At 37.7% G+C, this 120,990-nt stretch overlaps 7 protein-coding genes and 1 pseudogene across 8 annotated transcripts; 3 read left to right on the top strand and 5 right to left on the bottom strand.

The window, feature by feature from the left end:
- Positions 1 to 4,819: 4,819 nt before the first annotated feature.
- On the bottom strand, positions 4,820 to 31,423 carry LOC122641331 (metal tolerance protein C2-like). The gene is made up of 10 exons (XM_043834537.1): positions 30,889 to 31,423; positions 30,335 to 30,443; positions 29,003 to 29,042; positions 27,307 to 27,383; positions 25,452 to 25,540; positions 8,954 to 9,023; positions 8,295 to 8,333; positions 5,996 to 6,146; positions 5,814 to 5,903; positions 4,820 to 5,197 (listed from the first exon to the last, which is right to left on the bottom strand). Exons 1-10 carry the CDS (start codon positions 31,388 to 31,390, stop codon positions 5,096 to 5,098), a joined length of 1,269 nt encoding a protein of 422 aa, XP_043690472.1. The 5' UTR covers positions 31,391 to 31,423; the 3' UTR covers positions 4,820 to 5,095.
- A 6,381-nt stretch (positions 31,424 to 37,804) lies between these two features.
- LOC122642256 lies at positions 37,805 to 47,951 on the top strand (annotated as a pseudogene).
- Positions 47,952 to 54,196: 6,245 nt separating this feature from the next.
- On the bottom strand, positions 54,197 to 60,630 carry LOC122641500 (nudix hydrolase 23, chloroplastic-like). The gene is made up of 7 exons (XM_043834757.1): positions 60,290 to 60,630; positions 57,910 to 58,041; positions 55,701 to 55,777; positions 55,378 to 55,513; positions 55,143 to 55,283; positions 54,897 to 54,955; positions 54,197 to 54,621 (listed from the first exon to the last, which is right to left on the bottom strand). The coding sequence occupies exons 1-7, from the start codon at positions 60,569 to 60,571 to the stop codon at positions 54,528 to 54,530; spliced, it is 921 nt and encodes a 306-aa protein (XP_043690692.1). The 5' UTR covers positions 60,572 to 60,630; the 3' UTR covers positions 54,197 to 54,527.
- Positions 60,631 to 66,218: 5,588 nt separating this feature from the next.
- LOC122641848 (50S ribosomal protein L25-like) lies at positions 66,219 to 88,735 on the bottom strand. The gene is made up of 4 exons (XM_043835154.1): positions 88,723 to 88,735; positions 74,886 to 75,370; positions 73,415 to 73,544; positions 66,219 to 66,511 (listed from the first exon to the last, which is right to left on the bottom strand). The coding sequence occupies exons 2-4, from the start codon at positions 75,297 to 75,299 to the stop codon at positions 66,288 to 66,290; spliced, it is 768 nt and encodes a 255-aa protein (XP_043691089.1). The 5' UTR covers positions 75,300 to 75,370; positions 88,723 to 88,735; the 3' UTR covers positions 66,219 to 66,287.
- Positions 75,628 to 83,205, top strand: LOC122641847 (nicotinate-nucleotide pyrophosphorylase [carboxylating], chloroplastic). 2 transcript variants are annotated; one of them, XM_043835153.1, is made up of 10 exons: positions 75,628 to 75,755; positions 75,838 to 75,980; positions 76,167 to 76,300; positions 76,438 to 76,501; positions 76,589 to 76,671; positions 77,822 to 77,905; positions 78,005 to 78,157; positions 78,893 to 79,069; positions 79,801 to 79,868; positions 82,851 to 83,205. In XM_043835153.1, the coding sequence occupies exons 1-10, from the start codon at positions 75,676 to 75,678 to the stop codon at positions 82,945 to 82,947; spliced, it is 1,083 nt and encodes a 360-aa protein (XP_043691088.1). In that variant the 5' UTR covers positions 75,628 to 75,675; the 3' UTR covers positions 82,948 to 83,205. The 2 variants fall into 2 exon arrangements, with proteins under 2 accessions (XP_043691088.1, XP_043691087.1); XM_043835152.1 differs by having other exon boundaries at positions 75,832 to 75,980.
- On the top strand, positions 85,624 to 94,387 carry LOC122641846 (probable plastid-lipid-associated protein 12, chloroplastic). Its single transcript, XM_043835151.1, has 11 exons — positions 85,624 to 86,096; positions 86,258 to 86,311; positions 87,602 to 87,676; positions 89,849 to 89,968; positions 90,451 to 90,642; positions 90,817 to 90,900; positions 91,011 to 91,103; positions 92,068 to 92,121; positions 92,620 to 92,699; positions 93,707 to 93,814; positions 94,035 to 94,387. Exons 1-11 carry the CDS (start codon positions 85,845 to 85,847, stop codon positions 94,120 to 94,122), a joined length of 1,200 nt encoding a protein of 399 aa, XP_043691086.1. The 5' UTR covers positions 85,624 to 85,844; the 3' UTR covers positions 94,123 to 94,387.
- A 2,597-nt stretch (positions 94,388 to 96,984) lies between these two features.
- Positions 96,985 to 104,362, bottom strand: LOC122641397. The gene is made up of 7 exons (XM_043834618.1): positions 104,166 to 104,362; positions 103,559 to 103,591; positions 102,068 to 102,160; positions 100,206 to 100,335; positions 98,238 to 98,535; positions 98,023 to 98,077; positions 96,985 to 97,434 (listed from the first exon to the last, which is right to left on the bottom strand). The coding sequence occupies exons 1-7, from the start codon at positions 104,286 to 104,288 to the stop codon at positions 97,360 to 97,362; spliced, it is 807 nt and encodes a 268-aa protein (XP_043690553.1). The 5' UTR covers positions 104,289 to 104,362; the 3' UTR covers positions 96,985 to 97,359.
- A 12,322-nt stretch (positions 104,363 to 116,684) lies between these two features.
- Positions 116,685 to 118,114, bottom strand: LOC122642826. Its single transcript, XM_043836430.1, has 2 exons — positions 117,891 to 118,114; positions 116,685 to 117,842 (listed from the first exon to the last, which is right to left on the bottom strand). Exon 2 carries the CDS (start codon positions 117,802 to 117,804, stop codon positions 116,821 to 116,823), a length of 984 nt encoding a protein of 327 aa, XP_043692365.1. The 5' UTR covers positions 117,805 to 117,842; positions 117,891 to 118,114; the 3' UTR covers positions 116,685 to 116,820.
- Between the last annotated feature and the right edge of the window lie 2,876 nt (positions 118,115 to 120,990).

The raw sequence follows: 120,990 nt of genomic DNA, 5'->3' as shown, positions 1-120,990 counted from the left end.
CGTTGTGAAGTATAACACTTCACGATTTGACACATGCCACCAGACAAGTTTCCTAATGGTACAATATCAGTTTAAAATGAGTAGAGAAAATAGTTAAAATAAAAAAAAATGTCATTTTGTATTTTATATTCATCTTGGTCTTTTGGTAATTTTAAAACTTTGAATGAGTTTGAACAGTTTTTATTTTTTTTTGCTCAAACACATTTTTTTCAATCAATTTACTTCTCTCCACTTTCACTTTACCAATGAAAATTATTTTATTTCACTTCAATGAAACAGATTTGGAGATTGGGGACTACTTATTTCCTCAATGCAATGTCCTTGTAATAGTTCAATCCAAAAATCTCAAGACAAGGTTCCATTTTTCTCTTGGTGCAAAACACACACCGTTAGCAAGTAAGATATAGATGCTTCTCCGTGGTTGTGAATAGCAATTAGTAAATAATAATTTATTAAAATTATTTTTTATATTTTAACTAATAAGAATATGTATAATAAAATTTTTAATAAAATAATCACTTTTTTATTCTTTTTGAGAGAGGCATGGATCATGCAACCTGCTTACCTTTGCATCATTACGTAAGAAAGAAAAAAAGAAAACCGATAGATATCGATTTTGTCAATTATTTTATATCAACTTATTTCCTAAGAAACAACCAAATGTTTCCTTCCTCGATACCCGTTTCTCTCAATTCACCAGTGTCCACTTTCACCTTACCAATGAAAGTTTTATTTTATTTCACTTCAATGAAACAATTCAGGAGGATGAGAACTACTTATTTCCCCATTGCAATCTCCTTGTAATAGTTCAACCTATAAATGTCAAGTCAAGGTTCTATTTTCTCCTAATACAAAACATACTCCATCAACACTGAAATGAAGATATGTTTCCCTCCTCAATCGAATCGTTATCCCCTCCAATTCGTTGCCCCCTCCAATTTCTCATATGGGGGCAGAAATGATCACCCTACCCCCTGCCCAAAAACACTGCCCAAGATGGGATCCACTCCCCCCTATTAGAGCAATTGAATAAATTGAAGGTGCCCGCAAATTGGAGGTGATAATTATTCCTCCTCAATCTCATTATTGACTGTTTGGTTTTACTTGACTTGTAAGGATGGAAACTACCATCCATATAAAGAAGCATACATTGCTTGGCAGTGAATATGTCAAGTGGGCTTTTCTCTCTTTCCTTTTACCAATATGTCAAGTGGATTTACCATTCACATTTGGAATTGTCTTTTTCATGACATCTTTTTCATGACATCCAAACATAGCCTAAGTCCACAACCAAGCCAAGTCAAAAAGTCACCAACTTGTCACTTCATTAAGATAAAACCAATAAAGAATCAAATATTCCATGTGGTTTTAGAAAACATGTCTCCCTCTCTTTAGGCAAGTAAGTGTGAAGCCTGCAGAGAGAGAAAGAGTTTTGAATCTGTCAAGAAGAAAGATATAATATCTACCTCTAAAAAAACAAGTCCCTCTTGCAATTTTTAAGTGTTGGAAGGAGAGAGAGAGAGATGAATCTGTCAAGAAGCAAAGTGTAATATCTGCCCCTGAGAAAGTGCTCCCTCTTGCAATTTTTAAATATTGGAATGACTGGACATCCAAGGACTGGTTCACCCATCTCATCTCAATAAAAACTATTCAAATTCAATTGGCAAGAGATCAATGATTAAGTGAATTGCTTGAACAATCCCAATCAGACCCACTAATGGTGGAAAAACATATATATTGTCACTATTTATACCTAAACAAATGGGTATCTTGATTCTTTAGAAATTAGACAAGTAAAGAAATTTCTTGTTCACTTCTATGCTAACTTAAAAACCAATAAATCTTTCTGGAGAGAAAGCAGTTTTGATGGTTGTTGTGGATTTTTTTTTCACAAGGGAAGAAGAAAAGAACTCGTCAAAGCTTTACTAGCAAAGGGTAAGCATACGAAAATATATTTTTAAAATTATCAAAGGATAATGGTGATACAAGTCTGGTCTTTCACTACTAATAATTAGTAAATCATTCTCGCAAGAGATGTGGACAAATTTTTTTATATATATTTTTTTCTGATTCTTCGATAAAAATAGGAGACAAAACCAATAAACAGTTATTATATTATTCATCTCTGGGGTTAAATACCTCGTTCAAGAAATTTTTTAGAATTCCAATTGGTGAAGTTTCTTTTTGGTTGACAAGGAGATTTATCGTCAATATGATGGTGGGAATGGAAGCCAAAAGCAGGACTAGGGTCTTCGTGGTCTGAATACTCCCCCCATAAAATCTTCAAAGTCCAATAAAATGGTAGAAACAGCAGTTGCGGCAACTACTGAGGGTTTGGACTAATTTTTATCACCTTCAATTCGCTGCCCCCTCCAATTCCCTCCAATCCCTCACATAGGAGTAGAAATGACCACCCTACCCCACCTTGGGCAGTGTGTTTGGGCAATGGGTAAGGTAGTCATTATTGCTCCTATATGAGGGATTGGAGGGAATTGGAGCGGACAGGACTTGGAGGTGATAACGATTCGGGTTTGGACAGAAAATTTGAGATTTCTACGCCAACCCCTACATGTACTACTGAAAATAGACCTACTATTGTACACTCACTTGGTTGGTTGATGCTAAAAACTCTTAATCGTTGTTTTAAATCGATGGAGAATACGGAAGCTTCTTTTCTTGTTTTGCCAGTACTGATAGGTTTTTCCAAGTGGTTTAAGGTAGTTTTGGAGAATATACTTCTGTTTCCTACCTTCCAATTATAAGGAAATTCGATGTTGAGAACAAGTGCCAAGATACATTAAAGCAATAAACATGTGATTGTAGATAAGAAAAGATTGGATGGAGAGACATTAGAGTCGAGTTGCTAGCTAGGAAGCAATTTTCCACTACAGTTGGTTCTTCAAGCCAACTGTGAAGGGTACACTAGCATCCTCTCTCTCTTTATCTGTCTCTTCTTATTGGTGTACTCTCATATGTCAATAAGAAATTTCCAAAGTAGGCAATACTATGGTATGGAGGAAGGCATAGACATGTAATGGGTCGCGCTCCAATTCATCAATCATAGTAGTTTAAGTCCAAGAGTTGCCTAGAGAGAGTTGAGTCAAGGGTAGCCTCCCAATCGACGGATTTTATGACAGAAAATCAAGAAGAATCGATGACTTCGTCATAATGATTAATAGAACTATACTCATGAGACTGTTAATTTCATTGCGGCTTAATCCCTCAGATCATCTCCCTGAGGATGTTTATGTGGGATTCTCAGATTCCACTAGATACCTCACCAAGCACAACTGTGTAAGAACAAGACATTTCACCAGCAAAAACATAGAACACAATTGTTTTGTTAACCCTTTATGGGTTTGGATGATGGAAGAAAACTACCAAAGAAGAAAGCCACAGATTCCACCATGGAGCAAGAATTTGATAGTAAAACCACGGCACCCCGAAAGTTTGGTCTGAAAGAACTCGAATCTGTGACCAAAAATTTCTGCAACAAGAACATGCTCGGGAAAGGAGGTTCTGGAACTGTCTACAAGGGGTTACTTTATAGAGATAAACATGGAGGTAGCTGTAAAATGAGTATAAAAGAATTTAGATCAAGGAAAGCAAGAGTTTACGGCAGAGGTGACAAAAATCAGTCATCTCTAACACAAGAACCTCATAAAATTAATGGCTTCAACAAGAGTAAAAGCTCCTTCTAGTATACGAATTCATGCAAAAGAAAAGCTTAGAAAAGCATATATTTTCTGATGGGTACCTGAGTGAACAGTTCATATTGAGTTGGGAAAGAAGGTACAAGATAATTTGTGGGGTGTCCTGTGATCTGGTTGCCTTCATGATGGGTATCAGAAGCAGAGTGTTGCACCATGATGTTACAGCCAGCAATGTAATGTTTTATTCAGAGTTAGATTATCTACTGGGAACTTTGAATCCTCCATCCAGATGGAAAAAACATACTACTCTGCAAAAGAGATAGACATGGCTCGCACTGTGTTCACACATTGCTGTGTTAACATTGTCAATAGTATGGGAATTGTGTGGGATAGACAATATCCTCCATTCTGTAGACTCCCCACCTGCACATGAACTTCAACAAGGTGCAAATGCAATGTGTGCATCCAAACTCTTACGAGAGGCCCTTCATGAAAATTGCCTTGCAAGTTCTAGGAGTGAAACAACACCACTAGTTCCATTTCCAGCCAGGAAGAAATATGCTTTTATATTGTCCCATTCAAAATTTTGCTTCTATCAGCAGTGATACGGGTCCATATCCTGATGGAGGTAAACTAACTTCAAGCTCAGAGCTGAGTGGCAGATAATTCACAATCAGGTTGACTTGGGAGAATTTAGGAGGCCTACCAAAAAAGAATTATTGTACTCCAGATTCCATTCTCATTTTTCTCCTAGAGACAGATATCTTATCTGATTGGCCAGATAAAATACCGTGGATCTAATGGTGTCGGTTTAGTTCTCATATGAGAGTGCATCAATATACCACAAGATATCCCCAATAACTTGGAGGGACTAGAACTATGTATAGTAGTATGAAAATATCCCAAGATGGAAATCTTGAAATCTAAGGTTAAGGTACCCACTGATCTTTTGTTAATAAATAAATATGTTTCTCGATTAGTACCTTAGAAATTGAAATCTAGGGCAGTTTTTCACACGTTTTAAATCACTGGGAAGCAAATAAACAGAGTAGAGAAGGGATTATTGGATGAATTTGGATTACAGTGCAGAAACTTTCCTGCAGCAGTCATATAGCATGGAATCCAGCACTAATCTAAGTGACACCAAAATTTCTGAGCAACTGAGCCTGGATTATGGATTAAATCTAAAATCACTAAATGCTATACCAAATGAGGAAACGGAAAACAAAACCAATGCACATCTCCACATTGTTGTGATCTTAAATCATATTCTTTAATAATATACTAAATATATCTCCCAAACATCCATCATTTTTTAATATTATTACTAATACATTTTCTTTTTGTTTACAGTGTGAGGAGAATCTAGATTTCTCATTTGAATCATAAGCCTTCCTTTACCCGCATCCAGCAAACCAGAACAAGGAAGAGGAGGAAGATGCTCAGGCATTATCAGTTTGAACTGCCAAGTCCTGCACACCCAAGTCATGGTACAACCCATGGACAAACCTTAGTATTGGATGATCATCTGCTTCCTTCTTCACCTGTTAATATCATACACTTAAATCAAACAACCTGATCTATAATTCATGAGGAACAAGCTACCAAAAGAATGACATCATTCCGCCCACCAAGAAGAGGCAAGATTTAAAATAAGTAGTACAAGTTTAGAATGGTGCCCTTTCCTGACCATTTGCTTTTAATATTTTTTTTACAATATGAGAAAATGGAATTGCATCAACAAAAGGTAAGAAATAATTTTAAAATAATATCACTTCTATCGCAATTGGTAGGGGTACCTTGCAAGTTGGTTCGGGGTCCTCCCACAAGGTCAGGGATCAACTCAACTACTCTTCATTTTGTGCAAAACGCGCTCCCTGATTTCCCCGACCCCCCCCCCTTCCCCTTCTTGTAACCTATCCCCTCTATGGTGTAATGTAGTGTAGGATCAGTTTACTTGTAAACCCAACAACCCCCCCCCCCCCCTTGAAAAAAGTAATAATAAAATAACAATGGAATAACAGCTACCATTTAGAAGGTAACAGTGACACCATGACCATTAAAACCATGACATGATCCCTTAGCATTATAATCAGAACATTAAATAAATGGCAAAAAGAACAATCATGGCTTCAGTGCCAATTTCTGCAGTACTTTTACCTGTATTGAGAGAGAACCAACAACATGACCAGGAACCAATTCCCAAAAACGAGCTTGGGAGATTTCCAGTACATCTTCAAGGGTGCAAATCTAACAAATATGATATCTGTTATATAAAACCAACAAACAAGAACCTACTTAAAGAGACATTGAAGAAATGAAATGGAAGGAAATATTATTACTTGTCTCCAGCATTTGCTCAAAGCTGAAGAGGGTATCTTTGGCGGAGCCATTTGGAGTAGAATTCCACCAGTTGTTCTAAATAGAGGCATGACAAGAATAAACACTGTAGCTGAAACCAGTCCCAAGCACAGTACTTCAGCGTTCTTAACCCTGAAATGATAAATATAAAACTCTTCAAAATCAATATGGACAAGTTCAAAAATACTAAACAGAAGGGAGTAATTTCTTTAGAATGATGGCCAAACAAATTAAATGGTTTCCAACAATCCTTGTGTGAGTAAGCCCACAAAGAGATAATTTTTTAATTACTAACTGAGTGCGCACTTTTGGCTTCAATAGAGGCCTACAGCCTTTTCATTGCAGGTTCTCAATTGGAAACCCACTGTCCATGACATAAACTGACATCCTTGTCTCCGTTCTTGTCACATAGATTAGAAGAATTCTCTCAAACTTCAATAATATCAACTCTTGGTGCATTGACTGGTTGATAGGGTACTTGGATGATGCCAGTGAGTTGGTGTGAGCACTAGAATAATCAGATGTGAGAATTTCTGGGAAGGGGTTACTAATGGAGCAGCCTGAGAAGATCTATTGCCATTGCTGCTTGCCAGTGGATCTTCAGATGCAGATTTACCACAATGAGATTATGGCCTGTGCTGAGAGTTCACATAAAACCCTTTCTCCTCCAGTAGGACCACAAAAAAGTGGCTCCTCACCTGAACTGTGCCCAGAGAATTTTCAAGACTGAGATACTGTCGATTGAGGAATTCTGTGAGGGAAAAATAAGGGCATTTGTGGGCCATGAGTAAAATAATCTGGAAACAGCCTCTCTGCAAAAGCAGGGGTAAGGCTGTGTACATTATGACCCTCCCCAGACCCCACACTGGCGGGAGCCTTGTGCACTGGGTAGGCCCTTTTTAGTAAAGTAATCACTTGCAATTGGGTGGATGTTTCTCCCTCCTAGAACAATATTAGCATGCTTATTGGGGCTCAGATCTAGCCCACTTATGATTACATCCACAGAAAATAAAGTAGCATTGCCATTGGATCCAAAGAGCTTCAACCCAAAATCTTTCTCACAATTGAGGTTGTGTTTAAGAATCTATTGCCAGTGGTCCTTCCTGAACACTAAGTGCAATTACTCGGTCCAAATTAAACAAATCAAGCTCAGGGCTCAGACTCATCATCTGCAGGAAAATTGAACATCTCAATTTTTTGGATCCAAGGGATTTGAAGGGTATTAAATCCAAATTGTGAAGAATTCTTACTCTCTTTTCCATCCATCGAATCAGGACAGTACAGAAACTCCTTTTCTTTCATGCACATGCTTTATCAATCAAAATCTGATTGTTTAATCTGAGATCCTGTGGGTTATTTATCAATCTGCCCAGAGTTCTGCTACTGTTTTGCTGTTAAATATCCAATCTGTCTCACTGTTTTCTGAGAATCTTTCTTCAACTAGGATTTTCTAATATCTTTAGTTCTGAAACTGAATTCCCAAATCTGTCCATCAGTTTCAGGCATAAGTTATTGCAGGTTTCAAAATCAGCTCTTATCACTAATTTCTTAGAATCCTATTTGTTAAGTTCAGTGGTCCTATAGGAGTTGGTGGTGGTAGCTGGGTTGTTTAGTTAGTAATAGTCCTAGTTAGTACTTGTTGTCTAGGTGGTAGTTTCCTTTCTTTAGTTTATCTTTCCTTATTTCCTAACATTGTTTTAGTCATCTATAAATAAAGCTCCCTGACCAGCGATAGAAGTTAACTACTGAATCTATTGCCGGTTTAGTTTTCTCCCATTCCCATCCGTCTAGGTTGTAGTTCTGTATCAGCTTACACTATTTAACCTATTAGTTCTGAAAACCCAGTTTTAAGATTCTGATTCAAGTTCTGATTTCGATTCCCTGTTCTGCTGTTATTTGGTTATTGTGAGTACTGTTTATTGTTGATCTGAGATTACTAAACCTTGCAATCAATTCTGGTTCTTCAGCTTTCCTACCTCAAGTAGGATTCTTCAGTAACTTGGAATCTATCCATCGAATTAGTCTCAGACTTTAGTATCCTTTTTCTTCATCAGTAGAGTACTGGACCAGCTTGATATCCAGATCTGAGTTTCTGACTTCCTGATTTTACAAAATCTCTTGAATCTGATTTTCTTTGTGTTTCTATTACCTAGTGACCTTAGATGCTTAGAAACATGTCAGAAACCATCTTATGAATGTTTAACTTATCAAATAAATGAACCATTCATGCTACAAAGAGGAGGAAAGAAATGGTGATAATAAGGAAAGAAAAGAAATTACCCAAGGGTCAAAAGCCAGGATGCCAGCACCAAACCTGCACTGAAGACAATTGATGTATACCAAGTTAAGACGTATTTTCTCAAAATAGAAATGAAAAAAAGCAATAGTCTTTTTGGCTGTGTCGAACATTTTGGTCACACAGTCAGGTCATTTTGTCATTCTGACTAGCATTATTCGGATACAAATGGCAATGTCTGATTGTTTAGAAAATCAAACCATGATTAGATGAAGATTTGGACAACATGTCCAAAAATTTGGGCAGCAACAAACACTGCCCTTGGCAGAAGAGCCAAGACAGCTGCAAGGACAAAGGGGCAATGGCCGCATCACTGTTCAGTACCCACAAAAGAAGAAAGCAACAGATTGGCATAAAATCCTTTTAGTTTAGTAATGTTACATCATAATGCTGACTTGGGAGAGGAATCACCGTGAATGGGGCATTTAGAAAAATAAAAAATAATAAATTAATAGAATATTTAAGGCTGACAGTTCATTGTTTTTGTGAAGCTAAAACAAATGGCTTTGGCTTAATATAACTTTTTAGTTATCATCTAAGCCAGGTCAAATGCTTTGGCTTTATCTGTACACCTTGACTTCCCCGCAAGAGAGAGAGAGAGAGAGAGAGAGAGAGAGAGAGGCAGAGACAGAGAGAGACATACCTACGGATGGAATCTGCAAGAACATGTAAACATACAGAGTGGTAATTCATGTCTTCAGCTTTCCTGTAAACTGCATGCCAATGCATAAAATCAGCAATATATATTACATGCATAAGACATAGTAGACCATGCTCCTAATCATGGAGGCAGATAAACATACGTAGCCCCTAAAGAAAACATACAAATTGCATATGCACTTGCACTGATTAGAACACATAAAGTTTGTTTTTGATCCCTGCAAGTCCGACTGCACTGGTGTCCCAACTCCCAACTGCGACCAGTGTTATGATGTTTCCTGACACATTAGGTGTAAATAATCATATAGAAATAGATGCTTTGGGATTACTAAAACTGTCGGAGAGGATAAGGCTTTTTGATGCAGATTTATCACCAAATTGGGCTTCTTTTATTAGGAATAAGTCTAGGGTTGGGTTACATACATGTTGGGCCTTTGATCCCATGGGTTTCTAATGTAATAGGCCACTTTTATGGGCCTAAAATATGGGTAAATAGGTTGCATACGGGATATGCTCCCATACTTAGTTTTATTTCCATACTTGGCTTTTTATTTGGTGTTTTAAATTGAACCGGTTCAACCAATAGTTCAATTTAAGTGGTTTTATTAGTTTTTCTTTTAGTTGTTTAGTTGGGCTGGATTAGGACTCTATTTTGAGTCTATTTCAGTTTCCTATTCAATTTAAGTTAGCTAATAGGTTAAGGATTGGGTTAGACCTTTCCTTTTTAGCGTAGGAGTCTAATTTTGAGTCTTTTATATAAGGTTGTAAGGGGGCCAAGTGTAACGCCCCCACCCGAATCCGTCAAGGGGTTTAGGTCGTTAATGGTCCACAAGATCGATAGTCTTAACGAAAAGTAACCGGAGTGTGAACCAAATAAAAATCGTCGTAGCCTCAAATTACAATGGCAGCGTACCTAATCATAATCATTCTAAAAAAAATAAAACACAGCGGAAGTCTTTAATTAATCCAACAATATCTATCTTGTTTACAATCATCTTTAAAACTTTAAATTTACACCTTGTTACAAATCTTCCCAAAAAGTCTCAAATTAATTCATTATTCCCGAAATTTCAACCTAATAAAATCATTGATATCCTCTAACAGCAAATATAGTAAGATCCATCATTATCATCACGTCGCTCCACTTCTTCGGTCGCCCATCCACCAAGTGCGACTCTAGGTTCTAAGGGCTCATTATCTGAAATTTGTAAAGGGTAAGCTTTCGGGAAAAAGCTTAGCAAGTACACAACATAATACCCATTCGAGTATTCCAAATCAGAGACACAAATCGAGGAATAACAGCAGTCAAAATTAGATGAAAATCATGGTAATAATACAATAGAAGATTATAAACAAGATGAGGTACTGCTATGTATATGCAATAAAATAATTTTCTCTCGAACATTTTCAAATAAATTCTTGGTGAACATGAAATATGGCCCCGTAACGTGATACGGCCTGTAACGTGATACAACTCCTAACCATTTTCAGATTCCATTCTAAACCTTTCATTTAAAATATTTTTGGTACAACCTACGAGAGTGTGACATATTGCCCCGTAACGTAATACGGCCTGTAACGTGATACAACCTTAAACAATATGACATTACCCATTCCGGTAGATACCAATAATTCTTTTTTCCATATAAAATATAGGAGAACATAATCCCCAACTCACAAAATAATATGCAATGTAATTTCATAAAAATTCTCCCTTTAAACATATGCATGAAAATAAATCACAATACTAATATTGCTATAGGAATTTAAATCATGACATGATATTCACCATATAAAATCATTATAGTAAATAACCGAAAGATAGGCTCACCAAATCAACCGATTTCGATTAGAATAGATCATAGATTGGCTTAAGATATATCATATAAAACCATAAGATCAGTATTTTGATAGAATAGATCATCATAGACCAAATGAAATAGACATAGTTTCATTAGAGTTCAAATCAAATAGACCATAGATCATTGGGGAATACATCAAGTAAAGCGTAGATCATTGGAGAATAAATCAAATAGATGATCGAAAATGAATTTAGACTACAAGCATGGAATCATAAAGTGCACTTACCGATTTGTCGAATTAATCAATGTGTACTTCTCCTGAAATTTGAAAATTCCAGAATTCCTTACTCAACTTCAACTTGACTTTTGATCCACTTAGAGTCAGAATTGGAAGACGTCTATTTTTGTAAAATTTGTAGATTTTAGTGTCTATTGACTAACAGAGTTGGAATCACTCGATTTCGATCTGTATTGAGTGAGTTATGGTCTTTCAAATAGGGAAAGGTCAATCTGTACGGGATAGAATCAACTCACCATTTGCTTCACAAATCGGATTTCCTAACGAAGCTTTGAAAATACTCTAATGGAGGATGATAATCACGCTGCAACTACAGGTCCAGGAATAGAGGCGAGGCAATAACTCTGATCCTTTTCTCGTTCTCTTCTTCCTCTTCTTCCTCCTCTCTTTTCCTTCCTTTCTTCTTTTCTTTTTTCTCTTTTCCTTCTTCCCTTTTTCTTTTTCTTCCTTTCTTCTTGTTCCTCTTCCACGATTTTTCTCTCTCTCTCTCTCTCTCACGTTTTTTGCTAGGGGAAAAGGGAGCTCCATTCTCATGATTTAAAACTCTTTAATAATTCAAATCCTTTTATGATTCTTTCTAAAATTCTATTCCAAGTCTAATTTGCTTTCCTCCACTAAAATTATTTCAAAAGGAATCTTTAACTTAGAGTTTTTAATTAAAAATCAGATTTGATAGTTTTAATCTAACTTAACTTCCTTATTTTGATAGGATTCTATTCCATGGAGATTTTCTCTTATCCTTAAAGAAAATATTCTCTTAGTGCTAAGTCTCCAACCAATGGGAGACTGCCACATCACCTTAATCCTCTAATCCAAAACTCAAATCAAATTTACATAGTCTATAAAAATCGTCCAAACATAAATCCTTTAAAATAATATTATTTTATTAAGTTGAAATAATAATTTATTAAGCCCACAAATGTTAGGCCCGTTCACACTAGAACTAAGCCAGTTTAGGTTTAGCCCAAATTAGGATAAGGTCTGTGTTAGTTATATGTCCAGAATACCGTAGGGGTATTCTGGACCTTTCTTCTTTCTTAGTTGTGTTTATTATTTCGTTTTAGTCCCACATTGATTTTGTAATGTTTTTTATTCATTTATTATGATTATAAATAGAAGTGCTTGGTAATCACATTGATTATCCAAGTCTTACCCTAATTCAGTCCTCTCTACATGGTATCAGAGCAGAATTCGAATTAGGGCCACCCATCATTAAATCTCGATCTCTCTTCTCTCTCCAACTCTCTCGGATTTCTCCTCTCCTTCCTCTCTCTTCTCCCTTGTTCTCTATTGTCACATAGGGCAGCACTGATGAGGTGATCATATGATCCAGTTGCCGCCCCCCCATTACCTCATGAATGATATTTAATTCTTCTCGATAAGTACCAGCCATTGCAGCCTGCGGAAATTGGAGCTTCATTTTTTTTTGGGATTGCTTCTACTACTCATACAAGGAATCAACTCCACTTTTGAAGACCACAACCTGCCGGCAGTATTCCCTATTGGTTCAAGTTCTTATCTCAGTTTTGCAGCATTGTTTCAAAACCTCCTAGGATCGATCTTCATCAAATCAGGGTTTTTTCAAAAACCCTGACAATTGTCGATCTAGGGGATTGGGCTCTGTATTAGTTTTGATTTTTTTGCATGCTTCTTCTCCACTTATAAGGAGTCATTCGAATGCTATTTGGGCCTCCACAGTTCTGGTTTTTTTGTGAAGACTCCTTGAGATCGATTTCACCATCATCAGGGTTTTTTTCAAAACCCTAACAACTATCGATCTTAGGGATTGCTGCTGATTATTGGATCTGTTTTTTTTAGGGTTATTTCCTCCATTATAAGGGCTATATTGACTTCAGTTGGGGTTATAATTCTGCAGTTTGGTGCCTGCTTATTCCCTTCATCAATCTCAACAAATCAGGGTTTTTTTCAAAACCCTGACCAATATCGATATAGGGATCCTACTTTGCTGCTGTTTCTGATTTTTTAGGAGCTCATTCAGCCTAGTATTTGAAGACATTAGTGGACTTCTCTGCTGCCAGTATGGGTGACTCTACCAACTCTACGGCTACTTCTGTTCATGATGGCAATAACAAGACAGATTATCACAGCTTTCCACCTAACCCTATCAAACTGGATGGCTCAAATTACCTTCTATGGTCCAGATCAGCCTCTTTTGCCATTGCTGGTCGTGGCCTCACCGACCATATTGATGGCACTAGTGTTAAGCCCAGTGATAAAGGCCCTGCTCAGACTAAGTGGCTTGCCAATAATGGTGTTCTCATGTCCTACCTCATAGGCTCTATGACTTCAGCTTTACAGCATAATTTTCTTCTTCTGGATACTGCCGACCAGATTTGGGCTGCTTGCAAGGAGACCTACGGGCAGCTTGGCAATGATGCCCAAGTTTATGAAATTCGAAAGAAGGTCCTTCACACTACTCAGGGAGACCTTTCTGTTTCGGACTACTATGCTACTCTCCGCAGCCTATGGCAACAGTTGGACCATTTCTTTGATTTTCACCCTTCTACAGTTGATGACATTGCTTCTTATAAGAAACATATGGACAAGATCAAGGTCTATGATTTTCTGGCTGGATAAAAAATGGAGTATGACCCCATTCGTGTTCAAGTGTTGGGCCATCAACCTTTTCCCACCCTTGAACACTCTTATGCATTGGTTTCTTCTGAGGAGAACCATAGGGCTGCCATGTTACATCCTCCCATTACTGACAGATTTGCTCTCAAGGCTGTTGCCCCCATCATTCCTATACCTAGTGGCACTGCTTCTTTTGGTGATTCTCCTACGGGGACTGTCGTCTGTGAGCACTGTCACAAACCATATCACACCAAGGAGAAGTACTGGAAACTTCATGGGAAACTAGCTGACTTTGAAGCAAAAAGAGCTGCCAAGACCAAGACCAAGGCAAAGACCAAGGCCCATCAGACTGAGACTGTTACTACAGCCTCTACTACATCAGCTACTGCCAATTCTTCCGCTCAATTAGGTTCACACTTTGCCCGGTCAGGTATTCCTTTTGGAGGTCATTGTGCTTCTATAGCCTCCCATCCTTGGATCATAGATTCTGGGGTTATAGATCATATGACCGGTTCCTTTAGTTTGTTTCATAGATATTCTCCTACTTCTGGGAAGGATAAGGTCAAGGTAGCTGATGGTTCCCTTTCATCTATTTCTGGAAAGGGAATCATCAACTGCACTTCCTCTCTTCCATTAACTTCTGTTTTGCACATTCCTAATTTTACTACTAACCTTCTTTCCATTAGTAGTATTACTTGTGATCTTAATTGCAAAGTTACTTTCTTTCCTTCTCATTGTGTGTTTCAGGATCTGACCTCTGGTAAGACGATTGGATTGGGTAAAGTGCACGGTGGGCTGTACCTGCTTGATGATGGTCGCTTCTCTCCACCACCATTACCTTCTCCACTACACCAGAACTCCATGGTCTCTTCTGAACTCTACCAGTGGCACTCTAGGTTAGGTCACCCCCCTTTAGGAATTTTAGCACATTTATTTCCTAGTTTGGTCACCCTACATACTAAGGATGACTTGTTTTGTGAGGCGTATGTTCTGGCCAAACAGACACGTTCAAATTATCCTATTTCAAATAAAAGAAGTTCTTCTTGTTTTCAGTTAATGCATTCTGATGTTTGGGGCCCTAATCGAAAACCCTCTATTTCTGGCCATCGGTGGTTTGTATCTTTCATTGATTGTCATTCTAGGAACACATGGGTCTATCTCTTGCACACAAAAAATCAAGTTTTTTCATGCTTTCAACACTTTCATAAAATGGTCCAAACTCAGTTCCAGGCTACTCTCAAAATATTGAGAAGTGATAATGGAGCAGAGTATAAAGAATCACAATTTCAAAAATATTTGGCTGACCATGGAATCATTCATCAAACTAGTTATGTTGATACCCCTGTCCAGAATGGTGTGGCAGAAAGGAAAAACCGCCACTTGTTAGAAATGGCCAGAGCATTAATGTCTGGGAGGAATGTCCCGTCTCAATATTGGGGGGATGCGGTTATCATGGCAGCCTATCTCATCAATAGGCTGCCATCTCGGGTACTTCACTCCCGTAGCCCCTCTGATGTTTTAATTGGTAATTTCTCCTTTATTGTGCCTCCCAAGGTGTTTGGTTGTGTGTGTTATGCTCGAGATACTAAATCTCCCAACAAACTTGAATCTCGGGGACTCCATTGTATTTTCTTGGGTTATTCTCCAACCCAGAAAGGCTATAAATGTTACCATCCCCCTTCCCGCCGTACCATGGTTATCATGGATGTTGTTTTCCATGAGTCCCTTTCTTATTATTCTTCGCCACCTCTTCAAGGGGAGAGTGCTAGTGTAGATGTGGCTTTCGAGATTCCTCTACCTGAGGAGCCTCTGGCTGCCCAGCCCTCTTTACCACCCACGGCTGCTGTCCAGCCCCTTTTGGATGCTTCCCATCCACCCTTGAATGCTGCCCATCCTACTTTGGAGACTTCCCAACAACCTCTGGCTGTTCTTCCCTCACCTAATGGGAATCCTTTACAGGGGGAGACTATAGAAAATAATGTTGTTAATATTCCTACTCAGGGGGAGCAGACTCCGGTCCAGAGAACTATTGGTGAATTTCAGAAGAGAATTGACAACTCCAACATGATCACCTATACAAGGGGAAGATCCACAAGAGGGCAGTTGCATCCCACTATAGCACTAGTACCCATCCAATTGCCGGCTCCAGACACAGATCCTACATCTCCTGGTAATCCATCTCCTTCCGACCTACCTATTGCACTTCACAAAGGTACTAGGACTTGCACTTTACATCCCATATCTCATTTTGTTTCGTATAACTCTCTTTCTTCCTCTTTTCGTGCATTTGTATCTTCTCTTTCCTCTGTTTCGGTGCCTAGAAATTGGCAGGAAGCATCTACAGATGGAAAATGGAAGACAACAATATTGGAAGAAATGAGAGCACTACACAAAAATAATACGTGGGATCTTGTGGCTCTTCCTCCAGGGAAAAAACTAGTGGGCTGTAGATGGGTCTTCGTAGTTAAACAGAAGGCTGATGGTTCGGTGGACAGGTATAAGGCACGTTTGGTTGCAAAGGGGTTCACTCAGACTTATGGAGTTGACTATCAGGAGACCTTTGCACCAGTGGCAAAGCTCAACACCGTCAGGGTGTTATTATCTTGTGCTGCAAATCTTGGGTGGGATCTTCAGCAGTTAGATGTCAAAAATGCCTTTCTCCATGGGGAGCTTAAGGAGGAGGTATATATGGACATTCCACCTGGTTTCTCTGATGACAGGACTAAGGGCAAGGTTTGTAAATTGAAGCGTGCCCTTTATGGCTTGAAGCAGTCACCCAGGGCCTGGTTTGGCAGATTTCATAAGGCTATGATTTCAGCAGGTTACAAGCAGAGCAATGCTGATCACACTTTGTTTATCAGACGACTTGGTGACAAGGTTACTCTTCCCATAGTCTATGTGGATGATATTGTGATCACTAGTAATGATGATGCTGCAATCATGGATTTGAAAATTCTTCTTGGCCGTGAGTTTGAGGTCAAAGATCTTGGTCCCCTAAAATATTTTCTAGGGATAGAAGTTGCTCGATCTTCAAAGGGCATTTTTCTTTCTCAAAGAAAATATGTCCTTGATCTATTGACTGAGACAGGGCTACTTGGCTGTCATCCTTCAGATACTCCTATGGAAGCTACTACAAAACTTAGGGAGAAAGAGGGTGCGCCGGTTAACAAGGGTGCCTATCAGCGGTTAGTAGGCAAACTAATCTACCTTTCCCACATACGCCCTGACATTGCAGTTGCTGTGAGTTTGGTGAGTCAGTTCATGCATGATCCATATTCCTCTCATATGGATGCGGTCCGTCGTATTTTGAGGTATTTGAAGTCTGCTCCAGGAAAGAGAATTCTTCTATCTGCCAATGGTCACTTGAAGGTTGAAGCCTATACTGATGCCGATTAGGCTGGTTCTCCTGACAGGAAATCTATCTCTGGCTACTGTTCCTTTGTTGGTGGAAACCTTGTCACATGGTGGAGCAAAAAGCAGAATGTTGTGGCGAGGTCTAGTGCTGAAGTCGAGTTCCACGCAATGGCACAAGGAATTTATGAACTTCTGTGGCTTAGAGGATTATTGCAGGATATTGGTGTTGCTGTCCATCTTCCAATGCAGCCATTAGCATTGCTCATAACCCTGTCCAGCATGATCGTACTAAACATGTGGAGGTTGACCGACATTTCATCAAGGAGAAGCTTGAAGCTGGCCTCGTTTGTGTTCCCTTTGTGAAGTCTATTGATCAGCTAGCTGATGTGTTCACTAAGGGATTGAGTAGCAAGCTGTTTCATCCTATCTTAGTCAAGTTGGGCATGCATGATATATATGCTCCAACTTGAGGGGGAGTGTTAGTTATATGTCCAGAATACCGTAGGGGTATTCTGGACCTTTCTTCTTTCTTAGTTGTGTTTATTATTTCGTTTTAGTCCCACATTGATTTTGTAATCTTTTTTATTCATTCATTATGATTATAAATAGAAGTGCTTGGTGATCACATTGATTATCCAAGTCTTACCCTAATTCAGTCCTCTCTACAGTCTGTTTGGTTGCACTAATTAGAAATTAACTTATTATTCAACTAGCGAACATTTATTAAATTATTTATTATGGAAATTCCAAAAATACCCTTTTTAGTCTCTCTCTAGAAAATCCTGAAAAAGACATTTTTACCCTTTTTGGTAAAACTTCCAGAATAGCTCTTGGGAAATAACCTTGACTAAATACGGACTTATTTCACCCTAAAAGTCAGTAAAATATTATTTTAGGCAAAAGTACTAACTCCTGATTGGTTGTCTCAAGGCCAAAGTGCTCTCAGGGCTTCCCCAGAAATCAGATCATCCTTCCGTCACTTCTATAGGGTCTACATAACAAATAAAGGTTTTAATTAACTCCCTTATTATTCCAGGATATTACAATCCACCATCCTTACAGAAATTTCGTCCTCGAAATTTACAATTAGTTGGATCGCTGAATAAATGCGGGATATTACAATCCAACCCCCTCAAAGAAATTTCATCCTCGAAATTTACATATCAGAATCTCTAAACTGTTGCAGATACTTGGATTGCATTTCATTTTCTTTTTCCCAAAAAGCCTCTTGAATATCATATTTCCTCTAGAGAATTCTCACCAATAACATAACAGTCTCGTAGGACTTCCTCCTTTTGATTCAAAATCCAATAGGCGTTTTCTCAAAATCTGAATCACTCTCTCTAACTGCCCATCCATTTGAGGGTCAAGACATTAAGTTTAGAAACTTAACCAATTTACTAAATCAGACTTCCAAAATTCAACTTTGATCAGACTAAATCTATTGACCGATATAAATAATATCCAACATGGTCTATCTTAATAGATCAGAAAATCTGTTTGGTTCTTGGTTAAAACGTTGAGTCACTAAGCTGAACCAAAACCAACCTATTACTCTTGAACAACTAAAGTAACATGCAACCTTAGCCAAATCAATATCTAAAAATTTCTTGATCATTATCTCTATATTTTTGGCCAATTATTTATACAGAATAGGTTCGACTACAACTGAACCACTCACACTTGAGTTGGACTACCAATGAATTGAACCAGAATTGATTTGGTCCTCAACCATTCAACATTTATCGATGTAGAATCATGCAAGTTTAAACCATTCAAATTATTTTTGTGTGTAGTATATACAGTCATATATCACATAATCTCGCATATATGCACCTTATATTATAAGTCAAATCGTTTTTACCTTAGCATGTATAACCAATAGGTTTCTAAAAAAATATTCGGATTATTAGATCCTCCCCTCCTTAAAAAAAATTTCGTCCCCGAAATGATGTGTACCTCAAACTTGGAGGGTCCCATAAATCTAGGCTTAGCTTGTCCTCCATATCAAACATCATTATTCCCTCATCAAAATAATAAACACTAGCATAATTGGGGGGTTAATCAATTCATGTCAAGTATTACACCAAAATTCGTCAATTTCAAGAAGGATCAAATCTGCAAGCATATCTCTAACTTTTATTTGTCATTGACAAGACATATATACAGTGTCTACCACAAACATCTCTCCAAATGGTAAAATATATATATATATATATATATATATATATATATACATATATCATTCCCGTTCCACAGCTCAAGCTCACTACAAAATACTAAAGAGTTTCACCCAAGTTGTTCAAGTTCAAACCTAGGTGCAATGTCTCTATGTTCAAAATCCTATGCCACCAGTTTTGAAGTTCAAGGTTCGCTAAAACTCATCTCCAGTGATTCTCAGGTTGTTTCATAAATCAAAATTCATTCTCAATTGATAGTGAAGGATTTCTAGCATTTATAAGTGCATTACCACCACTCTTATCTCACTCACCATGGAGGTTTTCTGGTCAAATACAAAAGATCGACAACCCACACCCAAAATTACAACTCATTAAAAATTCTGTTTTCTACAAGTCTGCTCGTTTACAATAGAAATTAAGAATTAAAATTTATGGAAGTCAAAATCAGTGGAAATTATTTTTAAATGAAACCTAACTTAGAGTTTTTAAACATACCCAAAAATTATACTAAAAAGGTTTTCCTAACTTAGGTTTCTATATTCTCCAAAGTAAGTGTTCTGACTGTAGACAGATTCTGTCCCAAAATTTTAAAGCAGTCAGAAAAGGGGGTTCCCGAACTCAATTTTGTTTCAACTTTTTTCAGAATGTAAAAGACTCCTAATAGTGATCACAGTCCAAATATGACCCCAAATATCGAACTCTTAAGTCCCTCTGTTGCTCTTTTCTTTCTCAGTTTCCAGGTTTGACAGCAACTGTACAATCTGAAATACAACAATTATTTGACCTACCAAAACATCCTCAATTTACATGAAATTTTGTGGAGGTCATATAATAATATTCAAATACTCCCAATAAAAATTTTAGATCCAAATTCCACTCGTAAGTATGTCAACCATCAGAATCAAATCTGGACTACTATTTTGCTCACTACAGAGAAATTTTTTAAGTTGCTTTATGTTCATGCTTGAGTTTCTATGTTTTTTCTAGGTTCAATGTCAACGTCTTAAGTTCACGTTTCTAGTTCTCTTTTCATCTTAAAACCGCGGCTCTAATACCACTCTGTAACACCCCCACCCGAATCCGTCAAGGGGTTTAGGTCGTTAACGGTCCACAAGATCGATAGTCTTAGCGAAAAGTAACCGGAGTGTGAACCAAATAAAAATCGTCGTAGCCTCAAATTACAATGGCAGCGTACCTAATCATAATCATTCTAAAAAAAATAAAACACAGCTGAAGTCTTTAATTAATCCAACAATATCTATCTTGTTTACAGTCATCTTTAAAACTTTAAATTTACACCTTGTTACAAATCTTCCCAAAAAGTCTCAAATTAATTCATTATTCCCGAAATTTCAACCTAATAAAATCATTGATATCCTCTAACAGCAAATACAGTAAGATCCATCATTATCATCACGTCGCTCCACTTCTTCGGTCGCCCATCCACCAAGTGCGACTCCAGGTTCTAAGGGTTCATTATCTGAAATTTGTAAGGGTAAGCTTTCGGGAAAAAGCTTAACAAGTACACAACATAATACCCATTCGAGTATTCCAAATCAGAGACACAAATCGAGAAATAACAGCAGTCAAAATTAGATGGAAATCATGGAAATAATAGAATAGAATACCATAAACAAGATGAGGTAATGCTATGTATATGCAATAAAATAATTTTCTGTCGAACATTTTCAAATAAATTCTTGGTGAACATGAAATATGGCCCCGTAACGTGATACGGCCTGTAACGTGATACAGCTCCTAACCATTTTCAGATTCCATTCTAAACCTTTCATTTAAAATATTTTTGGTACAACCTACGAGAGTGTGACATATTGCCCCGTAACGTAATACGGCCTGTAACGTGATACAACCTTAAACAATATGACATTACCCATTCCGGTAGATACCAATAATTCTTTTTTCCATATAAAATATAGGAGAACATAATCCCCAACTCACAAAATAATATGCAATGTAATTTCATAAAAATTCTCCCTTTAAACATATGCATGAAAATAAATCACAATACTAATATTGCTATAGGAATTTAAATCATGACATGATATTCACCATATAAAATCATTATAGTAAATAACCGAAAGATAGGCTCACCAAATCAACCGATTTCGATTAGAATAGATCATAGATTGGCTTAAGATATATCATATAAAACCATAAGATCAGTATTTTGATAGAATAGATCATCATAGACCAAATGAAATAGACATAGTTTCATTAGAGTTCAAATCAAATAGACCATAGATCATTGGGGAATAAATCAAGTAAAGCGTAGATCATTGGAGAATAAATCAAATAGATGATCGAAAATGAATTTAGACTACAAGCATGGAATCATAAAGTGCACTTACCGATTTGTCGAATTAATCAATGTGTACTTCTCCTGAAATTTGAAAATTCCAGAATTCCTTACTCAACTTCAACTTGACTTTTGATCCACTTAGAGTCAGAATTGGAAGACGTCTATTTTTGTAAAATTTGTAGATTTTAGTGTCTATTGACTAACAGAGTTGGAATCACTCGATTTCGATCTGTATTGAGTGAGTTATGGTCTTTCAAATAGGGAAAGGTCAATCTGTACGGGATAGAATCAACTCACCATTTGCTTCACAAATCGGATTTCCTAACGAAGCTTTGAAAGTACTCTAATGGAGGATGATAATCACGCTGCAACTACAAGTCCGAGAATAGAGGCGAGGCAATAACTCTGATCCTTTTCTCGTTCTCTTCTTCCTCTTCTTCCTCCTCTCTTTTCCTTCCTTTCTTCTTTTCTTTTTTCTCTTTTCCTTCTTCCCTTTTTCTTTTTCTTCCTTTCTTCTTGTTCCTCTTCCACGATTTTTCTCTCTCTCTCTCTCTCTCACGTTTTTTGCTAGGGGAAAAGGGAGCTCCATTCTCATGATTTAAAACTCTTTAATAATTCAAATCCTTTTATGATTCTTTCTAAAATTCTATTCCAAGTCTAATTTGCTTTCCTCCACTAAAATTATTTCAAAAGGAATCTTTAACTTAGAGTTTTTAATTAAAAATCAGATTTGATAGTTTTAATCTAACTTAACTTCCTTATTTTGATAGGATTCTATTCCATGGAGATTTTCTCTTATCCTTAGAGAAAATATTCTCTTAGTGCTAAGTCTCCAACCAATGGGAGACTGCCACATCACCTTATTCCTCTAATCCAAAACTCAAATCAAATTTACATAGTCTATAAAAATCGTCCAAACATAAATCCTTTAAAATAATATTATTTTATTAAGTTGAAATAATAATTTATTAAGCCCACAAATGTTAGGCCCGTTCACACTAGAACTAAGCCGGTTTAGGTTTAGCCCAAATTAGGATAAGGTCTGTTTGGTTGCACTAATTAGAAATTAACTTATTATTCAAATAGCGAACATTTATTAAATTAATTATTGATTTACTTATTAAATTATTTATTATGAAAATTCCAAAAATACCCTTTTTAGTCTCTCTCTAGAAAACCCTGAAAAAGACATTTTTACCCTTTTTGGAAAACTTCCAAAATAGCTCTTGGGAAATAACCTTGACTAAATACGGACTTATTTCACCCTAAAAGTCAATAAAATATTATTTTAGGTAAAAGTACTAACTCCTGATTGGTTATCTCAAGGCCAAAGTGCTCTCAGGGCTTCCCCAGAAATCAGATCATCCTTCCGTCACTTCTATAGGGTCTACATAACAGATAAAGGTTTAAATTAACTCCCTTATTATTCCAGGATATTATACCAAGTATTGAAGACAAATTTGACTAATAAAAATTAGCTTTATGCTTGCTGTCATTGTTGCTGCTCTTTGTAAGTGTATATCCTTGTGGATCTCAAGGTGGATAGGGTGGGAGGACTCTTGTGACTCCTTGCATCGTGAAGATCGGGAGGTTTCTTCAAGTTATCAAGCTGCTGCCATTGTCTCTGCAATCTAGTAAGTTTGAATCTGCAATTTGATTTCAAACCTTCTTCTATTCTGTCCAGCCATTCCCCTTCATTAGACCTAATCCACACCCCCCCTCCATCCATCAAACCCCAACCTCCATTAAACCTGCAACTCTTACCTTAACTAGGACTCCTTCATAACTTCAAATCTGTCCATCAGTTTCAAGCCAAACTTCCAGCATACATCCCCCACACTTCTCCCTACACTCGATCCAAAAACCAGCTCATAACTCCCACTCTATCCCCTCCATTCCTTCACTCCATTAAAACCCAAAACCTGCAACACAATTCTGTCCAGAATTGCAGAATTTTAAAACCTTCCCAACTCCTATTATTTATATGCCATAAAAGAACCCAATCGGCCATTAAAAGCCCATAAACCCCATTGCCATTGTCCAACCCTAACCCTAGTTTTGACCAAGATTTCTGAACCCTAACCCAATCGACCAGCCCTTGTGCGTGACCCCATTACCCTAGCTCCTAGTGGGATTACCCCTACCTAGGACTACATTACTTTTGCAATCTGGGCAGCGTAATTCCAAATTGAACCATAAAGAAGGAACAACCTGAAAGGTATGCTCACCCTCAACCCAATAGTTTGATACACTCTTCAACCTGAGTGGAGTTCATACAACGCCAACTTTGGGTCCCACCAACCAATTCAAGTTAAAGAACGAATCAAACTATTGGGTAGCTTTCTAACAAGTCTAAGATTGCTTAAATCTGATTTATATTGAAGGAGTTATGTTCCAGTCAAACCTTATTTGGTGTGCGCAAATGCTGTTTAAAATCTCTGAATGGAAATAAATTTTTAGACATCAAAACAAATGAATACTTTACCGCTCTTTTGGTTTTAGCAATATTTTATCATATTAAAATTTATGAACTTTTTAGATTTGAGAAAAACCCCAATATTTAAAAGTTAAAAATTGCACCTACGGCTGAAAATCCAGTTTTTGTTCTTGAACTAGGGGGTTGACTTTTTATCCTTGGAATTTGATTATATTGAATTCAAATAGGGGGTATTTGCTTATTTATGAATAATATCTTAACTAAATATAAAAACATTAACTTGAATGATATTTGGCATAAATAGGTGTTTGTCCTGGTTTCAAGCCAAGTTTCCTCAAGTTTTGATGAGGATAAGTGAATTTATATAGGTGTTCAGGTCGAAACTTGCGAAATTACCAAATATGGCCGAAACAATGGCGAAACCATGCGAAACCCATTGAAACCATGCAACATGTGGTTTCAACCCTTGGTTTCATCTCAGTTTCTTGCAAAACCGAGATATCTCGGTCGAAACTACCAGTTTTGACCGAGTTCTTGAACCATGGACCCATGAGTTATAAGACAGAAAAGTAGAAAATATCCAAAAAGATCCCATCTTCTTTGCTTTCTTGGCCTCTCTGAGCGCCGATTCCTCCTCTGCATATTTGCATTCCTCTCCTTCCAACCAGCAATCCCCAGAAGGAGACATTCGCCATAACATTCCATCTGCCCTCAACCCCCCCCCCTTTTTTTCTCGCACAAGAGGAAGTAAAGGTAATGAAAACATCAAATTAAGCCCCAGCACAGGCATCAACTCTTTCCAAGCTTCATTGGTACACATGCACCTTGAATGCAAGTGAATTGTATCCTGGTCCTCCTCCCTTGAGCACACAGCCTACATATATTTCTAAACCTCCGCCCTCTTCTATTGAGATTACCAAAAGTTAGCCTTCTATTGAGCTAAGCATGTGAAGAAAGAATTTGGGGGATCCACTGATACCATATGATTCAATGTGGATAAGCATAACCACACATTTGAAGCATCTTGTACAAGGCTATAACTGAAAAATATCCAATTTGGTTGCACTCCAAATTCTTTTTCTAATTAGCAAGTACAATTTTACATTTATGTCAATAGCATCGGTATTAATTAAACCTGGAATGCATCTCCTGAAACCCAAATCAATTACCATACCAACCACAAATAGTGCACTGGTACTTGTGGTGCTCAAGAATAAACAAGAAACTAAAAAGTTTACTTCAAATGTCTCTCCAATATCCCACATAAATAGCCACCGCCATGTGCTATGTTTAGTTTTTAGATGCTAGATTCCAAAAAAACTTTCCATGATTATTGTCAAAACTGAGAAATTAAGCATATGAATGATTATCCATTACAATGGATTGATTCATCCTTGTGATAAAATGAAAAACATCTAAAAAACTACAATTCCCGTTTCTTTTAATTTCTTTTCTGGTAAAGTTTGTCTAAAAATACTCTTTGCAAAAGACTTACCAAGATTAATACGGGCATAGTTCCGGAAGAACCAAACGCCAAGAAGATTCACCAATAAATTTGTGACCGCAGAGATAATTAAATAATGCCTAGAAGAAGATGTCCATTTGAAAATGAAAATACAAATTAAATATAGAATATAAGAAGAAAGAATTACGAAAGTGCAATAAACAATACATGGTATAAAAATATCAATAAACCTTCAACTAATTATTCTCTTCGCACTCGTCAGAAATTTAAAAAAAAAAAAAGAGCGACCCAGTGCAAGAGGCTCCAGCTACTGCAGGGTCTGGGAGGGGCAAATGTACGCAGCCTTACTCTCGCTTTGCAAAGAGGTTGTTTCCATGTTTCGAATCCGCAACCTGATGGTTGCAATAACGCAGCTTAACCGTTGTGCCATTGCTCGCCACTCATCCCGAAATGTGGGAGAAAAAAATTAAAGCATACATCGAACAAATAGGGATGCAGCAAGACCAGTTGTGTCATGGAGGATTGAGCCTCCTTGAAACAACAAAAAGGGAAGAAATAGGGGTAACAGCATAACTGTCAAGGGGCGCAACGTATAGAAGACAGGTACCCTGTGGGGTCCAAGGAGACAAGTAACCTCATGTGCCAAGGCAGCCAGACCAAAAACTTGTCTTGCCCTCGTATATTATAAATTTTAATCATTTCTCACTTCTAACCTTATAATTTCTGTATGCGTATATTAACATTTTTAATTCCACATTATGCGTATATTTACACATAATATGACAAATTCCTGGGAATAAGGCCTGGGATGTTAACATATGGCACTCTCCTAGCGTCAAGGTGGCTTGCCTTGGCACCATGACAACTACGGATGACAAAGTGGCCATCCCTCCTTCGATGCAGTTAAGAGTGTCCAATCGAGCCAATTAGGCCTTGGAAACTTTATTTTGGGCCTTTTGGCATATGGTTCAATTATAAGGGCCTTGGGACTTTAAATTTTGGGTTTATCAGCATAATGGGCCTCTAATATAAGCTCAAAAATTAGGATTTAAGGGGGTACACGAGATTAAGTATATAACTAAGATTGTGTGGGTCCCATGTGTTTTTAAGTAAGTTAATTTAGTCTAGAAAGTCTTTTTTGGTTAATTATTTTATTTGTTTCGGTTTTGGAATAGTTTCTATTTTCAGTTTTGTAGAAGATTTAGATTAGGTTGGGTCTATATTGAGTTATTAATTTGGGATATTTCTATATTGTTAAAGGACTGCTCAATCTGGATTTAGAAACTCCATAAATTCTAGAAAGTTTCTATTTTCAGATTCCTTGGTTCGAAAGTTTAGGAATTTAGGAATGTTTAAAGTGGAGGTCTCTCTTTCTCTCTCTCAAATCACTGTTCACGTTACTGTTTACTGTTCACGGGTGCTGTTCACAGCCATTGATGCCTTATCTTTTCTTTATTCTTCTCTTATTCTCTCTTAGGCCCACTACAGCAGATGCTTCTTTTGATATGCATTATCCTTAAATAGATGAATGCCAAACTTGCCATGCAACTTTTCCCATGTCGACATATGACCAAATGAAATGTCATGATTTTGACATCATTACAAAGTTTATATGATTAACTCAACAATGAGTCAAGAATGCACAAGTTATTTCCAGATTAGTAATAAGAAAGGGATCACTGACTCTTTTTTTTTTAAGAGGGGGGGGGGGGGGATAGGTGTCAATGACTGGGTCTGTTTTAGGGGCTTATTCTGAGTTTTCAATTTTAGTAGTTATTCTAGTGGTTTTCATGCTTGGTTAATTAATGCCATGGGTTTTAAGTGATCAATTTGTTAGATATTTCAATAAACAGGATACTCATGCAGGTCAACATAAACAACTTACTTGTGATCAGATTCATCTTGAATGAATGCATGAAGTGCTTCCACAGCTAAGGAGAATGACATGAACAAAAGAAAAAGCTGTCTACACATGCATCGGAAGAAAAAAAAATCATATGTTAGCATTGATTATACAGGAACAACGATAAAAGATAAAGGTAACTGACATAAAACCTTGTGAAACAGCAACTCTTTAACCAAGTACTTTCAAAAGATTATTGTCAGAATCAAGGTTGACCTATCATTAACAATGAGAAGTACTAAATAAACTTCCTTTAAAATTTACTGCAACCCATATTCTTCAATTAGCTTCCAAATTGCTTGTCCCCAACATTGATTGGAACCAGCCCTTCTAGGAAACTACATCTACTCAATGTGAAATGTGGAAAATTATCTTTTCTCAATTGCAGATCTTCAAGTTTATGCCTAAATTCCAACAAATTCTTAGATTATCTGTTTCTTTTCTGCCTCCTCCAATGATATGATAATCAATGGAAAAGAAAAAGAAAGTGATAATTGCTTCAGATGTAACATGATCACCAATTAATCACTGTGGTTCTCCTATACATATGAAACATGAATAACCCATTGAATTCCTAGCAAAGAAAGCCTCATTTTCCTGCTGCAAGTGTTATGAACTTTGACAACTCCACAGTCCACAGTACCATGTGAGAGAAATTATGTATGCAGATTACACAACCAGATCTCTTTCCTTTCTCTTCCTACTATAGGAGTATTTATGACAACATTCAAAAGCATGGTAAACTTCCACATTTGGGCACTAATCAGTGTCTACCTCGCAACTTTTCAATTGTGATCAAGGCCAGTCACTCAGTCAGTGCTACGGTGTCTTAGTAATAGACATATTATGGCCGCCTAAGCACCTCGGAGATCACCTTGGAAACTTGGTGATCTCCAGAGCTAGTTGATAGACCACCTAGGTTCCTGGGAAGTACTAAACCAGGTGACAGTCACAACCACCTTGGAAAGGAGATCATCAGGTGTAGCATTGTAGATGACATAATTTCTTACACAAGTTACTGATACAATATCAAACCTGATGGTTTAAAAAGAATATTGGTGAATTATAAAAATTTAGTACAATGGAAAATTAAGTTACAAAAGAAGATGGTATGAAAGCTGATGAGGATCCAAATAAAAATACTTGCATACAACTCATCACTTGACATTTCTTAGATCTCCACTTGCTTTTAAAAACCAACCTTTCTTATTCAATTAGATTAGTTGTCTCACCTTCAGTAACAACTAACAAGAGTGGGATAAAAAAAAATTCCAATGAGATAAGTTTTTCATTGAAAAAGGTCAATCAGCCCCCAAGTATAAATATTTGTCTATCCTATTCACCATCAATCTACAACCATTCACTTTGTTTCCAAACAGAGTAAAGCCTTGAGCAACAAAAATATCCAGTCCTTAAGCAGGGAATAATCTAGAAATTCAGAAAACCTCTGCCCTACATTCTCCTCATGTGATTTAGTAAAGTTGCAATTTTAATATCTGCAACACTATATCAAACTCTAAAACTTCTCCCTCAGACATTTTTTCCACGTATTCATGAGATCAAGTATTGCAAAAGTAAAATTGACATTTTGTTCCCCAAATAAGTAATAACAGCTGCTTAATTTTTTCTAAGTAAACAAAATGAAATGCTACCAAAGATGGGAACATGAATTACTTACAGCATTAGTAAAAGCAGACAAAACTTCTAGACTTTTGTACCTGAAATAAAAAAAGAGAAAATGGAAAGAATTAATAATGAGAGGACTGAGGAGATTTCAAAATGCATGTGTAGAGGACTTGATGTAGATAATTAACCTTGAAAGAACAAAGGTGAACATAATGTCGTATTGAGAATCTATTCTCCATGGTCTTCTTGTAACAATTAATCTATTGATTTTTTTAAATTTCAAAATCATTCATGTCCTGACTCTCAATATACCATGTAGATCCTCTCGCAAATACCCCATTCATAGGGGTATCAACTGGTGGGTTTAGGTCAGTCTCGGTCAGGCTTTAATCAGACCTGGACATTTGAAGCTCAAGACTGAGGTCCTCAAAGCCAAAACCGAGACCAGTAAGTAATTATTCAGTCGGTTTTGGTCTTTAATCGGCTTTGGCTAATTGGTCTTAATCGGTCAGTTTAGTCATTTTTTGTATTTTTTAAATAATCTGTCCTTAATCATCTTAATTGGATTGGACCAAGACTGGCCGATTACTAAAAAAATGCACAATCCAAAACTGAAACTGATATTAAACAGTTGAGTCGGTTTCAGGTTTAATTGGTCGATTTTGGTGGGCCTGTCACCGTTTCTACTTTTGACACACCAATCCACTGATATATGAGGTGCAACTCCTCAAAGCTTCTTTGTCAATGCTCATTAGCCCTAAAACATGTAATCATAATCCCCCATTCTCTTATAGCACCTTGAAGCCAAGAACTCGCGGATTTGTATCATAGATCAGACTCTGTCCAGGTTGATAATAATTCTGATTGCTTTGGATCAGACTACTTCGCATTGCCCAATCCACGGTTTATATAATAGATCAGATTGGCCCCTTCAGATACTGATTCACATTAAATGATCTATGATACTGATTCACATTAAATGATCTGATGAATTTGAACCATGCTTGAAGAGCTAAAGGTTCATAGATCCTTTCCCTTACCTCCTCCTCTTTTCATGGTGGGGTGGTCTCTTTGTCAACTATCTGAGAGATTCCCCTCCATTAAGAACCAGCTTCAAATTAAATTTAATCTCCAATATCTACATATTATTTGTATCCCACAGCCAAGATTCACTAAATAAAATTTTGATCAGTCTCTCTAATCAAGAGGTGCTCCAGTGGAATTTATCTGATGCAAAATAAACGTCGAGGTGGAATAAATTAATACCACACAAGGACTCTAAATTTTACCCATTCCAAGAAGAATATTTAAGTGATTTATGCAACAAGTAAGAGGCAGATAAGCAATGGACGCATGAAAATGAAGTGCAAGGTACTAAACTCACCCATAAGTGTAGACACCATCAGGCCTCTTCTGGGAGGCAGCCATTGCAAACAATGAAAATGTTAAGAGGCCACAACCAAATGTCAAATGAAATGCATCAGAAACCAAACCTGGAGGAAAAAATACATTATACAAGAGGAAAGAAATTAGCAAAGAAATTATGAAGTAGCAAACATGGAGAATCAGTAAAAATTGCAGAAAATACATTTTTTTTCTGTGGTGACAAAACAAATGCATAGGCTTCCCATGTTGCAAGGCTTTGAAAAAGTTATTAAAAGTGGGCAGTTGAGACAATGGGCAAATATGTAAGCACATACTGTAGTAGCAACCCACCAGTGAACTGTTTGCCATATCATAAACCCCATTATATCCAGTCATTTGTCTTTAACTGGTTCTCCAATTAGTGTTTTATTGAGCATATTAAATTTCAAACATGTTACAGACTATATTTCAACACTTGAGAAACATTTTCCCAAAGGGGGCTCATCATTTCGATTGATTTTCTGAAATTCAAAGTAAGGAATACTTACGACAAGGGGAGATCGAAGTTCTTACCTACACGTCCAGAGAAAATGCCTATAAATAATTCTGCACTAGAATAAGCCACGTTGAGAGAGATCAACATGAACAGCCGCTTCATAGGCCGATTGCCGTATCTGATCATCCTCATCGCAGAAAGCACAAACAAAACGAAAGAGAATTTCTCGGATGAAACAGTTCCCTCTTTGTAAGAAACCTTCTGGTATCCTTTCCAGCTATTTTCATTCTCAAGTTGTGGCGGTATACTGATGCTGGAAACACTCCTACAAAGCATAGGCTGGACGGAATCATTTGAAATTATGGAAATTGGGGTGTGAGGTTCAGCCGATTGATGGAATGAGGATTGGCGAGCGAAGGCGAATCTCCTGTCACTCCCACCAAATCCAAACTCTCCACTCCAGAATGGCTGAGATTCCCCTTCGGAAGTCCTGTAACCAAAAGACGAGCTTTTAAAGGAAGGCAGTCTAGAATCACTTTCTGCTCCAAAAGAATCCTGTGAAACCCGTGAGTTCTCCATGGCAGAAACTAGTCTAACGCTCTGAAACTACATTCGACATCTAAAAACCATAAAAGTCTCAATTCTAATGTGATTCAACAACAGATAGTTGAGAATGAGCTTGATCCAGTTCTCCTCCACATGATCAGTAAGTACCACATTGAGTTAAATTCTTAAGGAAACAAATCCAAGATATTGAGCTCCCCTGATCTTCCTTATAAGTTAATTGCTATGTAAAATATTTTTATGGGATTAATTTCATGGGATTAAAAATAAAAATCAGAGTCAATCAGGGCCAACCTGACCCTGCCCGACCCTATCAGGGTCAATCAGGGTCGGGTCGGGTTAAGGAAAACCCTGGCAGGCGGACTGGGTTGAGGGATTCTTAGGCCCTGTCAGGGTTGGGTTGGATTAGGGTTTAGATTAACGCCCCTAGGGTTGGGTTAGGGTTTAGGGCAGGCCCGGCCCAACCCAACCCATTGACACCCCTACATAGCATGGAAAGAAAGAGGATTAGTGCTTTGGTAGAGGTTTCAAAAATTAGACGGAACACTTCATCTAAGGGTGTCAATCGATCAATTCGGTCTGGTTTTGATCATACTAATGGATTTTGATAGGTTACTAGTCCAACTCCAAATCAAATCAAAAAGAAAAGTTTTCAATTTTGGTCCAATTTCTTATTGATTTGTAATCGATTTACTATTTGGTGCTGATTTCAAAATTACATGTATATGCTATGTTTGGAAATCAAGCAAAGAAAAGAAAAAATATAATAAGACAAAAAAACCTTGGGTTAATTTGATTAGGTTCAATTTTCTATCAATTCCATAAACCAAACTCGAACATTGACTGACACCCATCCTAATTGATTCATTTTTGTTTTGGTTTATAAAAACTGATCCATCAAGGAACCGATTGGATTGTCCAATAAGACTGATTTGTATAGTTTGCATATAATTTGATTTCTAGAAAGGACATTAAGAAATAATGTGGATGGCATCGAGCTTCTCTCCAGGGAACCCAGCGACCAGGGAGTGCCTAGGGGGCATCCAATGACTGACACACACATCCCAACATGCTAATCAATCGTTAGGATGTGTGCAGCACAGCCCATATGTGGATCGATGGATGGTACTTTTCATTTTCAAACTTTGGCCCGCAAAGCTTGTATGGGTTCTACTAAGCCTCCAACCAAATGTTGAGATCAAATCAAAAATGAAAATCCAAAACTCAAGATGAACAACTGAACAAGTAACTATTTTTATGAAACAAGTTGTTTGTGGCAACATGTCCCCACCAGACATGTTCCTTTTCAATTTCTTTTAATAAGACAACTGGACTAGGAAAGAGTACAGGTTTGCCAAAGGTTAAATCTAGTTCTCCTCAGTAACCATGTAAGAGTAAATAGTATTAACATTTCCTCCACATTGGTCAGTACCCAATAAGAGTAGAGAATGATCTTCCCTACCCTACCACCTATGAAGAGCTCCCACACAGACACCACATTTATTAAAATTTTGGCCTTTTGCCCAGAGATTACTTCATAGATTATGGGAATGTCGAAGGGTAACAGATTCTCTACTTACTTGGTCAAATGAGGTAGTCTGTGAAGCCCAAACGTCAAATTCAAACCTAGGACTACGTTACTCATCATCATCAACATACCTTAGGGGTGCCCCAACTCTGTAAAGTAGTAGATCAGCTTATGTTATCTAACAAATAAAAAAAATTGAAACCCATCCACTAAATATTTATCCTATTTTGTTTACAAAAAATAACTTAAAGAAAAAGGATATACCTACCTCAAAAATTGAATCTTCAATAAATCTTGCTCAAATGTATCAAATCGTTGCTTAGATGTGTTGTAGTAGTCTCCAACATATTGTTCCATCCAAATTTGCAAGTGATTAAGGGTTGGGTTGTGTCGCACACATCCTGGTACATGTCTAGTCAATCATCGGGGGATGTGTGCGGCACAGTCCAACGGCTGGATGCCCGGCCCTGATACTCCCTAAGAGGAGCTCAATCCCAATGGAGGTAAACCTGATAGTTGTGACTCCATTCCAATTTCCATCTTCACATTTAAGGAAGTACAGAGTTCCATGTAGGCATGGCTAACACTAAACCCATCCATAGAAGGCTCAGGCAAAAGCATGGGTCTCATATGTGAAGAACACCAGTTACGTTGTAGTGTGTTCTAATTGAACCAAACAACTTCTTTTTTTGTTCTTTATGCTCTTGTTGATGCTGTCAATGTAGTAGTCTTGTCTGTTCTCCTTGAGGATTTTCATGAGCTTGGACTTGGGTTTTATTTGATTAATTAGTGAACTACTACAAGTCTGCAAACATTTTTGAGGATGTGAGACTGAACTATATATGGTTTTGATTTCCATTGAGTTTGGATTTGGGTTATGGAGGAGGGCTTTCATTGATAAATGGTGAATGAAGGAATTGGAGAGGTTTCCATTTTTGGTTTGGGCATTATATATCTATCCTACTAAACTAGTCTTTCTTGTTCATATGACTCTTTTTATTTAAAGGGCCAGGTTACTAAATTGCCATTGGGTCTTTAGCTCAATCACCATTATGGCCTTATAGGGTTTTTGACTTCTTCAAAGCTTTGTTCTTGCACAGTACTGTACAAAACTTTGTACTCTGCTGCTGCTGGACATTGGAGTACCTCCATAGGACCAAGGAGGACTGGAGCTTAAAATGACAATCCCAAGGCCTCTTTTCTCCATCAGCTAAGGTTTAATTTATCAGGATACCGCACATACGGTATCGATACGTATCAGTTGAATTGATCTGTATCGATCCGATTCAAGATTAAAAAAATCATTTTTTGATTTAAAAAAAACAAAAATCACTTTTTGATGGTATTGGTCGATCCATATTTTCCCACTCAACATTGCACTCATCATGTAAATTTCAGTCTCAGCCCATGTATCATCTTGCACCGCGTGGTATAATTACTATTATAGGCAAGCCATAAAATATCTCGTCACCAAACATCTCGAAAGTATTTGACAATATATTCCAAATCAGAAGGTTGGATTGGCTGGAGGAGCTCCATGGGTATTGCGCTCAAACCATCATGGAACCATGAAGATTAGGTTTTGTGGTCCTAACCGCAACCATGTAGTAAGCTTACCGAGTGGAAGGGGACACATAGAAGAAGCTAGGAATTGCTTAAGTATGCAGGGATATTTGTGTAATTTAATAGTAATAAAGAAGAAAATTGTAAATGGGTTGCTTGGTCGAGATAAATGGATCGATCATCACGTACATTTCAGAGGAACTTCACTTAAAAGGCGTGATCAGTTAATGGCACTTTATTTTCATGCTTCCATTGCTTTTTCTGCCTCTGACTTATTGCATAAATCAGGCGTGATCAACTAATAGCGTTTCGTTTTCTCCCCGCTCATTTCTCTTCGTTTCAAATTCTCTTGACGAGGGTTTCACCCTTTTCGTCCAGATTTCAATCGTCCGCAGAAAACTGAGAGAGAGCACTAGGGAACCGTGAAGAAGAGGAGTGAAATCCTCGTCAAGAGAACTGAGAGATTGCTTTCTCAATTCTCTTGACGAGGATTTCATCTTCTCTCTTAGTTCTCTTGACGAGGGTTTCACTCTTCGTCACGGTTATTTAGCGATCCCTCAGTTTCTTGCGAACGATTGTGCTGACGTTTTACCTTCGAGAGATTCTCTCTCAGTTCTTTGCGGACGATTGAAATCTGGACTACAATGCAATCTCTGGTAATTCTTCTCTTTGTTTTTCGTAGAGAAACTGGTGATTGAACTTCAACCGATGTCTGTCAATCATTTGTGTTTTCTTGTTGCTTGTCGGTATTTCAAGAAATTAACAAAATAATGATATCGATGATTTATTGGCCAAAGTTGTAGAAGCCAGTCCCCATACACGAGTGAGCCCCATTAGCCACATAACAGACCACCACTCTTCCTTTGCCGTCATCATCGACGAATCTCATTCTAGCGGTAAGTAGTCTTTTTTAAGCGGTTCCATTTTACTCCAGGGTTTTTAGCCCAGTGGCAAGTAGCCCTTTTTTGACGTTTTCACTCTACTTCAAGTAGTCCTTCCTGTGATTCGAACCCGTTACGTGGTGCCTATCTCTGATACCAAAAGTTAAGTACTTGATCGATGTACCAAAAGCTCCAGAGCTGATGAAACGCGTTAAAACAAACCCTTTAACCTATCACATACTTAGACTAGCCCAATCTAGTGCCCATACATTAGAGTGGCCCCCATTAGGCACATATTAACATTGATATCTTATACATACTGCAAAAGCAAGGGTAAGGCTGCGTAAAAAAAATTGAGTTTATGTCTTCAGTTTTGAGCTGTTGAGCTCTACAAACATGTGTGAAGGCTTTTTTTTTTTTTTAAGCTTATTGCTTATTCTTTCTCCTGCAATTTCACAATGTTATATATATGCCCCTAACCAGTTAAAGATAATTTAAAAAATAAAATTGAGTTTATTTCTTTAGTTTTGAGCTGTTGTGCTCTACAAAGTACAAACATGTGTGAAGCCTTTTTTTTTCTAGCTTATTGCTTATTCCTTCTCTTTTGTTTTTTTTTTTTGTCCGATGAAAGCGTAATCACATCAATCCCAAAAGGTTAATCAACTTTTGCTTATTCTTTCTCTTGCTTCTAGTGCTGCTCTTCTCTAAGATCAGGTGTAATCTTTACTCTCTCATCTTCTCTATTCTTCTAACTATGATATTCTCTTTTAGCTCCTCTACTCTCTTCTCTGATTTCTTCTAATTTTTTTGAGTATTCATATATTAATTTATGTTCTAGTTATGCATATCTGTTGAGACTAAGTTTTCTCGTAAATCGTAGTTTTTGTGACCTATTAGTGTATTTCCTGATCTAAATCTTAGATCCGACATTCCTCTTCTATGTTTTTTTTTTAGGTGAATAAGAAAATCATTACCAAAGAGGAAAAGGAAATTACATGGCCCCTAAAGGGGAGCAACAAAACAAAGAATCAGAGAGTTCTATAATTTGATTAACTTTCAAGACACCCAACATGACATTCCTCTTCCATGTTATATCTCAATTTCTTGAATATAGCCGAGAGTTCTATAATTTCTCCTACCATTCTTCTATTCTGGTCCTATATTTGTTTTTTCAATTCAACTTTGATCTTGGACTGTTAGTTGTTGCTGATCCATCTTTTTGACCTTCCAACATAGAGCAGTAAATTGATGGTTGCACATCCCCTGTTAGTTGGATCTTTGTTTTATAAGGTTATAAGGTTCCTCTTTAAGACTTACCTACTTGAGTGTGTTCCATATATGTATGCAATGCATATAGAATTACAATGGAGTCTACCTTCTTTCTAGGATACATAGCTTAAGTACTCAGATCACTCAGTTATGATAAAACAAAATGTCATGTTGGGTGTCTTGAAAGTTAATCAAATAATAGAGATCCGGCCTGGGATTGTTGTGAAAGATGAGAATGAAAACATTCGGTGCACTCCGATATACTCAAGAATAGTTTCATTATATGCTGAGCAAAATGGACTGCAACTTGCTGTGCTAGGAGGCCTCATTGAGGTTGGTACAACAATGGATCCTGCTCAGACATATGCTGATCAACTGGTGGGTCAGGTTCTTGGTGAGGTTGGGTTACTCCCTGAAGTTTTTGTAGAACTTAAAGTACACATCTAAACCTGCAAAATGTCTTTTGTTAATTTGATTTGCATCAGGGGTTGGCCTAACAATTTGTGGGTTACATGCTCCCAGCCCCAAAAACCTTTTTCTTCTCTTAATGATCCTATTGTGTATTTTCCTAGTGAAAATTATAACTTATAGCACCACTGCATGAAGCAATTAAGTTTTTTTTTTTTTTTTTTTTCAATTGTCAGGTCAAATTCTTCCTTCTCTAGCGGCTTCTTGGAATTGGTACAAAGGAAACAGAGAAACAGAGGGAGATTTCAAAACTAATTAAGGGAGATACTCTTTATGTTGAACAAAGTTTCTACGATTATGGGGGCTCATGTCATTGCTGTGATGGATGGTTTTGTTTTGCTGAAACTAACCTCTCCTATATATGTACTAGCAAATGAGAAAAGATTGCAATAAGTAGGCGTGTCGACATGAGGTAGAGGATAATTGGTTGGAGCACAATTGAAGCTGGAAAGACCCTTGATGTTCCACCACCTATCTGAGGTCAAGTGACAGGTAGTCCATAGAACATAAAAGTACAGATCTTCACTTTTTAACATAGTGTCTCTAGCTGCGAAGCGTTCTAGTGAAATTTTGATATCTCATCCACACCTTGAGTACAGATCTTCACTTTTTAACATAGAAGCGTTCTATGGACTACCTGTCACTTGACCTCAGATAGGTGGTGGAACATCAAGGGTCTTTCCAGCTTCAATTGTGCTCCAACCAATTATCCTCTATCTCATGTCGACACGCCAACTTATTGCAACCTTTTCTCCTTTACTAGTACATATAGGAGAGGTTAGTTTCAGCAAAACAAAACCATCCATCACAGCATTGACATGAGCCCCCCATCATCGTGGAAACTCTGTTCAACATAAGAGCCTCTTGGTTAGTTTTGATATCTCTCTCTGCTTCTCTACAAACATGTGTGAAGGCTTTTTTAGCTTATTGCTTATTCTTTCTCCTGTTTCTAGTTCTGCTATTCTCTGAGAGTAAGTGTAATCTTTACTCTCTCTTCTTCTAACTATGATATTCTCTTTTAGCTCGTCTACTCTCTTCTGTGATTTCTTCTAATTTTTTTGAGTGTTCATTTATTAATTTCTGTTCTAGTTATGCATATCTGTTGAGACTAAGTTTTCTTGTAAATCTTAGTTTCTGTGACTTGTTAGTGTAATTCCTGATCTGAATCTTAGATCTGACATTCCTCTTCTATGTTATATCTCAATTTATTGACTAGGCGAGAGTTCTATAATTCTCCTACCATTCTTCTATTCTGGTTCTATAGTTGTTCCTTCAATTAAACTTTATTCCTTGATTGTTAGTAGTTTTTTGACTCCAGATTCCTTCATAGAACCTTGAACTGCATTACATAGCCATATATTAGTTAAATCTCAAGTCTATATAAGAAATTGTCATAACCTAGAAGAATTTAAAGCCCATTAGTTTGCCCATCATTTCTGCACAAAATTGTGGCACATGTTATGTTTAAGTTAGATCAATGATTTGTTACTCTATCTCTAGACTGGTCGCTTTAAAAATGGGTATGAGTGGAACAATACTATCAAGCTTGGATATGCCAATGCAAATATATACAAGTGTAAAGATGAAAGGTGCCCCAGACCATAGTTGTCACGTCGTCACGGCGATCCAAGTCGGTGGAGGGGTGTCATGTCGATATTTCGACATGTCGATCGTATCGACCATGTTTATTTTTTATTTTCTCTATTTTTAATATCATTTAGTATGCTATAATATATACCTTATAACATAAAAAATTAACATGAAAATGTACTACTAACTTACTATGGTTTAATTCATGAAAATGTAATATCTATTAGTGCATATGAAATCATGGATTATCAAATAATTGATAGCAATAGTCTTGCTGATAATAAAGTTGAAAAATCATGAGAGTTGAGATATGATTCATATGAAAGTGATTACAAAAGCAACAAAACAAAAAGACAATTACAAGAACGTAATTTATATTGAGTGAATAAAACTAATAAACAACCCATCTAAATAAATAAAAAAAATTGCTGATGTGAATATGTGATTGTGTATTAGTTAATAGTATATTAGTGTTTTCTGTTTGATGTTTTTTCAATTTTTTTATGTTAAGGAAAAAGCATTAAAATTAAAAAGGGTAAAGTACACGTACCCCCTAGAATGCACCCAATATTCCTCGTGCCCCCCTAAGCGGCTCAATATTCCGCGTACCACCCCTCAATATGCCACGTACCACCCCTGCTTTACACCCCAAATGCCAGATAGTTCCAATCCGTTAAATACCACCGTTAGATGCCAAAATTTTGACCATTTTACTCTTTGCTTTATTTTCTTATCTTAAATCTGAAAAGACTTAATTACCCTCACTTATTTGTTGCCCTAAATTAATTGAAAATGGTCATTTTACCCTTTGTTTTATTTTAAAAAATGAAAAGACCTAATTACCCTCATTTATGTATTACCCTAACCTAATTTGAAAAGACTATTTTACCCCTAAATATTTGTTCCTAAAAGCCCCCAAAATGCCCTCATCTTCCCCAAATCATCATCTTCTTTTATTGTTGACCTTCCAAACTGAAGATCGACTTCTTGAAGCTCTTGAAATCCAAGTTCTTCCCTATAATCCATCCAGAAAAAAAAAAGTTTCAGAAAGAAAAATAATCAAAATCAGAAAATTAGATGTAAACAGGAAAGCCCCAACAAAATCCCAAAGAAGAAAAAGTTACCTTCTGGACATCTCTAGCAAGTCCATAGCCACTGTAATACATCTGACCAACCAAGACCTGCATACCAGTATCCCCTGCCTTGGCTTCCTTGAGCGCGTCTTGAAACCATCTCTTCACGCAATCAGAGACCACTTCCTTCAGCGGCACACGAATCTGTCTCTCACTATTCTCCATTTTCAATTTTAATTGCTTCGATTCTACTGATTCTGTTTCCGGTGGAAAGTTAATATTTTTCGATATGGGTTTTGCCTTTTTAGGATTTTTAAGCTTATCTGATGTAAGCCTCGCAAATTCTTGTAACCTCGCTGCAGAAGGGAGTGATTTTCCCATAAAACAAAGGATGGCAATATATGATCTATTCGCTTTGTTAGGAATAACAGAAGAAGGTTTATCCTTCCAAGTTCCAACAAATGAAGGAAGAGATTTACTTGACATCCATTGTCTGTTCCATTAGGAGATTTGAAATCTGCCCAAATCCTAGGAGACTGTGAATCTGCCTTAGTAGGGTTTTAAAAGGAAGATCATTATACCGAACGGACAGACTTTAGAAAGAGAGAGTGGGGAAGAGAGACACTGAAAAAAGGATAAACTCAAAAGTGGATTGTGGTGGTGTTTGGTGATGGTGTTAATGGTGGGTGGCGGTGGCGGTGGTGGTGGTGGGTATGTAAAAGAAGATGATGATTTGGGGAAGATGAAGGTATTTTGGGGTTTTTAGGAACAAATATTTAGGGGTAAAATAGTCTTTTCAAATTAAGTTAGGGTAATACATAAATGAGGGCAATTAGATCTTTTCATTTCTAAAAATAAAACAAAGGGTAAAATGGTCATTTTCAATTAGTTTAGGGCAACAAATAAGTGAGGGTAATTAAGTCTTTTCATATTTAAGATAAGAAAATGGAGCAAAGGGTAAAATGGTCAAAATTTTGGCATCTGATGGTGGTATTTAACGGATTGGACATATCTGGCATTTGGGGTGTACAGCAGGGGTGGTACGTGGAATATTGAGGGGTGGTACGCTGAATATTGAGCCGCTTAGGGGGGTACGAGGAATATTGGGTGCATTCTAGACGTGTACTTTACCCAATAAAAAATGGTTAAAAAAAATTGTTGTTAAAAAATTAAGTTTTATAATTTGAAACAATCATGTCGTCCGATATGACCATATGTCGTGGTATGGCGTCCATGGCGGCGCCATGGCGACGACATGGAGGCCATATCGATCGATATTCTTACATCATCCATATCGATGGTCGATATGCCCACTTCTCCAGCAATATGACACCATGGCGTTGATCTGGCGACGCCATGACAACTATGCCCCAGACCCATGTGTTACAAGAATGTTCTCTGATAGAAGTGGTTAATTCTATTTTTCTTTTTCTTTTTCTTTTTTTCTTTTTTCATGGATTTTCATGGTTAGGTTGAAAATGTTTTTGCAGGGCCTATGGAAGGGATAAAGAAGATAGTCCTCTGTCTGATGTGTCTGGCTTTGAAAATGCATAGATGAAGATATTGCGGCATGTTTCATTTGTAGACTTACAGGTAAGATGACTGGCATTAGAGATCTATTAAGTACTCTCATCAATCTTCATTATTTTCTATTCATCTCATTATGAAATTAGATTATAAATAATATTCTAGTAACATGTCTAAATTATTCTGATTCTATATTTGTAGTAGATCTTCCTATTTTATCATATTTCAGATTATTTTCTATGCTACTAAATTTTAAAGCTGAGCAGTTTTTCCCCCCATGGAAAATTGAGTTTCATTAATGAGAAGTACAATGATTACATAACCAATACATGATCATCTCGAAATGAGAAGAGAACAAACCAAAGCCTGTACTCAAGACTACAACAATAGATACATCCAAACTAAGACTAATTGACAGTGGAATAGAGAACCCAAAATTTCCCAGCAGCCTATGAAACCCCCCCCTGTTTTGCCTACTGGTCTGCCACATGATTAGCAGGTCTAGGCTTCTAGTTGAACTATCAATTCATTTGAGAGGCCATAGATCTGATGCTTATGATATGAATGAATGTCCAAGTGACCTGCGAATCTGGACTCATCCAAGATATAGCAGTAGTTGAATCTTCCTCAACCAATATATTGTGAAAATCCTCTCTCAAAACATATGACAGGTCCATTTTGAGGGACAAAATTTCAGTCCCAACATAATTTTCTTATCCTATAGGAGCTGAATATGCTCTCAGAACAACTCCATCACTTGATCTGAGCACTCCTCCCACTTCTGAGGGAACTGGGTTCCCTAATGAGCACCCATCAAAGTTGAGTTTAACTACTGGTAGAGGGATCCACACCACCAGTCTTTGTTCTCTTGAAATGGAAGACCTTATTAGCTAGCAGGGTTTCATCTATTTTCTGTTGGAGTATTTTTTTTTTTTTTTTAAATATTTTTACAGCAGTTAATAGACCAATCCAAGAGGGGTACTTGCCCTAACATTTAGGTAAATCAGATTCTTGTTTTGTGATTTATTATTGAATTTCTCCATTGATTGTCTGTTCTGGCATCATCAATCTCTCTTTTAGTTTATAACATGTTCAACATTTTCCCTTGATTCCACCATTGTTCATCATAATTAAGTTTTGTCCTTCAATGCTCAAGTTTCAGATTTGATGTATTACATTCTTTCTCAATTTTCTTGCTATTGTCAAAGCTGGTTATCTTAAATGTGGTTCCAACAAGCATTCTTGCTTCTAAATCCCATATCTAGCTAGGATCTTAGAACTCTAAAACCACATCAAAATGTGACCTAAATGCTGATGAAATAGAGATGACTTCAGTTACCTATAATGTTCCACACCATTAAACATCTCATAAATCTTTATCCATCCAAGTATTCTCCTTTGACAGAAAATGTGCTACTGCTTAACTAATGGGGGTTTTTTTTTTGTGTGTGTGTTTTTTTAGCATATTATTGCAGCTTGATCTCTATTTAGTTTCCCAAATATTTCCATTCTAAAAGATTATTTGAATCTTATATTGAGTAGAACAGAAATCATGAATCAAGTATTACTCCAGAACCAGGTCTGGCGTAATTCTAAGTATGTGTAACTTGTTACATTACTCTGGTGGACAGAGGACATCTATCACAAGATTTCTCACAAGACCTAGGAGCTGGCAGTACGTAGCCTATCCAAGTTCATTAGAAGCCCAACTTAAATAGGTGATCCTTTTTTTTATCGTGGGTTGCTTACATGAGCGTATTCAAGTCCAAGAGGCCCAAATTAATAAGAGAGAATTATTGGTGAAATATGAACTATAAATGGGGACATAATTAGAGAGAATGATGTTTTTGATTTATTTCCTCGAAGTAACTTCTGTTGACATTCTGGCAAATTTGTGTCTCTATACACATTCCAAATTATTGTGCATCTATCACCTTTATGTCTTGCAATATTTTCCTTATTTTGTAATAGGATCATGATATTCTCATGGCTGCCATGGTCAATGGAAAATGATACTTGATGGAGCATTACTTCTGATAGCTGTCGATGAGAGCTTCCCACAGCTTCATACTTATGAACATTTTGTCTGCTGTTGAGATTATGGGTCTCAAAGATATAATCATTCTTCAAAATGAAGTTGAGAAGGTTCATGAATATGATGAAGCATTTGATTAATATAAAGCAATTGTTGAGCCCATGCAGATCAGCTATGAGACCATTGTCTGAAGCAAATGTATGTCATGGTTTACTACCATAACTCTTCCCTTTTAAGCTAACATGCATTGTGTATTTATTGGTTGGATTTGTGCACAAAGCAGAGGGGACTCCGGTGATACCATTTTCTGCTCAGTTAAAATGTAATATTGATGTAGTTTGTGAGTACATTGTGAGAAAGATTCCTTTCCCAGTGAGGAATTTTGACTTGCCACCAAATATGATCGTGATTTGATCATTTGATGTGAATAAGCCTGGTTCGGAGGTTGATGAGATGAAGGGATGTGTTGTTGGTGGAATCATCCTCAAGGTTTGTTTTTTCTTAATAAACATTAAAAGGGCATGTCACACCCCCATCCCTAGATGAGGGTATTGTGATAGGAATACCCTCGCATCCCTCACCAATGTACAAGATCGATACTTTGTTGTGTTATGTATATTACCAAGTTTCTCATTCAAGGAATAAGAAAGAAATCAGAGTTACAGCGAATATAAATAAAGATAATAAATCCAAGTAATTATGAGCTCTAAATGATATCATATTTATATATGTGGCATTCCAATCAGTCAAGTTGTTCAACATATACCAAGTACTAAATATCAAGTAATAAGAAAGATAAATCAATCTTGAAAGTTATTGGTTACATTCATCCACAACGCATAAGACAAAATAAAGTTCTAGCCACTGGGCCTCAAGCCAAAACTACTGTGTTTGATGAGCACACTCATCACAAAGGTAATCAGGTCCCTGCTCCATCTCTGGTTGGGTACCCCAAGCCTCGTAATCCTCACCACAATGATACGTCAGATCAACTCAAGCTGGTTCTGCTTCTCCTATATCCATATCTAAAAACAAAAGTTCTCGAGGGATGAGCTTCCACAAGCCCAATGAGCGATTAAACCATACACAATCATACAATAAAGAGTACATGTTCAATGCATGCTAAAGTATGCTGATCACATATGATGCATGAATGCATTTGTTCATTTTTCCCCTAACAATGAGATTCTAAGTCAGGTCAAATACTACAATAACGCAGGTAGCATCGTCGGCGACGGTACCATAAATCGGATAGCATTTCGACCATGACAAACCCACGCTATAATGGAAACCTGCGAGACTGGACCCCCTCACCGGGTTGTCCACAAGCCCCCGATACAAACATCGTCCTGGTGTCCAGTCCGATTCACGGTCAGTGCCTGAACTTCTTGGTGGGCTACCCTGAAATACTGTTGGGACCCATGGATTTGCCCGACACCTAAACCCCTATCGGTAAGGGTCGTAGTACTGGGTAAATTACATCATAGCCAACAAACAACTATTGAAATGCATATGCATATATATAATTACACACATGTGTAGGCGTAGCCTAGAGGTCGAGTCCATAATGCCTTATCCAGAGGCCGGCTATCCTCTCACCCCTCTAGCTTACACCCACACATGTAAAGTTATGACGGGTGTGATACCAAAGTAACGGTCGACTAGTTACCACTCGAATCCAATCCATCAATTATACATCATAAAGGTTTCCACATTATGATACTATACACTAACCACATTTCATCTCCATACATAACATCTTCATACAAGATTGCACTCTATCATACTTTGTATCAATTCATAATAATAGGAGATGCAATGTCACTCATCAAGCATAGTACTCACACACATCAACATGTATAGCCTAAATTGATGCCTAATGAGAAACACGCAGTGAAATAGTTCAAGTGTTCAATCCACTCACAGAAGTCAGAGCGTAGATGATCTTCGCTCTTGTATAAAGCACGCTCCTCCCGTACAAGTACACTAGCCTAACATGTCGATATACAGGTGCACAATAGGTGAGAGGGTGCCTGGTTGAAGGCCCTGAGTCAAAATTCCAAAACAGCATCAAAATGCACTAGGCGGACGATGCTCTGTATCCTAGGCGGCTCATGAGATCAACTGCCTACTGTATCATCCGCCTAGGCCAAAACTGCAGCAAATTGGCCTAAGCTCGAGCCAATCATTGGTCTATGGCCAAGGGGCCAATTGGGGTCCATGAGGTGTGTTCTTAGCCTCCAAAAAAATTACTCATCCTAGGGTTTTGATCCATTTAGGATCCTTAAGGTATTTGGGTTCAATTCAACAAGAATTCCCCAATTAGGGAGGTTCAAGCTTGGGGATTCATGGTGGCTTGGCCATGGATCAGTGAATTGGCCAATTGAGGTCATCAATAGACATTAAAACATTATAGTAGAAGTTCTAACTACTGTAGAGTAAGAAACCCTAAGCTTAGGCTAGAGATTAAGTGATATTCCAATCAAATGATAAGGAAGTAGGCTAAGGGTTTCATAGTTTAGCTTGCTTACAATAAGGTGAACTTGGTACAACAAAGGGGACAGGCTCCAAGGCTAGATTTGGGCTTTAATATACTTCTCTCACGAGCTCCAAGTCCAAAATTAATGTTAGGCTGGTTGGGGAAGTGATGTGAGCTCAAGAGTAGCTCAGTTGGAGGTGGAATCCTTCATTTCTCTCTCCTCCTTCTCCCTTCTTCCTCCTTCCTTCCTTGCTTGCCTTCCACGTTTTCTTTCCTGTCTAAGGTTGTGAAATGGGAGAAATGAAGAGAGAATAGGGTTTTGGCTGGTTTAGCTAAGTGGGTTAGGGTTTGTTTGGATTGGGGCTTGTCTAAGGTCCAAAATGGGTTTGGAGTATGGTAGAACCCAAATAGGTCATAGGTTCATGGTTTGAGGGTTTAGATAAGTCATTTGGGTCCCATGTGGTCTAATTCAAGTGAGGGTTAAACCCTAGGCTAGGTTAGGATCAAACCAAGCCAAACTGAAATCACAGAGACACCATTTTTGTACTGGGCGGACGATGTACTGGCGGCTCATGCATCGTCCTCCAGCCTCAAATGATGGGCTTAGGGGTCCTAAAGGGTTAGGGCTCTCTCGAGGGTGTCCGTACAAGGGAGGGGGTAATAATGCGCACGATTGATATTGTCAACTCACTAAGCTACTCAAGAGTGTAATTGAAATTATAAAATATAAAATGCATTACCTTCATTCATCCTATGAGGGTGGTCTCGGGTATCTCCTACGACCTTCTTCACATTTCTGGCAAGTGCACGGAGGGAGGTCCACAAGTCTGGAGTTATTGACGAACCTTCCTCGGTTCCTATCAAGGAACCTTTTCTTAACTGGGTTACCATCCGACCTCCCAAAGATCTTGTATGTTGGCTTCATGGTAATGGTCCAGAGATTATCAACATAGGAGAGTTCCACCCCTACACACAAGGTCAAATTAGTATAGGGTTGGTTACAGATGTAACAGAGCATCCTAATGCATGAGGCTCGAAGAGTGTATAACTATTACATGGTAGTTGTTGCATGATATATGTTGTTACTGATGCATAACACATGCATACATGCAATTGCTGCATGATATTGGTCTTACCATGAATATTTACTGAACCATTTTCTTCAGTATATCCATCTTTTGGGCCTTCCAAAATAGGGCAGTAGATTGATGGTTGCACTTACCCTGTTGGTTGGATCTTTGTTTTTGTAAAGTTATGAGGTTCCTCTTTGGGGCTTACCTACCTGAGTATGTTCCATATATGCATGTAATGCATGTAGAATTACAGTGGAATCTGCCTTCTTTCTAGGATACATAGCTTAAGTACTCAAATCACTCAGTTATGATAAAACAAAATGTCATATAGGGTGTCTTGAAAGTTAATCAACTAATAAAGATCCGGCATGGGATTCTTATGAAAGATGAGAATGAAAACATTCGATGCACTCTGATATACTCAAGAATAGTTTCACTATATGTTGAGCAAAATGAACTACAGTTTGTTGTGCTAGGAGGCCTCATTGTGGTTGGCACCACAATGGATCCTACTTAGACAAGTGTTGATCAACTGGTGGGTAAGGTTCTTGGTGAGGTTGGGTTACTCTCTGAAGTTTCTGTTGAGCTTAAGGCAGGAATTTGAACCTACAGAATGTCTTTTATTAATTTAATTTGTACCGGAAGTTAACCTAATAATTTGTGGGTTACATGCTTCCAGCTACAAAAACCTTCACCTTCTCTTAATAATCATGTTGTGTATTTTCGTAGTGAAACTTATAATTTGTAGTACCTCTGCATAAAATAATTAAGTTATTTTTTTTTTCAATTGTCAGGTCAAATTCTCCAGCGGCTTCTTGGAATCGGTACAAAGGAAACAAAGAAGCAAAGGGAGATATCAAAACTAACCAAGGGAGAGGCTCTTATGTTGAACAGAGTTTCCACGATGATGAGTGCTCATGTCATTGCTGTGACGGATGATTTTATTTTGGTGAAACTAACCTCTCCTATATGTACTAGCAAAGGAGAAAAGGCTGCACTAAGCTAGCGTGTCGACATGAAGTGGAGGATAATTGGTTGGGGCATAATTGAAGCTGGAAAGACCCTTGATGTTCCACCATCTCCTATCTGAGGTCAACTGCCAGGAATGTTTTGTTTGTTTAAGTAGAGAAAAAAAAACATTGATGCACGAGCATAGAGATTTTGGTGTGTGTGGCCTGAGATAGGTGTTTTCTATGTGAATGCAGATTTCTATCAGCGCTTTTGTGCATACCCACAGGTTGAATATCCCCACCCCTACCCCCCACAAAGATTTTTTTTTTTTTTTTGTAAATGAAAGGAAATATCTTGTATGATATACATATTGTTTCCTCCATTTCCTACAAGGTCGGTCTTTTAGAAGAAGCGGTTTCAACATGGTATCAGAGCAGGCAGGGGTTACGACATCGAGTCCCTCTGAGAGCAGGCAGGTGTTGAAATTATTTATCCACCCGTGTCCCCTTTTGGATAGTCCACTGTGTTAGAGCTCCTGTATGATATATATATTGTTTCCTTCATTTCCTATTAAGTCGACATTTTAGAGGAAGTGGTTCCAACGTGGTATCAGAACAGACTAGGATGGTATTGAGTTCCTCTGGGAGTGGTCAGGTGTTGAAATTATTTATCCACCCGTGTCCCCCTTTGGATAGTCCACTGTGTTAGAGCTCATGTATGATATATATATTGTTTCCTTCATTTCCTATTAAGTCAGCATTTTAGAGGAAGCGGTTCCAACGTGGTATCAGAACAGACTAGGGTCACTGTATTGAGTTCCTCTGGGAGTGGTCTGGTGTTGAAATTATTTATCCACCCGTGTCCCCTTTTGGATAGTCCACCGTGTTAGACCTCCTGTATGATATATATATTGTTTCCTCCATTTTCTATCAAGTCGACATTTTAGAGGAAGTTGTTCCAACTTGATATCGGAGCAGGCAGGGGTCACGGTATCAAGTTCCTCTGGGAGCGGCCAGGTGTTGAAATTATTTATCCACACGTGCCCCCCTTTGGATAGTCCGCCGTGTTCGAGCTCCTATATAATATATATATTGTTTCCGCCATTTCCTACAAGGTCGGCCTTTTAGAGGAAGCAGTTCCAACATAATATCAGAGCAAGCAGGGGTCATGATATCAAATCCCTCTAGGAGCAAGTGCATGTTGAAACTATTTATCAATCTCATTATATTTCACATTCAATTTTGAGTTTTGAAAATCTGATTATTGCTCTTTATTTTTAAGGTCGAGTTATTGTTTAGCTCAAATATATACTTAATAGTATAAATGACCACGTCTGAGTGTAAGTACTAGAGAGAGTGACAGAGAAAAGTAGCTGTTATAGGAAGAAATGAGATGGAATTGGATAGAAAAAGTGACACATTTGGGCATCTGGCTTTTAGGCCTTAGGTGTAACTATAGTTGTATGTGTTGGGAAAAAATTAATTGTTTCTTTACTTATCTTCTTTTGATAATTTCTTTTAAAGGAAGCAGTTCCAACATAGTATCAAAGCAAACAGGGATCATGATATCAAATCCCTCTGGGAGCGGGTAGATGTTGAAATTATTTATCCACCTCGTTATATTTCACATTCAATTTGAGTCTTGGAAATCTGATTTTTGCTCCTTATTTTTAAGGCCGAGTTATTGTTTAACTTAAATACTTTATAGTATAAAAGGTCACGTCTGAGTGTAAGTATTAGAGAGAGTGACAGAGGAGTAGCTGGTATAGGAAGAAAGGAACTGAAATTAGATAGAAAAAGTGATACATTAGGGCATCTGGCTATTAGGCCTTAGGTGTAACTACAGTTGTATGTGTGGGGGGAAAATTAATTGTTTATTTACCTATCTTCTTGTGAATTTGAGACTTGATAAACTTGCACTTTTGGGTCCAGTTTTATTCTTTATAGAACTTATTGGACTTTTTTTAGTTAATTCTGGAAGACCTAATGTTATCCTCATGTCACCTCCTTGGCTATGCGGATCTTTTTTCTCCAATCAACTTTATTCAAAGCTATACTACTTACTAGTCATAAGCTATGTCTTTCCTCACACTTTTCCTAGAGCCATTTTACCTGTAACTCTTTTAGCTCATTCAATCAAAATAAAATCACCCCATTGTACTAGAGCATTCGAAGGCATCCGTTGCACATATCCATGCTACCTCAAATGACTTTCGCAAATTTATCATGTATCTGAGTTACTCTTAAATTAACTCTAATTTTTTTATTTCTTATTTTATATTTTCTATTTTTACCACTCATTCATCTCAATATCCTCATTTCAACCACACTAAGGTCTTTTATATTTTGTTTGGATAAAGGTTGGGCACTCTAGCATTGTGCCCAGCCTGTGTCTATCTCTCTCCACACCCCTGTGGAAATGACCCCCTTGCCCTCCTCATCCCCCCTCCCCATTAGGCAAGGTCGCTAGCTTACCTAGAGCTGGCGGCATGCCCAACCCTTGCCCATTTTGTTTTTCATTGTTTAACATTTAACTCCATACATCATTGTTAGTCGTATAACTGTCTTGTAGAATTTGACTTTGAGTTTTAAATGAATATAACGATCACACAATACTCCTGACGCACCACTCCATTTCATATATTCTATTTTAATTGTTTGTGCAACATCATCTTCTATTTCTCTTTCCTTATTTATGATTGAACTTAGGTGTCTAAAATATTTTCTTGGCCTTCCTATCATCAATTTACACTACCTCACTCATATTGTTACTAAAGTTATACACCATATACTCTGTTTATGTCCTACCAATCTTAAAACATTTTGATTCTAAGGATGATCTCCATAATTCTACCTTTTTTTTTAAATCCTTGCTTGTGTCTAATCCACCAAAACAATATCATCAGCAGAAAGCATTCGCCAAGGGATCTGATCTTGAATGTCTCTAGTTTGCTTGTCTACGATTAGAGAAACCAAATACAGGCTTAAAGTTGACCCTTGATGTAATCCAATTGTAATTGAGAATTCACTACCCTGCCCCTCCCTCCCCCCCCCCACAGTTCTTACACTAGTCACTACACCATTTAACTATGCTCTAATATTTACTCTAAATGCTTTTAATTTCTAAATTCTAATGTATGCCGAATTAAACATCTAGAGACTTGATCATAAGCTTTTACTAAGTCAATAAAGACCATATGGAGAACCTTCTCACATTCTCTACATCTTTCCGTTAGTCTCCTAACCAAATAAATAGCTTTTGTAGTTGATCTTTCTGGCATAAAATCGAATTGATTATTTGGAATATTAGTTTCTTGTCTCAAGTGGGTTTCAATTACTCTCTCCCATAATTTCATAGTATAAGATAAATTTTACTCCTTTATAGCTATTACAGCTTTGAGTATCACATTTATTTTTATAAATTGGAACTACCATGCTTCTCCTCCATTCATTTGGCATTTTTCTTGTGCTCATGATCTTATTAAACAATTTAATTAGCCAAGTTATTCCACTAATTCTTAAGCTCTTCCACACCTCTGCTGGAATACCAAATGGACCTATTGCTTTACCTATTTTCATCTTTTTTTTCAAGGCTTCATTTACTTCAGATGTCCTAATTTTTCGTATATATATCTAAGACTTATATTTTCTTGATGGTTATTACAACCTTATAAAACACTACTACTTATATTGTTTCCATTTAGTAAGTTGTAGAAATAGTTTTTTAATCTCTTTTTAATATCCTCATCACTTATCAATAATTTATTATATTAATTTTTTATGCATATAGTATGGTTGAAATCTCTACACTTCATTTCTCTCATTTTAGCTAGTTTATAGATATCTTTTCTCCCTTCCTTTGTGCTCAAATTGTTATAAAGTTTTTCATTTTTTTGTTATAATAGAAAGAAATAAATAAATTAGATAAAAAGTTGAGATATATCTACATCGTTCCCCTGTAAAACAAAATGTTGCCTTTTAACTGAGGCAAATTGTGTCAGTTTGTTAGTGAGAGTCAAAATGTAATAATGAACACAAAAAAGAACCCAATAAGGGTTCAGTTTGGCTAAACCATGGACTATCTTGTTCTTAAGGTGTCAAATAAAATAACATGTAACAATGAACACAGAAAAGAACCACTTAAGCAAAGGTTTATCAAATTGTCTATTAGAATGAGTAGAGATGCGAAATTATTCCAACGATGGGTGAGAGAGATATTCGGTCTCAATCCCAAAGGACATGCAACCCAAACACGCTTAGACTAATCACATGATAGGAAAAGATGTCAAATGGATTCAACATAAGATCCACAAAATACACAATGGGGATTGATCTGACTCTATTTCGAAATAGTAGCTTTAACTGAGATTCCTCCATTAAAAACACGCCAAAAAAATATTTTAAATTTTGGATGCAGGGAAAGTTTCCAAAGAAAACACCACCACACTGAACTCCTAGAGACTTTAGAAGGATATTTAAATGAAACAAATATTCAGCAACTTTTTTTGTAGAGAAGCTACCATCATTGGTTAATAAGCACCACCATCTATCATCATCGGTAGATATTGGCACATTAGCAATTGAATTTACAAAATAGAAGGAAGAGAGGAATAAAGAGATGAAAAATTCCAGTGGTTACCAAGCATAAACTCACAAATAAGCTCCTTAGAGTCACACCCACTCGAGAGCGAGGTAAGGCATAATCCGAGGATGAAGGGAATCCAAGGATCATCCATAAAAAGGGAATTCTTCCCATCTCCAATTTTGCGAAACACTATAGATTTCAGAATGGAAAGGATCTGAGCAATACTTTTCCATGACCAAGATCCTCTTTTTGCAAAAACCTTGGGATCAAACACTGAGTGATGGGGAAAATATCTAGCTTTTAGCACTTTGGCCCAGAGAGTATTATCATTTGTGAGTAACCTCCATCCAAATTTAAGGATAAGGGCCTTATTATGGGTCTTAGCTTTTGGATACCTAATCCTCCCATCGCAGTAGAAGAGCAAATTTTATCCCAGGCAACAAAACATGCCTTTTACCAGACCCGGTGTTACCATTCTAGAAATTGAGGCACACAGAGTCAATACTCCTTCAAACTTTGAGAGGGAAAACAAAACATGACATGAGGTAAGCAGGGATTGATGCTAGGATAGATTGGATAAGAACTTTACACCCTACAAGGAAAAGTTGATTAGATTTCCAAGTCGAGAGTCTATTTTTCATTCTTTTAACAACAAAACCCAAAGCCATAACCTTAGAGCGTGAGTGAAACATAATAGTACCAAATAGATTGATTCTTTGGACATATCATTAATTCCAATCAAGGTACGTAAAGACCACTTCTTAGAAACAGAAACATTCCTACTGAAATTAAGGCCACTCTTACTCAGGTTAATTTCCAGCCCGGAGAGATCTGAGAACAATTCTAAAACAGTTTTAATCGTGAGAATAAAATCCACTGAAGCTCTACAAAAAATAAAGTGGCATCTACAAAAAGAAGGTGAGAAATCTCAGAGGCTGATCTAGCCACTTTAATGCCACAAAAAAGGCCTAATTCTCTATAGGTTGACAGAAGTCGAGATAGGACCTCCATGTCCGAGAGAAACATATAAGGGCTTAGCGGGCACCCTTGTCAGATACCCCTAGAAGCTTCCAAGCAATCAAAGGGGCTACCATCCAACTTAATGGATAAAAAGGAGAAGCCATAAGGTTATAAATTAGGCTGCTCCAATCACTTCCAAAAACTAGAAAGTCAAACACAGCTTGAATAAGATCCCACGTTAAACTATCATAGGCCTTGGCCATATCTAGTGTATTTTTTTTGGTAAGGGCCATATCTAATTTGATGGCAACAAAACCTACTTTTCCCCTTTTAATGATTGAAATAATGAAAGATTTCATGAGCAATCAAAATATTATCAGTGTCGTTTTGAGTCGGTAGGCCAATACTTTTGCCAAAATTTTATAAGACATATTGCAAAGACTAATAGGTCTGAATGGGCGAAATGACCGCCCCATGTGTCTGAACGCAGCCTGCACTCCCAGGCAGAGAACTACTAATATTAGTATTAGATTTTATAATACTATAATAATCTAGGCAATGTTTGGTATGCATTCTTAGAATGCATTCTAAGTCGATTTCACATTCTCGAATGATAAAAATAATTGTTTTTGTTGTCTGAGAATGCGAAATCAACCTAGAATGCATACCAAATACAACACTAGTTTTGGATTTAGACTCCTCAGTAACCATATAAGTGTAAATACTTGTCAAATGATGCAGTCTGTGAAGCCCAAACGTCAAATTCATTTCAGAAAATAACATTTTTCACATGATCATTAGCACACTTCAGCCACAAGTTCATTCTCTCACGAAAACAGGAAAAAGAAAAGCACAATTTTCTCTTTCCATTCATTCGTAAAATGAGCAGTACAATGTACAAAAGTAATTAAATCAACCGTTACAAATTTATGAAAGAAACAGTAATAAATTGACCTGGTAATCACCAGGGAAATAATCATAGTATCCTTACAAATATCTGCACAGAGAAACCCATGGCCCCATCCTGACCTTAATTAGTAGTTTGACCTCGTCAATCAATGATCAACCTTGTAGTGCTATAAGTGCCCTTTTTCCCCTACAGAAATATGAAAAAGAATTCCAATTCCGACCTTCAAAGCATTGTAACTGCAACTATTCTTTCTCAGTTGTGCTACTTTACAAAGAAAGAATGGCAATGAGAATCATCAGTTGTGACATGGGAATCCAGAGTGTGGGCATGAATGTCAAAGGGACCAGCACCTTCTCTGCAAGCCAACATTAAACACCAAAGAAAAGTCATTTTGTAATGCAAATCATTTGAGAATGCTAGCCATTTCTTTTATTGGAAATGACTAGAGCAATGCTGCTACTGCACCCAAATTGGGGGAGTGGAGAGCAAAATAATAGTCACAGATAATTTCCACAGATAACAGTATAAGTTCATTTCCTAACCCAGGAGAAAGACAATTCATGCTACAATCTGAAGGGTTTTCTTTGTTTTTTTTTTTTTTGGGGGGTGGGGGTGGAATACAATAGTTACCTCTTGTTTATGGTACCAAAGTGAAACTTGAGTTTACCAGACTTGATGTCTTGAACATACTGTAGCCACAGAGGATGGGATGTATTTGTTAGACTAGACTGACTTTCATGATAATTCAATTCTAACCGACACATGATAAACATTGAAGTCTGTGCTATGGTACATTAAAATTTATTTTTTTGGGGGGAGGTGGGGGTGGGGGAAGGAAAAAGAGAATACAAGTTTATCATCTGAGCCTCCACATACCAAGTTCAGTGCTACCAGCATTGATGAAAAAGCCAGAGAATCAAATGGAATATCTTCAAGTTTAAAAAGCTGGCACTCCATTGACTCGGGACCAGCTGAAATCCCAGGCTTCTTCAACCGTGCCCTAAAAATGATGTAACTCTGTACCACATATACCATCAATAAATACAAACACATCTTAACAAGTCTAAATAAAGTCAAAATTTAAGCAAATAATGAAATATTTCTCACGCACTTGCCCAATACGAGGGATATCCAAATGAGCAAAATGTGATATTATTTCCACCTCTGCACCTGCTTCTTCCCAAGTTTCCCTAATTGCCCCTTCTGCGGCAGACTCTCCAATTTCCATGTAGCCTGCAGGAAGCGTCCTGTGATAACATCCAGTGTTCTACATTAAGAACAGAGAACACATCACATGATTCAAAACCCAAGTTTGTCTTACAACAGACGTAATTAGTGATGATAAGTATTTTCTTGTGAAAAGAAAAGGAGGGGAAAAAATAAAAAAGAAGGAAAAGAAAAGGTTTAAAATTTCTACTCATTTATGAAACATACCAAAGGCCATGACTTGGTGGAATGTTACGCTTGCAAAGTAGAACTTTGTCATCATGTTCAACTAGGCAACCAACAACCTAGATGAGCCAATCAAAGAAGAAAGAAAAAGAAAGAAAATGATGTTTACAATCTTTTGCAGGAAAATTCAATAAGATATTGTTAATAAAGTTTAAATGTGAGAAATATTTAAAACCAAATGAAGAAGGGTGGCATTATCACATCCTAAAAACCAGGTAGAATCAAATCCGAAACAGTAAGCTTTCTTGAGGTGTACATACGTCATAGTTGATAAGCTTTTCCATTTTGATCATTAAGCATATGGTGTTGATGAGGATAATGATATTAATGCTCTGTATTGGACCTTAATTTTACAGCAAGGTTCGAGAAGTTGGTCAAAACCAAAATATTTCGGATTTCGACTGAAACCTGTTTGAAACCCTGCATGATTCGATGATTAGTTTCGTTTGATCATTTTGGTGGTCATATAGCCATATTTTGGCCTGAAACTTCAAGGAGACCCTAATTGATAATCTCTAAACATAATAAAATCTTTAGATTGTCAAAAAAAAAAGAACAAAAGGTTACGACACATTGAAGACATGCTGAGTCGTGGCCTATTTCATTTTGACCAAGGTCAAAACTGAAATAATTTCCAAAATTTTGGTGGTTACGACTGAAATCTAAAACATCGCTGTACAGTGGGTCCATATAATTGAGAATACAAGTGAAGGAATTGTTGAAAAGGAAGCCCTCCCAAAATTTAAAGCGGGGAAAAAATAGTAAAAGTAAAAAAATGAACATATATGTTATCCAAGGCCACAAAACCCTCTACCAGAAAAAACTACACAGGAAAGTTCCTCCAATTAGCATATATGTCACAAACATTCTCATTTCAGGTAGCTACGTAAAATTAGTAAAAAAAAAACTGTCCCTTCCATTAATCCTTTGTCAGGGATAAAGCACAAAGTTCTCCATTACTCGGATTTTTAGCTTCAACCCTAATGTAAGGTTAGGTTACAAATAAACCTAACCACAAAGATTACCCACAATATAAGATCCAAACAGATCCAGCAGTAGAGGTCTTAATCAACAGTTCACCAAATTAGAAACAAACCCAGAATTAGAAGGTTAAAGATTAGGGCTCAAACAAGCCAGTAGTTTGGCTTAAAACCTGGATCGAGTGGAGCTCTCCAGGGAAGGAAATAACCCTTCGAGTAGAGGTCTGATCAGAAGAATATTTGCAGAGATATATTTGCTCGAAGATACAGCAGAGATTGATCTACGGTTAGCCTGCTGATGTCAGTTTCAAAGAGAAATCCAGATCTTCCAAATCTGTTCACAGAAAACCTTACTGAATGAATGTAGCTTGTATGGGGCAGAATTCAAACCCCCAAATCTCATCCCTGATGGTTGAGGATGTACTGAGATCAGGGCCTTCGAATAAGCAACCGAAAATAGAAAAGGATAGGATTGAATCGAGTATCCCACTCTCTCCCGGGTCTCTCACCCACGGCCTCTCACCATACTCTCTCACAGAGCAAACCACAAGGCTTTTTTTTTTTTTCTCAATCTCATTAATCAAATTCGTGTACAAGGCTGTAGCCCCTTATAAACTTACATAGAAGACTCAAAAACAAACTCAAACACTAAAAAGGAAAGGCCTAATCCAATCCTTAATTAATAAGGTAACATAAACTGACTATGAAACAAAAATAATGAAAGAAACATACTCAAAACAGAACTCTAACTAAACTAATGAAGTAAATCCCGTTTTCCTACTTTCTACCCATATTTTAGGCTCATTAAATTGCCCAATTCCAAAGTAAACTCATGGGATCAAAAGCCCAAAACCTACATAACCAACCAAAAACTTATTTTCAATAAAATAATCCCTTTAGGTGACTTATCTGCATCAATTCTTCCCTGCTTGAAAAAAAAGTCGTCCACGAGTTTGATAGAGGTGCTCCATCGAACCAACAAAAACCTGCCACCACTTCATCAGACCAGGCTGCCTCTCACAGCAGTTTAATCCCACAACTACACTGGGCTGGTTTTGGGGCTTGGTCCTACGGCTACACATGGGCCTGTGATCTACATCAAACCCTCCAGCCATTAATGAAACAAGCTGATAACATACTCTGACCACAATCTGTTGAGACCAGTAGAAAAAATTGCATGCAAAATATAGAAGATTCAAACAAGCCGGTACCATTTTTGGGTTTTGGTATGCAATTTTGCCACAAATCGTGCAAATAGCTCTCTCTCTTTCATCACCATCCGGAATAGCATGCTTCGTAGGGCCACCACACCACTGACAGAATTTGATCTTACCCATTTGAGGCTGCATAGACAATAAAATGATTACAACCTACGTAAAAAAGGTACTATTATTTTGTTTATAAAAATTTTTGAACACTCAGCCTTTAAGGAGTTGTAGTAATGACCTAAACTAGTTTAATGCAACCTTCCAAATTATGCATCTGTGTATACCAAAACATGAAGATGTGCACGGGAAAAAGAGGTTTAAGTGAACTCCATATTCTACTTAATTCTGAAACAAGCATATCCCATTTCACTGTATAAGATATTGCAATGGCCACCAGCCCTAGAACTAACCAAAATAATTGCTAAAACATATTTGAAAGATTGTAAATATGACGGCCTATTTCTTTCAGACAAATTACAGTACATTCATTTATGGAAGATGCTCATTGCTAACTGTTAGATCTGTGAGCCTTTTTTTTGCTTAAAAAAGATGCATTCCAAATATAACTCTGTTATTGTTAATCATGATCACTAATTAAAAACAGTAAACCATCCAATTCCTTAAAAGCATCAACTCCCAATTGCACACACAACTCCAAATGAAATGAACACTACTAAACGAAATCCAAAAACAAAAGGAAAATAAAAGAAAAGGCAAAAATGCATAAGAATGAAAGATTGATGGCAGATTTAATACTTGTAGCAAATTTTCTACATTTTCAATAATACATCACAGATCCAGCCCATTTCTTAATAAATTAGGGAACATAGTCTCAATTTTTGGAATAAAAAAGTACTTCCCTAATATATATTAAGAATTAGATGTCCCCTTTCAAATAGCTACCAAATTGAATGCTAGGATAGCAAAGAGCCAAAGGGAGATGTTACAGCTGCCTATCCTAAAAGCTCGAGCTGTTAAGTAAGTGTTACAACAATGTTATCAACACACAACAACACCCATCTGGGTGTGCAGGCTCACGCACACACACGGGGCTTTGCATGTGACACGATCATGTGGTGGCGCTATCACGTGGCACCAAGGGGGTAGGGGCTCAACAATACATAACACAAATCCCTTGCACGTACCAGGGATCGAACACGAAAGAAAAGACCTTAAGGAAGTGATGTATATGTGCATAGGAGGGTTCTTGGCTAAAAGAGGGGGGCAAAAAAATGTCATAGCATTTATTGCTCTTGTGAATAACCAAGAAAAGAAAAGTTAAAACTGTCACTTCCTGTTCTCCCATTTCTTTTCCTGTTTGGATGATAAATCCTCTACTTCCCCTTGCATTCTTATTTTTCTTCAACTTATTACTGTCTTCTCAATGTTCTGGGTAACGAATTTGTCCCAAAAATGACCCTGAGTAAGGTATTTTATGCTCTTTTCTCTCAAATTTCTCCCATAATTTTTTAATGATGCAGCAGCTACAGTTTTTCCTTCAAACTTACTCTCACAATTCTCTGTTCGCTAATGAGAATTACAAATACTTATGCCTGATACCTCTAAGACCTCAGGAGTAGTGTGTCTATCACAACTAGGAATTATTAGAGAGGAGACTATGTTCGTCTCACCAGGAATGTCATCTCAAATCCAGATCCTAACCTCATTTTATTAAATTCATATGAAATCACCAATGAGCATGCATTATGAAAGAAATAGAAAAGATAAAAGCAACACAAATAGATAACGAAGAAAGAACACACAACTATTTCAATCTCCAAAATGGCTCTCACCAAAGTGTCTCTCACAATTATGGAAATTAGAGGGAGGATTTTCTTCTTCTAAACACTAATGTCAACTCCGATCCAACTCTTGCCCCATTTTATCCAAATTCACACAAGGTCACCAATGAGAATCCACTAAGAAAGGGATTATGATAAAAAATAATAAAACAAGAAAGAAGGAACTCGGCACCTCTTCAATTTCCAAAACAATATTTGATAACCTTCAAACAAAAGGAGGGTGGGGTTTGGAGAAGAGTAATATAACCGTAAAACACTCTGTACAACTCCACAGAAAAGGATAATATCTAAGATAGCAAATAACAGAGAGAGAACAGCGCATACAAATCCCTGCTGTCAATTAAGCTATTGCTAAATCATTCAAACAATGAAAACAGAAACAACGCCAACAAGAACGAACTAGTTCCATCTAATTCACGCTTGTTCTTTAAATTCCAATAAAAATGATCCGGAAAAAATGCCAAAAAAAACCCTAGTGATTGTGTATGTTCCCTGAGATTTAGAAATTGTTCTGTTTCCGATCAAAACATAAGGGGGAAGAGGGGAAGAATAAATGTAGTACAAAAATAAAAAAAACTCACCAGCGTGTGAAATGCACTTGATGAAGGAATAGAAGACGAGCCATCATCTGATTCTGAAAGAGATGCAAATAATCGGAAAGCCCTGAAGCAACCACTCCGGCGAGCAGAAACAACAGGAAAAACAAGAGTAAACGCTGCGGCTCTTGAAGATGTTGAAGATGATTTGGCGAAAATTGACGAGAACGAGAGGCCACCACTCCCAAGGGGCTTCCATCGAACAACTGGAGGTGTTGATACCACCCCAGCAGACGATGCAATAAACTGTACAACTCTGAACATCATTCGACAACCCAACACGACTCAAACAAACCAAAATCAACACTGTAGCAAACAACTAGAAATTCAAGTGCTATAAGAATCAAGTTCTCCCCGAGAGCGATTGGGAATCAGATTTTAGAAGATGCTCTGATTCTGGTAGAAGTGTAGAGAAGAAGTGATGGTCCTATGAGAATCAATGAAGGGAGTTGGATTGGATTATATGAGAGGGAACAAGTGTAGAGAGCAAGTGATCAGCAGATGTACTGGCTAACGTCAGGATTCAGGAGGGTCAGGACTGAAGATTGCGATTTCATCCGATTACAGCATGTTTATGCCGTCAACTCCGCCCCACGGACGTCAAAACCGTACGGGCTTTGCAAAGTATACTAAGGTGATCAGCTAGAGTTCGTTATGCACCCTGGGAGGCTGAGACCCACCCATCTGTGAAATGACCAACTCATCCCTGTTTTTGCTGTCGTTTAGTTTAGGGGGTTGGACCCTCTAGCATCTGCCATGGTCGAAAGAAATTCATTTCCGATCTTCTTGGGACTTGGGTCTCGTAAGTTAGGGCTTGAACAGGTTTCTATTCGGTTAATCGATTACTAGTTCATAATCAGGTGAAATGAACTTAAATGGGTTAATCGGGATACAAATAGTCGACTATCAGTTGGTCCCAATCGAGCAACCATCGGATCACTATCTTGCATTGGGTACGATTGATTATTAATCAATTGATGCTTGTGCCCAACACATTTAGTAATCAATCGGGCAGCTCGAGTTGCAACCTGTTCAAGTCAAGCCTACGAATGTGGGTCAACTTTTGACAACCCTAGTTCTTTGCTAGGTGAACTACCCCTTGGGGCTAATAAGCCATTCCTTATTACTTTGATATAGTTTGAATGAACTCAAGTGGATCCATGCAATAGGTACTTCCATATTCATTTCATTGATCAAATTTTGACTTGATTTTATGTGATAAATGATCTCACATATATCTCATTGGTCAAATTTTTTTTTTGAAATAACCATGGAAAATGTTTTTCAATATGCAAAGAGGTATTAAAAATGAGTTTTAAAGTTTCATAAATTATATAAACGAAAAGGTTCTCTCAACCATCGGGGCAGGATATGCTAGCATCTTTGTGTCTATTTCTCTCCAGACATGTAATGGCCTTGGTGCCTTCTTAAGTACACAACTCATGGTACGTTCCCCTATGCTGCTTGAGGAATCTCCGCCATTTTATTATCAAAGAATCTCATGGCATTTACATATTTAATGTCATTTTGGAATTCATCCAGTGTATTTTATGTTTGAGATAGGCACTAAAGTTAATAGTTGGCCTATATTAGTGATTTCCAAATCTATCCTTTTTTTTTTTGAAAAGAAAATATATTAATACTAGCAGAGATTACAAAAGTGACCATCTACCATATTTATACTTTTAGAATTGCAAACCCTATTAGCTATGATAAGGGCTGGCTAAATAATATCACATTATCATAATGTGATAAACTTTGTTTACCAACAATAGCAATAATGATAAGAAGAAAAGAATGCTACTTGGTCATGTGCGGCGTGCGGTTCCTGTGCCTAGACACAAAATGATCGTTACACTCTAATGGAAAGACGGAAATCCCTAAAAATACGACGATCATTTCACGCGACCCTATCTCTAGACATAAGAACCATGCACGAGCCACGCACCACACACGACCAAACATTCTTTTTCACTAATATTAATTATTTGAAATACTTTTAGCTGATCGAATTGTGTGTGCTCCACCAATATAACGACATCTTCTAGGCATTGGGTACTTGTCCATTAACATAAACATGGTTTGACAATTTTGAAAATTTTACATGAACTTACCACACATCAAATCTCAATTAGAAATTTAACCATTTACCTCGATCTATTTACATTGCCATCCTTTAAAAAGAGAGAAAATCAGTGTTCACAAAAGTTTTTTTTGTTTTATTTTTCACTATTAAGTTTTCAAGTATTGAATTATATATGGAATGCGAAAGAATAGTCCAACATCAGATCTGAATAAGAATATCGAAAATGAATGAAATATAAGAGGGTTCATAGGTATTTGATCATTCTCTAAGAATAGTCCAACATCAGATCTGAATAAGAATATCGAAAATGAATGAAATATAAGAGGGTTCATAGGTATTTGATCATTCTCTCCTTAACGACTAACTTTTGAAGATGAGTTCTACGCAAATCCCTAGCATCAAGCTTGTGCAATCATCATTGCAGAGATGCAGCACAATACAATTGTGTTAAAATGATTAATTCATTTATCGTACTTGTTGAGGAGGAGGCTTCCATTTATCATGTAAGAAATTAAGGCGGGATAATTATGTATATATGACAAACTAGGTTTTGTGCAATAATTTTATAGAAATGTGTTGATATGGTGATATGTACTAACATGTCAACTGATGTCTAAGCATCATACTATAAGATCTCAAAATAAGAAATTAACAGTGCTGAAATGGATTTCATTCTTCTTAATTATGTCCTAAAAGAAAGGCGATGACCTTAATACACCAACACAAGAGTCAGATCTATCTCACTCTGTCAAGTACAAGAGCTTTACTTTTACTTTAATTACTCTAGTGAAGAATCAACTTTGTTGACAGATCGATTGAACACAAGAACATCATCAGCCTTCTCTGTTCCATCCTTCTCCACGTCTCGTCCTCCATGGGTGATAGCCTCCCGAAGAAGAACCCTAGCTGTTGGATTCATCGATGTTGGTGTATTATTAAGGTGGTCATGATCTCCACCTTTCTTCTTTTCTCTCCCTTCTTTCATTTCTAATTGCTTTTTTCTTTCTTTGTGCGCTTCCATTTGACTCTCTCCTCCTCCGTCCTCCTCCCACAGCAAAGCACTCCACTCTCTTTGCTAAGTCTCATCTTTCACTTTCCCCCTTTAAGAGGTGTCATATGTTTCAGGTGAAAACGTGTCACTTGATGATCACATGCAACCCACACGTGTAAGAAGACTCACAGAATCTTATCCGTTTGCAAGAAGCAACTTGGATTCAGATCCTCTACTGCCGAGCTACCCGACAGGACCCTACTGTCAAGACACAGTAAGGCGGTAAATGATAGCCTTACCCCCACGTGGGCAAGGTGCTCGCGCAGGGATAAGGCGGTCATCCCCGCCTTGCTGTGTCTTGACAGTAGGGTCCTACCGGGCACCTCGACAGTAGAGGATCCAAACCGTTGCACCCGAGTTGCATCCTTGGACAAGTGCATGGATCTATCATCTATATGTATCTCATCTCGGAAAATTATCTCCTCTAGTTCTCTGTCCGGCCCAGTTCCCTAGTTCCTCTAATAGAGGGGTGGTGGACCCCACCCAGATAGAGTGTTCGGGTAGGGGTAGGATGGTCATTCCATCCAGCCCCCTTGTTAGAGGAACTAGGGAATTGGGCCAGGCAGGAAACTAGAGGAGATAACATATCTAGAGGAATTGGTTGTAGGATCGGTATCAACGTTTTAAGAATTGGGATCGGACTGGATTGGCTCGGCCGAGGCTGATCCTGGTTCTATTGAGATCAAATTAAATCGGATTAAATTGGAATCGGATGAGATTATCCCGATTCCGGTCGATCAGCTTGGCTGATTCTTGTATGGAAAAACCCTAAAAGGTACTAAAGGATTCATAATAATTATGGTAAGGTAAGGAGTGAGTTGGCATGGGAATACACTGATATGCTTTGGAAAGCCTAGTCCCTACCAGGGTCTGAAAACATGTGTTGAGGATTTGATTCGAAATCAGTTCCCAAAGCCCTAGAATCAGCCCTCAGACCTAAAAATTCTACGATTCTATGGTTTCTTGGCATGAATCAACCGTGTTGAATCAGCCACAATTAGGATCAGTTATGACCAATTTCGATGAAAATCGACCAATTCACCGATACCCGATTTTGAAGCTATGGTCTCTACATGTTCATGGGAGAAACCTTTCTTAAGGTCACTTTAAAAGCCAACAATTGTCTTATATATCAATCAAATGGTGCTTAGATTTTGTGGATAGGTAGGTCCTTATCTTCGCCTCACAATTCAAATTTCAAACCCATTGGAGTTGAATTTTTTCCCTCTCCTGTCCTGGCATTGTCCGCTTCCCGGACAGGACCGTACTGTCTCCTCACATGGGGGCGCAAAATGATGATTTAACCTCACCTGGGCAGTGTGTTCGGGCAGGGGGTTAGGTCATCATTTTGTGCCTCCATGTGAGGGGACAGCACGGTCCTGTCCGGGCAGCGGACAAGAGAGGATAACAATTCATTGGAGTTAGCCACAAAGTCAAAACATAGCTTTGAAAATCCATCCGATATGCAAATAGCGATGCTGCTCTGCCTGCTGATAAGTCTAAAGGAGGGGTTGGCGTGGTATTCAGAGATCATTCGGGCTCCCCTTGCTTGGCTCGCTCCATCCCTTCTAGTTTTGGCTGCAGTTTTTAGGGTGAACTTCTGGCTATCCGATATGCCTTGACTTTAACATTAGAGTTGGAAATTGATGATCTTATGGTCAAGACAGACAATATGGATGCATTTCTCATGGTTGAAGGAAAGAAGATCCCTTCGTGGGAGGTGGCTGACTTAGTTGTTGATGTGGAACGACTAGTCCCATCCTTTTCCTCAGTTGTTTTTTCTTGTGTTCCTAGGGCTCTGAATATGATTGCAGATGCCCTAGCCAAGAAAGCCCTGTCACTTGTGTGTGTGACGGATTGGCCATACTCCATTCGGTGGCTTCATGAGCTGTGCGCAAATGAAGCCACTAGTACTACACACTCCCCCCCTCAATAAATTTCCCCTTTACCAAAAAAAAAAAAAAATGAATTCATGATAGTTTTTTTTAACCATCCAAAAATAAACCATAAAAATACATTACCCACAATAGAGCCTTACTATCCATAGTCATTCTAAGATTTTCAATTCGAGTAGCTACTGCCAAATATGGAGTTTAATTTTCTAGATTTTTGGGTTACTTTAAATGTATGGAATTATCTTTTCCAGCTAAAAAGACCAAAGAATCTCAAAAAGTTACAACAAATGAAATGTTTCTTTGATCATGGGATATTTATGTAAGATGTATCTTAATATACAGAAAGTAGATGTGAGAAGGGGAAACAGATTTGTCATGAGGTACGATGGAATCAATTAATAGGACCGTATTTATATGACAATTCTTTAGGTGTATTTAGAATTAGTAACCTTTGATTGTCCTTGTTTTATTTTCAGAAGTTCTTAAATCAAGGGTAAAAAAGGATTTTCAAAATAATTTGAAAATCACTTATCATTGTGTCATTATTAAAAATTGTTTTGAGGACACATGAAATGACAAGATTTACCTTCATTGAAAAAAAAAAAAGATATACTAAAAAGGCAAAAAAATAAGATTACAAATTATTTGATACCTCAAGGCTCAAGGGGTGTTAACAAGAAAATCCCTTAATTAATAATTCACATATAAATCTGTCTACTAGGACTGAAACACCTCAAAATGAAGAGTGTAGCAACACACCTTCTGTGAATGTTGATCGATCACAGCTTTTGGTGGCTGTCAGCAAAAGATCACGCATATTTTGAATGAACAAACTTCTACATAACAAACCAAAAGAACCAAAAGAACCAAAAAGAATGGATGAGCTCAAACTTTCCTGGAAGGTAGAGGAGTCTTTTGCAAATAATAGGTTCATCTGTTCAATAAGGGCATTTATTTAGACTTCTTTTGCTGCTCAGAAACCCTTGCCCCCATAATCTTACAAACAGGCTCATCCTTGGATTTAAGAAGCCGTAGCGCCGGATGAACCTTGAGATCACCCATTACCAACTTTTGGCCAACATCCAACTCACTTAGATCAACGTCAATATATGGCGGGACGATATCAGCAGGGCAAAGGTATTTAACAGTCCTCTTTATGGTATTCAAATAAGCTCCTGCCAAGATCACAAAATAAATAGCTCAATTTCATATTAACTAAGAGGTAGAAGGAACTGAATAACGCAATTTACAACATAATATACATTCAATTTTCTGAACTCAAAATGTCAAAAAAGAGGGTAGGAAGACAAACTTTCTCCTTATTGGAGTGCAATGACTATACAGTAAACTGTCAACCAATGAGAAGTTCAAACCTTTTCATTGAAGTGTGAGACATTGAGAAAGTTGTGTAAGCTTAGCAGTCGATAGGGCCACTGTCAAAATTGGTATCAGCCGAACAAAGATCACTACAAACCAATGGTTTCAAGAGAAATGCTAAGCCCTTACCACATATGGGCAGACTTCAACCACAAAATACAGTGAGCCACACAATGTAAAAGCAGAGATCCAGAGTGATTTGCATGTGTGGTGCATCTGTATGCATGTAGAGGCTGCTGAACAAAGATCACTACAAACCAATGGTTCCAAGAGAAATGCTAAGCCCATACCACATATGGGCAGGCTTCAACCACAAAATACAGTGAGCCACACAGTGTAAAACCAGAGATCCAGAGTCCTTCGCATGTGTGGTGCATCTGTATGCATGTAGAGGCTGAACAAAGATCACTACAAACCAATGATTCCAAGAGAAATAATAAGCCCATACCACATATGGGCAGGCTTCAACCAGGACTTCAACCACAAAATACAGTGAGCCACACAGTGTAAAAGCAGAGATCCAGAGTGCTTTGCATGTGTGGTGCATCTGTATGCATGTAGAGGCTTTTAAGCCCATACTGCTAGGCATTCCTCATGGTTCCAATTCCCCCACTCCACCCCAACAGGACAAACCCGTGTCATGTTGAAGCCATAGAAATCTGCTTAAGAACACTGAGTTGGATTTTTTATGTGCTCCTCCCCTCTAGAAATCTGCTTAAGAATACTGAGTTGTTCTGTGTATGGATCTTTAGCGAAAAATATGATTACCTCTCACCAATCTCCATTAAATTTAAAGACCAAGAACAACAACAACAACAACTCAGCCTTATCCCAACTAAATGGGGTCGGCTACATGGATCCCAGTAGAAACAAACAAATTAATAATAAGTAAGAGGAGAACACAGCAAAGACAAACTCTAGGGCATCGACCCTACTTAGCAACGAACCGCATCATTTCTGCTCAAAATTCTGCTATTGTCCTCGAGAAAGGCGTGTAATACAACAACAACATCGTCCCACCAACTAAGTCCAACTAAAAGGGGTCGGCCACTTGGATTTTCACTCTTCAATCAGCTCTTTTTGAAGTCATAGAGGTGGTGAGGCGTAAGCTAAGCATGTCTTTCTTCACCACTTCTCTTATGGTTAATTTAGGCCTGCCTCTAGCTCTTTTGGTTCCCTCAATCTGAATCAGGTCGCTCCTTCGAACTGGGGCATCCGAGCCCTTAGTTGAACATGGCCAGGCCACCTCAAGCAACTCTCTCTAAGTTTATCATGGATCGGAGCTACTCCCAAGCCAACTCTAATATGGTCATTCCTTACTTTATCCTTTCTAGTTTCCCACACATCCATCTCAATATCCTCATCTCTGCGACACCAAGTTTATTTATATGACACTTCTTCACTGCCTAGCATTCCGCACTGTACATCATAGATGGTCCAATGACAGTCCTATAAAATTTCCTTTAATTTTTAAAGGAATACGTCGATCACATAGAACTTTGGACACACTTCTCCATTTCATCCCCCCTACTTTTATCCTTTGGGCGAACATTGCCTTCTATGTCACCCTCCTTATTTACGATGGATACCAGGTATCTAAAATAGTCGCTTTACGGGATCTCCCTCTCACCAATAAAAACCGTCTCATTATCTGTCCCAGATTTGCTAAAGTTACACACACCGTAAATTCGGTCTTCATTCTACTTAACTTTAGACCTTTTGATTCCAAGGTAGTTCGCCATAGTTCCACTTTGGCATTAATCCCTGGTTGTGTCTCATCGACTAAAACAATATCATCTACAAAGATCATACACCAAGGGACCTCATCTTGTATGCCTTTGGGTTAAGTCGTCCACGATAAGCGCAAACAAATAAGGGCTTAAGGCTGATCGATGGTGTAACCCAATTGAAATTGAGAAATCATTGCTTTGGCCCCCTACTGTTCTAATGCTAGTCACCACATAAGCATACATGTCTTTAATTATGTCCACATATTTAGAGGACACACTTCTCGTCTCAAGAATATTCCAGATTAACTCTCTAGGGACTTTGTTTTAGGTTTTTTCTAGGTCTATGAAGACCATATGGAGATCCTTCTTGCCCTCTCTATATCTTTCCATGAGTCTCCTCAAAAAATTGCCTCCATCGAGGATCTTCCAGGCATAAAACTGAATTAGTTTTCTGAAATAGTAGTCTCCTTTCTCAGGTGGGTTCCAATAACCCTCTCCCATAACTTCATTGTATAACTCATCAACTTTATGCCTCTATAGTTATTACAGGTCTGAATATCTCCTTTTGTTTTTATAAATTGGAACCACAATGCTTCTCCTCCATTCATCTGTCATTTTCCTAGTGGTCATAATCTTGTTAAACAGCTTGGTTAGCCAAGATTGACCACAAAAGCCTACGTTCTTCCACACCTCAATCGGAATCTTGTTACGGCCTGGGCCTTGCCTACTTTCATCTTACTTATAGCTTCTTTTACTTCAGGCATCCTAATTTTGAGTATATACCCATGCGTTGAGGTGTCCCTGACTCCCTATGAATAAGTCTCTTTCCGCTGCTGTATCACTCAAGGAGTCTTCATTAAGAAGGCCGAAGAAGTACTCTTTCCACCTCTCTTCAATGTCCACTTCTTTTATTAGTACTCGATCCTCACTTTTAATACCTAACATGGTCTAAGTCTCTGGTCAACCTTTCTCTCACTTCAGCTATTTTAAATTTGAAGACCAAGTTCCCAAATTATGTAAATTTAATTTTTTTTAGGAGTTCGACTATAAAAAAAAAAATGTGTGTACCCAGTGCATGAGGCTCCCACCATTGCGGAGTCTGGGGTAGGGTCATAATGTACGCAGCCTTACCCCCGCTTTGCGGAGAGGCTGTTCCCCGACTTGAACCCGCGACCACTTGATCGCAATAGAGCAACCTTAATGTTGCGCCGAAGTCCGCCCTCTTAAAATTAATGTTACATTAGTATGGCATATAAATATTATGTTACAGGGTGTAAGTTGATCTTCCATTGATGATGGTGGAGTGATTTTTTTATCAGAAGTAATTTCTAGGATTCTGTTACAAATGCATTAAAACTACGTGTAACACAAATTCATCTTCAGTCATCCTGATGAAAACTATGGCATTACTTTGATAACACCCCCCCCCCAAAAAAAAAAGAAAAAAAAAAAAGAAAAAACAAAAAATCCCTAATTTTCAGCATACCTAATAAATTTATAACAAAAAATAATAAAATACAAAGTATAGAAAATGTTTTAATAGAGTTTGGCTTCTACTCTCCTCCCTCTCTGATCTAAAGGTGATAAAATTGATCAGTTATTCATTAAAAGAGAGAGAGAGAGAGTCTGTACATCAGAGGAAACAACACTCTTTAAGAGGGGGAGGGGGAGGGGGGAAGACGAAAAGAAAGTGCAAAGAGTAACCATCTGTAAAATAAAGAGTCTGTACATCAGAGGAAACAACACTGTTTAAGAGAGGAGGGAGGGAGAGGGGGAAAGACGAAAAGAAAGTGCAAAGAGTAACCATCTGTAAAATAAAATTTCAGCTATGTTCTTTTAGCAATAATCATACAAGATGAGGATGGAGCAAAAATTATGGGGGAGAAAGATAAAAACTAGTTACATCTTTAACAAAGAATGGGCTCCACCTTGCAGTTCTTTTCTTTATATCTACCATACAAACACTGGTTAACAGGAGCAGAGCCCCGATTTTCTCAACGAAGTCTACATACTACACTAGTCATTCTCCTTATTGATAGTATCAAATACTAACAATTTACTTTTCATAATAAAAAAACCCAGTAAATCAAATCTTCGTTAGCAAAAGTAACTGAATTAATCCACGAAGAATAAAATAGAAAAGAAAAATTAAAGTATATAAATTTAATCCACCTTAACTGATTAAACCAAGCATATTTAAGTTGCCTTATTTCTAATTGCACCAATCCAAAATTGTCTTAAAAGAAAATAAAATGGAATAAGTTTTGATAAGTGTATGAATTCAAGAAGTGGAAAATAATAACAATATGAAATTCACTGACTTTTCTTCTTCCCCTCACTCTATGCCCTCCCCCAAAAGAGAGATGAAAATCGATAAAAAAAAAAAAAAGAAGAAGAAATGACTACCAATTGATTCAAAGGCCCAATCATGGTTTAAGATATCAGGATTGGATTGGCCGTGTCAGCAGATCCATATTGATGGTGTCGGAACAGGGGAGTGCAAAATGGTCCAAAAAAACCCCGTATTTGTATTTTTAGGGGGCAAAATGGTGCAATCTGGTCTGATACGGCCAATCCTTAATGGTATTGGCAGCTACCGTGCACTAAAACCCTAGGGCCAATGGCTTCTTTGTTTCTTCTCAAAGAAAGGAGGAAGTAAGAGAATGAAGTAGGGAACTCAGAGAAATTTGAAAAAAAAAAATCGAGGAAGAGAAAAAAATCGTGAAGAGGAATGTATGGGGTTTTCTTTCTTTACTTTCCCTTTTTTCTTTTTCTTTTTTTCATTTCTTAGTTTGCATTAATTGTGGAGGTGGGTCGATGGGACGAGTCAGCCCTTTTGCATAACTTTTGCATATCTTAAAACATATGGTAAGTTAGTACAAGGTAACAACTATCAAAACATATAGGGTAGCAACTATAAAAATTATACTTTTTAGGGGTAGGAGATCCAAACCCATCTTCCCCCTCATTCAAGAATCTTAATACATTTATGTAGACACATACTATACATAATATACATGGGGGAGAGTTCCCCACATGGACGGTGTAGGAGGAATCTCCCACACAACACCAATGACAGCACGCAGGACAGAATAGTTAGTACTTAGTAGGGGTCCACAAAGATCAGGGAGGATAAAGAAAATGAATAAAAGAAGTCCTGTTAGAGGATGTGCGTCAAGCAGACAGCGTGGGGATCTATTTATCATTACATATGTAGTTAAATTCAATTGCTACTAGGTATACAGTAGTTATATATAAAATATATGTAGAATGTGAATTTAACTAAGTAGTCTATCCCCTACAGAAGGAATGGTGCATAATATCCAGAAAGAAATTTTGAGAAGGGCGGGGGGGAGGGGGCTCCCCCTTTAGGTTGGGTTACATTTATGTTGGGCCTCCGGTCCAAGGGATTTTGGTTGCAATAGGCCACTTTAATGGGCCTAAAATATAGGTAAGAGGAAAGAATATCAGATTTATTAGTTCGTTGGAGTCTTAGTAGTTGTTTTCTATTTCACTTCTTATCTATTATACCACCTTATCTTTAGCTGGAATAGGCCTGATGTTAGCAATCCAGCTTACCTCTATATTATCTGTATAGGTTGCTATTTTTTATTATTTCTTCGGCGTATGTTATTCTTAATTCAGTCCTGATGATATCCTATTACTAGTTAGCAAAGGTTATTAAATAGATGTAAAGGCCATAGGCCTTCCTAAAGATTTGAAGATTATACAAGCTTATAAGTTTCAGAAATAAGTGATGGATTCAATAGTGTGCTTGGTGCATAGTTGTCACGGTGTCTAGGCGACCCAAGGCATTGGAGAAGGTCCGGACCCAAGGCAACACCAACAAGGCGACCAAGGAGCCTGAACGCCAAGGCGACACCTTGACAACTATGGCTTAATGGATTCCAAGTGAAGACTAAGGTGGATTCCTTAATGGAAGAGATTCTCTTCACGGGCTTGGTGTGTTCCTGTCCTTTGCTACCAATTATTTTATTTTCTATTAGATCTAGTTTCATATTCTGTTTTGTTAGTTTCATATCCTATATTCTCTGTTCAATGATCCTATGTTTGTACTAGTTTCTAGCTGGATTTTTCTGGTTCAGCATATGTCTACATTACTACGCCTATGCTGGACAACAATTTAAATACTTGCTCTTTTATTTATTTATTACTTGGAAGAGACACTCTACAAACACGGAAGCAAGAGTAACAAAGGGACAGCAACAAAGACATATCATTTATACATTCATGTATGCAGACTAATGAAGCAATCATTATCATGACATATTAAGCAAGAACCACACGCGACAGCGTATTAAAACTACTTCCTCCAAAAAAAAAAAAGGGAGAGGAAACTTCAAATGAAAGGAAAAAACCTAAAGTGTGGTTAATTTAAGTCAGTAAAAAAAATCCAAGTAAACTATTAACAGAAAGAGGAGGGGAACTATATCCAAAGGTAAGGTATTAATATTGTACAATTTAGTAATTATCAATGATCAGGACCACAGTGAGTTTTGCAACAAAAGATCAAATGGTAGTAAGGCCAAAGTATCCTATCCAGTGTCACAAGGTAAAGCAGCCGGAACATTTGAATGTATACACATATTGATGTGTGTTGACATGCTTCAGGACATTGGTCGCACATCGGTGGGCTCTGTCCATATATAATAGCTTCAAATAATAAAAAAGTGATTCCTTAATCTTATTAAAGGTGACGGCTAAAAGCTGAAAATTAGAATCAACCTGCAGAGCCACACTAGCTTTGTGATGCATAGAGATGCATAGTGGATAATCTACATAAGAAGGATGGTTGTTCTATAATATTAGGGATATAATAACAGACATAGTTCATTATCAAAGTAATGGATTTAAAGATACAATAAGATAAAAGCCATTATTAAAAATAAAAATAGCTCAGTAATTTCACAAGGGGAGTACTTGATAGAGCACAATCAAGAGTTGGCATACCTTTTCTTAATCCAGGGGATACATCTTCTCCTCTGAAGACAAGAGGAACATCAACCTTCAAAAAAGCATGAGATGGGGCTCTTATAAATGTAACATTGAGAACTGCATCTGTGCCCGCATGGAGATGAATCTGACAGAACAATTTTAAGTAGCAAGTTAAAAGCACAACAGGAATTAAATTACACTCAAATTAACTGAACAGACCCACTCAAAACACAAGGACCACAAAGATTATCACTTATTCTCAAGAGTAAAGACCCTATCACTCTCCAGTTGTATATTTAATCAACTAGCCTAGTTCCTTTCCTCCCATTACCCCCATTCTCAGACATCGTACAACATAATGAATTTTATCGTATAAGCAACATGGTCAAATCACAGACAGTAAGTGCAGCTTAAGAAGTCCCTCAGCAGGGAAAATTAAAGGTGTGCACCAGCTAAAACCAAGATTAGATACTGAGGGATAAGATAAACAAATATCACTGAGATATCATTCTTCTACTTATTTCAGATTCATGTAAGAAATAGATAACAACAAGCTCCCGTTTTGATGGTGACAACACTGTCTCACCGAATAAGAAAGGAATTTAATCCTACTTTGCAAACAATAAAATAGGAGCATCATAATGATACATACGAATTCTACACCTCATATACATCCTATATTTTCACCATGTAACTCTTTTATCCGCATTCAGCCATTCTAGTTTTGATTTATCCACTCTATAATCGAGTACATATGAACTTCAAAGAAAAGAGTGAGATTCTAGTATCAGTCCCACTTCACCTGCGAGGTGGAACCCGGTACAAGTCCCGTTTTAGTAGGGTGCCAATCTCAAACTTGAATATGTGTCTTCAAACTAGCAGCTTGAGCTTTATATCATCACACAGACAATGACCACTTGATAACATAAAAATTTCTGCTGAGTGCAATAAATTAATTTTTTTACCAACTATTCTCTCATTATCTAGATGTAAATATCATCCTCATTCCTTAGGAAAGACTCCCCTAACTCTTTAAATGTTTATGTCATCTTCAACAATGGACTTCTAAATGTATGTATCCATGTTACAGGAATTAAATTCCAATGTCATCTCTCTTTGTTTAGGGGTGGGGTGTTAGTAAGAACACCAAATCCACCCCCAATATTAAATCTATCTGATAAGTTAGCCACAATAACCGATTAAGTGTATGAGTCACATGTTTTAATTCTCTGTTCAGTGGTTTGCCACAAATTAAGCGATTCTCACAAACTTTGTTAGCCTACTAAATGTCTGAATTGATTCATATCCCTCACAAAGTGACCTTCCACCCGTTCCCCCTCATTTACTCCAAAGTTCTCCATTACTCTCAGAACAAAACATAAAGTATAAGAATGTAAACATTGCAAAAATGACACAATACAATTGCTTCTCCGTATAAACACAATTAGAAATCAAAGTGCAAATTAGCAGGAAATCAAGACCTTACCCATCGTGGCAATACGCGAACCTTCTCAATAACATCTTCGGAGTCGAACGTTGGTCTAACCTCCAGATCAAAGAGGCTGGAGAGGAAGAAGGATCGGCCAAGATGATTGACGAGTTTTTTTATCTGATTAGTATGAACAGAGATTAGTCTCTTGTTCCCACCGTGCTGTCCATCTTCCTGCTCGAACACGATGCTCGGCACTCGACCAGCTTTCCTCTCTTTCGCCGCTATACTTTTACCTGAAGTAGTGCGAGGGATGGCAAGTATCGTCTCAGCATATTTGGGGTTTGGTTTGGGGAGACCTTCCAGGTATGTGAGAGGGACTTCGGGTTCGTGAAGAGCAGCTGCAACTGCTGCTTGCGAAAAGAACCGGAATTGTATAGCCTTGGTGAGCAGAGGCCGATGGATCCACATTTGCTTTGCTCTGCAAAATTAACACTACCCTCCTCAGCTCTCTCTCTCACCGAATTCGTCCTCTCCCAAAACTCTTTGCCGTCTCCTTCCACCGGAGCTGGTGGTGAAGTGGAGAACTTCAGATTAAGAGAAATGAGAGCTTTTGAGGGTTTACGGCTTTGCGGGTTTAAGAGTCGGAGAAGAGGCCGAACCGGCTGTAACGGGTTGGTTTGAGTTGAATACCTGCCCAATATGGGTGGGCCGGGAAAGCAGTGCGTATTGCGCACCATGTGCATCGTAGAAGAACATGGAAATGACGAACTGAAAAGAGACAAAGGCTAGTTAGGCTCCCTCTGCTAGAACTCCTGAGTTGGGACTTGGAGTTTCAGAAAAAGCGATGTTTGGGATTCGTTGTTCTGTCGTTAATTTCTCTTCTGTCTCTCCTTCACTGTGTCCACGTCTGTCTTCAAGTTCAAGGTAAAAGATATTTTCTTTCTAACGAGAAAGTGAAAAAAATTTCTTTTTGATTTTATTTCGTCTCTTACGTTCACTGTTGCAGGCGGATTGTGAGTATGTCTGCACTCGAAACTAGAAACCCGACAGTTCCCCTAAAATCTATGGTGGTAAAGCCTCCTTCTCATCCTACTTATGATCTCAAAGGCATGATCAAACTCGCCCTGTCTGAAGACGCCGGTGATCGTGGTTCGAATTCTGTCTTTTTATTTGTTTGGTTGTGAATTCATTCATTTCTGTTGTTGAATTCTCCAACATTAGATAAGAGGTGCGGATTTTGTTCGGAAGAATTTAATTGATGAATGAAGAACTCCTTGGTTGGTTTAAGCTATAAGTTTCAAACACTATTGAGCGGTATCAGTGGTTCCATTGCAGGAGATGTGACTTGTATGGCCACAGTTCCTGTTGACATGGAAGTTGAAGCACATTTCTTGGCCAAGGACGATGGGGTGATTGCAGGAATTGCTCTTGCAGATATGATATTTGATGAGGTTGATCCTTCCCTGAAGGTATACAGCTGCTAAATTTTTTATTTTTGGGTAATGTATACTAGCAATGCGGGCAATGATTTATGTAGCCGACCCCGTTTAGTTCGGAGAAGGCTAAGTAATTGTTGATTGTTGTTGTATTTATATTTCTTTATTAGGTTGAGTGGTATCAGATGGACGGGGACTATATTCGGAAGGGGATGCAGTTTGGTAAAGTATATGGTGAGATTCTTAGTATATTTTCCTTTTAAAATGCTTCCATCTTGTATTTCAAGGGGTGTTTACAAGCTGTTCTGTTGGCATACAAAGGACGAGCACACAACATTGTTGTGGCTGAAAGGGTTGTACTCAATTTTATGCAGAGGATGAGCGGAATTGCAACTCTAACCAAGGTTCATTCATCTTCTCGTGCCTTCTAATTTCCTTTAACCCCCCCCCCCCCCTCCCAAAGTCCATTGGCTTGATCTGGCCTAGATCATCTCTTTTCAATTAATGTAAAGCTAGATAGGAACTATCCAACCCCAATCAGGATCACAGGCACAACACAAGTACAGGTACTAGTTCAGACTTGTAACAGTATATAAACTCAAATTAAATAGTAAATAAACAAGGTCATAACAGTCCTTTAAACTCTCCCATAAAAAAAAAAATACATATAGATTAATCCTCACGAAAGACACATGTGACAGCAGCCAAAAAAATCCTCTCGTAGGCTCAAAACTTAGAAATAAATTTGATATAAAATATCACATCTCCAGCAAAGAGTTTAGGAAGATGTTACCATCGATTGGAAGGAACAATAGGGTTAATCAGCCCTCCAAAGATCAGCTTCAATGGATGGCTGTAGACTGTGATATGACAGGATAACAGAAATAGAAACTTAGTGTATATCTTCAGATTCAGCCAGCAGAATTGCTCCAAACTTGGGTCAATTGTAGGCCACAATAAGGAGATGTTGTGCTCCAAATATCTCCCAATTCTAATGGCTGGTTGTAGAGGTATGGTGGTCTGAAGTTGTAGCAGAAAATAGAAATTAGATCTATGCCAACATAAAAAATAATGAAAGAGCAACTAGGAATATGAAATTGGCAGCATCTAATCTTCCATGCCAGCTGTCCATACAATCTACAGCACTGTTCACGTGAACAGTAACGCTACCTGGGTTAATGACTGAGATCCATTTTGAAAGTTCAGATTTCATAGATCCTAGATCATCGTTGCAGCCTTGTAAATACCTCATGAGTCATGCATAAGTGTTAAACATCTAGTAATTTAAAGCGTATGATTGACAGGTTGAGAAGAAATTTAAAGTTAAAGTAAGCATTCCAGTAATTTAAAGCTAATCTTTAGTTAGTTGTAGAGTTGCATTATTAGAGTTGGTGGTTTTTCTCGGTGGGTGAGGTGATGAGGTGACACATCCTGTTTATGCTTATTGTCATCGTACTGTTCGTGTTTTTGTTGAATCCAATTTATTTGAGTGGTTTATGCTAACTATGCTTTCTCTATACCAAGAATACATTGAAATGTTCATCTTTCTTGTAGGCAATGGCAGATGCTGCACACCCTGCATGCATTTTAGAGACGAGGAAAACTGCCCCAGGTTTACGTTTGGTGGATAAGTGGGCGGTGTTGATCACTTCTCTGTCTTTTAATCTTTTACTTCTATATTTTCTTTTCATTTTTGGTAATCATTTGGTTGAACTTCTTTACGATCTTCTTTGACAGGTACTAATTGGTGGAGGGCAGAACCACAGGATGGGTTTATTTGATATGGTGATGATAAAAGACAATCATATTTCAGTAGCTGGAGGTGTTTCAAATGCCATAAAATCTGTGGACCAGTTTTTAGAGCAAAGGAATCTTCTGATGGGCGTTGAGGTTATTCCCCCAACTTTTAAGATGATCTTGTTTATATCCGTGAAGCCTAACAAGCTATTAAGTTATTGGTCGGGATTTCTCAACAAATCCTTAACCCAACTTTGTATCCTGTTCCAACATTAGATTATCTGAAAAAAGGGCGTACCCAATGCAGGAGGCTCCTGCCATTGTGGGGTTTGGGGAGGGTCATAATGTACTCAGCCTTACCCCTGCTTCATGAAGAGGCTGTTTCCCAACTTGACCATTAGGACGCAATGGAGCAACCTTACCATTGCGCCAAAGCCCTCCCTCCAACACTAGACTATCTAGAGAAGTATATTTGTTAAAACTTGTCAAATATTTTCTCGCTAACTCTCTCTTCGTGCCCTTTGACATCCCCTGATCCTTTTAGAGCCTGAAACTTTTGCACAATATCACCAATTAGGACTATCCCAAAGTTCCCCCATATTTTCATACTATGTACTTGTGACACATCTATCTCATCATCCCTTTCTAAGCCATGGTCATTCTGAGGATGTGTTTTTGGTTGCCAAGTATGCTGCTCTATAAAACACTTTTAAGATATGAATTCGAAGTTTAAATTTCATTCAGTTCATTTTTTGGCTGCACTGCTTGGCTTATGCAACTGTTTCTTATCTTATTTGTGCACTCATTTTCTGTGTGATTCCCTTTATCGAATATCTACGTGCCAGGCAAAATATATCTAACATTGACATACCTTTTTTCTCACATCAGGTTGAAACCAGGACACTTGAGGAAGTGAAAGAGGTATTACATTATACATCCCAGACAAAAACTTCCTTGACCCGGATAATGTTAGACAATATGGTTGTGCCATTACCTAATGGAGATGTGGATGTGTCCATGCTTAAAGAAGCTGTTGAATTGATAAATGGAAGTTTTGAGACTGAGGTAACTCCTAAGATTCACTCTTATTTACATAAACTGTCAATGTGGTATCTCCAACCATTTCTGAGATCTATCATTGTGCTTTTATCCAAGTTCCCTCATAAACCCAATAGTATTAAGTATATAACCTTTCATACTATACCTACCATTTATCCAAGCTATGCTGCTGCGATTTAGCCATGGACCTTACTCATTTCAATTTTCTAGCATAATGAAAAGGTCTTCCTTTCGATTACATAGACCAGTCTTTTCTTGGTGATCCTTTGTTCTACAAGGTTAGTAAAATGGGGTGGGTGGGAGAACAGCAATTTTTTTTTTGGGGGGGAGGGGGTTCTGGTTGAGGCATTAGATTTCCCCCTTCCCCCCCCCAAAAAAAAAGTTTCTACCCCAGTGACAGGTGGTCTTGAAAGTTTATTGCCTGTTTTCTAAACTGGAAATTACACAAGATTAGGAGGCACATTATATTTTGGACCTTGTGCACATTTTCCTTGTTGGATCTCATGCCTTTTTTCCCCCTCTTGTAACATTGAAAAATACGCTGAAGACTGATGTAGTCTGAATGTTCTATAATGACTGAAGAAAATCTTTCACACTCTGTTATCATATTTGAGAAGCTACACTTGATAAATCAGTACCATGACCCACTAGTTATTGCCAATTGCATCTGATGTTACTGATGATTTTCCTTGTATCTTATTTTAAACATACATGTTCTATACTTCTATGAATGACAGGCATCTGGTAATGTTACTCTTGGAACAGTTCACAAGATTGGACAAACTGGCGTAACCTACATTTCCAGGTAATTGGCCACTTTTCTCGTACATTTAATTTCCTTGAGTTCTTATTTTTCATGTCTACAACCTGGCCCATTTGATTATTAGAGGGACAAACCCAATTCCGAATATGAACCATTAAAAAAAATAGCTATTAAACCATTTTACTAGTATGCTAGAAAACCTGGGCTTCAAAATAAAAACACTCAGGTTTGTAGGTTTATCTTGAAAAAAAACTTTGTACTTCTCTATACCAGAGGAGTTTGTTTTTGACAAAGTATTATAAACCTTTTGATGCAGTTAAGAGTGTCCAATCAGGCCAATTGGGTCTCGAAAGACTTTATTTTGGCCCATGGTTGGGTTCTTTGGGCCTTGGGATTTTTACTTTTTTGTTTATTGATGTGATGGGCCTGATTTTTAAACCCATAAAGTCAGCATAAAGTTAGTACATGGATTAGTAGGTAAGTTAAGTGTTTGATTTAGATTGGGATACTTAATAGCTTTTAATAGTTCTGTTTTATGTCTGTTTACTTTAAGTCGGTACATGAGAGTAATAAGGAGTCCTTTTATTAGTCAATTTAGGAATTTGAGAAGGTATATGAATAATTCACCACCATCAATTAGAGATGTTTCGAGTAAAGAATGAGTGTTTTTTAAGAGTTTTGGAGCTGTTGGGCTTGGCATATTCCAGACCGCTTCTCTTCTCTTCTTCTCCACTGATTACAAGGTTAGTTTCTGCAATTCTCTTGTCTCATCATATCAATTCTAGTTCTGATTATGTTCTTACGAGAAAGATCCTATCTATTCTGGCCTTTTGAATTCCTACTCCACCTTGGAATTTTCTAAAACTTCATATCTAACAATTGGATTTCAATTCTGCTTCCATACTAAACAATTGGTTTCTAATCTGAACCTGCTTATGGTTTAAAAATTCAAACTTGAAATTGATTTTCTGTTTCCTACCACAAGTCTGATTGCAGTTTAATCGATTTTCAAGTTCTGTTTTCTAAAATTGATCTCAGATTTCTAACTATCATTCATAGTTGTCATGGCGTCTAGGCAACCCAAGTCATTTGAGGGGGCCTGGACGCAAGACGACACCAACAAGATGACCAAGGCAACCAAGGTGCCTGGACGCCCAGGAACGCTTGACAATTATGCTATCATTAGGCTCATTATTTGGTTCTAAAATCAAACCCTAATCTGGTTTGTTTTAACCTTCTATCACAGCTTTCAGATTTGGGAATTCATTCTTTGAGTAGGAATCTTCATATCCTAAGAATCTGACCATTGGATCAAGCCTGGTTTCTGATATTACATTCTCCCATCCAATTAAAGCATTTGACCAGAATTTTGCTTGAATCTGATTCCTTGATTCTTTGTTATTAAAATTCTTTGAAAATCTGGTTTTATTCCTTATGTGCGATCCTGTTGCAAGCTTATCTCGCACTGGATCTCACTGTTCAAGATTGGCACTGCATTACCTAGTCCTGGATGATGTCTGTTTGTGAACCACATAGTGACACAAGGGTAGGAGTCTATACAACAACAACAACTCAGCCTTATCCCAACTAAATGGGGTCATCTATCTGAGATGTTAATAGTGGACTAATGGGAGGGTACTGTGATTTCCATATAGATTTGCTTTCACATAATAGTTGAAGTATGCAAGAGACAGGAACAAAATAAAGGAGGAATGTTGAAAGAGAGAGCATAGCGGGTTGTTAAACAGGCTTAGTTATTAGTTTCATTTGGTTTCAGCTGAAAATTTTGAAATATTTTATTTTGGCTGCCATAATGAAACATGTAATTAAGTGGAATATTTTGTTGCTTTGGCAATTGTGTTCCCTTTTGGGTGCTCCAGCTAAGCGTTGAAGCGATACAAATCTTTGTTTTGGAAATCTATTTGGCTTCTTTAGGGGGGGGGTAAATGAAAGCATGTTTAATTCAGCCAAATATAAGCACTTTTGTAGCCCATTTATGGGTTTGCTGAGGCCCAACTCAACAGTTTTGAATATAAAGTGTTGTGTCCTTATTAGAATGCTTAATCAACTTAATTCTAATGTTGTCTCCCTATTAGACTTAATTCTAATGTTGTTTCTCTATTAGATTGCTTTATTCAACTTACTTTTAACATAATCTACTTATTTATATTTTCCAGAATCACTAAAGGGCTGTAACCAAGGGAAAGTCCTTACAACAGGGTGCCAGGAAGGGTGTGTTGGGGTTGGTCCTACCCATTGGCATTTTTCACATGAAGTGGTTGCCCTCAGGCTCATACATGTGCCTTTATGCTGGCAGCTTAAACTGTTACCATTGAACTAAGCAAAATCCCTTTGTGACCCAAGTCCCAAGCTGAAATGGCCATGAAAACGAAATCTACTACTGAGCGAAAGGGTAGGGTAAAATGAGGTTAAAAATTGGAAGCTTAATACGTGTATTCCACTCTCAGTCATTTGAAGTTGACAATGCAATGATTCTGTTACAACTTGGATTATTCTTTGCGAAGTGATTTCATTGCATTAGGCCTCAATATTTTTTCTTCTTCTCTTTTTGTTTTTTGGGTTGGGGGGTTGGGGTGGGGGAGAGAATTATATTGCCTGCAAACTCTGACTAGCCAAGTATTAAATATTTGTGTTTCCTTCAAGGATCTGTGTGACAAAATCAAACTTAATATATAGTGATTAGAAAACTAAGCCAAGAAAAAAAAATACCCATTTAGTTGGGATGAGGCTCAGTTGTTGTTGTATAGAACTAAGCAAAGAAAAAATCCCCCATTGTGGAGAACTTGGTCTAACAACTTAAACAACACTTCACATGCTAAACATCACCATGACTCATAAACACATATCTAAACCCTACGACAAATTATAAACATCACCATGACTACTTAAACGTCACCACAACTTCAACAATCTGTTTTGGGTCCTTGTGTTTTTTTCTGTTTTATGTTTAGCTCTCAAATTGCTTCATACAATTAACAGTGCTCATGCATTTGACTTTTGCAGTGGTGCTTTAACACATTCAGTGAAGGCACTTGATATATCCCTTAAAATTGATACAGAGCTTGCACTTCAAGTTGGAAGGCGTACAAAAAGAGCATAATTGCTTCTCCTTTATTGGTGATATGGTCTCACAGTAATCCATCAGGATTCTGCTATATAGAAAAGTGGGTGAGGATCACCCTTAGAAGCTCTCATGCTGCTACTGATATTCGCCATGGAATTGTAATAAATAGAAAATATGATGAATATGTATTCTTTAACTCATTCTAGTCAATCACAATGTAACTGCTTGGGGAGCTTGTTCCTCAACTAGATTGGTCCCGTATCAAGTAAAAATGGTAATTGCATGTGTTTTGTACCATTTTTTTATGAAATAATTTTGTACTTGTTGAAATCCATGCCCATAATCTTTTTGTAGTATTGTACTTCCACAGTTTCACTGCTAAGATTGAAATTTTACAGATGCTTTCAAATCATTAATTGGAATTGTTCTTTACAAATCTAACACTGGAATCATGTTGCAAGGTTACCAAACAGAATGATATGAGCTTGTTGGGGTTAAGTGAGGGTGAAGATCTAACTCTGGCATTAGTGTCCTTTCATTCTCTGTTGAAATATCACATTTCATATACAGAGTTAAGTAGACAAGTATGTAATATAGGCACACAATCTCTAAGATACTGAGTACTGATGGAAGCTTTGTTGAGGTAACAGGAATGTCTGTGTTCTCTACTATTAACTCTTGCTGCATTTTGGAAATCAACTATCGGACTGAGATCGTGCAAATCAGCGATAGTGGCTGAACTTTTTTATGGTGTGTTAGTGGCTCTCCGGGTAGCTTGTGAGGAGATACCAGGACTAGGAGTGCTCGTTGCCAGTCTTGAGGTGGTCAAACTCCTATAAAGTATGGATTTTGATGGCTAGTCTTTGGAACTGTTTTAACTTATTGTTTCAAGCACTCAATATATTGTACGAGTTCAAGGAGTGTAATGTTTGTTTCGTTTCCGGAGATCTAATCTTCCCAGCTCATACTCTAGCTAGGAAAGCCAGATTAGATGAATCTCTCAACTGCTTAGGAACTATGGAATGTGGATGCTATGGATGTTTTCAACCTCTTTGTTTTTTTGGTAGATGTTTTCAACCTTTCTCAGTAATATTATTAAGTTCTCCTTGGAAAAAAAAGTACAATCAATAGAAGAACAGAAGAAAGTAGAATGTGTTTGACTGATCCCCGTATGAACTAGGGTTAGGGTTTATTGAGACCGATTCTTCACCGATCTTGACTGATCCGAATCTCGATTTTGAATTTTTAGTCCTTGAACTAGACAATGCCAAAAGCATATCTGAGAGACCCTTCAAACCAAGGATTTTAAACTCAATTAGGGTAGAATTGGTTCCGATGATTCTAATCCGGCTTGGATCGGAATCAATTGAAATCAATCTAAAAACCTTAGAATCAGCCTCTCAGAACTGAAACCAAATGATCCATTTCCAAAAAAACGTAGAATCGGCTGCCACTCCAAAATGTCTGGAATTAGGATCAGGCACAACCGATTCCAATTTTTGGAACCATGCTCCAAATCCTTGGGAGTCTTGGCTCTCCAAAAGTCTAAAAGAGATCCCATACAAGTTCCAAAACTTCAAGATTTGTACTATGGTGTCATTGAAAAGCCCTTAGTTACCTTTGTGTCCAAGCCACCCAAGCCAATGCTTGAGAAAGCATGTCAATGAGAATCCATCGTGCGAAATGTCCATCGCACCTGGTCATTTCCATTTTTCTAGGGGTGCGACGTTCATTATGTGTGTCATTGTGTAAGAACACGAAATGACTGCCACAATCTTGATCATTTTCATTTTTCAGGGATGCGACGATCATTATGTACGACCCCTGTCCCTGGGCGCAAGGGCGTCGCAGCTGCGCTGCACGACCGGGTGTCTTTCTTTCTCCAAAAACCATAACAGTACAGTTATTGCAACAAAATATTATTTTGCATCAGAAGTCAGAACCCACTTGTTTGAAATGCTAACTTCACATGTTCCGTGAGTCTCTTGAGCTTTCCAAGTTCCAGCCCAATTACAATGTACGAAAATCTTTTTAGGTTCATTTGCTTCGTTCTCCCCGATATGCGAAGGAGTCCCGAATGTAATAGATAACTTCAGGAAGTTCTCTGAGAGGCGAACCATTGCTTTCCTTGCTAGACCAAGAGTGTAGCTTACCACGACAATTGAAATGCTTTCTTATTTCCGTAAAAGGCCTGTGAGCTCCTGATGCATTTTGAATGGAAGACCAGGAAGATGAGAGGAGCTTCTTCAGAAACAATCCTTTATGAACTTTTCTCTAACAGATATCCTCGAAATCATCAGTCTTTAGTTTCATTTGAATGAATCCACTGTAACCGCCTCTGTTCCCTTACAGTTTGAAACTCCCTTACTGATCTTGAAGTTGAATTATTCTACTTACCTGAAACACTTTCCATCTCTTCAATCATCCTCAGAGTATCCATTTCACCTCTTTCAAACGAAACACCTAATTGCTGTCCAATCTTTATCGCATTTCGAACTACCCATTGAGCAGGGTCAACTGGGTCATCTTGGTTTCCTTTGCGAGTTAAGATTCTTGAGGATTATTTGCTCTGTGGTCTACCTGTTCAGCTGGATTAACAGGGTCATCGTCTTCTACCTGTGGAATTGTTCTGGTCAGAGAAAGTTGCAGAGTCCTGGCTAGTCAAAACTTAAGCTGAAATTTCCAAGTTATGAAGTGAGTACCGAGCGGATGTGGACAACGAACACCACAACCACAGCCTTATGAGGATAACAATCTATTTTTTGGTGCCTAGTGTACCACTCAGGAGAGCCCACGTGGCATAACATCTGAAACGTATCTCTGTTCTTGAGGTCACTAACGGTTTTTAACTACATTCCAGATTACCTCCCTCCAGTTTGCTTCCAGCGAAGGATTCTTTGCGATTGTTCACTCAATCCTCAATTTACAGAACAATGGCTGTGGAAGTTGCAAAACTGGGGTTTCATTGGAATTCTTCTTCGGTGTCCATACCATTTGCTCCAAGATGCCGACTGAAGCCATTAAATCCCTTTCAATCTTCTCAAAGGAAGCTCTTGGCGGCACCTCTTTCGTCGTCACTGGTTGAAGAACAACCTCTTTCCTTCACTGTACCAGAAAATTTTCTCATTGAAGCTCTCATAGGGATTCAAGGAAGAGGGCGCTCCGCCTCTCCTGAGCAACTCAAGGTTATAATTTACACTTCTTTCTCAAAACTTTGTTTTTCTATTGTTTTTCGGCAAGACTTACTGGACATTCAGGAAATTGGATGCAATAAAGTACTATTTCTTCTCTCCTCTTTTTTTTCTGGAACAATTTTATGCTACTCATCTTTTTTATCTTTACGCAGGAGGTCGAACTTGCTGTGCAAAATCTTGAAGGTTTGGAAGGTGTACCAGATCCTGTGAGTAATTTCATATTATTGATAATTGACAAAATCAACTCCTGCTAAACAAAAACCTTATCCCAACCAGTTGGTGTCAGCTACGCGATTCCTGTTCTGCCATTCTCCTCTGCGACATCAGGAACAGCTTTAGATATGGTTATTGGTAGCCACAGTACTTGATAGTGTACAATTGAAAGCTGAAATGCCTAGACTAATGATTGAAGATCTTGGTAAAATAAAACGAAAGATGATTGTTAATGGAAGCAAAGGCAACTCTTAAGAATTCTAGGGAAGCTTCAAGCATGAAAGAAAATGAAACATCAATGTTGTACCTTTGACTATAGCTGATATTGACTTCATGTCATAACCCTAACACCCCATATAAGTGCATTAGAGCTTTGAGCTCAGGTTTATAGAAACCCAGAACAACCAAAGCAGTGTTTAAATAGAAAAATGTTTGAATATACAATGAGATCCTCTAAAAGCCATAGTACATTGGTTTAAAGAAGGGCATGACATTGACATCTTAGAGGCCATTATAATGTCCCAAATAGGAAATAGATACAAGAAGTAACTCCAACTGGCCAAATGAGTAGTACTTAAAATATGGATATTCTAAGAAAACCGGGCTACCAAATTGCTGATGAGATAATTAAAAAAAAAGTTATGTAATACTTGCAAATGAAGAAATTTACAATAACAAATGTAAATTTCTATTTAAATAAGGAAATAAGTTTCCGGTGATGGTACTCGCAAGCAACAACATGAGGAAGTTTTTAGTTGTGTCTATGACCCAGTTTTGTTGCTTGGTGTAAATGGCTAAGTTGGACAATATTTGAGTTTCCTTAATGGTCATAATTGAGTAAATTGTCTATTGCTTGCTCCTGGTTTCTTATGGGCAGCGGACCCTCCAACTGCCCAACAAAAAAAGGGGGAGGGGAGGAAAGGTTCACTAATTCTAACATTGCTTCAACCCAGGGCTGCTCTAGGATGGGTATTTAACAAGACACCTGACTCTAGCCTTTCTCCTTGTTTATTTATCTATCCATACGTAGCCAGTGGGGTAAGATGGTTCTCCCCATTTTGCATTTAGCCATTCCTGAACTCATTTACATTTGGGTCTAGGGTCAGGATTTGGTTGGACATTTCCCTAGACAAACTCAACCTATCGCCAGTCCTATTAATACATCAAATGAAGCAATGACTTTTTGGTTGCATACTTGATTATCAATTGCTAGTGAAGAATAGTTTCTGAATTTCTTATGTGTAAAGCCTAAAGAGTGTCATGTTGTCTCTGATACACTGCAGACAAGCTCTGGTCTGATTGAAGGTCGCTGGCAACTAATCTTCACTACAAGACCTGGAACAGCATCTCCAATTCAGGTGAGTATCCTTTACAATCTAGTTTGAGATTTTGTCTATTCTCCATTTCATATTTTCAGCTTCTTCTGCATCCTGGCAACAGTCTCTTTTTTATTTCTCTCATCAAGTTCTTATAAATTTTCTTATATTTTACATTAATATTATATAAATTCAAATCTTTTATGATTCCAAAGTTTTTTTTTTTATTGCCTACAAAATTGAAAGATCCACAAAAGATATATTATTTTCCTTTGAGATAAATCTTTATGAATCCAAGAAGTAAAGCTTATCTGCAAAGTAGGAAAAGAGGTCATGACTCATGGGAGGGATGATTTGAGTCAAGCTTAAGGCATGACGTTGGTGATGCCGTATTCATCATCTGATACACATGACTGGTGATTTATTTGTATTTTTACTTTGTGATTACTGGCAAGATTTCTAGGAAGTAGATCTGGCATCTTTGAATAATACATCTTTTTTTTGTTTTAACTTTGCAAAGGTTTTGAGCACATACTAGCTGTAGCTCGCATTGGAGTAGGGAGTTTCATTCTTTGGATCTTTGAACAGAAGATTTGCATCTTTCCATGCGATAATTTCAGTAATGATTTCATGACCATATAACATTGCAAGGTGACCATTGCACCTCTGATACCAATGTTTAATTTTATTGAATGCACTAAGATGGCCTCTTCACTTATTATTTGCGGAAGCCAGTCATCTCATGCCCTAATTGTTCTGTTGACAGTTGGGCAGAGATGCAATGCCTCGCAGAATAGTTGCAGTGATCCAATTCCAGCCTCAGTTCCTACCAGCTCTGTATTTTTATGTAACAGTTCAGAGATTTGTGGTCGTCAAATATTCACCACAAGTTGGCTGGAACCAAGTAACAGACAAATAAATGTTCTTGCATTATGCTGATTTGATCAAGGAACCATAGTGAAGCACTTCAATAGTATCTTTGTTGTCCTTGATTCTTAGATATTCCCCCCACTCTCCCAAGTCCTTCATTGGAAAAGTAGATCATTCTTTAAACAATTTCCTTTTTTTCCCTTATTTGATCCAGTCACCAACTACTCTCTGGAGTTTCCCTAGTGGTTCTATACCCAGTGCTGAAGATCGAGCGAGGAAAACAGACTCCCCTTAAAATTTGTGGATTTTGAGACCCTTGAAGAATTCATTCATCTTGTGTGTCTCCCAAGATGTATCCTTTGGGTAGTCATGAGGAAAGTCAGCTTTTAAAGGGACCTTTTGAGTGTGACTAGTGCTGACAGCTAGCCAAGATTCCATACATACTTTGTGGTGATGATCTTTATCTTTAATACTTTTGTGACTACAATTTAGAGTCTCTTTCAATTGCTATTTCATGAAACAGTGAAGTAGGGGAAAGAAAAAGGTCCATTAAAATTTTAAGATAATCCAACCCAAAATGATATAATCAGAAAGAGGAGAGCTTTTATCAACTCCCAATACCACTCACTTGTTTCCACTTACCAGCAGGCTTTAACACAAGCTCCTCATGATGATGATTACAATAAAGACACACAAACAAATGGTATCTGGGGAGTGCAAATTTCATAATATATCATCAACACTATACCTCGTTCCAGAAATAAATTTTGCAAAGTTCATTTATGTTTGGTCAAACTTAAGAGTGCAAAGCATTCAATCATTCAAAACATCCTAGAAGCTGGCATGGACCTTTATCTTTTGTAGTTTCATAGTCTACATTCTTACATCATATTTTTTTTGCTGCATTACATCATATAGATAATAAGAATATAAGATCAATACTTTCAATACAACATTTTTACATGTGCTATATGGTGTCTATTCATAGGAAGACTATCCTGTTGCTAATAGGCATCCATTTTCTTTAGCAAACAATTAATTTGGAAATTCATCATCGTCTAACGATACCTTGTTTTCTTAATGCACTTGATACGACTCAGTCATTTGTCTTGTTAATGCGATTGTTGGACTCATATTAAGTGGTCATATTAACATTTGGTCTCCTTTTTTCTTTGATTACAAATTGATATTTTCATTAAAGAAAGATAAATTAGTATAACAGTTCAACCTTTTCTTGATTTTGAAGTACGGATTGCTACGCATTATAACTTTGTTTCAGATTTGTTTCGTTTTGTTGTTGACTAAGGTGATGATGGTTGCTTCACTATTCCATGTATCATGCAGAGAACATTTGTAGGGGTTGACCTTTTCAGTGTCTTTCAAGAGGTATACCTCAGGACAGATGATCCAAGGGTCTCCAATATTGTAAGATTCTCCGATGCAATAGGTGAGCTAAAAGTAGAGGTATGCCTTCGTTGCCTCAAATTTTTTCAATGATGTTTATCAATTACTCATCTTTGAGTATACCAATATTCAATTGATTTCAACCTTCTAGTTACATATATGAACTATGATCTATTCATGTCTCCTTATGGTCTTTCAGTTGCAATGAAAATAAGTTTGTAACGCTAGCATAGATTTTTTTATGGCATAAAATGGATCAGAATAAAATCAGATCCATAAAAGCATGGGTAAGGCTGCGTACATTGTGACCCTACACTGGGTACGCCCTTTTTTTATTTATTTGAGAATCCATATGCAGACCAAGGTCCAAGTTCATCCAACTGATGAATTGAATAGGGCTGGATTTTGATTCCTGCTGTACATTTGGGAGCATTTCCCCACTGCATGAATTGTTAGAGCAGGGTTTAGTGTGAAAGCTTCAAATTGTTCGCTCACTCAGAACTTACCAGTCTCCTACATGCTGAATCCTTGTTTTTGCCCAGGCAGCAGCATCAATAAAAGATGGAAAACGCATTCTTTTCCGGTTTGATAAAGCAGCCTTCTCTTTTAAATTTTTACCATTTAAGGTTCCATATCCAGTGCCCTTTAGGCTTCTCGGAGATGAAGCCAAGGGTTGGTTAGACACTACATATTTGTCTCATTCTGGAAACATCCGCATCTCAAGAGGAAACAAGGTAAGTAGAAAATAGCTTCTTTAAAATTTACTGAAACGCACCTGCATGACTTTCTCTGTGGATAAGCATGGGTGCACATACTTATCAATGTCAAAATATTAATAAACAATTGTTCAAAATCCATGCGTATTTCATTCGTAACTAAGGGTATGCAGCAAATTCGCTGTAGTGCAGGGCACCACATTTGTGCTGCAAAAGAAAACTGGACCAAGACAAAAACTATTATCTGCCATTTCCACAGAGTCGGGAGTGAGAGAGGTTTGATATCTATGAATAGCTCATCTATCACAGAATATTCCATTCCGAATGTTCATCTTCTGGTTAGGTTTCTCTCACTAAGCTGATTTTATGTGCCATAACATCTACAGGCTATTGATGATCTCATCTCTCAAAATCAGACTGTGGCCAAAGAACAGCCAGAACTTCTTGAGGGTGAATGGCAATTAATATGGAGCTCACAGGTTACCCACTACTAGCAGTTACCCTGTTTTAGTTTTTCATTGAGTATAAACTAAGTGGATGGATTTTTTTATTTTTTTTTTTGGGGGGGGGGGGGGGGTTGGATAGGTTGGTGCATTCTGAAACCTAAAGATCAGTTGTTTTCTTTTTTTCTGAACCTATCATCTAGAGATCAGTGTCATGTTTTTGTCTATATCTATATTAGAATTTGGCTGTCTTGACATGTTTCACTTTTGAAGCTTATGTCTATTGATGTAGACAATAGACATTGGTTATGAGATTGAATTGTTCATTCTACATAGACTTGTCCCACTTAAGTCTTTCATTATTGATGCATTATGGTGATCTAACAACAGCTTTTTTGAGGTTAATCAGCTGGCATTAGCAACCTTCATTTTGTATTCTTGAATGATCAGTTTCTGTATGTCTTTTCTTACTTTATTTCCATATCTTAAGAATTCCAACTCCTTCACTAAAAATGGAACATATCAAAATTCTTTGTCACTGGGGTCATTATGACATAAAGCACTGGTGTTTGTCTACTTCTATTAACAATTATTCATTGTCTATTTATTAAAAGGAATTAAATAAGGTTTACAGATTTGTAATGAGTCCTAGGGTAGCCAAAGCATCCATTCGTTGCACTTTCTCTGGGTACTTAGTCCTCTGGGGAGCAAGGATTTAAATCTCGGAATCGCAGATCGGATTGGAAAATCTCCTATCCCAATACAGATCAGCTGATCCAGCCTGATACTGGCCAATCTTTGACAGAAGTTTGATGGTACCGACTAGTATCGACTGGACACATGGATTGGTGCCTGCAAATCTGCCTGATTGGATCCCAATATCTAAATCCTTGCCGTAGAGCATGCCCATCTCTACAAGAAATGTCAAACATCAATATATAATGTATCCACATTTGTTTCCCATAAGAATTTAACTAAATTAAACTCTTTTATGTTGCAGACAGAGACTGACAGTTGGTTAGAGAATGCTGCCAACGGTCTCATGGGTACGCAGGTAATATGCACAGATGAAGACAGTGTTCTGAACCCAGCACTTAGTGGTCCTTAAAATGGGTGGATCAACCCCCAAACCTGTTTTTGCCATACACCACCAGTTGATTGGTCAATGATTTCTCTGGCCAGGATGGCTAAATTGTTTTGATCCATGAATTGGATGTTTTATAATTGTGAATTTTTTTTTTTTAAATATGTTTCAGTGAGATTTTTGAAAGTCCAACCTCCAAAGAAAGCTTAACTTCAAATATCATATCTTGCAACACAGCCTCACTCATGCTTGGGTGTCTCATAAACTAAAACCATTTTCCTAGTAGGTGATCTGTGGGTTGACATGATGACCCACCTCCCAGCACTTAAAATGGGTTGAGGATGCGCTGGGCTTCAGAACATTGGATGAAGGCTGATAATATTCTTGGAGTCTTAGCAAATATTTACAGATGTTTCTTTATCGGGTATTTAGTCAGTCTCTAATTTTGTTAAAATGGCAATCCTTTAGATTGTCAAGGAAAATGGACAGCTGAAGTTTCTGGTGGACATCTTGCTTGGGTTCAAGTTCTCCATGGATGGCACTTTTGTGTGAGTTATCTAATCTTTTTCCTTGTCTGTTCCATCAGACTGAGGCTGGTCTTCTGAAGCTTGCTTACCAGGCTTGTGGTTTTTGATACTGTGCCTTTTCATTTAGAGGCCTACGTGGATGAAGTTATTTACTTTTTAAGTAATAATATAGTGACTCATCCACATCTGCAAGAGGGTGCATGGAGAAATAAATGATATACATCCACTGATGGATTCTTCAACTTGCTTACTAACTAAACGAGGACATTTCATTCTCCGAAAATTCTCTCAGAAATCCAGTATCTGCTTTGCACACTTGTGTAGTCGCATTGCAAACCTGCATAATATTCACTATAATTATGTCAAACACCAAAAGTATCCTTGTTTCCTTGCTTGGTCAGGACATCTGGCTTAGATATAGGGGTGGAAGATCTTGGTTTTTTCTTTTAGCTTCATAATTTCTTTTCGCTCATTTTAAGAGGCAGACTGGCAATGCAAGAGATTGTTCTGTTATATGATTTTCTCAAATGGGTCATATAAACATCTTCTTGTGATATAATTGATGCATATCTCTTGAAGTGACTGCCATAATAGGAGAAACATTAGAAGAGTCTATCAAATTGGTGAAAGAAATGGCTTACCAAACAAAATTTGGAAATACTAGGAATACCATTGCACTTAATTGCTGTCTGTGATTTTTATTGAACATGTTTCTGTCTTTTCAGTGTTCCAGGTAATAGTGGTCTCTATTAACAGGTACATAGGAAACATGTCCAGGATATGGATTAGCATGTGAAATGAATTCGTTGATTCATAAAATTCAACTAAGTAGTTCAGCATGCAACAAAATGCATGTTGAACACGGAACATTTTAGAAACCAGAATGTAGTTATATAGGTTCAAGGACTTGAAGCTTAACCCCAAAAGCCCAAATCATTATCTAAAAGTAGATAGTTACTCAGTTTTCTGGCTTACAAGGACATGCTTCTTAAAGTTCCCTTAATTTGTTTTGTATTGTACTCTACCAGAAAAACCGACACCAACACTTATGATGTTATGATGGATGATGCAGCCATCTTGGCTGGTCCATTTGGAGTTCCTATGGAGATGAAAAGCAAGTTCAACATGGAGTTGCTGTAAGTCTTTTCCATGATACCTCTGTATTTTATTTGTTAGGTGACGCAAAAAAAGATAGTTGGTTTAAGTTATACGCATTGTTAGATGATCTATATTTCTTCCAAGTGATCTGTAGTTTATTCTTAATCATGAACAAGTAAATGGTTGTGTGTGTGTGTGTGTGTGTATGTGAGAGAGAGAGAGAGAGGGTCAATATTATGACCATGCTGTCTTTTGCAGGTACACAGATGACAAGATCAGAATAACCCGGGGCTATAGCAAGATTATCTTTGTCCACTTGCGTGTTGGCAGATCCAAGAAGAAATAAATGCTTTGAGAACCAACAAGATCTTGGTTGCCAAGCAGGAAAAAGACCCAATGTTCAGGGGAATTTACCCTGTCTTTCTTTTCTAAACATTTCTGGGGGTGGCTGAGAATGTCTTTGTCAATGAATGCTTATTTCTTTGCTCAGTTACAGGTAAGAGCTAGTGTTGTTTCAATTGGGTTAATAATGAAGCTAGTATCCTAGGCTTCATCGAGACCTTGTAAATGAACTCATGGTTATGCCTCCAAAAAAATGGGTGTCCAAGGAGGAGATAAAGATGCTACAATGATTTAGTATATCTGAAATAGGATCTCCCATCGTTGCATCATACATAATGCATCATATGTAACTTAGAAAAACAAGGCAGAACACTGACATTTGGTATCGGGTGTGTGAATATCATTGACAAAATTACCAGTTGGGGGGAATTTCTCTACTGCCTGTTTTTTATCCCACTCATTTCTTCATGAAACTACTCAGTACATCAATTTGTCTGCATCAATATTCATACTTAAATTCCTCACAAATTCTTGTAGATCCAGTTGGGTTGGATGATACTAATGGCATTTAGTCACCATGTTTTCTGTGGAAATATCCAAACTCTCAAGTTACTTTGAGCTACTAGAATTTGCCACCAAAAATGTTATCTCGCAATTAGCCGATTAAACCTGAAAGAAACATTTCTTTACCTTTGTAGTGATCTTCAAAATTGTTTGTGGGTATGGCGTAAGGTCCTATAATATAGAGACCGTGTGGAACCCTTTGTGCAACACTTCATAGGTAATGGGCAGACCACTCAGTTGTGGCTGGACCATTGGCACCGGGCTTGATTGTTGATCAAAAGGTTCCTGGATAGAATGTGGTATGATTCGGAGTCCCACAGTTTGGCGTGGGTTCAAGACATCAATTGAGATGGGGTTTGGAGGTTGGGGCCCCAGAGTTACTTGAGGCTTAGCATCAGTTGTCAGAAGTGAATAAACTCCATTCTGCTGATCCAGACCTGGTGGTTTGGAAAGGAACCCCTTCAGGCCTTTTCACCACCAAATCAGCTTGGGAGATAGTACGGGATAAGCTCACCAAGTGGTGTGGGTTGAGTGGTTAACGCAGTGTGGTCTTCTAGTAATATACCAAGACAATCTTTCACAACTTGGAGAGGACTTGTACATGCCCTACGTACAGGATCAGCTGATCTGCCACCACATGGGAGTCACTCCTGTAGCTTTTGTTGGGCAGATATGGAAAGGAAGGATCATCTATTTTTTTTACTGTAAATTCTCCTTCTCTTTATGGGGGGAGGGGGGGGGGGATGTCTTACATCTTTACTACAGAATAGGAAACAAAGACAATCTCATTGAGGTCACTTGGGTTAAACATGAGTTTGAAAGGAACAGCTCCATTGAGACTATTGCCAATCTTGCGTTCTGCTCTACTAGCAACCATCAGTTATGGAAGGAACATAATTTCTGGCTCTTCAAGAATTAAACAAGGACTTGTCCTCTCTCTCTCTCTCTCTCTCTCTCTCTCTCTCTCTCTCTCTCTCTCTCTCTCTCTCTATGGTGCTCAGAACCAAAAGAATATGTACCTTGTTGACCATTGGGGAGTTCAGGTAACTTGGATGAATTTAGCTCGTCTCCAAGGAGCCCAGCACGCCCAGGGTGCATCCAGCCGTTGGGCTGTACCACACACATCCCTAGGTATGTGTCGAGATGTGTGCGGCACAGCTCAACCGTTGGATGCCCCCTAGGCGCTGGGCTCCCTGGAGACGATCCTGATCCGACTCGGATTACCCAAGTCCTCAAAGCTTGCTCTTGGATGTTCCATCGGATAAAAATCCCCTCCAATTCTCCCATTCCCCCCCCCCCCCCGGACCTTTATCCCCTGAGGTTCGCTGACCGGTATGGTTGTGCGGTTCCTCTCATAGGAGGGCTGAATGACCATTCCACCCCCTGACTGAACACAATGCCCAGGTGGGATCCACCCCCCTTTTATTAGAGGCACTAGGGAACTGTACCGGGCAGGAACCGCAGGTGATAAAATTTCTCCCCCCCACCCCAAAGGGTATAGTTGTTCTACATCGTGACAGCTCTCTGAATCAGGATAAAGCTTCTCATTTTGCTTCGTGACGAGATTGGTGACCCCATTTTTGCATATGTCAATGTTGGAGTTGATAAATCAATCCTGTTCATGCAGCTTCTTGCCATTTTCAGAGGCCTATCGTTTTGAAGATTTTTATCAGGCCAGATTCCTAGACATCTTGGAGAAAAAAGTGCACAGCCCTTGGATGGTGCAACGATGCAATCCCTCAAGAGTGTTATATTGCATTTGATTGAAGATTTGTCTTGGACTAATTTTCAGCATGTTTGGAGAGAGCTCAACTAACTAGCGGATTTCATCGGTTCCATGACTTGTCGAACTATTTGAGTCCATTAATCCTCCAGATTTTTCTGATGAGTTTGGTAAACTTGTAAAAGATTGTTCTGACCAGTATATCTGTTTTTACTCTTCTTTTTTATTAATTAAATATTTACTTAAATTTTTTTTTTTTTAAATTTACTTCAACCAAAAAGGCTCTATTATATCAAACCCAGCTCCAGGAATTTGCAGGTACATGAACAGCCACACCACTCAACCATCCGATCTATCAACAATTTTCTGGACAGAACTGAGATCGACTGTTCAAATGGACACCATAAAGTATACAGTTCATATAATCTGTCCAAGCAAATTTTAGGCACCATCTTGCAGTAGGCCCTGATCATCATATCATAAGACACCTAGCACTTACAATTTACCGGGTCTTCCCAATAATTTCTTCCAAGATATTCTGGAACCCAAAATCAAGAATTTCAAAATGAGCCCATAGCGAGGAACTAGTTACTCCATATTATTGATGTTTCCAGCCTAACATATATTACCTCTTTTTCCTTCAATCCATAATATAGAATTACAGATTTCTTTCATCCTAATGACTACCAAAATGTAAATAAATAGGGGGACAAGCTGGTACATCCAGCCATTCCAAACATGTTATCATGAAGAGGGTAGTGCCTAAACTACATCTTCAAGAAGGGTATGCATGCCCTCTATTTGTGAATGCTGTCAGAGTTCAAACCACCTGACAATTAATCACTTATGTCCTTCAAGATCCGACTGCACCATGTCATCAACCAGTTAGCACAGCAGAACAAGATGGGCAAAGTAAATTGACTTCATTCTTGCTGGCTCTGGATATCTTCGAGTCTAATCCACATCCAGCTTGTCACATATTGTTTGATATGCTGAACTGCAGAGTTTGAACTTCTCTTCTGCAAGGGCCTGTTAACGTAATCCACCAGTGTGTCAACCACCAATGTTCTAATCATTAGAAAGAATACAAAGTATAATGTCAATGCAACATAAAATAGGCACAGCATCTATCAGTTGGGTAGGCATACAGAAGAGATTCATCGTTTACTAAACAGAAGTAAAATCAAATAAGGAGCTAAAAGCAAAAACCTCAAGAGAATTTAGAACTAGCTGCCAACAAAGTGATGACTCAAGCCACTGAAAAGAACCAAAAAATTCAGCTGTGTGGAGTTGCCAAAACATAAACCTCAAACATTCAGAATTGACAGCAAGACTCTTTCACTTGTCCAAGGGTCGGGTGGGTTCACTGCAGTAGCCAGTATGGTCCTAAATCCTATGTTTGGGTGGCCCAAGTTGCAAACACATACATGTGGAAAACCACACAGCATCCTCTCCAAAAATATGATTAAACACCTAGAATTTAATGTAGCTCTAGAATTTTCAAATATTACAAATTTAATTGGAAAGATGTAAAAAAAAAAATTAACTGTTAACTTGAATACCACAATAAATTTTTTAAAAGACAAAAGAACAGTGGCAGCCAGTCAATGAAGGTACCTTAGAAGAACCCTGATGACGATCTGGATGCCATTTCAGGGCACAGGCTCGATATCTGAAAATAAGTAACTATCGTTACAGACTTACAGTTAAACACATCCTTTAGAAGATCCGCATGCAATGTAAACGGCTATCCACAAATCTCTCTAATGGAAACATGCTGAGGTTCAAAGGCAATGAAAAAGTGAAAGCAAGAGAAAATTGAGAAAACTAACGCGCTTTTAACTTCTTCAAGCTTCAAAGGACCAGAAGCACTCAAACCAAGGGCAAGCCGATCAGAAGCTAAATCTGACTCAGAATTCTCGTACTCTGTGGAGGTGTCGTATTCATCTTCTAGTCGATGTCTCCAATTCCAAGAGCTCCTATGCTTATTAGAGGAGTAGTAAGAGTCACTCCATTGAGGAATTTCTTCATTAATTAAGGACCAGTAAAAGGATCGCTCTCCACCGAATGTAAAACGAAATATGGTCTCAACTTCTTCACCATCATCAGTACAGAACCTGAACCCTTTTCCTGAAAATGAGTTAAAAAGAGTACTACTGTGATGTACTGCAAATAAAGGAAAGCAACCATAAATAACAGTATTCAGAGGTACCCATTTGTTTGACCATGAACAATAAAATCACCATTTGTAGTGATGACTAGTGGCATCCAACACTTAATCAGAAGAGTGGCAACAGGTTGTGTCATGTCAAGACACAAGCATAACGCCACTTGAACCAAAGATTAGTTCGGTAAATAGGTTAAGTGACTCCATACAAACACAACACAATGAAGAAACCCCAACCTGAATAGAACAAGAACACAAAATGACATAACCCTACTTGTTTAATGAATGGGGTCAAGTTCAGGATAGCAACACATGACTTAAAACAAGAAGAAAGTGATAAAACAAGGGGAGCATTTCTAACAAAAAGGTAATAAGAAGTTTAGACAGGTTAGTTTCGGGATTGGTAGGTTCAAAATGGAAATGACCTGTCTTCGCAGTCTCCATTTCGTGTTGACCTGCATTTCATTGAAGCCAGAAACTGATTTACTGGATCATGTTGTGTGAGATTGTAATGCAGGCGGTGGATGCATGACACCGGGAGAGTGAATTGCACAAACACAAAGTGTGCAAATGTGGACAAAACAATAAAATGAAGAACAAAATAAAAAAATAAAAAGGATAAATATGGGCTAAAACACTTCTCTTCAAGGATGTGTAGTAACACCAAGGGGTTGCAATCTCTTCAATGATGCAATGAGGAAAGCTCCAACTCTTCTAGAATGGAGTGAAAACTCTTCTAGGTTTTCAAAAGAGAAAACACCAACTCTTCTAGATTTTTTTATGGGATGAACTCTTCAAGGTTCAAGAACACATCTTGGTTCCAGGGAAAATGCTTATAACAACTTTCATTCACAAATCTTTAATCTATTACAAATAAGTTAGGCATGCCTTTTATAGGCAAAGCAAAAGAAAACCTAAAAGTTCCTACGATATCTCAGCCGTTGATTTTCAAGGGTTGAGATTACATCTTGAATTGGGAAAACTCTAAAGCTTCTTCTCCGCTTTCTTGTTTGTTGTTCTAAGCAATAAGTACAATATCTTGATTCTTGTTTCAAGGTGTTGGTTCTTGTTTTGAGGAGCTTTGATGCTATCTTCAAGGGAAGACTCAAGAGGAGAAGAACTTAGCCAAATAAAATTTGAAAGTGGATGCCACATCATCAACCACTAAGAAGTTCAAGAGGTATTGTAGAGATTCTCTACTAGCAAGGCTTTAATTGATCTTGGGCTGGATTTTTGGAGCTGGTTGGGACCGGCCATGTATGGGTTGGTTCTTGGTCTTGACTAGGCCTCGAGCCTTGTGGACTTGATGGACTTGGGCCTGCATCAGATTGGCCGGTTGCCTCAGGTATTTCCATATGGAAGATCTACATGACCTCCTTAGGCCCAAACTATTGATGACCTCCTTAGGCCCATTTGGCAATTGCAATCTCCACACACACACACACAAAAAAAAACCATCCAAGAAAGAAAAAAAAGTGCAACTTCATTACAATCTCTAGATGTCCACATTGTATGTTGGTGAACATATATATTTGTATCGATCTTCAGAGGTCTACAAGAGAAGCACTTAAGATCTCTGGTTGGAAGCACATCACATATGTAGATACAATGGTGAAAATGAAGGTTTTCTTACTTCCAAATTGCTGAGGTCCCTGATTACCAAATCCAGTCTTCTGTGTTCCTTTAGTCCAGTATTGCCTTTTGACCCATGAGGTGCCTCTACTTGAAGATGAAACACGTTGATCATCATCAGATTGCCAGCTCTGAAACCCCAGAAAAGATCACAACAAATGATGGTCAGAAATCTTCTAATAAAGCGTTATGAAGATGGTTTTGAAATAGTATGAAACATGATTTGTATCAAGATTAGAATCAAAATAAGTTTCAAGAAGCATCTAACAGAATCAACACCCCTTGCACACTGCAGAATATTCATATGTATGTATTGTTGTATGCAGTATGAATTACTCATAGATAAATTAATAAATAATAAATATGAGTGTGAAGTGATGCTAAAATAAATAAATAAATTTGTGTCTATAATTAAAAAAAAAAATAGAGAATAGAAAATCAAAACACTAGTTGATCACAAAAATAAGAAATGATGTCCATGTCCAATCCTGGTTATTTGGGGAAAATTGAAGCCATCCTATATGACCACAAGTTTCCTTCAGTACAATTTTCATAGCACATACCTCAGGATATATGGGGACTATCAACCATTAGGTACTTGGCCCAAGCTTGTTCCCTAAGGCTGTGCCACTGTAGACAAGAGCACAGCAATTCTAGGATAAAGCTGCGTAGGACAAAAACAGTACATGTTGTGGTCACTGTCAAGATGCTTGATAATGCAACTGGAACTTAGGAAATGCAAGAGAATATTAACTTTTTCACAAGTAAGCTTTCTGTTACAACTTCATTGACACATCTCAACCTATGAAAGATACGATTTGACCATCCAATACATGAATGAAGTCTCTCAAGAAGTCCATAAGGATAAGTTGACAATCATGCAGATTGCCTTACCCTTAAGGATGTAGGAGGACCTAAACAATTGAAAAGTTAAGGCAAGGGCATAAATGGTCTCTAAGCATGTTAGGTTCTATCAATAATCAAGAGCCTATATGATCAACTACTGAACTCATTATCTAATTGCATTCTTCGCCTCACCTATGATACAAATGAAACTTGATGATTGAATGGGCCCAAATTAAAGAAAACAAGGGATGAAAAATAGAAACTAGTAAAGAGGTCCTAGGTCTGCAGAACTTATAGAAAGTGTAAGCCATTGGGGCAGTCAACTTCAAAAAGATATTAATCTTGGACCAGCATCCGACTAATTACTCACCAGATGTTCTAATGAAGATTTTCTATATCATTATCAGAACATATTTCAACATTACTCTGTTTGGGGCCTCAACTGGAGTTAGGAAGTCTGAGGGTTTCATTATTAGTCTTTGACCCTTCAGTAGGAATATAAGATTGAATGAACTTCAGTTTCATTTGATTTTTCCCCCCCCTCTAACTGTGACATCAGAGCAGAGGTTCTTCTCACTGCAACTGCAAGCCAATATCATCCCTTAAACTACACAATGAACATTTAAAAGGCAACATTGAGTTAGATACAAGACTTTCTGCATGTGTGGTAAACATGCTGTGTAATGGACATCTGACTGGGAGATAAACCACTCCAGCAAAGACCAGAACTGATCTCAAAAGTGGGCAAGCCTAGCAGTTACACAAGTCTACCAGAAATTCAAAAAATGAGAACATCATGGGCCATCTTTAAGCGTAAGATTAATTTCTCATTAAAAAAAGTGGCATGAAGAGGTAACATTTTGATATTCATGATACTTTGGAGACACTTTTCATACTACAATAGCGACAGAAATAGCAAGTAAGCATAAAAGTTACAAAGATGGAAATAGATAAATGAGGATAAATGTTACTACTAAAAAACTGAACTAGTAAATACACAAGGAAGTAGACAGGAACCTGAAAGAGATGCTCGGCGTAAGCACTGACATTCCGCAATAATGTCTGCTTTGCATGGAACTTCCTGAACCTTTTAGCATAATGATTAAACCTCTGCAAGTAGCACAGTTTGCAGGCACCATGAAACAATTCACATAAAACAGCAATTACAATACTTATGCAGTAGAATCCCACACTTAAAAAACAATAGATTGCCCCATACAGTCCATTTTTTCTTTCTTGAAGACGATAACATATAACAAAACCAACAACAAAGATAATAACACCCAGGATAATGAGTACAAGATACAATCACAACAAACTCAACCTTATCCCAACTGAATGGGTTCGGCTACACGGATCCTAGCAAAACAACATAGGGAAAACTGACTAAAAGTAAGCGAAATGAAGATATAAGAGATGAGAAGTGTGAAAAGAGAAATGAAGGTAAGAGGAAAGAGGCACAGCCCAGGAAGTCAGGAAAATCTCAGCTAGATAGGGTCGGCAACATGGATCCTTGCCCTCCAATAGGCTCTATCCGAGGTCATACTTGTTACAAGACCCAAACTACGCATGTTATTCCCCATAACCTCTCCTATGGTCATTTTAAGCCTGCCCCTACCTCTTTTAGCTCCTTCAATCGGAATCAGATCACTCCTCCGTACTAGAGCATCCCCAAGCTGCAATTGAACATGACCATACCACCTCAAACGACATTCTCGGAGCCTGTCATTGATCAAGGCAACTCCCAAATCAGCTCTTATTCGTTCATTCCTTGCTTTACCCTTCCTAGTTTTTCCGCACATCCATCTTAACATCCTCATCTCTACTACAAATAGCTTCTCTATATGATACTTCTTAACTGTCCAACATTCTGCCCCATACCGTCCTCATCTCTACTACACATAGCTTCTCCATATAATCAATACAAGATGCCCTATAAATTTAAGTTTTGCTGGGATGGAGTATGAGCTTCCGAAAAAGTTAAAATGGAAAACAAAGACAAGTTGTTTAATAATTTGACTAGAGGTTAGGATGAGCAGGAAAAGCATATCATTAGCTTCTTCCTTGACGATCACATTTTAGTGGAAGACAAAATCAGCAAATGAGATGGGAAGAGAAACCAATAAATTGTTATGGGGTCAGAGCTCCCTTTCTAGCATATTTAGAAAAAATCTAGCCTTATTCCTTGTCTCCTTTTAAGCTCATGTATTTTGTAACCTGTCTTGGGTAGCCAGCATATTGAAGTTAGGTGTGTAAGATTACATGCTATTTTCGTCATCTATTGAATTTGCTATTCATTAACAGCACGTAGACTTGGATATGAGGATAATATATTCCATTCAGCTGGATGCAACTTGACATTACATAATCCATGGCACATCCCAACTTTTAAGTATGGGATTAGGTAATGCGAACTTTATGGTGAGACCACCGGTTTATTGGAAAAAAACATATCAAATCACCATGTTTTACCTTATGTCACAACTAGAAAGCAATAACAGGTTTTACCTTTGTGGAACCCCTAAACGCCCCTCCATCACCCTGCATAAAGAGAATGAGAGGTAAGGGAAGGTGCAGCATGGAAAAAAATACAACTCAAAAGTTTAAGTAATTACTAGAAACCAGAAACCATACTGCTCACTAACCCCATTATAGTACTTCCGTTGTCATTTTGACCCATAAAACGATATTCTTGAAGTTACAAAATTTAAGAAGTTGAGGGAAAGAGGAAATGGAAATGGGTGTAGCTTGTTATTTCTCAAAAACAAACAAGTCAGTAGTCATAAATGCATAGAAGCGGAAACAATGGTGAATTAGATGAGGATTGGAGCCTACCACTATATCACAAATTAGATAATTCTCTTATTGCATAGCTGTATTTGTATCTTATAGCATCTGAGATGCAATTTCTACACTATAAACATGCAGAATTATCACAAAATGAAGAGAGAAAAAAATGTCTGTTAACCCAATATTGATAAGAAGCATACATAAAACAATGAAGTTCCTCTGAATTGCACCCTAAGAAACTGAATAATCACAGACTAGAGAGAAAGATAGAGACCCAGATGAGATTAATTATTATGAAATTAAAAGAAAAAAGAAAAGGGCTCACAGAATCCCAATGAGTACGCCTTTTTCGATCTGAAACGGGGGTTGAATGGAAAAATGCGGCTCTGAGAGAAAAAGGGATACCCTGATAGTTGTGGTTAAGGGCTGTTTTCATTACAGTATTCATATCAGCGAGTCGGAGTAAAAGAGCGAGTAGGAGACAAAGATTAGGGATAGAACTGGGGAACAGGATCACAGGTGGTCTTCCTCCTCTGCGCTGAAAATGTAAGAAGAAAAAAAATGAAACCTTGAAGCGCGACGTAACCCGGGCACAAGACCGAGTTACAGGCAATGACGATTAGAGTTTAAAATCCCGGAATCGGGATCCAAGTCAGTCCCGATCACTCATCCGGATCCAAATCGGAATTGAAATTGAAATCGGTCAGATCGGTAAGGAATCTATAAGAATTTGCCTAAATATACCCTAACCCTAGTTTTTGAAAGGTGATCCGCCGATCCAGCTAATCCAATCCCGATTTTTAAAACCTTGATCATCTACGTTAAGTTTAGGGTGCAAGTTTGGCCCTGTGGGCCAGAACTTGCCCTGGTCCACCTTGAGCCCGAATAGGGCCTGGGCTTAGATACCTGACCCTGAGGGCGGGTTAGGACTGGAAATTGCTGGCCCTGAGTCAGGGTTGAGGCCTCGGGCTGAGCCCGGTCCGGCCCAGTCCGATCTTGTTTTAAGTTATATATATATATATCCAGAAAAAAATGGAGTAATTTCACATAAAGATCCGCTTTTTAGGACATTATATCCATCAAGGGCAAATCATCCCGATTGAAAGATCGATTGCTTTTGCAGATAAATTCCCTGATCAAATTCTTGATAAAAAACAACTGCAAAAGTTTTTAGGAAATCTCAACTATGTACACGATTTTATTCCCCAAATCAGTCAAATTTGTGAGGCTTTATATTCTAGATTGAAAAAGAAACCTCCTCCTTGGACTACAGACCAAACTACAGCTATTCAAACAATCAAAAAATTGGTCAAAGAAATTCCCTGCCTCCAAAGAAGGGAAGGAGAATTCAAGAGACACAAACAGTGCAGATTCTCTGCAACTCATCTCTTTCGAAGACTTCATCAAGAATAGGAACTAAGTAGTTCCTCAAGTTTTTTCAAGTTTTTTCATTTTTTCTATTGTAATCTTCCGAAGGAGATTCTCCAACGGTTGATCATCAACTACCTGTATATCAAGTAGCCTACTAAGCTTGTCTCTTAAGCTTACCCAGTTCACCCAGCAAGCACTAGTAAGTTAAACCTTTTCCAAGTCCTTTGTCTATATCAAGTTTCAAGTATCATTTTAAGTCCTTTATCCCCTGTATGTATCAAGTTCTCTTTATGTCATGTTTGTAGTTCAAAATCTCCTATAATATAAAATTTCAAGTTTTATTTTCGTATATTTCATATCTACTTGGTCGGCACAGCCGCCTGATTGTTCACAGCAGAAGACTACCTGTAAAACGATAGATTGCTGAGGATTACTCCCTCTGAGTGTGAAAAAGGATCCGTACTGGATCATCAGCACCTGCTAGCACCCACATCCCTGCATAATTTTATATATATATATATATATATATATATATATATATATATATATATATATATATATATATATATATATATATATATATATATATATATATATATATATATTATAAACTTTAAATGTCACACATATTTTGTTATATAATATATTATATATGAAGATAATAATTGATAATATATTTTATTATAATGTTATTTTATGTAAAATCAATAATTTTCTCCCAGACCCTGCCCAACTCAGTCCAGTCCATGCATCTCTACCTTCCCCGACTCCATGATTAGGGCCACTCAGGGTCAGCCCGGCGTGACCCTGAGGGCGGGTCAGGGTTGTATTTTCTAGGCCCTGAGTCAGGGTCGGGTCGGGCTTGGGCCCAACTAAGGGGAGTCGAGGTTGGATTGGGGTTTGGAAAAGTCTGGCCCAATCTGACCCTGTGGAACCCTAGTTGAGTTATAGGAAATGACGAATCCACTCCAAGTTTAAAAACTCGGAATTGAGATCCAGATCCATCCTCGCCAGCTGATTCAGATCGAATCAGAATCAATAAGATTAGTGAGAAATTGGTAAGAGTTGACTTAAATATTCCCTAACTACTAGTTTTTGGAAGGGGATCGGTTGATCCCATCCCTATTTTTTAAAACCTTGGTCTATTTGAAAAACAATTATCTATAATGCCCTAATCTGACGGTGCACTGCAGTGCGGGCCTAAGAGTTTGACACATGGAAGATGCGATATCCAATGGTGCCCTTGAAAAAAGAAAAGAGAAAAAAAACTACCTTGCATCGAGCTCGCACCGTTGGATGAAACTTCTTCCACCACGTGTCGAGCTCTCATGGACACACTACAATGCACCGCCAAATGCCCACACTATAGAGGATTTTAATCTGATCTACTTCAACGATTTCATTCTTCTTGTAATATATGCAAATAATACGCCTAATGCCGAAATCTTGATTTAACCATCTCAAATTGATCATTTCATGGTTAACTTATTCTATGATCAAAAATTGCATTTATCATGGAATTTGATTGGGGTTAAATTAGTTAACCTCCTATTTTAAGGTTTGATACCAGTAAGACTTAAGTGACTTAAAACTAAATCTTTTAGGGGTCTAAATGCTATGAGAATCATTTTTGCAATACTTAAAATAATAAAAAGTAAAAGCATTTACAAGATAGAAATTAATTCCTAAATCTTGATTTTCACAGTGGTTTCTTGAAACATGATCTTCAACTTGTAGTGCTTTAATCCTTCATGATTTTGGTCTTGCTGAAGTGAAGCTTGAGTCTTCAATTTGACTTCTCAACTTCATGCCACATGTTTTCCTAGCTTGACTTGATCGTCCATTGAAATGCTGGTTTGACAACGACTTTCACCTTGCTTGTTCTCCATGCATAATTGAGCTGCTCTTGGTAAACTGTATTCTTCTTAGACGCATGACAATCCACTTAAAAATTTGGGATAGTATGGATCCATATGCATTCAAACACATATTTAAGTAAAGATACACCACGTTTTACCAATCCAATCCTCACTTGAGAGGTGGAACGACTTGGATCATAAGTAACCAGTCCGCAGCCAGAATAGAGGAGACCACATAATGAAACGGTTTTACAGGTCTAGACACGTCAGCAAAGTCAGTTGAGAACTTCCAAGTGGGTGAAGGTTGACAATTGTAATTCACGCGCAAGAAGATCGAAGATCCCAAAATCTGAGGAGGGGATCCCCCTTTTTGGGCCCACTGTGCACACATGGCCGCTACTGCGTCGCACGATGCGCACAGCAGCGCTCCAGTTACAGCAGCGGATAAAGGTAAGGGTTTCCTAATCCGAGCATAGAGAGACCACTTAACCAGAAAGGAAAACCCTGTTGCAGATCCAAGGGGGATCAGAGTAAAGGGATTGGAAAGAAACTTGTATAAATAAGGGTCCTTGCACCCATGTAAATTAATGCTTGGATCAATAGAGAAATCAAGAAACACTAAAGAGTAGTCTTTGTTCTCCATAATTTTTTCTAGCCCAGGCTAACTTGAAAGTTGCAGTGTTTGAAGATTATTCCTCGAACATCATTCTTTGGGCAACAAGTAATATCCTTGACATCATCTCATTGTGAATTTCATCACCAAACCTTAAGGTAGAATAGTTAAACACCCATATCTAAAAAAGAAAACTTCGGCCTTTACAAAATTTTCTTCTAACACACTTCTCCTATATGTAACCCCTTAAAACTGGGTTTATGGGAATAAAAAGTGAGGGAAAGAGATTGTGGAGAACCAAAAATATGGTACCTAATTAGATGCCACCCATGGTTTCACTATTGAAGAAATGTAATGAGTTGGAAATTTGATAAAATTTAAGCCAAATTAAACCTAACCATTCCGATCCACCTCAATTTGGTTCAAAATTGAAATTAAATTCAGCTTATACATAGGTAGTTATTTGATTGAATTTGAATCTGGTATTTGATACATGGCTAATCCTTAAGGCATACGACTTATCTAATGGTCAATTGGTTAAAACCAACTGTTCATGTGGTTAAAAAACAGTGGACCATCTTAAGAAACTTATCGAGACGGATTATCTTGATGAACTTAAGCCATAACATTTAGTAATATTTAGAAGAAAAGATTAACCAAACATGGCTCATATATTTTACATATACCTAGATGTAACAACCACCTCCCCTCAATAAAAGAAAAGAAAACTAACATAAGATTTTGAGATGAATCATACAATTTTATTAAAAAAAAAAAATTCAAGAAATAAAGATACAAATTAAAATTTATTGTCACACAAAACTGGTCAAGGCAGAAAAGGTGTGTTGCATGGCCACAATATATACCATGTGGTGGCTTTAGTAAACACCTAAACATTATGGCATGTTGCCCATATGCCCATACTGGCACTTAGTTTCAACCAAAAGCATCTTATTGTGTCAATGGAAAGAGTTAGAAGTCAATTCATTGGCAATTTATAACTATATATTTTCTAAAAATAATTAAGTATAAATTCTCTAAAAATAATTAAAATTGTTTGACAATATTGTTGATAATTGAAAGATGAAACAAATAATTCCAATATATGATGGACCATGCTATTGAAATGGGCATTAATAATTAACATTTTGACTTTTAATTATAGAATGCCCTATAAAATTGGATACCTCAAAATCAACTAGGACCCTGTATTAAAAAAACCCCTAGTCTTCTTAGCATTAAAAAATAGGGAGAGGGAAATGGACCCAGATCTTCAGCATGCATCGGACTATTGGATAGGCTGGCACGTACCCTAGGGACAGCTCTAGCCGTTCGATGCGCACTGGAGAGGATTTTCATGCGAGGGATATACACGTTGCCTTGTATATATTGGCATCTTTCACACAAGTCAATAGCAGACAGCGAAATGATATATTTAATAAAGGGAGAAAAAGAGAACTCGCAAATTTAATGAGGAGAGAGAGTAGAGAGACGGTGTGTACTTCCTTTTCCCTTAAAAAAATGTCTAATTAAAGAGTTAACTAGTTTGTTTCGATTGATTGAAAATGTAGTAGTAGAAAATCAAATCAAACCGTTTATTAAACAGTTCTAATTAGTGAAATCAAAATTATTAAACATTTCGGTACTCTATTTTTTAAATGGGTTCAGTCTCTCAGTTTTATATGGTTTCGGCCTCTTCTTTGTTACCGATTTGAGGTAATATGCTAATAAACTTTTATTAAATGGTTTGTTAATGGTTCTTAAATGGTTTCTCGGTTTTAAATCCTTTTGCTGATTGCATATTTGCATGTGTTCTAAATTCAAAGTTCACTTGCCAAAATGGGGAGACAGTGTAAAAGATATAGTCGGGTTAAATATAATTGAGTTAATGGCTTATAAATGGTTCAAATCCAATGGTTAAATGATTTAAAAATCGAACCAAACTAAACCATTTATTAAACGATTATAATTTTTCAAATCAAAACAGAGTCATTTATTAAATAGTTTGACGATTCCAAATTAAACGATTTGGTTTCAATAAACGGTTTCAGCTTATATTTACCACCCTTATTTCTAATCCATCAAGTTGCTACGTAGATATCTATTTCATCTCAGCAGGAACTGAATGCAGAGAGAGAATAGATCACTTCTACAATCTTAAGCTGAAGCATTTCAATGTGAGCTCCAACAACCATTAGGGTTTTGGGAGTCTTTGACCTTGGCGCATTGGTAAGGTTGTTCCATGCGACCTTATGGTTGCAGGTTCTAGTCGGAAAATGAGGGTAAACGTGTATACATCATGATCCTCCCTGGACCCCGAAGTGGCGGAAGCCTAGCGCACAGGGTACACTCTTTAGAAAAATTTTTTTATTTTTTTAAATTTAAAAAATATGATAAATAATCAACCAAAGACCATCTTATCCATTAAATTATGGGGCATGGCCCAAACACCCTAACCCTAGAAAGGTATAAACTAGATTCAAAGTTTGCAATTTTTTTGATGAAACACACAAACCACACACCAATCCCAAAAGGTTAATCAATCAATTTTGCAATTTTGAGCATCAACAATTCTTTCTTCTCTACCAGGAAGGAAAACTTAGTCTAATAAAGAAAAATATATAAGAAGACATTATTAGATGGTACCGTTGGGCATGGCAAAGGAATTCCTCTTCCTTGTGGGTGAAGGGAAACTTAATCATTTTCCAAACTTATAAACTTAAAAAATCTCTCCTCTCCCCAACCCTACCATGGGCATCTCTAGTTATCCATGTCAATGGTGTAGGTGTATTGGACTTTGAGGACAACTGTTAGTGCAGTGGTAGCAGCTCGGTGCAGTAGAACTTAGAGCCCGCTTGATAACCTTACGAGGACAAAATGGAAAAACACCTAAAAATCACTTGATAACGAAGTGTTTTTTGTGACTGTTTTTTAAAACAAAAATCAAAATTTATGTTCCCTTTAAGACTTTTGACAAAACGTGTTGGACATGTTCTGTCATTTCTTGGCTGAAAATTGAAAAAATGTGTCCGATAAGAACTCCTATATTAGCTCACTATGCTCTTTTGTAAATTGGAAAAATGTACCAAGCGGATCAAAAATGGTTTCTCAGCATAGAAAATAAAAAAACTGTTTTACTGTTTCTCAACACATAACTAAAACAAAAACACCCGTAAAATTATCCAGCGGGCACTTAGCCTCCTAAGAGAAACCCCCCACTCCATCCCCATCCTCCTCTTGTAACATCCAAAGAAAAAAAAAAAATTTTTGATTCATTAAATTTTCAATCAATTTGCTTCAAGAAAGATGATCTTCCTGTCTTAACCGATGAAGAAAAAAAACATGAATTTCTTACTTTATTAAGCAAAAGTTTTTATGCGGGCATGCACAATCATCATTAAATTCAATTAGATTAATATGCTCATCCGAAATGACATAAACACACATGTAACACTTACACCAACCTACCCCTTTAATATTAGTATTATTATTGGACAAAGAGATCAATGCTTGGCCATGTAACACTTGCACCAAAGTGGGAAACAATGAGCGCACGGGCAGGGTCATCAACACAGTGCTCCTATATCTGGGTATAGGAGCCACATGACCAAACAACATTCTTTTTCCCTTATTATTACTATTAAGGGGAAGGGGAGAGGAAATTTGAAAGGACTAACAGTTTGTTTTTTGTTCTCCTGCAACAATCTGAAGCTGTTTATTTCTACTGCTTAGCTTAAGAACAACTCAATTATTATTATCTGAAGAAATGTAGGACCAACCAACTAATTAGGGAAAAACTTAGGCACCGTTTGACAACGTTAGTAGCGTTTCTGTTTTGTTTTTGACTAAAAACGTATTTTGGTGTTACTGTTACTAGAATAACGTTACTGGCTTCCTGAAAGGTGTTTGATAAACCTGTTCCAGAAACGTATTCAAAACATTATTAATACTGAAAGGAGTTTGATAAAAGCTGTTTCTATAACAGTTTTGTATTGATTAATGTAAATTACAAAATTCCCATTAATAGTATAATACATATAAAGTCAATGATATCAGGACATTAAAATTTGTTAAAAATCTAAATAAAATATATATTAAATAAAGAGATAGAAATACACTAATAGGTTACTATAAATTATAAAAATGTCATTAACACTATAAATTACAAAAGTTTATGGATCGATTAGACATACAAAAGTTTTAAAGAATACAAATAAGAAATGTCTCATTCGTTGTTACATCTTTACAACCAGAGAAGCAACAAAATTCATTCAAAGTTTCAAACTATCAACAAAAAAAGAAAGAAAAAAAAAAAACACACAGAGAAGTAAACATTGTATGATGCTCATGATTGTCTTCTATGGACAGTTGAATAAAAAGGGTCATGGTGGATTCGAACCACCATCCCCTTGGAACACATCTTCATGTTCCAAGTGCTCTACCAATTTGAGCTAAAGACCCAACAAGTAAAGTTTGAAATTTACAAGTAAACATGAGACCATGCCACAAACCATGCTTCAATGATAATACCCAATTGAGACCTGGCCACAAACCTTCCTAATGTTCTCACATGTATTGGTTAAAAAGAACTCTAAGCAGAGGAAAAAGTAAGTCAGACCCAGTAGCCTTCATAAATCCGACAAGGAAGACATGAGGTGTTGGAAATGTCAATCTCCATTCAAGCCTGCCCAATATTGCCTTCTCCATCCCCATTATCTGTTCTCTAATGTATGCCTTCTCTAAAATGACAATAAAGTCATTGACATGCAAAAAATCACAAGCAGCCAACATGCACCTCCCTTTCATAAGGCTGGAGGTACCCCTTCATCATGCACCTCCTTCTCTCTCTCTCTGAGTCACTCAATGAATCAGGTCACAATACAGGAGAGGGCTTGAAATATCTTCTCAAGTTGAAGCAAATGTTGCTCAAAGGATCCCAAGTGGTTCAATTTTTAGATATAATATCCAGTTGTGTGTTATAGCTTGTCCATTAATGTTTTACTAATTAAAACACCCATTTGTCTCTGTCATAGTCACAATTTAACTGATTGTATAAAACACCCAGTTGTCTCTCTCTCTATCTCTCTCAGATGGGAAGTTCACACTCTCTACAGTGTAATTACAGTTTCAAAACAGTAGCTGAGAATAGGCAGGCAAAAGCAAACAAGGGAAGGCATAATCTTAAACCTCTCTATTTGGTTCTCTGTTATATGGTCTTGTTCTAATTAGCATAAGAATGTGCTAAATAAATAAAAAAATGAAAGTGAGAGATGTGTGAGAGAGAGAGAGATAAGGAGAAAAAATCAGCCTTACAAAGAAAACAATTTAACTTAACAAGTATTCAGGTTTTTGGGTGAACCAGAAAACATCCAGCCCATGTCTGGCTAAGTGACTTACACGAACCGCAGCCCATTTGAGAGGTGTGGGCCTGGTTCTTTACGTTCCTACGGCTGTATTACTTGTTAGGACCTATATGTTAAGGAATTTGGAGACAAACATAAGAACTCAAAGTGCAATAATGGTTGGCCTTACCCATTAGATTTCTGTGAATTTTTGCCAGCCTATTATGCTATTAAAAAAGACCACTCAACCAAGGTATTTTCCTTTACCTATTGGAAAAAAAAGAAAAAACTCGCTTCTTGAGTTTCTTCAGCTTCCTCTCTCTCCCATATATACCTAAAGGTTTGGCACGACATATATACCTTACCAACCAATGGGGGGGATTTGAATAACCCATTATAGATGAAGGATACCAAATATAACAAACAAAATAATCAGCAGCCAATAGAAGTAAACAGAGTAGATGAAAGAGGAAGATCTAGAACTATGGTTTCCCACCAATGGAGCAGAATCCCACTGTCCAGTGCCCCAGGCTTCACATATAATTAGAGTTTTAAGATGGATCCATACTTAAAAAAAACACTTTATATCATAGAACAAAAAGTACAACAAGAAAATAGGCAAATCAAGAGATAAAAAAAGGACTTTCTTCAGATGATCTAGCCAAGATTTTGCTTAAATAGTCTGCAATAACTACTTAAAATACAGCAAGAAAATAGGCAAATCAAGAGATAAAATGGGGGTTAGGGAGAGCCTAGGAAGAGCAAAACCATAAGCAATTCACATGTTTCTGTACATGGTAGAAGTCCAAATAGGTTTTCTCCATCCGAGCTTTGGTTGAGGAGTTGAAAATGAGATGAAAAGCAGAGCAAATAAATTTAATCATTCTAACCAATGGATACCTCCGACCATAAGCATTTCTTAAAGCATCCTCCTCGTAATCAAACTCACAAACACAAAACCACATCCAACTTAACAAACTTTGTCTGGATAAACACCAGAACCAGCTAACAATTACGTAGGTGGAGTTGAAGATACCATTAACCATGCAATGAAATATGAACATGTCAGGGAAAGAAATGCGGGAAGGGGGAAATATAAGCAATTCTCATTCACAAAGAAGATGGTAATCCTAAAAGAGTTTCTCGTTCTGTGAGTTTAGATGGCAGGAGTTTCAGGGAGGGGGAAAAAAATTCTCTGTTCACATTGTAGACGGTAATCCTAGAATGGATTATCCTCTCAAGTTTGAAGAACACATTTGCAAGGGGAACCACAAACAAAAGAATCCAAAAAAAAAAAATGAAATGCATTGGAAAGGGCTGGAAGACTGTCTTATCTGGAGTCACTTCCTACCATTAGCTCTGACGACAAATCTTTTTTGCCACCTAATTTCAAAAACCTTAATGCAATCCAATACCAAATTCATTTGGTTACAAACACCACCGCAATGAAAGTGCACCGACATAAACACAACATAACAAATGCACTCTTTTCGCGATACACTAAGAAAAGGCCTTTCAAAGTTTGAACAACAGACGGCAATACACACACGAATAGACAAGCTAAGAAGAAGACATGGCTTGTGACATCAACAAGGGAATAGACAAAAGAAATCATAAAGAATATATGAAAATTTTGAGATTTGTAAAATCTAGGGTTCAATGATGAGAGAAGAATGAAGGGGAAAATGGGTTTTTTGTACAGATTTCGCACAAAGCTTCCTCGCAACCTTCTTTGGTCTCCCATTGAAGATGATCAGACCAGCTCAGAGAGAAAGAGAGATAGCGACAGATTGAGAGAATGAGCGAGTGATATGGGAGGGAGGGTACTTGGACGATGTATACGCATCGATCTCGAACGATGAACAGGCATCGATCTCGGACAATGAAGACCTAGCGATCTCAGACGATGAACACGCAAGGATGAGAGAGCTTGACAGAGAAGAAGAAGTTCAAATCGATCTGGGCATTCACCTGGTTACAGAGCTCGACGGAGAAGAAGGTATGATTAGAGAATGGTCGAGAGATGGCCTAGGTCAGGGAAAGATCGAGACATGGGAGTTTTATCGTGCAACAGTTTTTAGGTTTTGGTTCAAAAAATGTAAAAACAACAAATTGTTGTTATGTCAAAATCGTTTTTTTAGGCATAAATTGTTATAAATTTTGATTTTTGTTATAAAAAACACTTGAAACAAAACGGATTTATCAAACGGTTTTTTGTTCTATTTGTGTACTGGAAACATTATCGGTTTTTTGTTCTATTTGTGTACTGGAAACATTATCGTCACAGAAACAACAGAAACAAAATGTTGTCAAACGGTGCCTTAGACCCAGAATGATGGAGGCCTCTAATTCAATCAAGGCTTTTTACTAAAAAAGAAAAAGACAAGATAGATGAGTAAATTTTTTTGGCCAAGGATAAAAGCTGCTATCATAGTTTGATATACTAACAACCTTCATGTTTTAACCAAGGCATCGTAATGTATCCTCTCTATGGATCGATGGGATTCAATTCTGATTCTTAAAACCCTGTGAGAGGTAGTATAATACTGTTTGAGAATGCCCAAAAACATTTTAAAAAATTATCAATCCGAACAAATTGTTAATCAATTACCCTTCCATGTGTTAGCTGTCCGGTTTGATTTAGAAGAGGCACAGTTTTTCTCAGTTCTGATACGTATAGAAATGATTCTGTATAGAAATGATTCTGTAAAAGGGCTTCCAAACGCAGTTCTGATCTTTTTCTGTCCGGATTTGATCCGAAACCATCCATTTAAACACCGGAGAACTCAAAATCTCAGCCTACAACGCAATCCAAAGCTCAGGTCAATAAAAGATCCTGAATCCCAGCTCAAGGTACCATCATCACTTCAATACTTCACCTATGCAACAACTCAGATGCTTAAAAATCACCCAATATCGTCAGTGGCAGTTGGAGTCGAAAGGATTACTCCTCCATATGGGTGGTCCACCACCATGGACGATGAGTGATGATAGCCCAGCTAAAGTTACTTGAAGACTACGAGCAAATGGTACTTGAGAGTCCAGAAATTCCTCCTCGATGGCCACCGTGGTTGCCCATGGAAGAGTTCTCCCTGGTGATTATGATCTTCTGAAACTACAGCCAAAGAATACCCATATCACCCGAGCAAGAGAACTTTCTATCAAGACAGCAGAAAATTTGACAGCAATATATAAATGAAAATATTCTCTGCAGCAGGTTAATTCTACCCTGCTCTGATGATCTCCAGTTTCTGCAAATCCGGTTCTACTTTAGGACTGGTTAATGCATTACTTCGAATTCAGACATTAATGGAAGATTAAAAAACAAGCCATGTACATGCTCCAATGTTTACATGAGAAGAAGCACCAAATGAAACTGAAATTAACATCACAACATATTTATATAACTATTTAGTTTCAAGCATAAAAAAGAAATATGAGAATTTCTATCATAAAGTGGCCGACAGATTAAAAACTACTACCAAAACAGGAAATCTAAATCTGAAATGAACAGAGGTTTCTTAGTTCTCTTTCCCAAACAAGAAAAATATAACGCTGGAATTATTCTGCCCAAACAGATCTGTAATAATCCATTTTTTCCTTTTCAGTTTAGGATTAAAGTTCAGAACTTTGCTAAGGCCAAGGTCAGATTAACAAAAGAAGGAAGCAAGTAGACAAATCTAACATCCTAAGAGGTCGTATATACAAAAATTTGCACAAACAACATCAAGAGTTAAGAATCTGAATCCCCAGAGAAAATCTGAACAGAGAAGAGACTTAATCCACGCGGGACGATTACAATCCTTCACCGTCACCGACGCTCTTCTCCGAAGAGACATCCCAACCCCCTTCGTTCTCTGATACGTTCTCAGACGCTTCCTCGTTATTTTCCTCCGGCGCTCGATTTCCCGTCTCCAAGCACAACAGTCTCCTCCTCAAGTCTACCAACTCCCTTTCCATCAAGAAAAGCCGCTCCTTCAGTGTCAGGTTCTCCTCTTCCAGCTGTGCTATGTGTGAGCCCTGATCGTCCACCCGATTCTCCAGCAGGTTCGCGTGCTCGTCAGTACAGTTTGGGTGGTAAATCATCTCAAAACGGCTCAAGTCGTGATCCAATCTCCTCTCCACCTCAACATGTTCTTCAACATCACTCTCGCTCGACCCTCCTTCATCTTCTTCCTCATCATCACGGATATCCTCACGGGCTTCATGACCAGGCGATCGAAGCCGAATCAAACCCTTCATCGATCCATATCCATCAACCCCCCACTCTTCCTTGGCCATGTCACCAAGAACCTCCCTAGACGGAGAGAATATTGGAGTTGGGAGAATCGCTGGGGTTACAGGACAGGGGGAAACGAGTGACGCAATTCCCCCAGATTTCTTGGCTCGGATTATGAAAGATGACGTGTTCCTTGGGGCAAATGGAGCAAAACGATTGAACTTCTTCTTCGGATAGAACCTACGAGCCTTCAATCGATTTTGAGACTGCAGTTCATGTAAGGTTGGGGGTTTGTAACCTCCTCCTCCTCCACCACCACCACCCGTAGCGTTGCCACTGATAACCACGCCCTTCTCCTTGCGACCTTTCCGTTTATCAACGTACTTTTTCCCTTTCCAATTTCCCCTTCCAGGTTTCGTTGCCACAAAAGCCTGCCGTGAAGCATTCTGAAACTTAACAGGATCTTCAGGCGGCTGTGGCAGCGGAGGTGGCTGCGGCCAGATTCCATAAATACGATTCAACATTTGAGACTGACTCATCATCTGGGACTGATCGTTCATCGGATCGACAAATCCAATCAATTAAAACCTACTCTCCGGCAAAGATAGGGAAAGATCGTTACCAATCGAAACCCTAGAAAACGATACTAGGATTCAGCTTCTTGCTCGAGATCACTAATCCAAGAAAGAGTCAATACTGTCTATAAGAAAAGACCTAATTTTCCTTGAAAGAGCGAGATTAGCAGTTAATAGAAAACCCTAAAAACCCTAGAAAACTCTTTCTTCTAAGGCAAAACAACAGAAATCGAAATCCACAACCAAAGAATTATTTGAGGTCGAACAAAGAAACGTTATACGATGTAATACTGTAACCCTTCTTTCTTTCTCTCCTTCCTCTCTCTTCTATCTCGATTCTCGATCGAAGACAAAACCTGAAAGACGGTTTGAGATTTGAGAATGGACCACCTGAGGAAGCCTTTTATAAAGAAAAATAGAAATAGACGGTAAGATTTTCGTCTGAGGTATGAACGGTTGAGATCCGAACTTTTTCAGATCCGAATTTGTTTCAACTTTCATTTCAATTTCAAGTTTGGATTTCGTGAGGTAGAGTTGTAGAAGGAAAGGAAAGAAGTTCATGAGAAATGACTAAAAAGGATCTACTGCCGTTTGAGAGTATTTTCGTCATTTCACAGAACCTTCCCGTGATCTGAGAACACGTGCACAGTCAAGATTCAAGAAGGACTGTCAAGTTGTACACGTTTACACGAGCGACAACGCACACATGTGTGAGTATAGAGTGGCACTTACGTTTTGGGCCGTCCGTGTAGGGTCGGCGGACTCGACTTGCCTTGCTGTTTTGAACTTGACTGATTCCATTTAAAGCTGGCTGTTTGGATAATCCCAATCTGATTTCAGGCCGGACCGGATCGGACCAACCAGACTTCGGCTCGAATTGATTCCTTGGTTTCAGTGATCAGTATTGGCCGATACATACATGGATTTAGTGCACAGTATCGGTGATGATGTTAGAAACTATGAATACTGATATTGATATCGATATTGATACGTATTTACCATATCAGGCTATACCTGTATCGATTCCACATCAAAACACCATTTTCATTACCCACCCACACAAAAAACAAAAAATTGCCTCATCCATGCTATATATCCGCTGATTGATATTGATGCGATATTGATATGGATCGGTACTTATTGACTCGTATCGAACAAGTTTATCCCTGATTTTTCTAAAAAGTGGATTTTTTTTTTTATTTTTTACCCCTAGTCATCAACATAGTATCAGGATCGATGACTAGTAATACCAATAAAGATTGCCTGATATAGGCAATTCGATACCGATACCTCAAACTATAATCGATCTATATCGGTAATGACGTGAGCGATATAGACACGATACCTAGAACCCTGATTGGTTGTCATTTGCAATATTAAATTTCTGAATAGGACCTCAAGTCACCCCTTTTTTCATTATTTGAAGACTTAATAATATAGGGAAAGTGAGCTGTGAGCTCACGGGGGCTAGTACCATGGTTCGTGATATTGGTATCGGTTGGATAGGATCAGATTGGGATCGAATTGGCCGATACAGAATGTGATCGCCCAAACTCCGGCAAATATGACTCTTTTGTCTCTGTTTTCTTATAAAAAAATCTATTTTTTTTTACATTTTTACCCATGTCCTTCCAGTTGGATCGGATCGGTATCAGGATCGGTCTCGGTCGATACCGATTCGATACCTCAAACATGTAGGATCAAACGTTTGTCAATCCCCCAAAAAATACTTTGTGAGGGAATGTGCAACTTTATTTCATTATTGCACACCAGTCAGCGTGCATCGCTCTATCCGAACCGGAATCTAGGCAGGGCATTTTAAGTACACTACACCCCCAACAAAATCATGGCTAGGACCCTCGCTTTCTCTCTCTCCACCTCAAATGAAATGATATCTCTATCCCTATATATGGAACTATTTTCTTGCTCTTCAATGGCATACTATGTTCCCTTATTGTTGATTGGTTGAGTCGCCCTTGTACCGGTGGGAAGGCCAATGAGAATACACATAGAGACATCAACATGGATGAAATTTTTTATTTAATAGTCAGTGGAGCAATAATTTTACGTGCTCCTATTTAATGGGTGGGTGCAGGCAGTGTTCTTTTCCCCTTATTAATTATTCTGAATATAAATTATTAATAATATAATTATATCTTTATAATATTCAAATACAATATAACTATTTCTTACAATATTCGTTTACATATATAATATATTAAATGTAGGGTGTTGGTTTCCTTCCTACATAGCCCACTTCACTTTAGGATCCTGATAGGTTGATATCACGGGTGGGTCTCTTGCACACATGTCAAAAGGTCTAAGTTGATCATATAAAACTTTTACATGTGTGACCTCCAATTATAAAGGGATTTTCTTATTGATAGATTTTTTTTTTTTTGGGTAGAATTATTGATAGATTCATAATATTACTTTTTAACCTTTTTATTATAAAATAATGTTTGATAATGATACAAAATGAGAAGTCAGTTTCAAATTATTTTGAAAATTTCTTTATACCCTTAATTTAAAGAATTTTTAAAAATAAAGCAAGGGGCAATTAAGTTATTTAGATACTTTTATATATAAAAGAGAAAATCTTGTTGTAACTTGTAACCGAGGTTGATGAAAAAAAAAATTGTAACTAAGGAGATTTTAACTTTAAATGCATTGCAGAGAGGATTTTCTCCACATGACTTTTAATTTTGCCATGTAGCAAGATTATATGGTAATTTTGACCTCATTTTATTGGCATACATCGCTATATATATCTATGCACGAGCATTATACTTCAACCCTAATTTATTTATCCATCATCTCGTTTTTTGGATTTTTCGATATTGTGTGTTTAATATTACCCTCATGGTATTAAAAGGCCTCATGATGGAATGAGGACTCCAATCCTTATAAGAACCATTGTTTTCCTTTCACTCATTGTAAAAAAGATGATATTGGATGTAATAATGTCGTGTTTTTCATTCATAATCAAAAGAATATTTATACAAAGAGGATGCAGTGAGATAAAAGAAGGAGATAAAGTGTATCATATGTGATATAGAGTTTCCATATGAAGAAGATTCTATATCACATGTGATAGAGATGGCAAAATACAAATGGAAGGAAAGATATGGAAGACACGATAGACTCCTTCCATTCAGATCGATCAATATT

The sequence above is a fragment of the Telopea speciosissima genome, chromosome 10 (assembly GCF_018873765.1).
Source record: "Telopea speciosissima isolate NSW1024214 ecotype Mountain lineage chromosome 10, Tspe_v1, whole genome shotgun sequence".
In the NCBI taxonomy this organism is placed as follows: Eukaryota; Viridiplantae; Streptophyta; class Magnoliopsida; order Proteales; family Proteaceae; genus Telopea; species Telopea speciosissima.
Note: the sequence above shows the minus strand (reverse complement) of the source record. Positions and strands in the feature narration are given on the sequence as shown.

Excerpts from the sequence above, each read along its gene's own strand:
- LOC122641846 (XM_043835151.1), top strand. The coding sequence starts at position 85,845 with ATGGCTGTGGAAGTTGCAAAACTGGGGTTTCATTGGAATTCTTCTTCG. Across the intron at positions 92,700-93,706 it reads TCCATGGATGGCACTTTTGT|AAAAACCGACACCAACACTT; the intron begins GTGAGTTATCTA and ends GTACTCTACCAG. Across the intron at positions 93,815-94,034 it reads AAGTTCAACATGGAGTTGCT|GTACACAGATGACAAGATCA; the intron begins GTAAGTCTTTTC and ends TGTCTTTTGCAG.
- LOC122641847 (XM_043835152.1), top strand. The coding sequence starts at position 75,676 with ATGTTTGGGATTCGTTGTTCTGTCGTTAATTTCTCTTCTGTCTCTCCT. Across the intron at positions 76,672-77,821 it reads GAATTGCAACTCTAACCAAG|GCAATGGCAGATGCTGCACA; the intron begins GTTCATTCATCT and ends TCTTTCTTGTAG. Across the intron at positions 79,070-79,800 it reads ATGGAAGTTTTGAGACTGAG|GCATCTGGTAATGTTACTCT; the intron begins GTAACTCCTAAG and ends TATGAATGACAG.
- LOC122642826 (XM_043836430.1), bottom strand. The coding sequence starts at position 117,804 with ATGAACGATCAGTCCCAGATGATGAGTCAGTCTCAAATGTTGAATCGT.
- LOC122641848 (XM_043835154.1), bottom strand. The coding sequence starts at position 75,299 with ATGTGGATCCATCGGCCTCTGCTCACCAAGGCTATACAATTCCGGTTC. Across the intron at positions 73,545-74,885 it reads TTCGCGTATTGCCACGATGG|ATTCATCTCCATGCGGGCAC; the intron begins GTAAGGTCTTGA and ends TTGTTCTGTCAG. Across the intron at positions 66,512-73,414 it reads ATCCCCTGGATTAAGAAAAG|GAGCTTATTTGAATACCATA; the intron begins GTATGCCAACTC and ends TGATCTTGGCAG.
- LOC122641331 (XM_043834537.1), bottom strand. The coding sequence starts at position 31,390 with ATGGAGAACTCACGGGTTTCACAGGATTCTTTTGGAGCAGAAAGTGAT. Across the intron at positions 5,904-5,995 it reads TGAGCAAATGCTGGAGACAA|ATTTGCACCCTTGAAGATGT; the intron begins GTAATAATATTT and ends CATATTTGTTAG. Across the intron at positions 5,198-5,813 it reads TTGGTTCTCTCTCAATACAG|GTGAAGAAGGAAGCAGATGA; the intron begins GTAAAAGTACTG and ends TGATATTAACAG.
- LOC122641397 (XM_043834618.1), bottom strand. The coding sequence starts at position 104,288 with ATGAATACTGTAATGAAAACAGCCCTTAACCACAACTATCAGGGTATC. Across the intron at positions 103,592-104,165 it reads GGCGTACTCATTGGGATTCT|GGTGATGGAGGGGCGTTTAG; the intron begins GTGAGCCCTTTT and ends CTCTTTATGCAG. Across the intron at positions 98,078-98,237 it reads CTTGAAGAAGTTAAAAGCGC|ATATCGAGCCTGTGCCCTGA; the intron begins GTTAGTTTTCTC and ends ACTTATTTTCAG.
- LOC122641500 (XM_043834757.1), bottom strand. The coding sequence starts at position 60,571 with ATGATGTTCAGAGTTGTACAGTTTATTGCATCGTCTGCTGGGGTGGTA. Across the intron at positions 55,778-57,909 it reads CATACCAAAACCCAAAAATG|GTTGTTGGTTGCCTAGTTGA; the intron begins GTACCGGCTTGT and ends TGGCTCATCTAG. Across the intron at positions 54,956-55,142 it reads TGCTGGTAGCACTGAACTTG|TATGTTCAAGACATCAAGTC; the intron begins GTATGTGGAGGC and ends CTGTGGCTACAG.